The sequence below is a fragment of the Agelaius tricolor genome, unplaced genomic scaffold (genome assembly GCF_023055355.1).
Source record: "Agelaius tricolor isolate 1412-34295 unplaced genomic scaffold, bAgeTri1.0.p SCAF_22, whole genome shotgun sequence".
Lineage (NCBI taxonomy): Eukaryota > Metazoa > Chordata > Aves > Passeriformes > Icteridae > Agelaius > Agelaius tricolor.
The window spans coordinates 13,898,101-14,020,887 of record NW_027269282.1 but is presented as its reverse complement, the minus strand read 5'-3'; the positions used below and the strand labels follow the sequence as shown (position 1 = coordinate 14,020,887).

Here is a 122,787-nt window from a genome sequence, read left to right as displayed (position 1 = left end):
AGCAATGATTTATCTTGCTCATACACTTGCTGGTTGCAGCGCAGACACAGCTCTCAGAGATGCTGCTCACTTCAAAGGAGCGGTGCAGGCTGAGACAGTCCATGGCTGAGCCTGGACTCGTCCCTTCTGCACCCTCCTGGGTGTCCCCAGGGACCACGGGCAGCCGCTGAGCTGGGCTGTGCACTGCAGGGGGAAAGGTGAGGGTCACAGAGGGAGGGCAGTTTCCCACACACAGGGAAATCTGAAAAAAAAAACCCAAAAAACCCCTGAAATCCAGGGCAGGGGAAGCTGAGGGACTGAAACACCCACAGCAGCCAGGAGAGCCCAGTGTCTGCCAGCCCTGTGCCATCACCACTGCACCTAAACCCTAAACTATGGCCCCTGGAATTTGCCGGGGACCAACGACCCTCATCAACCAGCTTTGTCTTTCTTACCTGCTGCAATTGGTCCTGCTGCTGATCAAGGTGCTGGATGTGAGGGAAATCACAGAACCACAGAATCCCAGAGTGGTCTGCATGAGAAGGGACCTTAAAGCTTGTTCCACCCTGCCATGGGCAAGTGTCCAGCCTGGCCTTGGACACTGCCAGGGATCCAGGGGTGCCACAGCTGCTCTGGGCACCTGTGCCAGGGCCTGACTCTGCCCTGTGGCAGTGGGAAGCCATGCAAAATAAAAACAAACAAAAAAGACACAGTGAGCATGGAAAGCCAGGGATAAGCATGGGGATAGTTCAGTGCCTGCCTGCCAGCTCGTTTGTTCCCTGAGGAGCACTGCTGTCCTTCAGGGAATTGGGGTCTATCCCTGAGGAGCACTGCTGTCCTGAGGGAATTGGGGGTCTATTCCTGAGGAGCACTGCTGTCCTGAGGGAACTGGGGTCTATCCCTGAGGAGCACTGCTGTCCTGAGGGAATTGGGGGTCTATTCCTGAGGAGCACTGCTGTCCTGAGGGAGTTGGGGTCTATCCCTGAGGAGCACTGCTGTCCTGAAGAATTGAGGGGTCTATCCCTGAGGAGCACTGCTGTCCTTCAGGGAATTGGGGTCCATCCCTGAGGAGCACTGCTGTCCTGAGGGAACTGGGGTCTATCCCTAAGGAGCACTGCTGTCCTTCAGGGAATTGGGGTCCATCCCTGAGGAGCACTGCTGTCCTGAGGGAACTGGGGTCTATCCCTGAGGAGCACTGCTGTCCTGAGGGAATTGGGGCTCCATCCCTGAGGAGCACTGCTGTCCTGAGGGAACTGGGGTCTATCCCTGAGGAGCACTGCTGTCCTGAGGGAATTGGGGCTCCATCCCTGAGGAGCACTGCTGTCCTGAGGGAACTGGGGTCTATCCCTGAGGAGCACTGCTGTCCTGAGGAATTGGGGTCTATCCCTGAGGAGCACTGCTGTCCTGAGGGAATTGGGGCTCCATCCCTGAGGAGCACTGCTGTCCTGAGGAATTGAGGGGTCTATCCCTGAGGAGCACTGCTGTCCTGAGGGAATTGGGGGTCCATCCCTAAGGAGCACTGCTGTCCTCAGGGAACTGGGGCTCCCTCCCCACAGCAGGCACAAGCTGGGGACTCTGCAGAGCCAGGGCTGTGCTGCTGTCAAGGGCACGGCGCGTCTCCGCGGTGTCCCTGACCCAGAGCCTGCAGGAAAGCTGTCCAAAGGAATTAGGGCCAGACACGGTGTGGGTGCCACGGGGGGGTTCCTGCCGGCCCAGCCTCTCCTGGCACCGGAGAGCTGCAGAGATGCTGCTGGCTCTGCTCCTGCCCTGGGAGGAGCCTGGGGCAGCTGTGCTGGCTCTGACAGCTCCCTGACAGAGGGAATAAATGCAAACCCACCCTCCCTGAGGGAACGGCTGGCAGGGCCTGAGCCTTGGGCTGCCACAGAGGGTGGAGGGACCCAAACTGGGTGATGTGGGACAGGGAACGGTGACTCTGCTGGGTCCTCACTGGCACAAACCAGGCCAACTGTGGGAAAAGGGACATTTGCAGCACAGGGACCTCAGAACTTCCTTTGCCAAGTGTTCACAAGCTCGGGGTGCTGGGGTGTCCCTGTCAGCCTATGGATGTTGGGGTGGTGGGGAGGTCACTGCCATCAGACTGTGACTTCTATCTTTCCCATGCCTTATGGACTTCCCACTGCTGTAATTTAAGCTCTATTCAGGATGAAAAGAGATCATAGAATCATAGATAGTTTGGGCTGCAAGGGACCTTAAAGCTCATCTCATTCCACCCCCTGCCATGGCAGGAACACCTTCCACGAGATGTTAATTGCCTTGGTGCAATTTCAGCGAAAATAAGAAAATCAACAAATTAAATAAATTAAATTAAATTTAAAATTAAATATAAAACATCCAAACAAATACATTCCCATGTGCTTAACACAGAAATTACTGCAGCATTAAGCTGTGAAATGTACGTCATATCAGATAATCAAAAAACCCCCAGCAAAAAAATAAATCCCTCCCTGGTTTATATTTGTGGGTTCATTCCTAATTCATGGATTCATGTATCTGGAGCTGCTCTATGTGTGATTCCAGCCCCCACCCACAAATCAGATCCCTGCTTGTGCACCCTGCTCTGTTTCTCGTGCCTAGCTCAGACAGAGCAGGAGAGCCAAGCCTGGCAGTGCCAGGGAAATCAGTGTCTCATGGACAGGCCATGGCATCTCAGCAGCACCGGAACCGGCGTGGGCCGAGGGGAAGCCAGGCCCCTCTCCTGGAGCTGTGGGTTCATCTGCAAACCACGGGGCAGGAGGCAAACCAAGGGAGCACGGCTGAGGAGAAGGGAGGGACTCTGCCCAAACTACCACCACCAGCCTCTCCCCCTCCAAGGGAGCACAGTCACCTGCAAGTCATGATGGGATGGTCCCAGTCTCACCCAGAAAACTCAAAGGAAGAAAACAACAAAATGGACTCGGGTGGATCAACCACTTCCACCATTTCGTGGTTGCCAACCAAGTTTATTCCAAGCAAGGAGCAGACAGGAACGGAAAGCCACTCCTGGAGGTACATGCATGGCTCTGCAGCCAGAGGTTCACTCTGTGTACACACCTTTAAATATAATACCTGGGCTAGAATAATCTTTATAAAAAAGTGTGTTGCATGCACCTGGCCTCCAAATGAGCCCCAGTATTGCGTATTAGACTCACACTCAGTTCTTGAAAAACCGTAGAAATGATCTTTAAAAAACAAGGCTGACAGAAGGACATCAGCCCACGGCATGGCCAGGTCCTGGAGGGCCAGCACCACTCTGCCCCAGGGCACGGGGCTGCACTCACCCCTGAGCTGTGGCCACCGAGGGACACACGGGCTGGGGGTGGCTCTGGCTGGAAACCACGGCAGTGCCCGTCTGTTGTAAGTCCTTGGATGAGAGCGGGCAGCGGCTGCTGCTGGGAAGGAGCGTGATCCAGCCGGGATGTGCCTTCATGCCCACGCGGGCCCGCAGCCCTGGGGCCGGGCGGTGCCGCATGCACGGGGAGGGAAGGGCTTTCCTAGCAGCTAGCGAGGGAACACGCACGGAGGACCCAACGGGGAGCGCTACCTCGGGGATCACTCTATTTCTACCTACGAGGGAAGGGCTGGCGCAGCCGGCGAGCTCCGGAGCAGCCCCCGGGCCCCGTCCGGGCTGGAGCCGGCGGGACCCGCGCGGGGACGGCGTCAGGACAGAGAGGTGATGTTGGACCTGCCGCCCGGCGGGGCCATGATCTTCTGCGCCGTGCGCCGGGCAATGTGGTCATCGGCCTGGGACCCTGCGGAGAGCAGAGAGAGGGGCAGTCCCACTGCTGGAATGCCACAAGCACAAAACATTTCCTCAGGAAATACTAATACTTTCATTATATGCCATTGTGGACACTCTATGAGCATGGCACCGTTTGGAATGGCTGTATTTGCCTGAACTTAATTTTTCATTGTTTGTTTCTGGAAGATTTATAAGTGGCTTTCCTAGAAATAAATTCTGTATATAACAAAATGTGGGGACTGGTAACATTTATCAAACAATATGGGACCCATGTGATCCAACCAGCTAAAAACCATTATGGAAGTGGTTTTAGGGCAGAGCATTGGCTTTCCAAGTTCCCGACAGCTGCTTTCTGCAGCCCAAATGATGCTGAATCACTGCCTGCTCTGGCTCCTGGGAACAGAGCCCCCACCAGGCTTTGTGCATTGACATAAATACAGTGGAGCACTCCAGCGCTTTCTGTGCTGCACTCGGTGCCTTGGCTGCAGCCACAGTACACCGCTGAAGTTCCTGTGGCTGAGCCCAGCTGGCAGTGCCCCCGCCCAGGCCCTCCCCTGGCCCCACGTACCGGACAGGCTGAAGCCGGACTGGTGCAGGTTGCGCACGGGCGGCGCCGCGGCTTTGCCGGCGCAGGGTGCGACGCGCGGGGCCGCGGCCTTGACGCTGGCCGGCACCTCGTGCACCGGCCCGTCGTACATCCCCCGGGGCACGCCGTGCACCTCGGCCAGCTGCAGGGACAACAGGGTCAGCCACGGTCACCCTAGCTATCATCCCCCTCCCCGCTGTCCTCCTCAGCGGGAACTACACCCTCAGCACTCCCAATCACCCAAGAGCCTCTATACCTCATTTTCTCCTGCTGGCCCCTCGCTATAACATGATACATCTCTATGCTCGCTGAGACCAACCAGGCCCCTTTTGACCTAACAGAAGGAGAATCCAAACTAGTATGCAGATTCAATGTAGAGTATGCAGCAGGGCCTTTCACACTCTTCTTTTTAGCCGAATACGGCAACATCATACTCATGAATACGCTGACTACTATCCTGTTCTTCAACCCAAGCCTCTTCAACCCCCTCAAGAACTATTCCCTGTCGTACTAGCCACAAAAGTCCCGCTCTTATCAGCAGGATTCCTACAAATCCGCGCCTCTTACCCACGATTCCGGTATGACCAGTTGATACACCTACGATGAGAAACCTTCCTGCCGCTCACACTGGCCCTGTGCCTCTGACATAGCAGCACGCCAATCTGCTACACAGGCCTCCCTCCTCACCTGAGGCCCTACTGGAAATGTGCCTGAACACTAAGGGTCACTGTGGTAAAGTGAACATGGAGGTATAGCAGCCCTCTCATTTCCTAGCACTTAGAAAAGCAGGAATTGAACCTACACTAGAGGAATCAAAACCCTCCATACTTCCTTTATATTACTTTCTAGTAGGGTCAGCTAATTAAAGCACGTGAGTTGCATTTAGGGGATGCAGGGTAATGGCCTGCGGACTTTAGCAGAAATTAAGAGGGTTTAACTCTGAGGCAGCAGCCTCCAGCTGTGCCAGGGGAGACTCGGGCTGGGTACAGGAACATTCCTCCATGGAAAGGGCTGCCCAGCCCTGGCATAGCTGCCTGGCCCTGGCACAGGGGACCAGGGCTGCTCTGGAGTCCCCATCCCTGGAGGGATTTCAAAACCCGTGTGGATGTGGCACCTGGGGACATGGGGCAGTGGTGGCCGTGGCAGAGCTGGGAGAATGATGGTCTTCAAAGGACTTTCAACCTGGCCTTGGACGCCTCCAGGGATGGGGCATCTGCACCTTCTCTGGGTCCCATTCCCACAGTGCAGGGAGCTGGCACATCCCCATCCTGCCCTCCAGCACCCCAGACACCCTGAGGAGCACCAGAGCCAGGGCTCCTGCCTCTGCAGTTAATGTGGGTCACTGATTCCTGCTCTGCCTTTGTGTAGGATGCAGAATTACAGTGTCTGCAACAGCACACAGAAAAGGGAAGGAGGACAAAGCTCTTAAGAAGCCCTTTACATATTTGCATGTCTTTGTGTCTCTTTAAACAGCTGTGCCAGCACAGGGGAGGATTTATCTTACTATATTCCAGTACCTACGGGCCCTTACCCTACAAAGGCTGCAGAGCAGACACTGGGAATACAGCAACAGAAACTTCTCTAGCACAGGTAAGAGAGGAATTCCTGCCTCTACATCATTACAGAGAAGTCATATCTTCGCTTTGTAACATTGTGATAGGCTAATAAAACTGTCATTATTAGCTCTAAGACTAAGAATTCTTGACTGAGGAGCCAGGCAGTTACACGAAAACACACAGAAAGAAATAGCATTGATAATATTCCTGCTGCTGTTGCAGGTTTGCCAGCACAGCAGCTCCAATACACTACAGCTGAGAGATTGTGATCAAAACAAGGGATTATGGCAAATAAAACTCTCCTTACCCTGTTTCTTGCCTTTATCCTTTTATAAACGAAGTCAGGGAATGTCTTCCTAGGGATGAAGCGACCTGAGCCCTGGGTGACACACAGATTTCCATCTTCAAGGACAACTCTTCCCTGACTTATGACCAAGGTTGGGACCCCGTGGCACTCAGTGCCTTCAAATATGTTGTACTCCACATTCTGGAAAAAGCAAACCCTGATATTCAGTGCCTGCAGGATTTAAGAGGAGGCGAACAATGCCCCCCATTTTTGTGCACTGCTCCTCGTGCACCATCAGTCAGAACTAACCAACCCCCCGTATTTCAAATAACAAGATTCCAATGGGAAGCAAACTGGAAGGGAGAAAATAAACCTTAAAACCAATCATATTAAACTACAGCAATAGTTTAATACTTTTTAATAAAATATATTTATATTATTATATTCTTTATATATTATTTATGGAATATTTAAATTTTGTATTATATTAAGATTAATACCATTATATATTAAACTATAGCAATAGTTTAAAACGTATTAAACTGTAACTAATACACAATGCAGTTCAGCAATAGTTCAATACTTCAGTTCAGCACTGACATTTTTCTAGTCAACAGCAAATACACGGACTTTAAGATTTCCTTACCAGATGTCAGCTGTCTTGGAGTGCTCACTCAGTACAATCCCACCCTTTACAGCAATAAAAGGATATTTTCCTACTATTTTTAAAATCAAATGCTAGGTCCTTCATCAGTTTATCCACACAGACAACTCCTCCCGTGCTGAATAATCTGATCTAGCTAAAGCCATGCATTGCCTTCCAGATCTCTTCTGACTGTAAGACCAGCCCCAGAAAATGATTTAAAATGTATTTTACCGAGTGGTGGGTTTTTGCTGAGATGATTTTCGTAGCCTTGGGGTTCCAGAGCACCAGGTCTGCATCAGCACCCACAGCCACGCGCCCCTTCCTGGGGTAGCAGTTGAAGATCTTGGCAGCATTGGTGCTGGTCACTGCCACAAAATCATTCTCATCCATCTTCCCGGGGACCTGGGGAGCAGGAAACATTCCAGGTGGACAAGGGTTGTGGGCAGGTCCCTCCCCATGGCCGGGCATGGGCTGTCCCCTGGCAGGAGCCACTGTCCCCACCCCTGTGCCCATGTAGGTGAGGGTCTGCTCTGCCACAGGGCTGTGTTACAGGGGAGGGGGATGTGAGGATGAGCCTTGTCCCTGTGGCATAAAGGATATGAGAGACAGGTTTTATTTTCCTTGGACTCCAAAGGTTGAGGTCTCTGAAAAACAGAGATTGGTTGGCTCCAGCTCCTGCACGGGCATCTCAGGATCACTGAAGAGGGTTGAGGACAGCCCAGTGAAGAAAGACTGGAAGTGAACCCAACCAGTGCTGTTTCTTTACCATCTTCACTCATCATGTTAAGAAAAGTTCTATTTCTCTTTGAACAAAGCCCATCTAAGAGAGGTTTCAGGGTGGCTTGGCTCCCAAGCTCCTGCAGTCTGCACAGGGACATCCGCTCTGTGGGATGCAGGATCGAGCTCCCCAGGATGCTGCTGGCAGGCAGATGTGCACTGGGGTGCAGGGACACGGACTGATGCCAGCCTTGGATCACAGCCTTGCTGCCAGGCACACAGGGGTGACAGGAGCCTGCTGGGGTCACCTGGCAGCCTGAAGCATGGCCACAGTCACCTCCCACAGGAGAGGCATCCTCTCCCCATCTACCTGCCCAGCCCTCTGTGAGCACCAGGGGACAGGAGCACCCCATCACCCTCAGGAGAAAGTGCTGCAGAGATTCCCTGGTGACTGAGCAGAGCAGAGGGTGGTCCCTGCACTGCAGCCTTCAAAGACACCGTGCAGGCATTTGTGTGTGTCAGTCTGTCGTCAGCAGCTCTCTGAAGCTGCAGCAGTGTCTAGACAGTGTCACTGCTGTGCCTTGTCTGCATTAAGGAGACTGTGACAGCCGGGAGCCCAGGCTCAGCTCCCTGCAGCACCTACCACGCACTTCTCCCAGACGATGGCCATCCTCTCCTCGACGCCGTTGGTGCCCTCGGGGATCAGGGTGAAGTTGTCCTTGCCCACGGCCTTCTGCGCAGTGGTGAAGGCGCAGTGGGCACTGCCTGTGACCTGCAGGTCCCCGCTGGGGAGAGGACAGGGCAGGGCTCAGGGAGGGGGGCACTGATGGCCCCCCCAGGCTGGCAAAGCCCCCCTTGCTGGGCAGACCACGGGGCCCAGAGGCTCGTGGGCTCGGGCCCCACAGCGATGCCGGTGCTGTAAATGGCATCGGGTGGGCGCGGGCAGGATGCAGACAGGGCAGGGCAGCTGTGCCCAGGTGTGCCCAGGTGTGCCCAGGTGTGCCACAGGACCCACCTGGAGAGCAGAGTGCTGAGGTGATCGGGCGTGCTGGGGTCGGGGCTGACGGGCGGGGACGTGACCAAGGCGGCGGCTTTGGCCCAGTTTTTGCTCCAGTAGTGGGAGCCATCCGTGCCCAGGCCGGCCGTGATGGGCTCCCCGTACACCACGGCACCTGCAGAGCGAGGGGCTGTCAGGGCAGCAGGGCACACACGTGGCCCTGCCAGAACCACACACGGCAGCTCCACTCCTTCAGCACTGCCAGCACTTCAGGGCCTCGCTAACCCTTCACATTATCTCAGGTGACTGAGAGATGCTGTCTAAGCAAGTTCTGGATCTGTCTGTCCCCTCCTTACACCAGGCACACATTCCTACGAGCTGTCATGCCTTCTTTTAAACCAAACCTGTCTCTGTCTGGCAGCCACCGGGCCGGGGGAAGCGGTGACTGTGCTCCCCCTTCCACCCTGCTCCCCACGGGACTGATCCCAGCCCTTCCCACTCCACCCCCAGCCACAATTTGGAGCTTGCTCCACATCTGTTTTTCATTCAGTTCACACCAAACGATGACAAGTGGATTATTCCCTGTTTCTCAGCTGTGTCTGCCTAGATGGAAGTGTCACAGCTTCCAACACATCCAATCCTCCCAGCTCCAAGCAATTAGCTCTGGCACAGCCTGCCATGGAAACCAGCACGAGCCTCAGCGCCCTCAGTGTGGGGGAGCTCAGGAGATGAGGACTTCTCAGACCTCACAGTCAGAATGAGATTCCTGGCTGGATTCAGAGGTTCAGTGATTGCCTGTGCAGGCCAGTGTTACCTTTCCTCTTGGCCTGAGCCAGGACATCTGCAGCCCCCCTGCTCATGACCTTGGTGACATAGAGGGGGCAGTTGGCCTGCCTGGCAATGGTGATGGCACGGAACACAGCCTCTGCCTCCACCTGCGGGCACAAGAACACGACACAGGGGTCCCACGACACAGGGCTCCCATGACACAGGGGTCCCATGACACAGGGGTCCCACGACACAGGGGTCCCATGACACAGGGGTCCCATGACACAGGGGTCCCAGGACACAGGGGTCCAGGGATACAGGGCTCCCATGACACAGGGGTCCCATGACACAGGGGTCCCATGACACAGGGGTCCCAGCCCCTCTGCACGGTGGGGCTGGAGCTTGGAGTGAGGGCTGGGGCTGGAGCTTGGAGCCATGGCTGGTGGTGTTACCTCCTCAGGGCGGCTGAGGACGTGCCCCTCCGGGCCCGTAATCCCCAGCTCCAGCAGCCTCTTCTGCTCCTGGGGGAGAGGAGGAAGGAGAGAGCAGTCAGTGATGGGCACAGCCCCCTGGAGCACCATGGGACACAGCACACCCTGGCCTGAGCCACCTGAGGGCAGGTGGGACATGGGACACTCCCCGGGGACATCCCACTCCCCAGGGCCACCTCCCAGAGACCTGTCCTGAGCTGCAGAAATGCTCCTGCATGGGAGCTGCTGTGCCCCAGCAGCACCTCTGGACCCCCCCAACCCTCAGACCCACGGTTCTGGAGGAGGGGATTCACACCCAGGCTGCCCCAGTCACAGCAAAGGGAGAGGGATCCCAGCACCTGAGCCTGCTGGAGCTGCGCAGGAGCCCCTGCAGGAGGCAGGGATGGGCACAGGGATCTGTGAGGCTGTCATTGGGGTGCAGCAAGTGCCACCTCTCCCTTTGCACCTCACCAAGCAGCCCAGAGGAAAGGGAATCCGCAGTGACAGATGCTGAGATGAGCTCTGGGACGTCCCAGGTCACTCCTGTGGCATCTGAATGCAGATGTCCAGCACACAGCTCACCCTGTCCCTCTGCTGCTCTGTACCATGCAGCCTCCCAGGCAGCTGGCACTAAGGCAAGGATGTAATCCCACTCCATGGAGCATATCCCACAGCGTCCTTTAGAGGCCCCTGCTCTTAGAGCAAGCCTATTTGTCTGTATTCTTGTCACAGATCTCTTCCAAGTTTGTCCCCAGGGCTCAAGTGTCACCATGCTGGCAGCTGACAGAAACACTGCTGCAGCTATGAGCTGTCTGGCTCCAGAGCCAGCTGAGGAACAGGTCTCCAGATAAAATCCCAGGAGGTGGGAATTAGCCTTTATCCTGTTTGTTCAAATAAACCCATTTGAAGGATTGGATCTGGCTTTCAGTTCAGCCTTCCTCCCACACCAGACGGAATGCTGGCATGACCATGAGCCTAAGGAACTGCCAGTCTAACTCCACCTTGTGTATCTGACCCAAGCTGGAGCCAAAACTGGCTTTTCTAAGGTAAAAAGCAAAAATAAGGCCCATGAGCAGAGGCTGCAACACCAAGGAATTCCCAAGTGCTGATGGTGGACTTGAATACTGCCCATGTCACAGACACTACTGCAAAAGCCTCAAACCTCCTGATTTTTTCAAGTAATCCAAACTCCTAAGCACAACAGATAAGGGATAAAGCATCACTTAAGGCAGCCAGTCATCCTTTAGGAACCCCCAAAGTGCTTTTTGGGAACCCAAGCACCCACATGATCCATGAGGACACTGATGATTCCATGGAACACCCTGATGGTCCCGCACCTGCTGCTACAGAGGGTCCCGTTCCCTCCAAGGCTTTGGGGCTCCAGCTCCCAGGGCAGGGACAGGGACAGGGGCAGGGACAGGGACAGGGACAGGGACAGGGACAGGGACAGGGCAGGGGCAGGGCCAGGGAAAGAGGCAGGGACAGGGACAGGGGCAGGGCAGGGGCAGGGGCAGGGACAGGGCAGGGCAGGACAGGGGCAGGGCCAGGGCCAGGGGCAGGGACAGGACAGGACAGGGGCAGGGACAGGGACAGGGACAGGGGCAGGGACAGGGACAGGGGCAGGGACAGGGCAGGGACAGGGGCAGGGACAGGGAGAGGGACAGGCGCAGGGACAGGGGCAGGGACAGGGAGAGGGGCAGGGCAGGGACAGGAGCAGGGCAAGGACAGGGGCACAGCCACGGTACCTCCTCGATGATGTCTCCGTTCTCCGCGTGCACCTGGGCGATGGCCCCCAGGTCCCGGAGGGTGCAGAAGATCTCGTACATCTGCCGAGACACAGGGGTGCCCCCTCAGCCCTGCCCCCTCAGCCCTGCCAGCTCCCACCGGGCTCCGAGCGAGGCCCTGGCTTTCCCTGCATTCCCGTGTCCTACCTGGCCATCGGTGCACTGCAGCTTGTCCTTGTAAGCCATGAACACCAGGAAGGAGTTCACACCTGGAAAAAAGAAAATGACACGTGTGGCTTTGTCCCTTTGTCACTGCCCTGGTGTGGGCTGGGCAGGGGTGGTCGGACCAGGGGGTTGTTCTGGAGAGGGTTACACTGGAAGCAAAGCAAAGCCAAGGGCTGATGTGGGAAATGTCCCCACTGACCCCAAAGCTCAGGAGTTGTGAAAGACAATAAACCCCTACTTTATGGTGCACTTGAATCAAAAAAAAGAAACACCTTTTTGGAGTTAGGTACCCTCTGTGACTGCACACTCAGCTGCCTCACTCCCAGGCTGATTTCCCTCCAGTGGTGGCTTCAGTCTATGGCTTATTCTCAAATTTGGGACAAGGCATGGAGGGACAGGAGCCAGGGAATGGCTCCCACTGCCAGAGGGCAGGGCTGGATGGGATATTGGGAATCAGGAATTATTCCCTGGCAGGGTGGGCAGCCCTGGCACAGGTGCCCAGAGCAGCTGGGGCTGCTCCTGGATCCCTGGCAGTGCCCAAGGCCAGGCTGGACACTGGGGCTGGGAGCACCTGGGACAGTGGGAGGTGTCCCTGCCATGGCAGGGAATGGGATCAGGTCCTTTCCAATCCAAACCATTCCATGGTTCTATGAATTGCTGCTGTATTTTGTATGGATAGAGGCAATAAGCAATACCAAACCATGATCAAATTACAGCTGTATTTCATATGTGTTCCAAGGAACAGCTCCATTACCTCAGCCACTCTGCATTTTAATAGGAAATTCACCACGAATTTCTACGGTAATTGGCCAATTAAACCCTTGCTTGCAAGACTACAAATTACACTGAAGACATTTAGCTCTGCATTAGCATATCTGAAGGAAAGTGTAGTTCCAAACACGGCAATAGGTATTAATGAATGCATGAATCCCTGCTGCGTGGTCTACTTTCCTGCTTTCCAGCCAGCCATGTGCCAGGGACACCTCGGGATGCACAGGAGTTACAGGCACAACAGAACCACTATGGAATGCTTAAAGCTGAGTTTCCTTTTCTACGCCCTGTCCCAGAGGTTTATCTTTAAATGTTTTTTTTCTGTACACCTGACAGCCCACATCAGGGTGTCCAGCCCAACTCCTTCAGCTTCCAAAATCCCTTTCCATGACCGGGGTGAGGGCACAGACCCGGATGTTATGGCAGGAACTTGGTGCCCGTGTCCCTGTCCACAGCTCTCTCCTGGCTGGCCAAGGACAGGGAGGTGCCAGCTGCACGGGCAGGAGCGCGGCCGCCCGCGCGTGTCCCTGCAGTGCCGGGTGCCGGGGGACAGCAGGGCTGCCACGGCCGCCCCGGGACCCTGCAGCGACCTAACCCGAACCCCGACCCCGCAGGGTCCCCCTGCCCTTACCCTTGTCCTTGACCAGGGCCTCCAGCTCCTCCCTGAGGCTCTCGTGCCAGCGCGGGATGTCCATGCTCAGGCCATAGTCGCAGCAGGCCTGGCTGTCGGCCTGGTCGCGCCACTGCTCGTAGGCGGCCAGGAGGCTGCTCCCCGCGTCCGGGCACACGTGGTCAACTGTGGGGACACGGGGGTCAGGGACAGCGACAGGGATAGGGACAGGGTCAGGGACATGCTGGGCACTGTGCCCCGGCCACACGGCTGCTGCTGCTGCTGTGGGGACACGTGGGTCAGGGACAGGGACAGGGACAGGGACAGGGTCAGGGACACACCAGGCACCGCGCCCCGGCCACATGGCTGCTGCTGCTGATGTGGGGACACGTGGGTCAGGGACAGCGACAGGGACAGGGACAGGGTCAGGGACACACTGGGCACCGTGCCCCCGCCACAGCTGCTGCTGCTGCTGCAGGGACGGGCACGGCAGTGCCAGCTCACTCTCAGCGCTGCTGAGGGACAGGGGGACAGAGCTCCAGGGCTAAGTGATACACGTGCAACAGGCAAACCCCAGGGATGGCCTTGGCATGTTTCTCAGCCAGCACAGCACAGAGGATTCTGCCCTGGGGCAGTTGCCATGGGCAGCACCCGTTGCCCATCACTTCCCTCAGCTCTGCTTCTGCTGGAGAGCTGTGCCAGGACTGGTGAGACTGGTCCTGCAGTCACACACTGCAGTGGTTCTTGGGAATGGAACAGGAACAGAACAGAGAGCAAAATTACTTTACATTAAGACAGAAATGGAGCCTGTGCTTAAAGCTGGGAAACTCAAAAATGCCCCACACTTGCAGAGCTGTTAAAAACATATTAAAAGGTGTTTAAAGTGTTCTTCTGTCTTGCTCTCTAATGAGGTGAGTCAGGAGCAGACAGATATTTTTAATATCCACGTGCAGCAAGGGAAAGAGGTTCTGCACAGTACACAGCACCTTCAATTAGCTCTGTGGTGTTTGGATCTGTCCAGCAGCAACAGACATTTCTGTGCTATGAATGTAAACAAACATCCCCGCAGCAGCGACCCCAGGCCTGGTGTGTCTGCTGGAAAGCAGCAGCCCCTTACTGATCATGGTGGTGCCTCCTGCCAGCGCTGCCCTGGTGCCCTGCAAGAAGCCGTCGGCGGAGCTCATGCCCCTGGCGGGCGCCTGCAGCCGCGTGTGCACATCGATGCCGCCCGGAATCACCAGCTGCCCGTGGGCATCGATGGTCCTGGTGCCGCCGGGAACGATCAGGTGCTCCCCGATCTGCCTGCAAAGGAAATCAACATCTCCTCTTAGCTGGCAACAGCTTTGAAGTGAGGATGCCAAAACAGCCTCTGTTGCTCCTCCCCTGGCTGCCAGCGCTCTGCAAGTCTCCCCAGCTGCAGCTACACCAGTGTAGCTCTTTCCTGACACTACTCTAAAATGCTGCCTTTATTTTTCTAAAGAAAAAATTATGGGAAGGAACCTTGTTCAAATCCCAAGGCACTGTATCATTCTAAGAAATTACATTAGCAAATATAAATTTTTAACTTACTTTATTAAGCCATCCTCCACATAAATGTCTGCGTAAAATGACTGATCATCGTTGACAATTTTTCCTCCTTTGATTAGAATGTGGTCACCCTAATGGGAAAAAAATCCACAGTTTTTTAAAGTTTTTTTTGTTTGGATTCCACCTTACTCATTCCAAGCTTCAAGTAAATCTAGGTTTAGTATTTTCCCTGCAATCACTCCAGTTCAGTGACTATCTAGACTATTCTACAACCACATTTTCAAGGGGAACCATATGAAATTGTCATTTGGAGGAGCCCAGCTCTCTGAAGGGTGGCAGGAGCCAGGGGTGCATTGCTGAGCCCTGGGCACCCCCAGCTCCGAGGGCTGAGCCAGCCGTGTTCCTGCCTCAGCTCCGGCTACAGGCTTCCAGTGCATCTCATTAACCTGGTAATTTATTGCCATTCATCCGTTTTCACAGTCTCGGCTGAGGCAGATAAAGCCTCGAGGACTTGCCTCACTTCAAAGCCAGACACTGGCACAGTTTTCAGATTTGCAGAATCTTCACCCAGAATCTCTAAATAGAAAATTTAGGAAGCAGCAGCACTGATGTCTATGAGGAGCTGCAGCCTAATTTCAGAGGATTCCTTTCCTGCTGTCTGGTGTTGCTTGAAAAATTATTTCGAGTGCTGAAATGGGCAACACAAAGAGCACGGCCTGGGCACAGAACCAGCCGAGGGACGCCTGAGCACGTGGCAGCACAGCCTGGAGATGCTGCACCCCAAAGAGCCGGGTCCGGAGAAAAACTGCCTAGAAACATTTTGGGGCTTGTTTAAAGGAGCATCACTGGCATATAAAGTGAAAACTAAAGAACTGCATTTCTTTTCTTTTTAACAGTCAAGGATTTACTGTCTTTATTGTTTCCCCTTGTCCCATAACATCAATCAAAAGAAGCCTCAGTGTTGCTGCCCCATGGGAGAGCCTGACGGCCCCTCCCCTTGGGAGGCCCATCTTCACCCCATCCTTACCCCATGCCCATCCTTACCCCGTCCTCACCCTCATCCTGACCCCATCCCCATCCTCACTCTGTACTCACCCTCATCCTGACCCCATCCCCATCCTTACCCCTTCCTCACCCTCATCCTGACCCCATCCCCATCCTCACTCTGTACTCACTCTCATCCTGACCCCATGCCCATCCTCACTCTGTCCTCATCCTCATCCTGACCCCATGCCCACCCCGGTGGCAGCGCCCCACGCCCAGGATCCGCTCCCGCATCCCAGTAACGGGGCTGGTCCCTGGCTCCCGCACCCACCGGGCTCTTCCCAAGGGAGTTCTGCCACGAGCCAGCAAGAGGAGAAAAAGCAAAACACAAGGCATCGCAATCGAGGGATTTGTGCCGGCTGCTGCCGGGAAGCGCCGGGAGGAGGGAATCCCCTCCCACGCAGCGCGGCCGGCGCCGGGGGAGCCGCGGGGGGACCCCGGGCTGACGGGGGAGGCAGAGCTGGGGATGCTCTCACGCTGCCGAGCCCATCCCGCGATGAGAGCGTGCCCGGGGCACATCTCCGGCTCCGGCGGCGCAGGGGGCCGGGGCACGGCGGGGCAGCCCCGCTGCGGAGCCCGCCCGCCTTTGTCCCCCCGGGGCGGCCCCGGGACAAAGCGCCGGGACCGCCGGGCTCCGGCCGGGCCGCGCAACAAAGGAGCGGAGCGGAGCGGAGCGGGCGGGCTGCGAGGGGCGGACAGGGCAGGGGCTCGGCCCCGCGGCACCGGCCCCGCCGGCACCGGCCCCGCCGGCAACGGCCCCGCCGGCAACGGCCCCGCCGGGCGCTCACCCCGGGGCGGGCAGGCGCCCCCCGGCTGTGCGAGACCGCCCGCCCCGCTCCATCTCCGCCGGCCGGAGCGACCCCCGGCCCGGCCCGGCCCGGCTCGCAGCCCCGCGGCCCCGCAGCCCTCGCCCCGCGGGGACGGAGCCCTCACCGTGCCGCGGCTCCCGCTCCTCCTGCCCGGCTGCGACATCGCCGCCGCCTCCGCCGCGTGTGTGCGGGGCTGCCGCGCGTGCCCGCGCCCGCCGCCGCGCGCCCCCGCCTGCGTGCGCGCCCCCGCCCGCCCCGCCGCGCGCCCGGCCGCCGACAGAGCCGGTCCGGCGGGGCCGAGCGGGGCCGAGCGGGGCCGAGCGGGGCCGAGAGGGGCCGGCAGCGGCGGGGCGCTCACAGCCGTGCCCCCCGGGGAAAGGCGGCCGCTCGGCGCTCCCGCACCGCGCCCTGCTCAAACCCGCGCCGCGGGGACGGGCCCAGCGCCCGCTCCCGGAGGCAGCTCCGCGGCACCGGACGGGACGGGGCGGGACGGGACAGGACGGGGAGGAACGGGACAGCCGGACGGGTCCCCGCTCGCCCTCCCGCCGCGGTCTCGGCAAGGCCGGCTGGCCCAGGCACCCCGGCCCCTGTCCCGGCGCAGTCCCGTTACCTGCCCGCAGCCGTCGGGCAGCGCAGCCGGAGCTCTCGGGGGCAGCGCGGCCGCGGCGGGGCCGGGGTCGGGGCCGGGGCCGGGGCCGGGGTCGGGGCCGGGGCCAGGGTCGGGGCTCGGTCCCGCGTCGGGGCTCGGTCCCGGCTGGGTGTCGCGGCGGTGCCCCCCGACGGGTGTTGCTGTTCCGGAGGCAGCGAGCGAGGCGAAGTTCAGCGTCTTGTTGTCGAAGGCGTCCTCCACGCTGCAGAACATCCCGCCGCGCTTCTGCCGCGGCCGCGGGCTGCCCGCGCCCAGCCCCGCAAAGCAGGCGGGCAGAGCCTCCTCCTGCCGCCCCGCCATGGGCCCCGCACCGCCGCTCCCGCAGCCGCTCCCGCAGCCGCTCGCCCTGGCGAGGCGAGCCCCGCGCCGCGTTAAGAGCCGCCCAAGGACCCCCGCCCCTCCCGGTGCCCATCCAGCCGTGCCCGGCCCCGCGTGCGACCGCGAGGTGACATCTCCGGCGTCTGTGATGGCAGAGACAGCGCGGGGTTGGCTGCGCGGGGAGCGGGTGAACGCCCCCACCCCGAGCCCTCCCGGGCATCTCCCGGTCCCCAGCCGGGCCGGTGTCACAGCCCAGCTCCCCCATCCCCTCAAACCCAAACCAGTTCATCTAATTTGAAGGTTTAAAACAGATCTTTTTAATTAAAATTGACAATAATTTATGTATTTTACAAAGGAATAGAAAGTCTCTCGATATATATCATAGGAATCACAATACAAAAATATCTGTAAAATTCTCTAGTCGAACTCTCCAGCCCCCGTTTTCGGGCTGTCGGTTGCTGTCGCAGCACTGAACCCAGCGTTCTGTATTTTGGATATGATTCTGGAGTAGGATTAGAGGACACGGGTCACGGCACGCCAGCCAGTGCACCAAAAACCTCCATCTTCTCTGTGTTACGTTTTGCATAAGTTTACAACAGTCCCTTTTTATAAACTGTACAGCACATCATACAGGGTTTAATACACATATTCACACGGCGATTTCCTGAGTCGAAGCTAAATCTCTTCCTGTGCACGCTGCCGGCGAGGGGCACAGGGGTGCGAAGGAGCCGGCGTCGGTCCAGGAGCATTTTCTCCTCCTGGTCAGGAATTCTGTCCACAAGCCACGTAAGGCACTCAAGGAATCACTGAAGGCTACAGATATAGAGCAGAGTACTGGAAATTACAGCCACATCCTCCAGCAGCCGGAACGGGCAGTCCACACAGCCTGGCACACACACGGCAGCGGGGGCAGGTTGGGGCGGGGGGCGGCCCGCGGCACCCCCGGCCCGGCTGCTGCCCCCGCCCCGGGCACGGAGCGACCGCGGGAGCGCCCCGGGCCGGGACAGCCCCACCGCCAGCCCGGGGCTTGGAGACGGGGTTTGTGAGGGATGCACCGGGCCAGAGCGAGGAGCGAGCAGCCGAGACCCGACACGGCTCAGCCCGGCTCGGGGCTACCAAAAACTCCTGACACAGAGCCCAGCCCGGCTCCGGGCCACCAAAAAACTCCTGACACAGAGCCCAGCCCTGCTCCGGGCCACCAAAAAACTCCTGACATGGAGCCCAGCCCGGCTCCGGGCTACCAAAAAACTCCTCACACAGAGCCCAGCCCGGCTCCGGGCTACCAAAAAACTCCTCACACAGAGCCCAGCCCGGCTCCGGGCTACCAAAATACTCCTGACACAGAGCCCAGCCCTGCTCCGGGCCACCAAAAACTCCTCACACAGAGCCCAGCCCGGCTCGGGGCTACGAAAAAACTCCTGACATGGAGCCCAGCCCTGCCCCGGGATACCAAAAACTCCTGACACGGAGCCCAGCCCTGCCCCGGGATACCAAAAACTCCTGACAAAGAGCCCAGCCCTGCCCCGGGCTACCAAAAACTCCTGACACAGAGCCCAGCCCGGTCCCGGGCTACCAAAAATCTCCTGACACAGAGCCCAGCCCTGCTCCGGGCCACCAAAAACTCCTCACACAGAGCCCAGCCTGGCTCCGGGCTACCAAAAACTCCTGACATGGAGCCCAGCCCGGCTCGGGGCTACGAAAAAACTCCTGACACGGAGCCCAGCCCGGTCCCGGGATACCAAAAACTCCTGACACAGAGCTCAGCCCGGCCCCGGGCCATCACAAACTCCTCACACGGAGCCCAGCCCGGCCCCGGGCCATCACAAACTCCTGACAGAGCCGGCGGGCCGCGGGCAGCGAGCGGAAGCAGCGGGATCCCCTCCCGGAGAGTGAGGGAGCACACGGATGGCAATCTCCTGTCTGTGCATTTAAACGGAGGACACAGTTCTGAAAACATTCTTTGAGCCGTTTTCTCTTTCCTATGTACAAAACTTCATACATATTTATAGTGACATATAGATAAGCACGATTCCTTATTTACACACAGACCTGTCCTGTACAATTGGTTTTGTACTTAAACCCCCAGGATCAAGGAAGTTAACGGGAAAACAGAACCGGTATTTGAGACACACGGACACACCGGGCACAAGAGCACATCCCGAATGAAGAGCCATGAGATGGACTCAAACCACTTCCTAAGGTGCCCTTTGCCACCTCAACCACCACCTGCAGGGCTTCCTGCAGCGAATACAGTATTTTAAGACATGAAGTATTTCAGTAGAACTCAAAATGAACTCGTTTTAGGCGTGAAATGCAGAAGCAAAAATGCAGCTCATCCCAGAATGCCAGCACTGGTATTGGTATCTGGTAGATTTGGAGCTTGTTAAATCAATTCCATGATAGAATTGTATGCTGATAGCAAAATCCACAACCTTGGCCTTAAAACATTGCATCCCTCTGGTCCAAATAGCACACTTCTCTGACCAAATCCCTTTCTTCTGTTTCTGCAGCTGAGCTCCCAGTGCTGGGTTAAAACACGGCTGATGTACAAGTGCAGGAAGAGGTTGAAGAATTTCAGTATCCAGGGGTTTTCTCCATAGCTTTATAAACTCCAGCAGCGCAGGTACCTACAGAATAAAATAAATACAAGGTTTAACTACTGCTGTGGTCCTCTCCTCCACGTGGGATTTTTAATCCCAGAATCTACAACATTTCCATTCCATAGGTTGTGCTGGGTTGTGTTAAGCAGCTCTCAGTTAAGTCTAAGTTGGAGCAGACTTAGCCAGTTACTGTTCTTTTTCCCTGAAAAACAAGAGATAATTTATTAAATGCTAAATGCACTTTTCTCCAGGCTGTGCCACACATCAAATAATTCATTTTCCTCAAGCAATCCTCTCCTAACAGCTTTGGGTAACACTCAGAATATGGTGATGATCGTGATGAATGATGAATTTAAAATTTGCCTGATCTGACAAACTCTGAGAGGACGAGTTAATAACCACGGAGCCAAATTCCAGCTCCCCAGGGGAGGAGAGGCGGCACGAAGGAAGGAAGGACGGACGTGGTGCCCGTAGGTGGGAGGGGGCTGCTGCAGCTGCCCTGAGCCTCCTGTGCCCCCTCCTTGGCCCCGTGTCCCTGCTCCCATGTCCCACCCAGCCAGGAGAGCAGCACCAGCCGGGCGGGGAATGTCTGGGGAAGGAGCGCACGTGGGAAGAGAACAGCCCTGCCAGTGGCCAGAGAGGAGAGAATCCCCATTCCCTGTTCCTTCTCCACCCCCTGTTCCCTGTCTCTTCTCCATCCCTTGTTCCCTGACCCTTCTCCATCCCCTGTTCCACATCTCTTCTCCATCCCTTGTTCCCTGACCCTTCTCCATCCCTTGTTCCCTGACCCTTCTCCATCCCCTGTTCCACATCTCTTCTCCATCCCCTGTTCCCTGACCCTTCTCCATCCCCTGTTCCCTGACCCTTCTCCATCCCCTGTTCCCTGACCCTTCTCCATCCCCTGTTCCCTGTCTCTTCTCCATCCCCTGTTCCACATCTCTTCTCCATCCCCTGTTCCCTGTCCCTTCTCCATCCCCTGTTCCCTGACCCTTCTCCATCCCCTGTTCCCTGTCTCTTCTCCATCCCCTGTTCCACATCTCTTCTCCATCCCCTGTTCCCTGTCCCTTCTCCATCCCCTGTTCCCTGACCCTTCTCCATCCCCTGTTCCCTGTCTCTTCTCCCCGGGCCCCAGCAGCAGCTGAATCCCCTCCCTGGCGCAGGGAAGGGTTAACCCTTCCCAGCCCGCCTGGCCGCCAGGGCAGACAATCCCTGGGCTCGTTTGTTCCAGCCCGTGCCGTGGCAGGGACACCCTGCACCAGAGCAGGTCCTGCAGGCTCCTCTGTCCCCCCCGAGCCTTGGGGCAGGGGATGCTGCTCACAGCTGACAACAGCACCCCAAGGACTCCAGAAGCAATTCCTGAAAAGTAAACGACAGAAGAGGAAGCGAGGGCGGCTGAGGGGGTTTTCCAGACGCCCTTTGCTCTGCTCCCCGCCTGTCGGGGCCGTCACGGAGCCGGAGCGCTGGGCAGAGCGCGGGGCTGCCCCCGCCGGTCCCGGTCCCGGCCCCGCTGCCCCCGCCGGTGCCGGCCCCGCTGCCCCCGGGGCTCCTGCGGCTCCCGCGGGCCTCGCACACGGCACCGTCACCCGTCCCTCACCCCCCGCCTCCCGCCGAACACACGGAATGGTTCCAGAGCTGTAAAACTGGGCCAGCAGCATTTGAAAAATGGTAACGGGTGGAGCGTCGGTGTTTGTGCTTCTGAGCACTCGTGGCTTGTGGAAAACAGCAGCTTTGCCGAAGAGAACAATGCAGGGAGGCAGCTCCTCAAAGATCACGGATTAAATTTGATGTCACAAAACCCCAGAATGGTTTGGGTGGGAAGGGAGCATCTCCCCCCCATTCCCACCCCTGCCATGGCAGGGACACCTCCCACTGTCCCAGGGGCTCCCAGCCCCAGTGTCCAGCCTGGCCTTGGGCACTGCCAGGGATGCAGGGGCAGCCCCAGCTGCTCTAGGCACCCTGTGCCAGGGCCTGCCCATCTTCCACATATCTAAGCTAAATTTCCCCTGATTTAGTTTGACCCCATTACTCCTTGTCCTGTCACGACAGATCCTGAAGAAGAATGCTCACCTTCATCAGAACAGCCTCTTACCAAGGCTGCAGTGGAAGGAGATATATATTTACACATTCATCTTCATCTATGGATATATATTTACATGCTTATTTATATGTACATATGCTTATTTATATATATCACACAGGACCATATGGCTGAGGGAGGCACTGACAGCATCCTGGGCTGCTGGGAAAAGCTGGGACGTGTTTGGGGGTAAGGAAAAGGCACCAGAACCACAGGCAGCACTTGGACTGGCCTAGGCACTGCCTCACTGAGCCCCTAAGCAGAGTTACCAAGCAGGTGAAGTGATGCTGGAGGTGGCTCTAAGGCAGCTCACTCCTCTCTCCCAAAGGAGAGCCTGCCTGGATGAGCCTGAGGTTCTTCATCACTGCTAAAGCTGAATCCAGCCTGGGACACACCCTGGGACCCCACTGCTGCCTGCAAGGTGTCAGTGGGACAGCAAATCATGGATCCCTCTGGGAGCCATGCGATGGGAAGGAGGGGATCAGAGCCCCTGCACCAACCCCGTGGCCTTGGGGGCTGGACCCCATCCTCACCTGGGACCCCACAAACCCCCAGGAGCTGGGAATGCAGAATCTCTCATCTTCCCACTCAGGCCCCACGATGAGAACAAACAGGTGGAAATTCTTGTCCATGTAAAGAACAATGGGCTAGACTTGGCTTCCTTGCCTTTTGCCCTTCCTCTCCCACTGGACATTTATGGCACATTCAACCCCTCCTGTGCACATGAATACAAATGCAAATAACCCACGGGGATGTACTGCAGGGCAGAGAGGGGTTCCCAGAGAACAGGAACATGAGAAATCACGAGCAGAATAAAATACAGCGGGGAGTGATTTAACCATGTAAAAATGGTGGCCATTTAGTTCCAATAGGTTCCACAGAAAGGAGAACATTTGATGTCAGGGAGGAGGACGGGACAGGTCCCTGGGAGGAAGAGGAAGCTCTTTTTTCTTTTCTCCTTTTTCCTGGTGAGAGAGAGGAAACTGCTGGCTGCAGTGAAGCAGCCAAAGACCAGGGTAATAACAGCAAATGGATTACACAAATGGACTCACACAAATCTCAGCTGCACCCCAGCTTTGACAACGTGCACCTTCTTTTTCAAGATGCTATCACTTGCCTTTATGAGCAGGGTGACAGGGTAAACACACTTGGGCAATTCACTGGAGTGTCTGCAAAAATTCAGATTCTTGATTGCATTTCAGGCCACAGTCCCATGGTTTTTGTGGCTGGAGGATGGGCCTCTAGCCCTGAGAATCTCAGCTATCAGCAGCCCCTCACTGTCCACCTAATTTCTTACTTAATTCCTCATTTTCAGTTTAATAATTAAGAACACTCTTTCACAGGACATCCCAGTGAACATGCCCATGGTGTATTTTGCTCCTGTCTATCTATATTGACTTGGAAGATTCTGGGGTTTTCCAGTCCAATTTACCAAGGAAGGAGTGTTCCTGACCGTATCCATTTCTGCTGACAAATGCTGTGAGTCTACACTGAGCAGAGAACTACCCACGAGCATAAAAGCATTTCACCTCATCAATATTCACAGACTGGAATCTGAAACGCTCTTCCCGGGCCCCCTGAAGCTTTCCAGCAGCTCCAGGAGCCCGGGGGGAGGCTGCAGCTGGGCTGGGGATGCTGGGCATCACGGTGCCCATCAGTGCCAGCCCCGCTTGGCCAGGCTGGGGCTGCAGGAGCAGCCAGCACAGGTGATTCCAGCCATTCCTGTTCCCTTCCTGCAGCCCCTGCCATGAGCCACTCAAACCAGGACTGCAGGAGCAGCCAGCACAGGTGATTCCAGCCATTCCTGTTCCCTTCCTGCAGCCCCTGCCATGAGCCACTCAAACCAGGACTGCAGGAGCAGCCAGCACAGCTGATTCCAGCCATTCCTGTTCCCTTCCTGCACAGCCCATGCCATGAGCCACCCCAGACAGGACTGCAGGAGCAGCCAGCACAGGTGATTCCAGCCATTCCTGTTCCCTTCCTGCACAGCCCATGCCATGAGCCACTCAAACCAGGACTGCAGGAGCAGCCAGCACAGCTGATTTCAGCCATTCTGTTCCCTTCCTGCACAGCCCATGCCATGAGCCACTCAAACCAGGACTGCAGGAGCAGCCAGCACAGCTGATTTCAGCCATTCTGTTCCCTTCCTGCACAGCCCATGCCATGAGCCACCCCAGACAGGACTGCAGGGCTGAGCTCTGGCCCTGCCATCACCTCCTGTGCTGGAGGGGGAACCCAGCGGCTCTGGCCCCACAGTCAGGCTCTGCCCATCCTGCCCCCATGGACATGGGGGGATTCTGACACAGACACACTGCAAACTGCTTCTGCTAGAGCAGAAAACAGGGCTGCTCCCTCCAGGCATAATAGCAGGGGTTTAAAAAGCTGTTTCCTTCCATTACAAATTATTTACCTGCGATAAAATCTTGGTACTACTCATTTTACACACACACACATATATAGATATAAATATGTGCATAGAAACCCACAGCATTTTCTTTCTACATTGGATTTTCAGTTCAGTAGGGACAGCTCAGTGGGATCAGCTCAGGGACAGTTCAGGGACAGTTCAGCAGGGACAGCTCAGGGACAGTTCAGCAGGGACGGCTCAGGGACAGTTCAGGGACAGTTCAGGGACAACACAGGGAGAGTTCAGTGGGATCAGGTCAGGGACAGCTCAGTGGGATCAGCTCAGGTACAGCTCAGGTACAGCTTAGCAGGGACAGCTCAGGCACAGTTCAGGGACAGTTCAGTGGGATCAGCTCAGGGACAGCTCAGGGACAGTTCAGTGGGATCAATTCAGGGACAGCTCAGGGGCAGCTCAGGGACAGTTCAGCAGGTACAGTTCAGGGACAGCTCAGCAGGTACAGCTCAGGCACAGTTCAGCAGGTACAGCTCAGGCACAGCTGAGCAGCACGGTGCCCGGTCAGGCTGAGCAGGTGGAGCTGAGGCAGGAAATGCAGGCTGACACCTCAGCCTCCCCTGCAGCTGCTCGGGAAAGGCACCGGGGGACACTGGGGGACACTGTGGGGATGGCAGCCCCGATGGCAGCCGCAGGAACTCGGGGCTCTGTGTGACAGAGCCGCTCCCTGCTGCTGCACACCCTGCTCGTGCCTGACCTCCTCCCCACCTTGGGGAGCCCAGCTGCAGGGAGCCCTCAGCGCCCGGCTCCCCATCAATTCACAGCCCTCAGAGTCCTCCTGGTGTTGAACAAAGGGACAAATGTGGCTCTAAGTGACGATGTGAGCATTTCACAGTCCCTTCCAGGCGCTCTCAGCGCTGCCGGCCCCTCTGTGACAGCCGTGACAATCCCGACCCTGCACTCACCGATCTGCCGTGTCCCGGGGGCGTTTGCAGCATCCTTGTTTATAGCGAGGAGCAAAGTGCCCCCCGGGCAATTCTCCTCAGAAAAGCATCGACAGAGCAGCAGCTCCTGGCTGCCTCTGCCCATCTGCATGAGGCCAGTTCAGCCTCAGTGACTTGGACACGTCCTCCTCTCTGGGATTTCTGCTGCCCTGCAGGTGCAGACACATCCCTGGGCACCCAACCCCTCCACGGCAGGGCTATTTACACAAACACAATTTACAAACAGTACGCATTCTTTTAAGAAAGCTAACTTTATGATAGATTTTCCAGCTGAATAATTCTCCAGGCTAACGCTGAGTTTGGTAAACTACAAAAAGATTTGTCCTTGTTATTTGCAAGAGCTCAGCAAGACCCAAAGTAAGGGGGAGAACCCTTCAGCTGTGATGAGAAGTGAAGCTGCTCTGCCCAGGAGTGCTTTGGGGAGTGAAAGGTGAAATGAATGATTAGCTTTAAAACCAGCTTGGTGGAGCAGGCTTTTGCCCTGCCAGTCTGTACAGAGTCAGGCAGAGTTTTCATTCTGAGAGCAAGCTGAGGATGGAAGGTGCTGGGGTTTTGAGGGGGAAGCACACGGGACACCAAACTGCTGCTGCTGCACAAATTCACATTCCAAAAAAGCTCTTTACTTCCCACAGCAAGAGGAACACCCCCATAAATGACTCAAGGGAAGGCTCGATGGGGCTTGGAGCAGCCTGGGGTACTGGGAGGTTCCCAGCCTGCCCATGGCAGGGATGACCTTGCAAGTGCCCCCCAGCCCAACCCATTCTGGGACTCTGTGCTGGGTGTGATTCCCCTGCAGCAGCACAGGAGTGGGAGGTTTCGGTTGTAGAGAGGACAAATGAAAGGCTGGTCCCACATCCTGTCCCCGGAACGTGCCCAGGAAGCACAACCACAAGTTCCTGTGTAATAACGCAGGTGTTTTGCTCAGCAGGAGACTCCCAGCTGGCCTGTGGGGAGGTGTTTTCCCGAGGGGTTTGGCAGAGCCGTGGGGGAGCAGCCTGTGCCCAGCAGAGATGTCTGGGATGGGGCCGAGGAGCTCCCAGCCTCGGCCAGGCCTGGCTGGAGCCCCCCTCAGCCCCAGCTCCCGCCCCAGGGCCTCCATCCCCGCCTCAGCCACAAATGCAGGCTGACATTGTCACTTCTGTGCACTTCAGGCTGCCGCAGCCCGAGACGGCGGAGCAGAAACGCGCTGCGTGCTCTTACACAAACTGACAGCCATCAACCCACTGGAAATCTCCTCCTTGGCTGGGCCAATCCTGCTCTCCCAGAGAGACAGAAACCCCCAAGGTCTGCAGCAGAGCCAGCGGAATGAAAGCTTTTGAGTCAATGCCTTTGCTCAATGGGAGTCTCCTTGACGGCCTGAATTTCCCCACACTTCACTTCAAACGAGGATGTCTGGGCTCACCCTGCACGGCAGAGTGGCCAATTAGCATTCTGAGGCTGGAGCTCATTAGTGCCCCTGAGGGAAGCCATTGCAGAGGGCCTGGGCACTCACACAGCTCCAGCAGCTCCTCACTTCCCCCGGGGATCCCTTCTGAAAGGGAGGAAAAACCCCAAAACCCCACTGAGAGCGGGGTACACCAGGAACACAGAACGACTTGCTACTGTTCAACTGATCCGTGTGCAGAGTCATTTAAAGAAAAGGAATTATCCACAGGACTGAGAGGCTCACAGGCACAGATCCTGCTCTGGGGGTGAAGGAGGCTCCCCCTGGGGAAACCTCCCCATCCGTGGTTAAATAAAACCATCAAGCTCTGAACTCCTGCAACTGGTATTTCTAATTGCTGCCTCCAGTAGGAAATATGCTATGTATTCTTAATTAAAAATATTAAGGGCCATTTCTAAAGAGAATTTATATTGTTGTAAGAAAAAGAAGGGTTAGAGGAGGATCTGAAAATGGGTGGATCCACCATGAACCTAAAGCTGGCTTGCTGCTGGTGACCATGGCTGGCGTCTCCCCATGAGCCCTGGGCACGTTCAGCTCCACAGACCAGTTAAACACAGCAAGCTGCTCTTAGAAACAGGAAAACAGACTGGCTTGGGTAGGCAGGCACTGCAGAAACCATGTAGCTCCAGCCCTCTGCCGTGGGGCTTTCCCCATCCTTCTATCACTGGAAAACTGAAAACAATAATTTCATGTTATTTGTTCCAGCACATTCCACACGTTGCTTCCTTTGAATGCACAAATATCAAATGGAGCTATAATAAATGCTGGGGGTTTTAATTAAATTAAGATAATCAGGGCAAAAAATATGGGTGCTCAAGCCTCTTCTAAAAATGTAAGAGTAAATATCTAATAAAAATTTCTCTTAGGTAAGTGACAGCTTATTTATTTGGACACGGGCAAGTGCTACCCAGCCCTGTGAGCCCCCAGCCTCCAAAGTTCAAGAGACACTAAAAAATAACTGAAACACCATCCTAAACCAGCCTGGGACAGTCAAATGGCCTGTGAAGCAGCATCCTCTCCTCCAGGACACACAGCTCCCATTTTCCTGGCTGCAGCACCCTGCACTGGGTGCCCATGGATGGGGTCTCTGCTGAGGGGCACCCCTGGTGCCCACCACCCCTACCTGGGCACTGCCCTCTGACCCAGGAGAGCTTCACCTCGTAGTGGAGTTACAATTCAATGCCTTATTAGTACATTAATTTGGCACATAAATAACACTTCTATAAATCCTGTGCAACTGCAGCTTTCTCTGCTGCTCTCCCCATCATGTTTATCTGCCAAGTAACTCCTTATCAGCACAGATTTGGAAAAAAATGAGGGAAAGTGTGAATTAAAGTACTTTTCCAATTACTATTTGTCAAATATGCAAAATGAAAAGTATTTTCATTTCCTGCATTTAAAACATGCCTTTTTAAAAGCAGCATGACTGCTTGCTGTCCATACAAATCTGACAGTGCATTTAATTACCTTCCAATAATTTTGTGTTAGGAGTTACCACTGATGTAAAACATAAACCCAGAATTTGTTATTATATCACACTGAAATTTAACACCTAAATTATTAGCAGTAATTAAATAATGTTTACATAAAGACTCTGGTAATTTCAATATCAAATTCAGTATTTCCTCTGTTATCACCTTAAGAGAATAATAATAACAACAGATAAATAACATCTGTAATTATAAACCCAAGTGAGAGAGACCAGCAGGGGAGGGAGTTCCACAGAGCCCCAGGATGAAGGGGTTTCCGGCTGGTCAGCCCATCTTACCTGTCCAGAGCTCTGATCCCTTCCTGCCCGTGCTCCCAGGGAATGGGCACCGTGGGACCCTGGCTGCTGCAGCACCTCGCTCCTGCCCTTGGTCCTGGCTTTGACCTTGATCCCTCGCCTTGGTCCTGGCTTTGGTCCTCATCCCTGGCTTTGACCTTCATCCCTGCCCTTGGTCCTGGCTTTGACCTTCATCCCTGGCCTTGGTCCTGATCCCCGGCCTTGGTCCTGGCTTTGACCTTCATCCCTGGCTTTGTTCTTCATCCCTGGCCTTGGTCCTGGCTTTGTTCCTCATCCCTGGCCTTGACCTTCATCTCTGGCTTTGTTCTTCATCCCTGGCCTTGGTCCTGGCTTTGTTCCTCATCCCTGGCCTTGCCCCACAGCCCTGCATTTCTGTGCTTGGCTGTGGATCCAACATGGTCAATCACACTCTGGAATTTCTTCAGGGTTTTCCTCTCTTCTCCTGTTTTTCTAGAGGATTCTTTTTCCTTCCTGGTTCCTGTGCCAGCCCTCTGGGCTCGGGCTCTGTGGGACTTGTGCTCCCTTTCCCTGAGGTGAGGACACCTTCCAGGTGACAGCATCTTCCAGGTGAGGACATTTTCCAGTTGAGGACACCTTCCAGTTGAGGACACCTTCCAGGTGAGGACACCTTCTGTTTCCTCTCCCAGCCCAGTGCACATGGATCAGGGATAATCTGGTTATTTCACTCTTTTCCAGGCTGAACTTTTTGCTGGAACAGCATTAAGCCTTTTGTCACTGTTCAGGGACAGCCAATTATAAATTATTGCATACTTTTTCTCATCATGGTTTACTGACAACTCAAAAAAAAAAAAAAATTACAGCTTGTTTTCCTGCACGTAGCTTTATGTTTTTTCCTAAAACTGGGCTCATGGGATATCCAACAAAGCATGGGACGTACCCTGTGCAACGGAGAAATTCCTTGGAACAAACCACTTCATTTTCACTCACATCCATCTTTTCATGAGCTACTCCTCTGGAACGCTTCCTAAAGCCTCCTTCCAAGACAGATTTTTGAAGAACTGTGGAACAAACACGAGCGTGTGGCACACAGACAGGACAGGGGCACTTCTGCACAGAAGCAATTTGCCACCTGCTTAGCAGGGAACGGGGATAAATTCAGTGTATCTGAATCAGTGAAGGTGCTGCTGTCAGAGCCTGCCCAGCAGAGCAGCCTGGGCTGCAGGACAGGCAGCAGCAGAGTTCTTGGGGTTCCTGGCTTCCTTGGTGGGCTCAGCTCTGTCCTCTCCAAAGGCTCCTCGGGGGTTTTGGGGGTGCAGGGACTCCCCCACAGCCCAGCTCAGCCCCACTGCAAGTCCCACAGGCTGCAGCTGCCGTGGCCAGCAGCAAAGAACGAGACAGATGCGGGGCTGGAAGGGGCAAAGTCTCTGTGTGGGTCTCGGGAAGCAGGGCTGTCCCTCGGGCAGGAACAGCAGGAGCAGCTGCAGCGGCCTCAGGGGGCTGAAACGGGAGAGGAAAATAGCAATCAGAGGAAAGCCCACCTGGGCAAAAATAACATTCACAGAACTTCTGTGAGGTCCTGTCTACAATTATCTGCTGAACTGCAAAACTGATGAGAAAGGATTTGTGATCCATTCCATTTCTGTTGTTAGTGGGGAGTGTTTCCCTCCATGCCACCTGTGCTGTGGGCATTTCTGGCAGCACACAGAAATTGGGCAATTTATCCCCCATTTACATGGGAAAAAGGGGATTCAGGGGGTCCCTGGGGCCCTATGGCACAATGCCTGGAGGGACACACCCCAATAAATGCTATGTTGCTCCAAACCCACCTGGCTGCTCTCCTGGAGGCAGCACAGGAGAGGGGCCGAGGTTTCCATGGACCTCCAGCACAGATCAGCTGGAGCGGCCTCTGATGCACTCAGAGGAGTCACCCCAGACTGGGGGTTTGCCCTGGCTTGACAGAAGTTTCTTTGTTTTTAAACCTGCCTAATTTTTTCCTTTTCCTTCCCTTTAAAGAAGGAAATTCTGTTTGACAAGTTTTTGCCTGCTTGTCCAGGCTTCACGTTTTTTTAAAGGATTTGGAGATTTCCATTTTTGGGTTCTCTGGCATGCCCAAGAGACCCTGCAATCCTGCTGACACAGCAAAAGGAAGGCTCTTTTCTCTATGGGAAAATAGAGATGCTCTAGGAGGAGAAGAGGAGAGAGCAGAGCAGACCCGAGGGCTTACCTTGTGCATGTGGCCTGAAGGACTATGACCAAAGAATGAAAGCTAAAGAGAAAAATAAAAACAAAAATAAAAACTGAAAAGGGGAGAGAAGAGAGGAAAAAATGGAAGAGAAGAAAGAGATTAAGAGTTTACAGTGTGTTTAACTGAGGAATAAGCTGTGGTTACAGACAGAGCACAACACAACTCTCAGGTGAGAAGGAACATGGAGTGTGAAGTGAAGCCCGAGTGCTCGGGGCTCAGCTTGGCTCCCGAGAGCTCCCGTGTCCCCTGGGCTGGTGACAGTGACCCCCTGCCCCTGTGAGCCCAGCCAGCCCCAGCCCCAGGCTCGGGGAATGGGGAACAGCAGTTCTGACCCTGAAACACCCGAGCCCGGCCCTGCTGAGCTCTGGGCTCAGGGGCTGGCCCAGCTCAGCCCCTGCTGTACCTGAGCATGGCCCTTCCACAAGGCAGGGCTCAGCTGAGCCATTCTGGGTAAAACACACCAGTTTGGGCTGGCTGCAGAACGCTCCATGGCACAAACTGTGGCTGCAGCTAGGCAGGAGAGCAAAGCCCCCGCTCCTGCTGGGAAAGGCTGCTCCATGCACTGCCTTCCCAGGGGCTGGGGTGGATGGGAGGGAAGCAGGGAGCAACAGCCCCTTCCCCAGAGCTCTGCTGCTGAGCCCTCAGCTCTGACCTTCCCTGCCCGGGGCCAGGCTGCCCTGCAGGTTAGCAGGGAGGAAGGACTCAATGCAACCAGTTCACCTGCCCTCCTCGGAGGGGCTGGTACAAATGCAAGGTGTTTTCCTGCAGCTGTGCCCCTTTCTCACTGCACTACACACACGAGCTCTCTCTAGGGTGGTTTCCTTGGCCCAGGTGAAATGGAGAATGGTCATGTGCACACACAGCAGCTGTTCCGTCTGCATGACCTTACCTTTTCCTCTAACTCTTTTATTTGTCTTTTTTGGCCTTCAATTCTTTCTTCTAGCTCTTTAATTCTCTGTCAGATTTCAAATAAAAAGATATTTATTAACCAACCAAATACAGATGTACCCGGAAGATGCATTAGTTTGGGGGACATAAATTGTATGTGCTGTGCTTCTACCAAAGCCAAATTGGGTATTAGGCTGCAGGTGAGTGCTCTGTGATTGTCACCGTGTGTGACAAAGGCAGGGACTGCAGGTGAGTTCTCTGTGATTGTCACCGTGTGTGACAAAGGCAGGGACAGCACGCTGCCCTGTCTGCAGGGATCTCCAGGGCCAAGCAAAGCCTGTCCCAGGCCCGGCCAGCTCGGACAGCCCCAGGGGAGGCCAGGGCTGTCCCTCCCGAGTGCCCTGGCCCAGACCCACCTGCTGGGCGTGCTGGATGAGCTCCATCCTCTCCCGCAGGATCTGGGCGTCCCTCTCGCGGAGCTCGCTCATCACCTGCCGCTTCCACTGCTCCACGGCGCTCTTCAGCTTCTCCTTCTCCTCTTCTGAAAGAAGTTCGGAAATTTTGGCTCCAGCTTCTTGCTGCAGGGCATCATAGAGCATGGCTTCTAATTCCAGAATTTGCTAATCAAAAACAATATAAAGCTGTCAGCTCGACCTTGTCCCCGGCGGGGCGAGGAGGTTGCGAGGAGCGGAGCGTCCGACCCTGAAAGGCAACGGGAGCAGAGCGGGGGCTGCGTGCTGAGCCTCCACGGGGACAGCACAGAAAACTCCATCCAGAGGGAAAACACCCCGGGCTGCCTCCATCCTGAGGGGCTCCGAGCAGCCCTGGGGCTGGCACAGCCTCCCACCAACAGGGGGGAGCCAGCTGCTCCTTCCTGGGGACGGCACCGTGGGGAGAGGAGGAGAAGGAGAAAAGGTAAAGGAAGGGGCAAAGGGAGCAGGGAGAGGGAAAAGGGAGAAGGGGAAATGTAAATAGGAAAGAGGTTCATAAAAGACTCATCTTCTGAGTTACAGATATTTTTTACATGTATTTTTCAGTCCCTTGGTTGCCCTTTCCTGGTAGCTCTCCTGTGACCCAGCAGAGAACGTAACCTCGCCCCGGCAAAGTGCTGCTGTTTGATACCTGGATTTCTGCTGTGCCCCAGCCTCATGGACACAAGCCCAGCCCTGTCTGGAGATCTGGCCTGGGCAGGAGAGGGGCAGGGGACCCTCCTGGCCCTCTCAGCAGGGTCAGCCAAGTGCTGCCTGGAGCAGGACCCTGCAGCAGCCAGGCTCAGGGGTTTTGCCTGCTAGTCCTGTTGGCTCTGCTTCAGGGGCAGCACGATTAGCTGCTCCTCATCTCCAGGGCACAAAGGAAACATGGAAGTGAAGCGAATTTTACAAAGCAGAAGAGCTCTTTCCACTCAAATTCCAGGGCAGAACAAAGCTTCCTTTGCTGCTTTCAGGCTGCATTTGTGCCCTGGAACAAAGCAGTGCCTGGGACACGCGTGTGGTGCCTTCAGAAAACAGAGGAAAATGCAAATAACCCTCAGCCCCCTCTGCAGGGGCTGACACTCCTTGCACTCCCTGCTTCCCATCAGCAGAGTCAGCCCTCAGCTGCACAAACTGCTGCTCAGGACAGGAGGTGATGGAACCACAGAGTCCCAGACTTAAAGGCTACCTTGTTCCATCCCCTGCCATGGGCAGGGAAATTCCACTGCAAGGTGTTATAGGGCTGGGGCCACAGCCGAGGGGGCTTGTGTGCTTTCCAAGGTTTGCACTGTGCCAAGCTTGGCTCCAGATACAGCTCAGAATGTGTCAAAATCAGTCCTAAAAATCACCCACAGGACAGAAAATGTATGGAGCAAAAGCTCCCCCAAATGGTTCAAGACACAAGTAGACAACAGGAGGCAGAGGCATAAACACTCACTGCTCCTCAGAAAGCGTAACTGTGCTCTAGGTTTGTGTAGAACTGGGAAAATGAGATAAACTGAGAGGAAACTTTATGCCTTTTGTGGATATATATATAAAACCTTTCTCTCATTGATGGAAACAAGACAGCTGATGACTGAAAAGATGGGTGAAATGCTATGGATCAGCTAATGATGAACCTGACTTAAAAGCAGTTCCATTTCAAATTTACACATCCCAGAATACCTCCAGCTGCTCTGGTTACAGGGGTGTAATCCAAAATCCAAGGAAATGTGCAGGCTAAAATATATTTTTAAAAAATACAAGGCAAATTACTGCAAATCTAATTTTCTTATCAGTCTTTTACAGAAGCTTTGGCTGAATTAAAGCTGAGTAAGTGTTTGTTGAGTAAGTAAATGCTGAGGTGCTAACCCTGCAGGGGCCACTCAGACCCAGGAGTTCTGTTCACAAGGCAGTCCTGGTCAGCTCAGGGTGCAGAGGATTTGCTGGACCCTGACCCATGCAGCCCTTGGGGCACCCACAGCAGCGCTGCCCAGGGCAGAGCCCGTGGGCTGGCCCAGGTGTGCTCAGTCAGCCCCGTCTGACTGCCCTCACCTTGTGAGCCTGGTCCAGGGACTGTTTCCTGAAGTCCAGCTCATCGTCCAGGTATCCCTTCTGCTTGCTGAACAGCTCCTGGGGAGCGAGGAAGGGGCTGTCAGTGACCCCCAGGGCCCAGGCCCGTCCCCTGCCGCCCCCTCCCCGGTACCTTCTCGTTCTCCAGGTCCAGCATCTTCTGCTGCAGCGCAGACTCGGTCACCTCGATCTGCTGGAGCCACTGGGGGACAGACAGAGCCTGAGCAGGGCCCTGGGGCAGGGCATGTGCCAGCAGGCAGGCACCACTCCAACAGCAGAGTACAACTAACCCTGCTGGTCTCCTCTGAAAAGCCACATGGCAGAGCCTGGCCCTTCCCTCCTGCCTGGCTTTGCGAGTTCAGCCACGTTTCAGTGGGGTCTGCTGCCTTGCTGGCAGGACACCCTGCTGGGACAGAGCCCAGAGCAACTCCTCATGAAGCACCGTGACTATGGGGGGCTGTCAGCTCCCTCTGCAGGTCTGCTCAGAGGGGTGGGTGCTTCCAAACACAGAGACCAGGACAGGTGCCCTGGGCCTCAGCTTCTCACCCTGTGCTCCTCACCCTCCCCATCCTCTGCTCCTCACCTTCCCCATCCTGTGCCCCTCACCTTCCCCATCCTGTGCCCCTCACCTTCCCCCCTGTGCTCCTCACCTTCCCCATCCTGTGCTCCTCACCTTCCCCATCCTGTGCTCCTCACCTTCCCCCCTGTGCTCCTCACCTTCCCCATCCTCTGCTCCTCACCTTCCCCATCCTCTGCTCCTCACCTTCCCACCTGTGCCCCTCACCTTCTCAGCCAGTGTGAGGACAGTCCTGGCCTGGATGATGACCACCTGCTCCTCGTTGGTCAGATTCTGCACCAAAAGCAGAGCACAATTACAACAAATCCCAGTTCTTGTTACTAACCCACTACTTGGGCCACTGCTGTTTCAAACATTAAATATGTCTGAGGAACAATAAACTGAGGCAGAGGAAATTAATATTGTAATGCAAAATCATTGTAAAAGCCATTGTCACTATTCATTACCAACCCTTGTCATACATAATTCTTCAAAAATTCTCATATTTACCAACAACAGCAGGGACTGGATCTTTGTGTACCCAACAGGGAATAAACAGACATTTACACAGGACAAGATTGAGCTCAGCACAAAGAGCCATGGGGAAAAGAGATGCAGTGCTCATCCCATGCACCATCCTCACTTGTGCAGCCAGGTGATGATTTTGGGAAGCATTTATTAAGACGTTGGCCATTCCATCCACCTTCTGTTGCTTCCTCCAAAATACCAAAGTACTGGAACTGGGCTTTGCATTTCATTCCAGGCTTCAGTGTGACCACAGGCGCAGCTGAAGGGCTGGGCCTGGCTCGTGTGGGACCCTGAGCCAGAGCCAGGGCAGCTGCTGAGCAGGGGGACTGCAAAGAGCTTCAGCCTCAGGCACTGCTGGGCCATGGCAGTGCTGTCCTGCAGGGATTGAATCAGGGAATCCTGGAATGCCTTGGGTGGGAAGGGACCCCAAACCCCCCCAGTGCCACTCCTGCCATGGCAGGGACACCTCCCACTGTCCCAGGGGCTCCCAGCCCCAGTGTCCAGCCTGGCCTTGGGCACTGCCAGGGATGCAGGGGCAGCCCCAGCTGCTCTGGGCACCTGTGCCAGGGCTGCCCACCCCCAGGTATTTATAGTTCTGGTACTTCCAGGCTGTGCCATGGTCCTGGGGATGGTGTTTTGCTGCTATCCAGCCTGTCACAGGGAGAGCTGGGGCAGCCCTGGTGCCCAGCCTGTCACAGGGAGAGCTGGGGCAGCCCTGGTGCAGAGTGTGAGAACAGTGGGGACCCTCCTGCAGCTGGGGTGGGGGTCCCAGGAGGGCCCTGGAGGTGCTGAGGGCTCTGTGAGACCTTGAGGGGCTCAGCTGTACCTTGGCCCCTCCAGCCCTGGGGCTCTGCTGACAGAGGAGAGCACAGGAAAAGACCCACAGGACCTTGTGTGTGCCTTCCACGTGCATAACTGTGTGCAGCCATTCACTGCCACATGCTGAAGGAGAAGCACTTGCACGTTTCTTGTTATTTGCTTCTCCTTTTCATGCTGCTATTTTGGCTTTTTGTTTAATATCCTGGTTAGTATCAAGGGTTAATGGGTTATTAGGCAAACTCAAAGCACACAGCTGCTGAAATGCAAAAGCAAAGCAAATGGAGAGCAAGCAAATCAAGAAACTGTGTGTGGCCAGTGGCCAGAAAGCCCCAAACACCAACATCACTGAGTAACAGGGATCCAGGAGCAGTGTGGTGACACGAGCCCTGCACTTCACTCCTCAGTGGCAGCAAAACCTTGAAATGGCAGCAGATGCTGTGCTTGCAGCCCAAACCAGAGGCAGGACAGGCTGTGCAGCACCAAAGCAGGCAGCTCTGCTCACTGCACACCAGGACAGGTATTCCCCAAAGCATGCACAATTTATTAAAGGAACATACACTTACGGCGTTATCCCCTAAAATGTCCAACTTTTTCATCAGCTCTGCTACTACAATGTCCTGGCAAGAGAGAAATGGAGAGGTGGGAGTCAGCACGGGGCACCTGGCTCTGCCGGGGAGGGGATAGGAAAGGAGCATCCCTTACTGTTACACCTTCAGCCTCGCAGTACACCTGCAGAGGGCTCTTCCCCTCCGTGAAGGGGCCGTGGTGGAAGGTGATGGCCGGGGACCGTCTCTCCCTCTCCTGAAAGGACAAGGATCCTCGGTTACCCCTGGCTGTGCCACACCACAGCACCACGGACTGCTCTGGCTTGAAGGGCCCCTAAAGCCCATCCCACTGCCCCTCCTGCCACAACAACCTGCCAGCCACACCGCTGGTGTCTGTGGTTCTCCTCTTTGACCAGACCCTGCACAGAGTGCCCCTCTGCAGTGCCCCGCAGGGCTGGGGCTCACCTCCAGCTCCAGGATCCTGAACTCCAGCAGCTCGTTCTGGTCCTTGGCGTCCTGCACGTCGTGCTTGAGGCGTGCCTCCTCTGCCTCCATCTGCCTGATCTGCCAAAGCACAGGGCACCTGAGCCAGGGGGCAGGGCTGGGCCAGGGGGGCAGGACTGAACCAGGGGGGCAGGCACACCCAGCCAGGGCAGGGCTGAGCCAGGTACACCCAGCCAGGGGGGCAGGCAAACCCAGCCCAGGGCAGGGCTGAGCCACCCCGGGCCAGGGGGACACAGGGCTGGCCCCCAGGGCCACTGTCCTCATGCACAGGACACCCCCAGAGAATGCCAGAGCCCCACTTCTCCAGCAGGTTTATGAAGATCTCCTATTAAATTATTTCCAGCAGGACAGTGCCATGCAGATTGGAATATTGCCCCTTCTGCATCGCTCAGGACACAAATGCTATTTGAATAATGCAAATAGAAACATTAAATACCTTTTCTACCAGTTCCTGATTCCTTCTGTACAACGCCTGCTTCTCCTCAATCCACTTCATGTCCTTGGGGAGAAATGAACAATGCTGCAGGTGAGGCTGCAACATTTGCAACAGCACAGCTGCAAGTATCTCACTGAAGCTCATGTGCAGAGGGACAGAACAGTGAGGGCTGTGAAACTCTAAGTCCATTACTTCTTAAAATAACTCCCTAAGCTAAACTTGCCCATGCACTTTTAACAGCTCTGTAGTTCACAAATGGAATAAAAACATTCCAGTGATTAAAAAACTCTTTCAGGTAAAATCTGGTTTGCATTAAAAGGGACATTCCCAACTATGTGTTTACTATCAAATTTCTATTTTACTGAATACAAATCACATATTTCTGCAGCTCAGGCAAACTAAACTTTATTTGGAAGCTAAGCTCTTAGTCTGAGGAATATAAAACCCACAAACCCAGAACATCATTTATCAGCAAGAACAACAACAAGAGTTTAAGCTGGGAAGGCAATGATACAATTACTCAATTACTTAATATTTAATTGTTCTCAAAACCATTTTCTGTTTACTGCTGCTGTTGCTTTTGGGTTTTTTTTTTTTTGTTTGTTTGTTTTTTTTTTTTTTGTTTTTTTTGTTTTTTTTGTTTGGTTGTTGTTTTTTTGTCAGCAGAAGTGGTGCACAAACTGTAACCAGCCTGGGAACCTTTCTGGTCCCCCAGCAGAGAGGTGGGGAAGGGCTGGAGTCAGCATTACCTGTCCCTGCTCAGCCAGAGCCTTCTCCAGGTCTTCTATCTGAGCCTGGGACCGGTGTATTTCTGCTTGGAGCTGCTCACGTGTCTGTGGCATATGAGAGAGAAACAAAAAAACCAAAAATTGGTAAAGAATAATTTAAAAAGAAATTAAAAAAAAAATTCAAACTTTCTCCAAAAGACCAAACCTAATGCACTATTGAAAATACCAAATGCTTTTAACAAATTATTTTGAAAGTTCCCTGGCAGAAGAAATTTGCAGCTGAGCACAGAGTATCAAATAATCAAATGTAATCAAATCAAGTCTGGGAGATAGGATTACTGATTTTGAGATTGAACTCAAGATTAACAAAATGGCAAAGCAGAGCTGGCCCCTCACAGCTGCTCATGGCAGGCTGCAGCCAGAGCCTCCTCCCTTTCTCCAGGGAAACAAATGAGAATTACTGTGGCACAATTCTGGGCACTCCTGTTCCCTTAAATTTGGGGCACGTTAAACATTCAGAGCAGAGCCCACATTACAAACTGGCAGATTTCATTGACCTTTGTGCCTTTGGTGCCTTGTCTATAACTTAGAGCCTTTTCTATGATTTAGTGCTATATCTATTTCATACCCATCTCTCATTTTTTACTGTATTTGTACCTTCCTGCTTATTTAAGTAGACACCACATTCCTATACACCTTTTCTGAAAAACAAATGAAATTATTGCTAGTTGTTGCATTTGTTACATACTTTCATAGAACATTTATTTCCTTGAGCCATTTCTCTGCTATTTATCCCGTTATTTACACTGAAAGTGGCTTTGTTTGCACGACCTACACTGGTGCCTCCTTTGGCCCCCTGTGAAAAGACTAAAATCCAGTCACTCTCACAGCTGGGCATGCCTTGGCTCACTGGGATTTTCCTTCCAGGTGCAATTCCTGATGTTTCAGAGTAGATGTTCATTCTGGGAATGTCTCTTTTCATGCATTACACCTTGAGCCACTCCCAGTGTTCCTGGATAACACCTCCACAGAACAGGTGTAGGAACAAATCTGCAGGCACATTTCTCCTGTTAAACAGCAAATTTGTCCCTTTCCTGATGGCACCCACACCTTTCCAGAATGGGCCTGACCCATCCTGCCAGCCCTTCAGGGAGTCAGGGAATGCTCTGGGTGGGAAAGGAGCTCAAATCCCCCCCAGTGCCAGCCCTGCCATGGCAGGGCCACCTCCCACTGTCCCAGGGGCTCCCAGCCCCAGTGTCCAGCCTGGCCTTGGGCACTGCCAGGGATCCAGGGGCAGCCCCAGCTGCTCTGGGCACTGTCACACACATCTTTTATGGAAAATCCTTTCCTTGGGATTTTCCTCCTGAGAAGCTGAGAGGCCTCAGGAACACAATGTACCCAATGGTTATCTGCTGCTGTGGGATGCAACAGGTGCATCTGGGATTGGGCTCATGTGCTTGTTTCTAATTCATGGCCAATCACAGCCCAGCTGGCTCAGACTCTCTGTCCCAGACACAAACCTTTGTGATCATTCTTTCTTCTGCTATTCTTAGCCAGCCTTCTGATGAAATCCTATCTTCTATCCTTTTAGTATAGTTTTAATACATTATATAACATAAAATAATAAATCAGCCTTCTGAAACATGGAGTCAGATCCTGGTCTCTTCCCTCATCCTCAGACCCCTGTGAGCACCATCACAGAGCACCCTGTGCCAGGGCTGCCCACCCTGCCAGGGAACAATTCCTCTGTAACTGCTTGGCACACTCAACAAGCTCCCAACAAAAGCAGCACTTCAGGCCAGCTGTCCAGAGCCACAGGAACCCTGTGAGGCAGACAGGCAGAACGGCACGGGGCACTTTGCAATTTAATTAACAGAAAAATCTCAGCTATAAGCCTTCTAAACATTTTCTGAGGAATCATGTAATCTCTCAGAGCCCAGAAGGAATTAAAGACCACGCATTATAGATTTAAGGCTATCTGTCCTAGTTCTTTGTAGAAAAAGAGCTTACTTTCAAGGATTTCCCATAGAAACCTCTCCCTGGATTTCCCTTGAGCAGACCAGAGGTGAAAAGCCCGAGCTGCAGCAGTGGTGGACTCTCAGCAGCCCTGGCAGCGCTCAGAGTGCCCGGAGCCGCCTGGCTGAGCCCAGGTGAGCTGGAGAACAGCCTGAGCCCGGCCAGGGGAGTCCCCCACCCACCCTGCCAGCTGCAGGGCCCCATGTCCATGGCATGCACACCCTGCAGACCTTGACTTCGCGCTCTGCATCCAGGGTGCCCCCGACCTGCTCCTGCAGCAGGGCGTAGGCGCGCTGCAGCGCCTGGTACTCCATCGTCAGCTGCCGGAACCGCAGCTCCGTCTCCTCCTTGGCCATGCCCTGCCAGCACACAAAAGGAGAGGGTTAGGTCTGCTGTCTCTGAAAACTGCCAGAATTATCCCTTTTGAAACGCAATTTGGAACCATGGTACAAAATATCTTAGTTAAGCGCCCTCAAGCTGCTTCCCCTCCGTCCCCTGCACATCCCTTGCACGCTCTTACCTCCAGGAAGTGCAATACAGAAATAAAAAGATAATCCCTGCCTTGGAAAGATAAAAGCTTGCCTTCCATATAGCACACGAATGACTGCACCACCCTTTCTTACTGGAACAGGGAAAATCATCACATTAAAGGTGAAAATGCAGCTTTCTTTAACAACAAAAGGTTTCAATTTGGAAAGGAAACCAAGCCTGACAGCCTCACTCAATTATTAAAACATGAATCCAGAGTTAATAGTTGTAGAAGTGGTGACAGCCAACATGAAAGGGGCCCTTCATCTTTTTCACCCTGCTTACAATAACCAGTATGGAGTGCTTTCATGTCTGACCGGAATATTTCACTCAACATGAAATGGAATTACATTGCTGGGTGCATGCATCAACTTCACACTGGCTGAACGGGGGGAAGATATCAATACAGGAATGAAAAATAAACAGGCTCATGCATACACAAATACATCCAGATTTCCTGCAGTGCAGCCTGGTAACCATCAGGTATCTTTCATGATGGAGTGAGGAATTCTGCAGGCTCCCTTTCTGCAGATTGAATTACACACCTGCAGCCAGCACACCGTGAAAGGGCTGCACATCATCAGGGGCAATTCTTGTTTATTACAAGAGTCTTGTTAAGCCCAGAGCTGTGTAATGGACCAATGTTCTGACACACACTGGGGAGTGCATTTGTGGGGAAGCCCTGGCAAATCAAGGAATAATCCCTTTAATTTGTGTTACATTTGTGTGCTGTGAACACACAAATGTTCCTCTGGAACCCAGCCAGGAACCAGCCTTTCCCTGGAGCCCAGAGCTTCAGGGGAGCATTCATTCCCTCTCCCTCCACCAACACAACCTTACTGAGCTTGGCTGGCCCAAACTGCACCTGCCAAAATCTGCAGCCAGGCTCAGAGTGAACACACCTCCCATGGCCTGTCCAATTTCTCCATTTTTTAGACCTGCAAACCTGCCATAAATTCAATATTCTTAGGATATCAGATTTCCAGCTTGGAAGTTGTGAAGTTACTGAAGACCTGAGATGTAGAGATACTGACCACCATGCACAGCACCAAATTTAACAGAAGTGTTTCATTTTGAGGTCTGAGGGACAGAACGATAGAACAGACATGAGAGAGCAGCAGTGATAGATGGAAGTGATGGAACAGAGCAGGGATTTCATTAGACAGCAGCACCAGGGTCACGAGCAAAGCAAGAGGGGTTTTTGAGGAGTACCTCTTCCAGGTCGTCCTCGGGCGTGCACGGGGTCTGGTCAGTCCGGTCGGTTTGGTAGGAGATGGAGGAACCATCAGACTCCAGGGAAGCCTCCTCATCATAGCCATAGAACGTCTCCACCACCGGCTTCTGGCAGAGAGCAGGGTCAGGGAGTGCCCTGGCACCTGGACAGACTGCCCCTGCAGCTGGACAGACTGCCTCTGACACCCGGACAGACTGCCCTGACACCCGGACAGACTGCCCCTGACACCCAGACAGACTGCCCCTCACACCCGGACAGACTGCCCCTGCACCCGGACAGACTGCCCTGACACCCGGACAGACTGCCCCTGACACCCGGACAGACTGCCCCTGACACCCGGACAGACTGCCCTGACACCCGGACAGACTGCCCCTGACACCCGGACAGACTGCCCTGGCACCCGGACAGACTGCCCTGGCACCCGGACAGACTGCCCTGACACCCGGACAGACTGCCCTGGCCCTGACACCCGGACAGACTGCCCTGACACCCGGACAGACTGCCCTGACACCTGGACAGACTGCCCTGGCCCTGACACCTGGACAGACTGCCCTGACCCCTGGACAGGTGCCCTGGCAGGCCAAGAGCCGTGGGCTGAAAGTGCTGGGGGATGGAAACAGCCCCAAGCCACAGGGGGGCCCTGGGATCCCTTCCGTGGTTCTGGGACCCCAAACCCCCCCAGTGCCACCCCTGCCATGGCAGGGACACCTCCCACTGTCCCAGGGGCTCCCAGCCCCAGTGTCCAGCCTGGCCTTGGGCACTGCCAGGGATCCAGGGGCAGCCCCAGCTGCTCTGGGCACCTGTGCCAGGGCTGCCCACCCTGCCAGGGAACAATTCCCAATTCCCAATCTCCCATCCAGCCCTGCCCTCTGGCACTGGCAGCCATTCCCTGGCTCCTGTCCCTCCAGCCCCACCCAGCTTTCAGACAGAACGTGCCTCCCTGGAAGGCCTGGATGTGATGCTCAGGATGTCAGGAGTTATTTCCCATTGACCTCAATTAGTTATTCATAGGTTCATTAGCTCCAGCCTCACTCTAATTGTTCATCTGTGGATCACAGCACACTGGCAGCCCTGACATTAAACCTTCCTGTGACATTTTAGTGTTAATATTTACATTAACACCCTGCCAAGCCCTCATTAACCAACATCCCCTTTTCCCTGAGCTCTAACCACTGCTTCCCTAACCAGCAATTTTCACATGTTACTAAACTCCATCATGAATTATTTACTACATACACATGTTTTCAGCACCATCAGAAGATCATTTGGAGATGCGTTGATTCATAAAATTTGTCTGCTCTTAAGACAACCACATCCCACCAGAGTCCCACAGGGTGAATGCAGAGCATGGAAAGGCTCAGAATGCTCGATGCAAACAGGTACCCTGCCCCCTTGAACATCCCAGTGCAGTCTGTCAATGTCCTTCACCCAAACTGAAGTTCAGGACCCATTTGCAGACCCTTGAGGAGAACATTGCCTTGGCCCTGAGGAGCTCTGAGCACCCCAGCCCTGTCCATCAGCATGTCACCATGGAAGGGTTTGTTTTTTACCTTAGGAATTCTTGTCATTTTTTTCCTTTGCTTCCTGAACCTTAGCAGCTTATCACGTTCCTGCAAGAGTCAGAGACACTGTTAGCTGTTTGCAGAGAGCAATTACTGAAATCAACCCTGTCAGTACAAGGGGCCACTGGGGAAGCAAAAGACAGGAATGTCCCTGCTGGCCACTGTCCCATACTGTCTCCATGCCTGGGTTATTTACTCCAACGTCTCTCAGCTTTGCCACAGACAACTAGAAATTGCTCTTTATGTCCATGAAAATCAAGCTAAAATAAAGCTGGTGATAAGTTTTATGCTGAGAGTTTGGGTATGCCTGTGTAGCTGCTCCCTGGGTGACCATGGCCCTGCAGCCCTTGCCATGGCCCTGTCCCTGTCCCTGGTGGCTGTTGGTGGCTCTGGAAGGGGCACACACCCAACACACTGCACACACTGCAGGGCCTCTTGAACTCTGCACTTCCAGGCTCAGCTCCTTCCCTAAGGATCTGCAGGTTCCCTATGTGTCTGGAGTAAGGTTTGAGCCCTTACTGCTGCCAACAATTTTTCCAGTTGAAGGAAATAATAGAATAATCAAATTCCAGGTTGGAGGGACCTAAAATATCACCTCCTTTCACCCCTGCCATGGCAGGGACCCCTCCCACTGTCCCAGCTGCTCCCAGCCCCAGTGTCCAGCCTGGCCTTGGGCACTGCCAGGGATGCAGGGGCAGCCCCAGCTGCTCTGGGCACCTGTGCCAGGGCTGCCCACCCTGCCAGGGAACAATTTCCTCCTCTGTGGTATTAGGTTGGTTTTTTACAGTACTCAGCAAAAAGTCTCTGTTCTGGACTTGCAAAGGCCAGGAGTGCAGAGAGGGAAGCTCCACAGGGGAAACCCTCAGCTGCTCCATTTCCCCTGGGTACAAGGATGTGGTGACCTTGGGGACAGTGACATGGGCTGCTGCTCAGCCTGGTGGCCAATCCCAGGCCAGGGACAATTGAACACTCGTTGCCTGGAATGGGAACAGCACATCCCATCAATACCCATCAGTGGTGGAACCCCAAACATCTCTGTTTGGAACCCCAAACATCTCTGCTCACCACAGCACAGGGATGGGGCAAGGGCAGGGCTGAGCACACCCTGCTGTGGGTCACACAAAGCCAGGGGCAGCCAGAGTGAAAAAATGACATTCCAAGGGGCCAGAGCTGCCCTGGAGATGGGGACACTTGCCCTTGGCCATCAGGACAGGATTAAAGCTTTCCTCCCCACCATCACTGTGCTTTTCTCTGGTGAACAACTGCTGATAAAATATCTGCTCTGAGGAAACCCCCTGGGTCAGCTCACTGCTGAACACAGATGGAAGGGAGAATAAATATTATTGTACCCTGCCTGCTTTCCATGAACAGCAATTTAAAGCATATAGATGAGGAGGAAGCTAATGTCACTCTTACCATGACACTCTTCACATAGCCAGCAGTCTCAAGGGTCTAATGAAACAGAATGAAATAATGTCAGTAACTGGACAGGCTTAAAAAGAAAGGGAAGAAACAAAAGTTATTTTCTAGAAGAGTGTGGTGATTTTGGTGTTTTCTGTTTCCAAGGACAGAGAACATGTTAAGAAGGAAGCAAACCCCAAGCCCAGGGCTGCAGAACCCCTCCCTCCTCCTACACAGGAATCTTCAGCCCTGGTGTGTGTCCAGCTGAAGGAGCTCGGACAGTTTCCCTCCCAGATCTGGCCACCAGCACATGCAAGGATGTGGTTCTATCAGGCCAGGCCAATGCAGATTGAAAGGGTTTTCCCAGATACCACACCACAGATAATTTCTATTACTACTAAGCACAGAAACGCCTGCCAGGTTCCCCTGCTGCCCACTGTGCCCACCAGCTCCCAGAACCTCAGGCACCCCTTCCTTGGACTTCCTCTGCTCTGCCCTTGGGCACTCTCACGTGAGAACAGCGGCCTCCCATCTTACCTTGGAGAGCTCATCAATGATGTTCTGCTGCTCAATAACTTGTAGTCTCAGGAAATCCACTTCCCTTTCTTCCTGGCTGTGGTCAAGGTCATTTAGGGAGCTTGGTCTCCTTATTGCTCCACTTCTTTGCCTCTAGAATGCAAAAACCGCAGGGCAGAGGAGGAAATGATCAGGAGGCTTTGCCAGGGACTTGTCTGGCCCTTCCCTTTACAGCAAGTAGAAAACATCTCTCTAATGGTTGCCCTGGCAGCTCTCCTGCTCCCTTTCTGCTGAGCCTCACGTCCGGGCTCCAAATGTGCCAGAGGGTGCTGCTCCTCCAGCTGGAAGAGGGGCAGGGTCACAGGGGCAGATTCCCCAGGGACTGTGGGGTGATCCTGGCAGGAAAGTTGAAGGTGAGCCATAGAATGCCAGGTGAGTTTGGGTTGGAAGGGCCAGGATGGAAGTTTCCCATGGAACCTGCAAGGGCGGGCCAGTGCCTGACTCCCTCAGCCCCAACGTCCCCCGTTCTCCCAGGAGCACAGGCACTCACCATGGCAATGTTTTCCTGCGTCACAAATTTCAGTTTATTTTCCATTCGACGTAAGGCATGTGACAACTCCTCATTCTTCCTACTGAGGCGTTTGTTTTTGTCCAAAATGGGCTTATACTGACTTTCTGCTTCTCTGAGACGTTTCAACTAAAAGATAAAGAGAAAAATGACACTTCTGGAGATTTTTCATTAAACATATTAACTACTTTCTGTAACTATCACACTAGAAGTTTTTTCTCCTGATGCAAAGCAGAACTGATAAAAACTTGGGATTTTCCATTGGGAAGAGAGCATTCCCACATTAGAAGATATCGTTGTAGGGAGCCCCTGATGCGGGAATAATCTGCTTTGACTCCAATGACTCTAGAAGGCTGAACAAATGCTTTATTAAGCTATATTATATTATACTAATACTATATATTAAAACTATACTGAAAAGATACTAAAGAAAAACTCATGAGTGTCTCCAGACAGTCACAACACAGCTTTGACCTAACTGGCTAATTGATCTAAACAACCATCACCAGAGTGCAATTCACAAGTCACTTTTGGTAAACAATCTCCATAACACATTCCACATGTGTCAAATAACAGGAGCAGCAAGTAGAGATGAGAGTTATTTTCTCTGAGGTTTCTCACTGCCTTTCCTTTGGAGAAATCCTTGGGAAAGTTGTGCCTGCTGCTCTCTGTGAAGAGAGCTGTGGCTACAATGAGATATTCTGCCTGTGTAGCAAACGTTCAATGTGGGGAATGTACTTATTTTTAAAAAGAAATAAATATAATTCGAGCTAATGCCATGTTAAAAATCCATTGCTGCACAAGCCAAGAGGGGAGTGGCGTGGCCCAGCCCAAGCCGCGAGCTGAGCAGGAGGCAGGAGGAGGAGCCCCTCATTTCCAGGCAGCACAGGAGCAACCCCGGGTGTTCCTGGGGCCGGGCACACGTCCCCAGGCCTGGCCCTGCTGCACTCACCAGCTCGTTCCTCTCCTCCGACAGCAGCGCGTTCCTGTCCTCCAGCTTGCGGATGATCCCGCTCAGCTCCGCGATTTTCAGCTGGAAGCGCCGCGCGTCCTTTTCATCCAACTGCTGTTCCTAAAACAAAGATCAACTGCAAATAACTGTTCATAAGTGTGCACGCAAGAGCACATTGGCAAAGCTCAAACTTTTCCTTATCCCAAATGCAGACATTTTAAAATGTTATCGCGTAGAGTGTAACCCGTGGAACCCAAGTGACCATGGAAAGCTGCAGGGTGAGACCAACAGAAAGTCAGGAGTGGAAATGTAACAAAAAATGCAAATGCAGAGGTGTGTATATGCATATGTATGCGTATATGCATATGCAAATACAAGGTCACAAATGTGACAATACAAATGTGCAAACACAAAGTTTACAAATGGTAAACTTGGAAACAACAGAAAATATCAAAACTGAAGGCCGTGTTCCAATGATGCCACTGTTGAACTGAGAGCTTCAGACACATCGCCCACTCTGAGGACTTGATCATAAGAAACTGGTATTAAAATTACTGAATTACTGAATGGGGAAAATCCATGCAATTGTGCATTGAATAAGCTCTTCTTCCAGAAAGCTGTGGCCCTTATGGGGTCCTAAAGGGTCACTCGTAAGGCTACAGGGGTAGCACTTTGTCTGAGTGAAAATGCTTCAATCAAATTAGAAATGAATAGAGATATAGGTAGATGTGTTCTCGTTCAGAATCAGAGGAGTTACAGCTACTGACAAACGTGACAGACTTTCCCCCTTCTCTAAGACTTGTTCTGGTCTTTGGCAGAAGTTGAGTACAACTAGAGAGAGGCAAATTAGTGCCCACGAAAAAGTACTGGTAGCACTTTTGGGAGGTCTAGGGTTCCTCATTCAACAGGTGCAGGAGAGGCTTGGGCCAAAGAATAAAACAGATTGGTTTGCTCAGGTATAAGTTTTACACTTGTACTGAGACAATCGAGGCTGTCGCAAAAGAAATCTTGATGAGGATCAGCAATGAGGACGACCTGCACACGTCAGAGGCACGAGGGCAGTTACCCGAGGGCTCTTCTGGGCAAAGGGGGCCCCAGCAGGGAGGTGCCAGAGTTACACTGCAAAAGCCACTGCGGAGGGCTGATTCCAATCCAATGCTCTGGCTATTACAGAGGATAAACAGCAGAGGATAGGTCAGGAGGTGTTTGGTTCACTTTGTGTCCTGCTGGCAGTGACCAGCAGTGCAGGGCTGCCCTGGGGGTGCAGGGGTCCATGCTGCCCTGCACTGCCTCCATCCCTCTGGAACTGGCCTCGTACATCTGCTCCCCAAGCCCCAGCCCGCGCCTCCGAGAGCTCGCACACAAACAGCACTTGGTGAGGAATGCATTTGCATCGTTTGTTGGCAGAGTCGTGTCAAACTGTCAAACTAAGGCGGGTGGCTGAGCATGGCACAGTGAGGAAAAGGAGAGAAAGAACAGAGCAATTCCACCCTGCTGACAAAACCAAACCAAACCAAACCGACCGGGAAACAAAACAACAGAAAGCAAAAGCTCTCCCATGGCAAGGTTTGATTGGAAATCTCAAGGCTTTGGGCACACAAAAGCCAGAGCATGAGCAGGTGCCTCAGGAACCCTGCACAGCCATGGGACAGCTCTTGCTCCAGGGTGCACTCATCAAGATTCTGCCACTCATTTGGTCGCTCGTTTAGGTGAAACCACGTGGAAGTGCTTACGGGGCTTCCCGAATGATCTGAAGCGTCTCCTGCACCACTTGCATAAGGAAGTTCCCGCTTGGGGCTGCTCAGATGCCGGTCAGACTCTTTGAGCTGGGACAGTTGTTCATCTAAAGCCTCCTTTTGGAGCTGCAGTCTCTGAGCATGCCCGGCTCGCACCCCTAACTCTCTCTCCAGCACGAAGACTGCTCTGTCCTTAAACTTAATCTCCTCCATCTATAAGGAGAACAGAACACAGTCACACAGGGCTCGGCAGTCCCCGAGCACCCCAGGGTGGCACAGCACAGCTGCCCTGCCACCACAGTGACAGTGAGCACCCCAGGGTGGCATAGCATGGCTGCCCTGCCACCACAGTGACAGTGAGCACCCCAGGGTGGCATAGCATGGCTGCCCTGCCACCACAGTGACAGTGAGCACCCCAGGGTGGCACAGCACCACTGCCCTGCCACCACAGTGACAGTGAGCACCCCAGGGTGGCACAGCACGGCTGCCCTGCTACCCACAGTGACAGTGACAGTGAGCACCCCAGGGTGGCACAGCACGGCTGCCCTGCTACCCACAGTGACAGTGAGCACCCCAGGGTGGCACAGCACCACTGCCCTGCCACCACAGTGACAGTGAGCAGCGTGCACAGCGCTGCCCCTCTCCAGGGCCACCCAGCAGGAAACCCCTCCTTCAGCAGGCAGCTGGCAGTGAAATACTGGGAACAGCCTGAAATCCTGTCACCACTTCAGAATATCTTAAACAAAATTAAACATTCGCATCACACTTGGATTGCTTCATTCAAACACTTTAATGATTCTGCAGCATTTTGCTTAGATGCCACCTCTAGAAAATGTGGATTAATAATTTTTAAAGAAAAATTTTGAAACCTCAGTATCCTTTACATTTTCAAAATTCCTAGAAGAAATATGAATTTTTAATTTTTTTTCCCAAATATCTTCCTTGTGAGCTATTCCTTTTCCATCAGAGGTTTTACTTACACAGAATAAAGATTATGCAAAATAATGAAGTGCTTAAATGACAAACACCCAGTGACCTCTAATGCTCCCCTTCCCTGTTTGCCTGTGCCAAGGGGCTGCGCACATCCCATGGGATCAGCCAGGATCCGACTCCTGGGGTCCGCCAGGAGTTCACCAGGGTGGCTGGGTCCTGCCAGTGAAGGAATCCCTGATCCCAGCCCAGTGAGGGAATCCCTGATCCCAGCCCAGTGAAGGAATCCCTGATCCCAGCCCAGTGAGGGAATCCCTGATCCCAGCCCAGCTTGGCTGGGGTGCTGCCCACGCTGGAGCCCCCAGTCACAGCCCAAGGTTCCACAGAAATCACACCCATCCCTCAGGCTGCTTTCAGACTCCAGAAACGCAAGATTTTTGCCTTCAGTTTTTGAGATTTCAGACATTTAATTTCAATGGTCAGTTTTTAAACCTGGCCTGCTTCAAATAAGAACATTTTGCCTTCTAAGAGCTGTGATAATACTTTTATCTCTGCTTTGTCTGTAAACCTGGAAAGAAATGACACAGGCAACCAACAGGCACTCCAGGGACTTGGTTTGCAGTAATTGCAATGTAGCTCACCCAGGGCAGGTGCTGGCAGGTCACCCAGGCACCAGGAAAGCAAAATGGAGCAAATGAAAGGGATTTTGGGTGCCATTGACTAACCACCCTTTCAACAATGTCAGTGAAGGCAGCCTCTGCTGACTTAGAATGAAACAAAGACACAGGTACTTCCAGAGCACCTGAGGTCTTTCTGCTAAATGCCTAATGAGGAGAAATCGAAATGGATGCACAGGTGAAAAGATAACACATCATCAAATGATTATTTGTTTAAAATAAGCAGAATATTGGGTAGTTAATTCTTATTCATATGGAAACAAAGACATATTACAACAAAGGCAACACATGAAATTGGGAGGAACAAAGAGATGAGAAAACACGAAACATTTCACAGCATTCCACTAATGGCTTGTTTTCCAGAAAAAAAAAAAAACCCTAAACAAAACCTTCGTAGACCACAAGCAAACCTCAGCATTGACATCTTCCTCCACCTGAGTAAATTCCCATCCATGACACATGCCCAAGTTTGGTGGCTGCAGCCACTGACAGACAGAGACAGTGGAAAGAGCACAGCTGGGAGGGAAAGGTGTGCCTCAGCACAGGGGGAGAGGAAGGGAGGGCAGGGCAAGGGGTCCCCAGAACTCACTGGCACTGGTGCAGGTCCATGGGCACGCTGCCCTCGGGCAGGGCCAGCCTGGCCTCATGCTGGGCTCTGCTGGGCTGGACCAGCCTCTGGCTCCTGTCCCTGCTCCCACCCTGGCGCTCTGCAGCGGGGAAGGGGCGGCAGTGCCGGAGCACCCACCCACCACGCACCCACCCAGGCACCTGCAGGCGCCTGCTGCGCTCAGAGCTGCAGGAATACTGATGAATATGTATGTGTCTGCTCACTGGAGGCAGCCCCAGCACAGCTGGTGCCAATTACAGAGCAGCAGCTGTGCTCAGGGAGATGTGCTGCTCCTCGCTGCTCCTGCAGCTCCAGGCTTTGAGCCCTGGCTCTGTTATTAAAGTTACTATTGCCATCCTGTTCCAACCCAGGCTGAGGGTCCTGGCTGGGGCATCTGTCCCTGCAATCTTCCTGGGGCCCCTGCAAGCTGACAGATGCTGTCAAAAATGGCCTTTGAAGCACCTGGGATCAAAGGCATCCCCCCAGGCAGAGGGCACAGAGGAGGATCCCTGTGCATGGCAGGCACTGAGCTGGCATCAGGACGTGTCAGGAGAGCTGTCCCAGCCTCGATGGGGCTGCCAGGGTGCTGGGACCTGGCAGATGAGCTGCCCAGGCAGGAGGGGATGGGGTGGCCCTGGGTGAGCCAGCCCTGGGAGAAGGGCACAGGGCACACACACAGACCCTGCTCGTTCCCCTCCCTGTGCAGAGCCAGCCCCGCTGCCTGCCTGTCCTGGCACCCAGCAGCAGCACAGGGCCCCCGAAGGTTTGGGCTGGGAGGGAGCTGGAGCTCAGCCTGGTGCTGAGTGTAGCCATCAGTGCCATTGGGGAAGCCAGGAACGGAGCAGGGGCTGTGCAGAGCTCCTGCTGGAGGCACAAACCCCCCTAAAGCTCTCCCAGAGGCCCCCAGCCCAAGCCCTGTGTTGGGTGTGCTCTGGCAGCACAACAGTGTGGTTACAGCCCAGGAAATATTAACTTTAGGTCCAGAGAAAAATGTTGTTAAAAGCTGGCCTGAGAGAGGTGGAAGGAACCCCTCAGAATGAGGAGGTTTCCTGACCCTCCTCAGCGTAGGAGTAATGCTGTCTGGCTTTTACATACAACAAAATCCTTCAGCCCAGGTTTAGTTGGAAAAAAAAAAAGTGGTAAATGAGGGTCAAACCACAAATGATTAAAAATCCACAGGTGGAAGAAGGAGAAGGAACAATTCACCTTGAACATGTGTCTGCCTTTCAGGTGCTGCATCACCTTTATAACCCCAGGTATGGGGGATCTCAACACACCAGGGAATCAAACGCAGAGGGTAAAGGCTAAATCAATCACCAATAAAATCAATACTTAAAAATCAGCTTTCTACCCTTTACACCAGACATCTTCACTAATTCAGCAGAGCCTGACAGAGCCCAGGGTCTCTGAGAGCAGAGAGGCTCAGAATGGTGCTTGGAACCTTGATCCCCTCTTTGGCTTGGGGTGGCACTGCCATGAGGGAGGTGTGAAGCTCTCCATGTCCAGAGGTCTCACAGGGGGATTGGCACAGGGTATTAAAGCTTTTGCTACTCATAATCAACTAAAGTTTGTCTAGATTGAAATTAAGCACTCCCCAGGCTCCAGCAAATCCCATTTCCTCAGTTTTTCTGATTTCTCAGTCCCCTGATAAAGGAGATGGGACTGAGGAGGCTGCAGTGGCCATGGCTGTGTAGAACTTTTCCCTCCCGACCAACCCAGAGTTAATTAAAGTTTAAATGCTCTTTTCCACACTGAATTTTGGTGCCCACTTGGCAAGCACCAAGGCTTGGGGAACACTGCAGGCTGAAAGCTGCTGCCCTGGCTGTGCACACACTAAGCAGGAGTGCTCCTGCCCGTGCAAATGGCATTAAACACAGCCATGCAGTATTTTCAGGCAGTTTTGAATGCACAAATTGAAATTTAAGGACGGTTGGCTAAAATAAGACATTCTGTCCAAAGGAGGCTGTTGCCACACGTACTCATCACCATTGCAGGGGGATTTCATCTCCCTGAGGCTGAGAGCCAGGGCCAGCTGAACCAGCCTGTGCAGGCACAGACAGCAGCAGCCAGCACAGCACTGGGGCCAGAGCAGCCTGGGCACACCCAAACCCACCCAGCTGCCTTCCCTGTGCTGCCTGCAGTGCTGGGAGCTGCCAGCCCTGCTCCATGGGAACGGGCTGGAGCCTTTGGCATCCACCCTGGCCCTGGAATGACTGCAGTGAGGAGCTGGGGGTGAGAATACCCAGAGCCACAGACCCTGGGGTCCCAGCTGTGCCCATCCCCACGCTGTCCCCAGCTCTGAGTGCCACCCCCAGGTGCCACCCGCAGGGATGGGCACTGCAACCCTCCCTGGGCAGTTCCTGAGCCCCCTTTCCATGGGGAAATTCCTGCTGTGCCCACCCTGAGCTGCCCTGGCCCAGCCTGAGGCCGTTCCCTCTGCTCCTGTCACAGCCTGCAGTCACTGCAAGCACAGAAAATGCCCTGGAGCTGAGTCAGTGGGCCCCTGATTCTCTGCACAGGGCACTGCACACACAGCCCTGTACCCCAGACATCAGGGCTCTCCCCACAAGGGGCCAGGAGCCACCAGCTCCCACCCAAATAACTGAGGTAGAGCCCATGGAGCTGAGAGCACTTGGCTGCACCCAGGAGGCACTCGGGGCTTGGTGAAGTCATGGCATCAGGGTAAAATCATGGCATCAGGGTAAAATCACGGCATCAGGGTACAGTCATGGCATTGGGGTAAATCATGGCATCAGGGTAAAATCATGGCATCAGAGTAAAATCATGGCATCAGGGTAAATCATGGCATCAGGGTAAAATCATGGCATCAGGGTAAAATCATGGCATCAGGGTACAGTCATGGCACCAGGGTAAAATCATGGCACCAGGGTACAGTCATGGCATCAGGGTACAGTCATGGCATCAGGGCAAATCATGGCATCAGGGTAAAGTCATGGCATCAGGGCAAATCATGGCATCAGGGCAAATCATGGCATCAGGGCAAATCATGGCATCAGTGTGAAGTCATGGCATCAGTGTGAAGTCATGGCATCGGGGTACAGTCATGGCATCAGGGTACAGTCATGGCATCAGGGTAAATCATGGCATCGGGGTAAATCATGGCATCGGGGTACAGTCATGGCATCGGGGTAAATCATGGCATCAGGGTACAGTCATGGCATCGGGGTAAATCATGGCATCAGGGCAAATCATGGCAGCAGGGTGAAGTCATGGCATCAGGGTGAAGTCATGGCATCAGGTCATTTCATTGGTGCAGTGAGCCAATCTGATTCTTTCAATCATGAACTTTTAAAAGTTTGATTTTCACAGGCAGTTTAGATAACATCCCACTGAACCACTCTGTTCCCTGTAACTAAGACCATGTTTATTTAACAGGTTCTACATTAAAGGCCATTAGTGGGGACTTTCCACGTGATGCAGCAAGTTTATTTAGGATGTGCATTAGCCCCCCATTCACTGTGCTGTGTGAAATCAATGCACCAGTGATGCATGGTTAGAGGACAATGTACTTACACTGCAGGATATTTGAACAGCATCAATAGAGCAGTTCGTTGGAAATTATTTTCAATATCCTCTTCATAAAAATAAAATAATCTATGAAAATCCTTAAGAGCCTAAAGTCTGAGAGAAGAGAGGCTAAATAAAGGCAGGGGACACTGCAGTGCTGGCAGTCAGTCCCTGCCAGGCCCTTTGGGGGTCAGGGCTCAGGTGAGGCTGTACAGCATCCCCAGGGCAGGGGGTCCTGCGGGGGTCTCTGCAGCCTGGTCACACTGCCAGCCTTTCATCTGGGGCCAGGCTGGGCATTGTGAATTTATCTGGGGTTTGGGTAACAGCTAAGGGCTAATGACTTAGACGAGACCTGGATGGGTCTGTACCGGGACACTGAGGCTGTGAAGCAGCATGGCAGACACAGAACGATGGTGACACCACACAGATACTGAGACAAGACCCAAACACACACCCTGAGGGCATGGCTGTGTCCCCAGGCAAGGCAGCACCCTCAGGGGCTCGGGTGTGGGTCAAGGCAGGGGCTGGGACAGCACCAGTGAACCCCTGAGCCCCTCCAGGTGCTGCTGGCCTGCCAGGCTCTGCTGCAGAGCCTTCCCTGCCAGGGACCACCCTCCCTCCTTCCCACAGGGATTTCCCCCTTTCCCAAGCACCACCACCCCTCCAGCCTCCCCAGCCCGGTCCCACAGGCCAGTGGAAATCTCCAAAGCCACAGGGGTGAAGCTGCTGCCTTTGAGAGTGGAGCTGCTGCAGCTGAGGATCAGGTGCTGGGTTAGTGGGGGCAGGCTGAGCAGCCACACACAGAGGGCCCCTGAGGGCCAGGTGAGCAGGGCCAGGTGAGATCCCAGCCACCTGCTCAGGTGGGAGACACACAGGAGCAGAGCCAGCCCTGTCCTGGGGAAAACCACCACGGTGGGCATGGAGAGAACTCCCCCTGCCTGCCCTGCTGCGTGGGGAGCACCCAGGGGTGCAGAAAAGGAGCATTTGGGATTGTGTGAGCCTTGCTGTGGGATGGTGGGATGTTCATGGGAACCACCAGAGGCAGGGGAAAGGAGGGACCAAGGTGGATCAGGAGGGAAGGCTTGGTGAGGAAACAGAGGCATAACCCAAGACACATTAGTGTGGTAGCATTCCCCTCCCAGCCAGGAGCCTGAGGGCTCTTCCTGCTGCCTTTAACGTGAACGACGTCCACAGGCTCTGATACGGATGAAGAAGTTTCTCACAAAACATTCTGACACTTTTAAAACCACTTTGCCCTTTCTGCTAGTAAATGTAAGCAGAGCTGGGGCGAGCCCCAGAGTCCCCACACCCGCCCAGAGAGGCCAGCCCTGCCCATTTCCCCCAGGACACGGGTCAGAAGAGCAGAGAGGGACACGTACCAGCCTGCGGATCTCGCGCTCGCACTCCCTCTTGATGCGCGTGATCTCCTCCTGGTGCAGGTGGTACACGCTCCTGATCTCTGCTGCCTTCATTTTGTCAGCTTGGATCACCATCGTCAGGGCCTCCTCCACCTGCTTCTTGGCGCCCTTCAGCTCGGAGATCTCCTGCTGCATTTTGATTTTCTCCACCTCGAAGCCCTTCTTGGCCTCCTCCTTGGCCTCGCTCAGCAGCACCGTCTTCACCTTGTCGGGGGCCCCGTCCCGCACGGCGTTCAGCAGGGTCTGCAGCCTCTGGATCTCATTGTCCTTGATTTTGATCACTCTGAGCAGCTCGGCTTCGTGCTGCCTCAGAAGAGTTTCTCGGACAGCCTGGAGCTCTTTCATTTTGTCTTCATGGAGTTTGACTTTGAGCTCTGTGACCACCACTGTGCTTTTATGCTGTTCGTGCTCCTTGATCTGCTTCACTTCCTGATTTTTCTCCCTTTCCAACTTGCTGACCTATAGGGAAAATCAAAAAAGTATAGTATTTTCAATCAACCAATGAGTACTTATCATGATGTTATTTAAAAATGGTACAGATGACTTTACAGTATTACACCTCAGTGCTGGTATGTCTGTGCCTATAAACTGGTGGTAGCAAAGACCTTTCTTTCACTGCAGGCTCATGTTTAATACACATTCAGGAATCAGTCAGTACTTTCTGAGTCCTTACTTTATTCTGCAGAAGCTCTCACAGCACATTACCCCCAAAATAAGGGAAGAACCAGATGCCAAGGCCATCACTCTGGCCCACTCAGGCAGGCAGGCCAAACCTGCACGTGCACAGGCAGGGCACAAAAATCTCTGTGCAAGCTCCTGTGAAGCCCCAAACAGCTGCATTTTACCAGATGGTTTTTTAAAGTGATGAATTATTCAGCAGAAAAAACTGACTGTACCCGACCACACAAGGCTCAAGCGATGTTTCAATTTAAAACCATGCCATAAACTCTAGAGAAGCCACGGCCAGAAGTGGCTATGAAGGACAGGGACAAGGAAAACAAAGTCCTCAGCCTTAAAGCTGCAAATGCTGCTGCACAGCAAAAGGATCAACAGATGTTCTGTTTAATTATACCTGTGTGTCAGATTCATGGTCTAAAATGCCTAATGCAAATTCATGGGAAAATGCAAACTGTCATTTTGTCCCTGCATGGTAACATATTTCTATTCTGGAACTGAAAACCCCCAAAGTCTATCATTGGAAGCTGAGTTGGAGAAGTGGGGAAAAGCAAATGAACATTCCTGCTCTGGCTGAGAAATGATCTGAGGGCAGGAGCTGGAAGCTCTTAGAGCTGAGGCTCCAGCCCCATTGCTGTCCCTCTCCCAAAGGCTGAGGGAGAAGCTGCGCCTCCTTGGAATCCGGGAATCAGCACAGGGGGCACAGCTGAGGTTTAGCACTGGATATCTGGGTAAGCACTCGGTCTGGAGGAGCTTGAGTGCAAAACCCAAAAGAAATGAGCGTAAAAGGGCAAGAGAAGAAGCAGCCGGGAGGATTCTGGCACCGCTGAGCTCTCTGGACACACGGAATGGCGTGCACAGGGAGGGAAGCTGCCCACCTTGCTCTTCTCCTGCTGGAGCTCGATCTGGATGTCGGTGAGCTTGGCCCGCAGCTCCTCGTTGGCAGCCTGCAGGGCGGCCAGGGCGTCGGGCTTGTCCCCCCTGGCGCGGCTGCTGGAGCCCCTCTTGGCCATGCTGAGGGAGGCCCTCGCTGCTCACGCTGCTCACATCTTCTGGGGCCTGCAGGGAGGGACAGCTGTCACCTGCCAGGGACACAGCCACCAGCACGCCCCAGGAACAGCTGGGGGCTGCATCCCCGGGATGGGTGTGTAATCATGGGGTGGATGTGCAACCATGGGATGGGCGTGCAACCATGGGATGGGTGTGCAACCATGGGATGGGCGTGCAACCATGGGATGGGTGTGCAACCACAGGCTGAGAGTGTAATCATGGCTTTTCCTTGGTCTGAGTGTGCAATCACAAGCTGAGTGTGCAATCACAAGCTGAGTGTGCAATCATGGCTTTGCTCAGGTGGAAGGGTCAGCTGGAGGTGCTGCATTCCCTGGGCTGAGTGTGCAATCACAGCTTTGCTGTGGTGGAAAAGTCCTCTAAGACCATTCAGTCCAAGCCCCACATGCCCAGGTGCCACATCCACACAGCCTTCACATCCCTCCAGGGATCCCATCCCATCCTGTACCCAATATCCAAGCTGAACCTCCTCTGCCGCAGCCTCTTGGCCCATCCCCTGTTCCCTGGGAGCAGGGCCTGTCCCCCCACAGCTGCACCCTCCTGCCAGGCAGGGTCCTGCTCCTTCAGCTGGGCAGTGATTGTCCTGGAACCCACACAGGGCAGGAGGGAACACACACAGGGCAGGGGATGGGGAACCCACGCAGGGCAGGGGATGGGGAACCCACGCAGGGCAGGGGATGGGGAATTCAGACAGTGCAGAGGATGTGGAACCCACGCAGGGCAGGGGATGTGGAATTCAGACAGTGCAGAGGATGTGGAACCCACACAGGGCAGGGGATGTGGAACCCACACAGGGCAGGGGATGTGGAACCCACACAGGGCAGGGGATGTGGAACCCACACAGGGCAGGGGATGTGGAACCCACACAGGGCAGGGGATGTGGAATTCAGGAGGGACATCCACCCACCAGTCCCCGGCACTGCCACAGCTCAGAGGCAGCAACCACTGGGAAGATTTTACTTCTATTCTGTTTTCATAGAATCATGGAACCACAGGATGGCCATACAACAAAGCTCAGTTAAAACGTGCTCATATTTGGGAAAACCTTATTTCCAACCTTTTCAAAGCAATCCTGTTGACGTGGGTAGCAATGCTCCTGGCTGGGGACCCTCAGTGCCTCGGTCTGTCCCTCATGGCCCAGCCACCACAGAGGCACTGTCCCTGGCCCTGTCCAGGCTCAGCAGGGCAGGGCACCTGCAAGGAGAGAGCAACCATGAATTACAGCAGCAAAGCAGCAACAGAGCCAACCTCCACAACAACACTGTGATAGCAAAAAAAGCCTGGTTTGGATTCTAGGAGCAAAAGCCTGAATCTACCCGGGAGAAAAGAGCCAAGGGAGGCAGCGGCTCTGGGGGTACAAAAATGGGATACAAGGCTGGGAGAGGGCTGGAGTTTGGGAGGGCAGAGCTGCTGAGAGCCAGAGAAATCATGAAGGACATTGGGTCAGAGGGGAGGAGGGAGGCTGAGACCTAGAGAAACAAGCGGGAGAATAAAATAACACTCCTGATATTAATTGTCCAAACCAAGGTGGTACAAACAGTCTCAGTTCTGCTGTTTCTCAGGCTGGTGCCTGACTTTGTAGCCTGGAAATTTCTATAAAAAGAAACACGTTTGATTGGGCAAAGAAATAGAAATGAATTCAATTTTAAAGATATTGCCTGAGAAATCGGTAACATGAGTACGTGTTCTTTGCATTTAAGATTCTTGCTGCTTTGTGCAAGCAGACACAACACACCAATGGAGATTTTAAACCCCTTTCTTAACTGATAAAAAATGGGGCAGCCTGTAGCCACAGGCACAGAGCTGTACCTGCTGCAGCAAATGAGCCCTTTGTGCACATTACAATTATTTTCTTAGAGGATTCCCTCCAGAGGCAGAGTGAGCCAGGTTAGCAACCAACAAGCTTGAACTGCTTCCACATGAATGGCAGACAAATGATCATTTGAATGGTACAGGGATTTGAGAGAGTAATTGCTGACAGGATTCCTTTGACACATGAGGGCTGTGAGAATTTACATCTGTGTGCTCACAGAAAAGAAAACTCAGGAGCTGGTACTGGGGAGCAGAGTTTGCTGGGTGGGGATTCTGTCTGAGGTCAATTTGTAGAGCACAGATGCTGATACTTGGGGTGTTGCAGCTTTTTTATTTTCTTTCAAATGTTACGAAGGTTTAACGGTGTGAATTGACACACTTCATGCCAAGCAGCTCTTGGCTCATTGAACTCCAGCTGCTGGCCCTGCACAGGGCAGGCCAGGAGCGAGCACTGTGCCCACTAGACCATGTCACAAATGTCCAGCCCTGAGGAGGTGATGGTGGAGCCTCCCCTTGCACAGCAGTGGGGATGTGGTGAAGGATGGCAGAGCCCAGGTGTGATGCTGCAGCCAGGTGTGTATGTATATACACATATATATATTTATACATTTTATATATATGTGTATATGTGTGGTGCTGGGGCCAGCAGAGCTCAGCCTTGGCAGCTGCCCCAGCAGAGCTGGACTGGCTGGTTGCTGTTCCCAGGGTGAGAATGGAAGCAGGGCTGAGCAGGGCACGGCAGCTCCCAGTGACAGCCACGACCTTGTGTGAGTGTGCAGGGGCACAAGTGCCATTGTTGGAGCCACAACAGTGGGGGCTTGTGCTCCCACCAGCGTGGCCCTGCAGCAGGAGCAGCCCTGGCACGGGGGCCAGCTGGGACAGGGCAATGTTTATCCCAAATACTGGAGCAAAACACGGCACAGAAGGGTTCCCTGGGCAGAAGCAGGCAGGAGATGGCTCCTCCCGGGCCGAGGGGACACAGAGCTGCTGCTCCAGGCTCTGCTCTGACCCTGGGGAGGTCCCTGAGCACAGACCCTCGGCAGGGCCCATCCTGCAGGGCACAGAGCAGCTCCCCCTCCCCACGGTGCTGGGCATGGACACATTCCCTGGAAAACCAGACACCTGCCCCGGGACACTGCCTTGATTCTTCCCATGAGTTACATAGAAGGGGCAGCTATCAGACACACCACCTTAATAGAACAGAAAGGTCATGATATTTCTGATGCTGGGAGAATAGATTATGCATCTGATTCCTGGCATGTTTGATATTGAAAACAGCATCAATAATGCATCAGAGCTGCCTTGAGCAGGGCTCAGCGCTCCCTTTGCCTCCTGACTTGCAATTCAGACAGCAAGACTAATTGGGAAATGTGTTTTCTAGGTAGTAGTTGCAGAAATGAATGTTTCACCATGCTTAAAAATAAGTGAATTAATCCCTACCCAAAGTACCAATATTTGAAAGCAGAGCACTGTTCTTACAAATATGGAACATTTCCAATGCCTGCCTCAGCCCTGTGAGCACTGGTGTTCTCTGTTTTTGACAAATTGTTCTGACTTATTAGTTTAAACAAACCTTTTTGAGCCTCTGGTGCACCTCAAAATACTATGATAGAAAACGTAATGGTTGAGTTCCCACTTTTTCATATGAGTAATGTCCACATTGCATTTAGGATTGCACCAGCCTAGAGATCCAAATGCAAGAAAATGAGTTTTCCTCTGCAAAGGAATTTCATGCTAAGCCATGCAATCGTGTCCCATGCTGGAGCTGTGCTTTCGGCCTTTATCCATATAAACATTTGTCATGTATCCATATAAACATTTGTCATATATCCATATAACCCGTGCATCACTCACTCAGCTGCAAGGTGAGAAGGAAACCTGTTGGGAATTGCATGGGAAAGGGAGTGAGCAGGCCGAGACAGGAACTGTCCTGCACACAGGGCTCTGTTGTGCATTTCCTTCAGATCCATGCAGATCCCATGGATTCACAGGCAGAATCCAACCAAGGGATCCCTGGGGCTGGAAAAGCCCTCCCAGCCCAAGCTGTGCCCATCCCCACCCTGTCCCCAGCTCTGAGGGCCACCCCCAGGTGCCACCTGCAGGGATGGGCACTGCAACCCTCCCTGGGCACTTCCTGAGCCCCCTTTCCATGGGGAAATTCCTGCTGTGCCCACCCTGAGCTGCCCAGGCCCAGCCTGAGGCCGTTCCCTCTGCTCCTGTCCCTGTGCCCTGGAGCAGAGCCCGACCCCCCCGGCTGTGCCCTCCTGGCAGGAGCTGTGCAGAGCCACAAGGGCCCCTGAGCCTCCTTTGCTCCAGGCTCAGCCCCTGCCCGGCTCCTTCAGGGATTCTGCAGCCCCTGCCCGGCTCCCTCAGGGATTCTGCAGCCCCTGCCCAGCTCCCTCAGGGATTCTGCAGCCCCTGCCCAGCTCCCTCAGGGATTCTGCAGCCCCTGCCCGGCTCCCTCAGGGATTCTGCAGCCCCTGCCCGGCTCCCTCAGGGATTCTGCAGCCCCTGCCCGGCTCCCTCAGGGATTCTGCAGCCCCTGCCCGGCTCCCTCAGCCCCTCCTGGGGCTCCAACCCCTTCCCAGCACCATGCCCTTCCCTGGACATCCTATGAGGATTTTTTTCTCTGTGCTGTTTAGATTGAGACTAATTTGATAAAATTATTTTTTTTTAAATTATATTAAATTTAAAATAATTTTTAAAATTATTTTTCGTGACCCAAGCCAGACCTCCACAGAGGCCCATCTGACTGGTCCATGCTGTACTGAGGGAGTTGCAGGCTCCCCACACTGCAAAGGTAACACACCCTGATACCCACAGACTTGCTGTAGAGCAAGTCTCCATTTCCAGAAGGGAAATAAATAACCAACCAATGCTTCCCAGCGTGAAGGAAGCTCTGAAACTTATCTTTCACAAAATAATAACTGCTTTAAATTCAAAAAAATCCCACCCCTCACCCCCCAGGCCTGACATCCCTGCAGATAGAAGTCTAGCCAAAGTTTTGCTGAGGATTAGATCGATTCCAGCAGCAGCTGTAACAGACACATGTCAAATCCCCACTGACCTGGATTTTTCCTCAAAGATTAATCCTTCCACCGTTGTTGGCTTTAACTCCTTGGTGGGTGGATCACGTCCTTTGTGAGCTCTACACTTGCAGCCTCCCCTTGTGTGTGAAGTTTTCCCTGTTTGTGCCACACCCAGGGATGGGATCCCCACCCCCTGGTTCCTCAGCATAAGCCTCACACAGGTTTTTTGGGTTTTGGTTCAGGTGCAAACCATAGGTGGGTGCCAATTATGAAGCTAGTTATGGTTCATAGGGAACACCTGGCGCTGTGCTGGAGGGTTTGGGATGGATTTTGGGGCAAGGTTAATGCCCAGAGGCACTGGGATGAACCAGTGGCACTGCCCAGGGAATGGGCACAGCCCCGAGGCTGCCAGAGCTCCAGGAGCCTTTGGACAGCACTACCAGGGGTGCCCAGGTGGGGTTTTGGGGGGTCTGGGCAGGGCCAGGGCTGCACTGGGGGATCCTGTGGGTCCCTGCTCAGTCTCTGAGCACAGCACTGGCAGACACAATTGCTGTAAATCCCAGCAGGTGCATTTTACAGCAGGACACCTGCTTAATTGAACAGCTCTTAGGGCTAATTTGCAGAAAGAGCAATAATTAATTAAAACAGGTGACCAGGTAGGGAAGCAATTTCTCCTTTTTCTCAGATAACCCCCAATATTTAAGGTACAGAAATCCATTGGAGTTTCTGCAATAAACTCCAATAACACACCCATGCAAATCATCTGTTAAACTGCAGCAGTAATTTGGGGAGGGCTATTAGTGAAGAATATATTTCAGACCCAATTCCACGAGTTTAATAGCGTGTCACTGCCTCCTCTTGCTCACAAACAAGCTGTTAGAGCAATGCCATCCCCTCTCCCAAGGAATTCATGCCTGTGTAATTAACTAAATCAACTGTAACACAGATGGCATCGCACGATCCAAAAGCACTTGATGGAAACATTTTAAGCATGTTATTAACATCCCTAAATAACTATTTAATGCTACCTCTCCAACCCTCTTCGGCACCAACACACAACACAGCTGGATTTGAGGATAGAAAAGGCAGTATTTAATTGCTACACTCTTACAAAAGATTTTCAGTTCTTGGATTTATTCAATTTATAAATGAGCTTGAAAAATAACAGACTCAACAGTGGCAACAAAACCACTGTGCTTTGGGTTTCAGAATTAAGGTTAATTTCCAGACTGATTCATCATCATTAAATTCAGCTGTGAGGAACTGGGCAGCAGAACAAGTCACTGATGGGAGTAGGAACCTTTCTTTAGGCTGACCCAGACTATCCAAAAATTACATTTCTATTTGACAGTGTGTTTTCCTTCTCAGTAGGTGTGTGCCCAGCTCTAAATCAAGATAAAAACTGACATTTCCCAGCAACAGACAAGAATTTGAATGGAAAGCAGATTAATCTCCCAAACGCAAACAGCTGGGAGATGTCCATCAGGCTCTGGTGAAAAGCTGTTCCTGCAGCCTGGAAAACTGAGGATCAGATTATTTCAAACCTGATTTTTCATTACTAACTACCCTGGTTTAAATGACCTTTTTGTGAGACTTGCTGGGAGTCCCCTCCCTGATGCCAGCCCGCCTCTGCCCTGTTACTGACTCGGCTGAGAAACACCAGAGTAAACACAGAGCAACAACACCCTACACAAACACAGACAGTGCTATAGGAGGAGAGCAGGAGCACCCCAGCGTGGCTGGGGGAGCCATTCCCCTTCTCCAGTCCCTCCAGTTCCTGTCCAAAGTCCCTCTCCAGCTCTCCTGGAGCCCCTTTAGGCACTGGCTAAATAAACATTTCCAACTCTACAGAAAAGATCCTTTATAAAAAGGATTTTATAACAAAAGCAGCCCCTGGAAGATAAATAAAGATGAATAAAACCCTAGAAGCAAAATGTCCTCCCAGGTGATGAGCCAGAAACCCTGACCAAGCTGGCAGAACAAAGCTCCTGTTCCAGAGGAGGGACTGAGCAACAGGTGGGAAGGAAAAGGCTGCAGGCCCATGAAAAGAACTCAGAGCAGTGGGAAGCACTGGTGTGGCACGAGCCAAAGCCCGTGCCCATGGGGGTATGGAGGCACAGCCCCCAGGCCCCCAGGCATGGAGGTGACCCCGTGGAGGTGCCCTTGGCCAGGGCAGCGCTGCCAGGAGGGCTCTGCACACACCCCCTGCACAGGCTGAGGACTCTGCAGCTGTAATCTGATTGTTCAAAGCTGATTTGAGCTGAATTGCTGCACGGAGCTTTGGAGAGAGCTTGCCTGGTGTGCAGATAGCTGTGCCCTGCAGCTTCACTGAACGCATCAGTAGGAGGGAGTGAGGCCTCTTTGCACCCTGGCAGAGCCAGAGCCCGGGGCCAGAAAAGGCTGCTTCACCCTCACTTGAACAGTCCCAGTCCCAGCACCCAGGGCTGAACAAGCTGCCCAGAGCAGCTGGGGCTGCCCCTGGATCCCTGGCAGTGCCCAAGGCCAGGCTGGACACTGGGGCTGGGACCATCCTGGGACAGTGTGAGGTGTCCCTGCCATGGCTGGGGTGGCACTGGGGGGGATTTGGGGTCCCTTCCAACCCAAACCATTCTGGGATTCTCTGATGCATTTCTCTGGGAAAATCTTATTTTCAACACAAGAACTCTATAACCCTTCTTTTACCAAGACTAACAAAAAAATAAAAAAAAATTAAAAAGGGGGGGAAAGAGGAACTTCCACAGCTGCCTCTGCTTGCACTCTCCATTGGGTCACTAAAATGACTTCCTGGAGTTCACCTCTGAGGCCAAGAGACTCATTCCCAAGCGGCCTCTCCTGGCTGATGCCTCCTCTTGGGGAACCCTCCTCTGCAGGAATGTCCCCCTCAGATGTGCAGATGATCAGGAAAAGCAGCGGTGTGAAATGTGCTACATCATGGACTGGGGGAGCATTCACACCAACAGCTCCCGTTCAGGCTGGGGAAGCTGCAGAGCAGCCCTTTCCTGCACTGGGTCAGTGTGGCAGCTGGCTAATCTGGGATTTGGGTTCCGCAGTCTCTTAGCCTTCTGCATTTACTCCTTCAGGGAAAGTGATCCTCACCGAGGAAGGGCTGTGCCCATCTGGCTCCTGACCCTGCCGGGTCCTGATCACTGCTCCGGGAGCGCCACGCCGGGCCCTGCCCCGCCGGGATGCCCGAGGGGATGCTCTCTGTCCCCCCAGCCCTGAGGGGATGCCACAGGGGATGCTCTCTGTCCCCCTGCCCTGAGGGGATACCCGAGGGGATGCTCCCTGCTGGATGTGTCCCCCAGCCCCGAGGGGATGCTCCCTGTCCCCCCAGCCTGAGGGGATGCTCCCTGCTGGATGTGTCCCCCAGCCCTGAGGGGATGCTCCCTGTTCCCCCAGCCTGGGGGGATGCTCCCTCCTGGATGTGTTCCCCAGCCTGGGGGGGCACATCCAGCCTGGCTGTTCTCAGGGCACTGAGGCTCTGCAGAGCTCTGGGCACCCGGAGGGGCAGCATTAGGAGCAGCAGTGGCTGTGGCTGCTCTGCTCCGGGGGAGCCTGGGAGGTTTTTAATCAAAATGATGCACATTCCTACAGCTCATTACATCCAGGGGAGAAGTCCATGGCCAGCAAGTCCTGCCCAGGCTGCCAGCAGGCAGAGAGGCTGAGAAACGTGGGCTGTGCTGGGGCAGCAGAGTGACCTCAGGTGATGGGGAGGTGAGGGTGGAAATCTGGATCTCAGTTCCACAAGGAGACTCCAGGGTCAGACACTGCTGTGATTAACCACCCAAGAGCTGTGGAATCACGGAATATCCGAGCTGGATGTGGCCCACAGGGACCACTGAGCCCACCCCAATGCCCACCCTGGGCACCCTGAGAGCAGAGTGAGCAGTGGGATTGATGTGGGACAAAGTGCAGTCATGGTGGGGACCCAGACACAGGAGCTGCTGCTCCAGGGAGGAGATCCCAGTGTGAGCTCAGAGCAGGGGCTGGCACTGCTGGCTGTGCTGGTGACCTGGTAAAGGGCAGGCCATAAAAACCTGCTGATAACAGAGGATTATGTAGGTCAATCAGGAAAGAGGACAAGGCAGGCAAACGGAAAAAAAAAAATTAAAACAATAACCTCAAACTAGAAAAAATAGGTAACTTAGCAACACAAAATTCAATCTGTGAAAGTACAAGATAATCTACATTTAAAAATACAACAATTTGACATATCCTGCACACAGAGATTGAGGAGGAAAGATCAAGTCATCACTGAGGACATCTGCTGTGCACACAGCAATGTAAATAAGGTATTACAGAGGCAGGAGATGTGAAATCAGAGGAAAAGCATTTTGATGCTGCAGAAAGCTAAATGGTAGGCGCTCATTAATCCACTCAAACTCTCCTAAATGAAACATAATAGGTGTGGCCAGGTAATAGAAGAGTGAGGCTCTGTGATTTTTTGGAAGGACATTGAACAGGAAGTTGTTAAATGATTGATACTGTGTAGGTGGAAAGGATGTTGCAGTTAGTTTTCCGTACTAATGCAAGAACAAGAAACCACCCTGTGGGCACTGGCAGGCAATGAAATTATTTTTCCGGTGACAAGATGAATCTTTGACTTGGGATCACACACACCCTGGGAGCAGCTGTCCATGGTTCTGCTGCTCCTGGGGCCAAACCATCCCTGGGCAGGAAAAGCAGGAGCTGAGTCCCTGGGGCTGGGACCAGAGCAGCCCCCACAGGGCAGGGCAGGGGAGGGCAGGGCAGGGCAGGGCAGCTCAGCCCAGCCCAGCCCAGCCCAGTCCAGTCCAGTCCAGTCCAGTCCAGTCCAGTCCAGCCCAGCTCAGCCCAGCCCAACCCTTCCAGTCCAGCCCAGCCCAGCCCAGTCCAGCCCAGCCCAGCCCAGCCCAGCTCAGCCCAGCCCAGTCCAGCCCAGCCCAGCTCAACCCTTCCAGTCCAGCCCAGCCCAGCCCAGCCCAACCCTTCCAGTCCAGCCCAGCCTTTCCAGTCCAGTCCAGTCCAGCCCAGCCCAGCCCAGCCCAGCCTTTCCAGCCCAACGCTTCCAGCCCAGCCCAGCCCAGCCCAGCCCAGCCCAGCCCAGCCCAGCCCAGCCCAGCCCAACCCTTCCAGCCCAACCCTTCCAGTCCAGCCCAGCCTTTCCAGTCCAGTCCAGTCCAGTCCAGCCCAGTCCAGCCCAGCCCAGCCCAGCCCTTCCAGCCCAACCCTTCCAGTCCAGCCCAACCCTTCCAGTCCAGCCCAGCCCAGCCCAGCCCAGCCCAGCCCAGCCCAGCCCAGCCCTTCCAGCCCAGCCCAGCCCAGCCCTTCCAGTCCAGCCCAGCCCAGCCCAGCCCTTCCAGCCCAGCCCAGCCCAGCCCAGCCCAGCCCAGCCCAGCCCAGCCCAGCCCAGTCCAGCCCAGCCCAGCCCAGCCCAGCCCAGCCGTTCCAGCCCAGCCCAGCCCAGCTCAGCCCAGCCCAGCCCATCATCCCAACCTGCAGCAGGCAGGGCAGGCCAGGTCTGGCCCTCCCTGGTGCCTGCACTCTGCCTTTGGGGGAGAGCATTGTCCTCCTCATTTCATTGTTCCTGTGTTGAAATCCCAGCTCCTTCTTTGCTCCTGCCTGGTGCAAGGTGGAACAGGACAGATGTCCTGGGGAGAGCCCTGCTGGGCCAGGAGAAGAGGGAAGAGCCCAGAGGCTCAGGAGTGGGGCAAGGGGCTGGGGGGAGAGGCCCCAGCTGGATTCCTCAGGATGAGAGCAAGCAGCCTCAAGCTGCACCAGGGGAGGTTCAGGTTGGAGTTCAGGGAAAATTTGTACACAGAAAGGGTTGTCCAGTCCTGCCAAGGGCAGCGATGGAGTCACCATCCCTGGAAGTGTTCCAAAAATGCAGATATGGCACTTAGGGACAAGGTTTAGAGGTGAACATGGTGGTGGTGTGGGTCAATAGCTGGATTTGATGATCACCAAGGGTTTTTTCAACCTTATAAATTCTGTGACTCTATGATTCCGTGATTCTGCTCCATCCCTCAGGGATGTCAGCTCAGGCCACGGTGACCTGCAGTGCTCAGCAGCTGGAGATGGGCTGATCACCCACGGATTAGCAGCACCACAGCTCCTAAAGATGCTGAGCTTTTAAAAACTTCTAAAAGCTTATTAAAAAGTACAAGGAAAACATGTCTAACAACAATAACAACTTCAGATTTGCTTTAAAAACCAGATCTGCAATTGAAATGACCACAGATACACTGGAAATAGCAGCCTGAGAGCATTTTTCTGTCTAGATAATAATATCTTGGCAGCATTTCAACAGAACTAGAATTACTTTCAAGTGTCAGATGCCACATTTCACTGGTACTCAGGAAATGCTCCTGTGTCCCTGTCCCACCTGCAGGTCCTCTGTAAGGGAACCCTCCTGTCCTTCCTTCAGCCATCCCAGCTCGCTCCTCCCTGAATAAATTCCTCTGGATTTGACACCCAGAGGAATGTGTCAATCTGTCCTGTAGGCTCGAGGAGATAAAAAAGCTACAGGAAACAAACACCTGGGTGTTCTGCAGCCCCCGTACTGGGCATCAGCAGCCCCGGGACCGGGCATCTATAGCCCAGGACCGTGCATCTATAGCCCAGGACGGGGCATCTATAGCCCGGGACTGTGCATCTATAGCCCAGGACCGTGCATCTATAGCCCGGGACCGGGCATCTATAGCCCAGGACCGTGCATCTATAGCCCGGGACCAGGAATCTATAGACCAGGACCAGGCATCTATAGCCCAGGACCGTGCATCTATAGCCCGGGACCGGGCATCTATAGCCCAGGACTGTGCATCTATAGCCCAGGACTGTGCATCTATAGCCCGGGACCGTGCATCTATAGCCCAGGACCGTGCATCTATAGCCCAGGACCGGGCATCTATAGACCAGGACCAGGCATCTATAGCCCAGGACCGGGCATCTATAGCCCGGGACCGGGCATCTATAGCCCAGGACCGGGCATCTATAGCCCAGGACTGTGCATCTATAGCCCGGGACCGGGCATCTATAGCCCAGGACCGGGCATCTATAGCCCAGGACTGTGCATCTATAGCCTGGGACCGTGCATCTATAGCCCGGGACCGTGCATCTATAGCCCAGGACCGTGCATCTATAGCCCGGGACCGGGCATCTATAGCCCAGGACCAGGCATCTATAGCCCAGGACCGGGCATCTATAGCCCAGGACCGGGCATCTATAGCCCAGGACCAGGCATCTATAGCCCGGGACCGTGCATCTATAGCCCAGGACCAGGCATCTATAGCCCGGGACTGTTGTAGTGCGTTCTTATATTTTGTAATACCTTGAAGTAGTTGGTTTTGTATTCCCATGTTTTTCCCAAATGGTTTATCCCAGACTGCATCCCCCCCCTCCTTTTCCCTCTACTTGTGTTATCCCTTTCCTGGGATAAGACCTCCAAAACCCCCACCCTGGCTCTCTGTCAGTCACCTCGACATCCCAGCCCCCTACCTAGAAGTTTCGGTCCAAGTTGTCGAGTGATTAGCCAGGGGCCAAGGGTCAACCCCCCAAGTCCTGCCCCATACGCTGCTTTGTATGTCTGTCCCCCCAGCACCCATCCCCCAGAGATACCTATTGGTCAGTAGGATTTTATCTATGTTAGTTTCCTCCCCCCTTTAAATGTAAGCTCCGAACATCCCCCAGTGCTCTCGGCAGGAGGACCCCCTGAGGTATAGGAGCTCGCTCGGGACTCCTTAATAAAACCTTGGAATATCCCCTGCTGGGAGTCGGCCCCTTTCCTCTTCCACCGACGTCTCGGTCGTCTCTGCTGCAGCAAAGGCAACCAGCCTGAGTGCCCTCAGCACCCTCGGGGCACAGAGAGTGTCTCCCCGCAGTCGGCCGTGGTGGGGCTGCACCCCCCACTCTCTGCCGACCCGGGTAAGGCCCAGGGACAGTGAGAGGCTTGCAGAGAGACCGGGACACGGGACCGTGCATCTATAGCCCGGGACTGGGCATCTATAGCCCGGGACCGTGCATCTATAGCCCAGGACCGTGCATCTGTAGCCCAGGACCGGGCATCTATAGCCCAGGACCGGGCATCTATAGCCCAGGACCTGGCATCTATAGCCCAGGACCGGGCATCTATAGCCCAGGACCAGGCATCTATAGCCCAGGACCGGGCATCTATAGCCCAGGACCGTGCATCTATAGCCCGGGACTGTGCATCTATAGCCCGGGACTGTGCATCTATGGCCCAGGACCGGGCATCTATAGCCCAGGACCGGGCATCTATAGCCCGGGACCGTGCATCTATAGCCCAGGACCGGGCATCTATAGCCCGGGACTGTGCATCTGTAGCCCAGGACCGGGCATCTATAGCCCGGGACTGTGCATCTATAGCCCGGGACCGTGCATCTATAGCCCAGGACCGGGCATCTATAGCCCGGGACTGTGCATCTATAGCCCAGGACTGTGCATCTATAGCCCAGGACCGGGCATCTATAGCCCAGGACTGTGCATCTGTAGCCCAGGACCGTGCATCTATAGCCCAGGACCGTGCATCTATAGCCCGGGACTGTGCATCTATAGCCCAGGACTGTGCATCTATAGCCCAGGACCGGGCATCTATAGCCCGGGACCGGGCATCTATAGCCCAGGACCGTGCATCTATAGCCCAGGACCAGGCATCTATAGCCCAGGACCGTGCATCTATAGCCCAGGACCTGGCATCTATAGCCCGGGACCGTGCATCTATAGCCCGGGACCGTGCATCTATAGCCCAGGACCGGGCATCGGCAGCCCCGGGCCCGGACGGAGCTGTGAGCCTGCAGCACGCAGACCCCGGTGCCAGGCAGGGCTGGAGCAGCCCCGGGCCGTGGTTGCTCGGGGCTTTGTCCGGCGAGGACAGCCCGGAACGGGAGAGCGGCTCCGGCACAGCCTCGGCACCGGCGCTGCTGCGGGAGGAGCTCCGCCTGCCCCGGCACAGCACGGCACAGCACGGCAGAGCTGCCCGTGGCACCGGGCACGGCACGGCACGGCAGAGCTGCCCGTGGCACCGGGCACGGCTCTCCGGCCGCTCCGGAGCTGTCAGCCCGGGACAGGGCTCGGTCCTGCCCGGGACGCGCATCCCGAGCCGCTGGCAGCGCCCGCAGCCGCTCCGTGCCCCGGCCGGGCTGCCCGGGATGTGCCCGGGATGTGGCTGGGATGTGGCTGGGATGTGCCGGGGATGTGCCCGGGCTGTACCCGGGCTGTACCCGGGATGCGTTCGGGATGTCCCCGGGATGTGGCCAGGATGTGCCCGGGCTGTCCCCGGGCTGTCCCCGGAATGTGCCAGGATGTGCCTCGGCACAGCCGTGCCACCCCCACCCTGCGGGCCACCAGGGCCGCCGCACGTTCCCACGGACGCGTTCAACTTACGGAGCCCTTTAATGAGATTTAAAACATCATTTCAGGCCAGAAAAGCACCGGGCGGGATCCCGGAGCCCTCCGCTCACCTCAGCCCAACTCCAGCGGCGGCGGCTCCCGGCTTGTCACGGCTCCAGCTCCGAGGGGCTGTGACTCAGCAAAGGAGCAGCTTTTTATTTTTCAGATGGAACTTACCAAACCGTGCCAGTATTACGGGGAGGATCTGCTTCCTGGATCCACCGCTCTGCCAGCCTCTCCCGAGGTATTTCCACAGAACCCTCCCCATCTGGCCACGTTACGACAACAGGAAACGGTTTCTTGGGGGAAAAAAATCAAATGCAAAGCCTGCCTGGGAACCGGGGCCGAGCGAGCAGGGAGAGACTGCCAGGCTCCACCTGCGGCGGAGGGAAAAGCAAAGGTGGCGCCCGTGTCACTGCCAGCCGGGAGCGGGGCTGCTGCCAGCCGGACAGACAGACAGACAGACAGCCCGGAGCTGCGGGTGCCCGCGCCGGGCGGGAACGGGAACGGGCAAGGGGATCGGGATGGGGATGGGAACGGGAACGGGGATGGGAATGGGAATGGGGATGGGGACTGGAATGGGGATAGAAATGGGGATGGGAACGGGACTGGGGATGGGGATGGGAACAGGAATGGGGATCTCGATGGGAATGGGAATGGGAACTGGAATAGGAACGGGAATGGGAATGGGAACAGGAATGGGAACAGGGATGGGAACAGGGATGGGAACAGGAATGGGAACAGGGATGGGAACAGGAATGGGAACAGGAATGGGAACAGGGATGGGAACGGGAATGGGAACGGGAACAGGAACAGGAACAGGAATGGGAGCCCCTGCCCAGGGAGCCCTGCCCCAGGAGCCCTGGCAGGCTGGCAGGGATGCCAAGCGCCCCACAAGTGAGGCTGGCTCGGGAGGATCCCTCTGGCCCTTCCACAGGCTGCAGGATCCCCCTGGATGAGACCAGGCAGGGCAAGAGCTCCTCACCCCAAGCACAGCCCTGAGCCACGGGCCAGAGCCACCGCATCCCCGGGCTCTGCACTGCCCACAGCAGGGAGGGACAGCCCAGGGGGTCCCTGAGCGGGGTCCCAGGGGAGCTGGGAAGGGCTGGGATCCCCGTCTGCCCCAGGCTGAGCCTGGGCACAACCCCTCTGGGTGCCCCGTTTGTGCCTCTGGCCCAGCCCGAGCCCCAGCAGCCCAGCAGCAGCAGCTGGCCCAGCCCATGAACCCCCAGCCCCTGCCAGGGCAGCCCAGCTCTGGCCCCACCCCACACCTGGGCAGGTGTCTGCAGAAGGGCCACAGGAGGCCCAGCAGCCCGGGCCGGACACACGGACACTGTCCTGTCCCTGCTCAGCCCTGCCCTGCCCCTGGCATTTGTGCCCAGAGAAATGCTCAGCCTGCTCCTGTGGAGAGGGAGAGCTGCAAGCTGCTTCCAGAATGATCCAACTCCAACCAGAACTGCTCCAGAGTCCAGCCTGGGACAAATTAGCAAACACGCCCTTTAATTACAGAAAGCTTTTCCCTTCGATTTTTAATTAGAAGCAGGAATGCAGATGCCATTCACATAAAAGGACAGTCTTGTTTTCCTTCCTGTGCTGGCACCAAACCCCAAACACATCCTGCAAATTTCCATGGATTTAACAAAGTCCTTGAGGTTACAGAGCTTCTGACCACCAGGGTTTGAGATACAGGGTGCTCCAGCAGCAGCCAAGAGTTGGTGAAGAAGAGATACAGAAGACATACATATAGAAGAGATACACAGAGAATTCTGACATCTCTGCAGACATAAATCTGTTCAAACCACTAAAATATTAGTGACCATCAGGTACAGTTTTCAGGTGTGAACCAATGAACAGCATCTTCTTTCAAAAGAGAAATACAAGGTGCAGTTGAGAGTTTCAGAATGGATTCAATGAGTGAATGAGTAAGGAAGCAGAAGAATGAAATTTTCATGTCATGCAGGAGACATGAGGTGAACACTTCAATAAAAAAATAATAAAACCAGAAGAGAAAAAATCAATATTAGCCTGAAGCACAAGAGAATCCCAATTTAAAAGAGCCTGCAAAGCCCCAGGAGAGCAGGGCTGGCTGTGCTGCTCACAGCAGCTCTGTGCACTGGCCTGGCTTCAAAGGGAAGGGGGCACCAGCCCCCCAGGCCAGAACCAGCACACTGCCCCTAATTACACACCTGTAATTACTGCCCCAGACACAGCAGCCCCGGGGAGGGGAGACAGACCCCAGGAAAGGCTGCAGCCTCTCCATCCAAACTCAGCCATTTCTTGCAGCAGCCTGACCCTTGTGTTTGTTATATCCTTAAAATCCCAGGCTGGTTTGGGTTGAAAAGGAACTCAAAGCTCCTCTCACTCCACCCCACCATGGCAGGGACACCTTCCACCATCCCAGGCAGAATGTCCAACCTGCCTTTGGACACTTCCACCCCATGCCATGGGCTGGGAACGCTCCAGCAGAGCAGGAAACAAACTGGAGGGGATGGAAGTGAAATGCCCTGTTTGGAGGTGATCAGGGGCTTTCAGTGCCCTGTTTCCCTGCCCTGCTCCCTTTAGTGCAGGATTTAAACCAGAGGGGATGGAAGTGAAATGCCCTGTTTGGAGCTGAACAGAGGATTTCAGTGCCCAGAGTCTGCCCTGCTCCCTTTAGTGCAGGATTTAAACCAGAGGGGATGGAAGTGAAATGCCCAGTTTGGAGCTGAACAGAGGATTTCAGTGCCCTGTTTCCCTGCCCTGCTCCCCTTTAGTGCAGGATATAAACCAGAGGGGATGGAAGTGAAATGCCCTGTTTGGAGGTGATCAGGGGCTTTCAGTGCCCCATTTCCCTGCCCTGCTCCCCTTTAGTGCAGGATTTAAACCAGAGGGGATGGAAGTGAAATGCGCTGTTTGGAGGTGATCAGGGGCTTTCAGTGCCCCGTTTCCCTGCCCTGCTCCCCTTTAGTGCAGGATTTAAACCAGAGGGGATGGAAGTGAAATGCGCTGTTTGGAGGTGATCAGGGGCTTTCAGTGCCCCGTTTCCCTGCCCTGTGCAGGCAAGGCCTGTCCCCAGCAGCCCCAGTGGGATGCCAGGGCCCTGCTTGTCCCTGCACAGTGACACATCCCTCTCCTCACTGCATCACTGAAAACCCCACTTTCTTTGCTGTCAAACGGGCTGGTGCCAAGCAGATTTTGAAAACAGCCCATGCTCAGGAGCAGCTTCCCCAGGCATGGCTGGAGCCGCTGCTGTTGCCATGGAGGCCAAACCTGCTGCTCTTCTGTCTTTTCCCTTCCTGTGAAAAAAGGGCAAAAGCTGCTGCAGAGCAGTGACTGAGCTTTCCAGGGAGCCCCACAGGCTGCAGGCACAAGGCACTGTCTGACACACAGCATCACAGAATCCTTTAGCCTGGAAATGCCCTCCCAGCCCATGGAGGCCCAGCTGTGCCCACCTTGTCCCCATGCCAGAGCTCTGAGTGCCACCTCCAGGTGACACCTCCAGGGATGGGGACCCCACCACCCCACACAGCTGCTGGGGCGAACTTTGCTGCCTGGAGCATTTTTTGGTGATGGATTTATTTCTCAATCCTTTTAGTCAAAACATTAAGATGAGGAATTGAGATGCTGTCAAAAATGAAACTGAAATGCTTTAGAATGGCATTTGAATTTTTAGAAGCACTTATGTTTAATTAAAATCAAAAATTTTAAAGTCCTGGTTTGCAACTGGAGCCCCTCTGCAGCCAGGCTGGGACACCTGGGGGGAGGCTCACCTGGACAGGAGCAGCTCCAGGGAGAGCTCAGAGCCCCTGCAGGGCCTGAAGGGGCTCCAGGAGAGCTGCAGAGGGACTGGGGACAAGGATGGAGGGACAGGAGCCAGGGAATGGCTGCCAGTGCCAGAGGGCAGGGATGGATGGGAGATTGGGAATTGGGAATTGTTCCCTGGCAGGGTGGGCAGCCCTGGCACAGGTGCCCAGAGCAGCTGGGGCTGCCCCTGGATCCCTGGCAGTGCCCAAGGCCAGGCTGGACACTGGGGCTGGGAGCCCCTGGGACAGTGGGAGGTGTCCCTGCCATGGCTGGGGTGGCACTGGGGGGATTTGAGGTCAACTTTGAGGAAAGCTCCTTACTCAGCCAGCAAGGAGGATGGGGTTTTTCTGCTGTTGCCAAAGAGAAGGGAGCTATAAATGTTGTTCTTTCTCCTTTATCATCTCTGATGACTTAGCATCAAATGCTAAAAATAATTTTTATGCTTCATCTTCAAAGTCGATGTGTTGCAGTTTTTTTTTAAAAAAACCAAAACAAATCCTATATCCCAGCGAGAATATTACCAATATTTCAGGATCCAAATGAGACTTTCTGAAGACGTGCTGCAGGGCTGCCAAATGTGGCATTTCACACAGAGCTTCCCTCTCCGAGCGCCCTCCCAGCCCTCTGCTGACGAGGAGACAGAGCTGGGACAGTGACACGTTTGTGAGGGCAGGCTGGCTTCCAGAGCTCCCTGCTCTGAGGCAGGGCTGCGAGGCACGGGCCTGGGGGCTGCACAGCAAATCACACAGGCTCTGGTCCCCAGGGGGAAGCTTGGCCCAGCCAGCTCCCCACTCCACATTTCTGACGCTCAGTGCACTTTATTGTCAGCAGTGGGCAGGACACAAGGCACACCCAGCACGGGGCTTGAGCAGGGGAACACAACAGCAGAGAAATGACAACTGGTCTAACAAATGACTCCCACCAGGCTGCACGGCTGATGGCCTCGATTTAGATGTAACAAAGCTGATCTGGGTGATAAAGAACATGAAAAAACATCTCCGAAAATGTTACTCTACGTGAGCCAAGCCAGCTTGGAATTCAGGACTCCAGGGGAAGTGGAAGGCCCTGAGTTGGCACGCATGTTACTTTAAATAGATGAGTGTCATTAATATGAAATAAGCAGCCATGGAATGAAGTTCCTGAAGCCACAAGTACGGCACCCCTCAGGGAGAGCACCCTGGTCACAGCCAGGGCTCATCAGGGACTGAACCACGCAGAGCCTCTGAGTGCTGATGGACAGCAGCACCTCCAAACTCCATCCCAAAGCTGCAGCTGTGGTTTTAACAAGCCCTTGGGTCCCAGACTGGGGATGTGTCACTGTCATATTTTCTGAAAAATCCCTTTGCCAGGATTTCTTCTCCTGGGAAGCTTCAGCTTCTCCATGTTTTGCTCCTCTAGAATGTGATTGGCAGAATTGCTTATCCAGCATGTGAATTATTTTTAATTAATGACCAATCACAGCCAGCTGTGTTGGGTTTTCTGAGTCTGTCACGAGTTTTTATGATCATTCTTATTTAGCCTTCTGATGTCTCCTTTCTCTTCCTTTAGCATAGTTTTAGTATATAATTATAATATAATAATTAATATAATAATTAATATAATAATTAATATAATATAATATAATATAATATAATATAATATAATATCAACCTTCTGAGAACTTGGAGTCAATTCTCATCTCTCACCTTATCCTGGAGACGCTCACAACAGCACCACAAAAATTAATAACCACAGGGATGTGTGAGTACATCCCTGCCTGTGCAGACATCCCTGCCTGGAGCTACGTCTGCTCACTGCCACTCCCTGATACCCTGTGCAGACTGAGGGAAACACAAGCAGGAGAGGAAATATTCCTGCCTGGGTAATGCTCTTCAGTCTCAAGTCAGTTGTTGACTGGCTTATTTTTAAACAACAGCAACGATATTTTCAGCAGAGCATTTATTTCCCTTTGGTCTCCCAGGTTTATGCAGAACACCGAGTTAACCAACAGCTTGTTCCCCCCATGGAACTGTTACTGCTCCTACAGTAAACCACCCATCCCACCCTGCCCAACCTCCCAAAACACCAAAACAGCTTTGAGGGGAAAGACCATGTTTGTACTTGTCTGCTCCTGCTCTGGGTGCTAACTCTGACACCAGCCTTAGTGACTCTCCCCACCCCTGTGCCCCTGCTTTTCCTGCCTCAGCATCCATTCCCACCTCTTTTCCTGCAGCACAACTCTAGGAAGGCTTTAAGCATTCCTGGCTTTGCATTCCTCTTCATATCCATGATATATCCTATTTGCTGCATCCCTTGCTTCTCCACTATGTTTTGTTACTCGATTTGTGGCTGTAAAACCTTATCAGGCCAAAGCCATGTCAGTCCTAGGACACACACTGATATTTTAGTAAGAGGGGAATTAAAAAAAAAAAAAAATCCTGACCAAAGAAAGCAAAAACTGGCCTTTGTTGAGGAAGTGCTGCCTGGCAGAGCTCCCTCAGGCTGGAAGCAGGTCAGGCTGCTGGGCCTGCTGGGTGACTGACAGGTAACAAGGGGCACCCAGCAAGCAGCAGCTCCTTTAGCTCCTGCTACACCTGAGTGTGTCCTAGGGGAATAAAACCTGATGGGATTCCCTTCCACTGCCCAGGGAGGGGCTGCAGGCTGGGCCAGCTGAGCTGGAACCACCAACAGGGACAGCCCAGCCAGGAACATGAGCTGGGGGCATAGCAAAGCCACTTTCTGCAGCTTAAAGTGACCTTTTGAAGAGCCCCTGTGGGCACATGACCTTGTCAAGGTCAGTGGCCACAGCAGCAGTGCAATAGCTCCAGCCTCAGGAGCTCTGCTGGATTTGAGGACAGCCAGGGCTCCACACCCTGCTCTGGCTGCGTGTTTGAGGACACCCATTTATCCCCCAGACGTTCTCCCAAGCCCTTCCCAGCTGCCTGTCCTCAGGCAGTGCCTCTGCTCCACAGATGAAATCCATTGAACCCTCATCTGGATTCCACACCAGCAGTGAATAACAAATCCTGGTCACGTGTGCCTGGAAGGAGCTGCGGGTCTGCACAGCAGTGAGGGGACTCTCTAAAATCTGCCACCATGTCATTCCCCCTTAGAGCCACTTCTACAGAGTTCTGTTCAACTCTGAGACCTCTGGGGGCTTGTTTGGGCACGGCACGTTTGGCTGTGGTTGCAGAGGAAAATCAGGAAATTGCTTTCCAGGTGAAGTGAGTGCTAGAAATGGATTAGCATTTTGGCACTACAGCAGCCAGCACTCAGTGCTCTGGGAGAAGGAAGCTCTCTTCTCCTCTGCATGCAGGTACCTGCTCCTGGCCCACTGTGGGCAAATAAAGACAGCATCCCACGAGTGATTTCCTTTGGATTGCTGAAATTTTGGCTAGTATTTGTCTGCTTTTACCATAAAATATATTCATACAAGTGTTCTTATGTGTCTTAAAATTGTTCAGTGCTGTTAGAGTCTCGCTCCCAGACTGGTGGATGGGTTCAAATCCTACATCCCAGTCAACCAGGATGTGTAAAATTTTTAGGACTTGCTTTTGAAATTATTTTTCCATTTAAGCCAAGCCGCTGTTCCTGATCATACATGAAGAGCTGCAGCACAGAAGGCGACAAGCTGAGAACACATGTTTTAGGGGAAAATGTTAAAGGTCATTATTTAAAGGCCTTCACTTGTTAACATGCATTTGCTGATGCTACTTTGAATTCAAGCCATCTGCAATAAAAAGTAATATTTTAGAGATGCATTTTAAGGAAAAAAAGCAAAGTTTTACTCGTCATGTAAACTGACAGTGCATTGGGAAACTTGGTGAAACTTCACCACGTGGGAGGTGTTGACAACTGAGCATATACCAAGGGAGGGATTTACAGGCACACAGTTCCACAAATACACCCCAGACTGGTATTTGTCAAGACAACCCATGAGCCTTCAGCACATTCTTTAAAGCCTTACTCAAGTGGGGTGTTATTTTCTCCATCACGGCCCTGGTGACAAATGCGCTTTCCTGTGGCCTCGCACTGGTCCCACTGGCCTCTTAAGCACCACTGCAAACACCAAAATTCCTACCAGTCTGGCATTTGCAGGTGAAGAACAAGGGGTTATGGGTCAGGAAGCTGCCAAGGGCCAACATAAACCTGGCAGAAATTCCACTGCAAAGTAAAGCCCTGAGAAACTTTCAGTTTTGAGCATGTATTAAGTGCAGAGAGCCCTTACACAGAGAGAGGAGCCCAGGTGCAGAGGGGTGGCAGGTTAAGGATGCTGCATGTCCAGAGAGAGAGCCCAGGCTGGCAGCTGTGAGTCTTTCTTGCCAGGAAATTATTATTTTGTACTACACACATTTCTCTGGCTGTATCACAATGTGTGAAATTACAGGCAAAAGTCAACGGGACTCCAATGTGTTTTCTAATCTCTGTCTCCATTTATAGCAGTGTCAGTAGAGGCACCCCATGAAATGAAAGGAAAAGGAATCTGGATGAGATAAATCACATTTAAAATGACCGAGAGAGGAAGCAGCTGGGAAGAAAAATAAAACAGCTTTCTTTTTTTAGGTTAAATAGCACAGAATAGAATCAAAAGCCCAGACTGCTTTGGGTTGTGAGGGACCTTAAAGCACATCCCATTCCACCCCTACCATGGACAGGGACACCAATGTCACACTGTGTCAGGTGCCCCAGGGCCCATCCAGCCTGGCCTCGGGCACTGCCAGGGATGGGGAGCCTGCTCTGCTATGGACAGGAGTGCCATGGAAAGCAGGGATGGGGAGCCTGCTCTGCTATGGACAGGATTGCCATGGAAAGCAGGGATGGGGAGTCTGCTCTGCTATGGACAGGAGTGCCATGGAAGCAGGGATGGGGAGCCTGCTCTCCCATGGGAAGGATTGCCATGGGAAGCAGTTCAGGCACTGCCAGGGATGGAGAGCCTGCTCTCCTCTGAGCACAGGAGTGCCACAGAAGCAGGGATGGGGAGCCTGCTCTCCTATGGAAAGGATTGCCATGGGAAGGAGTTTGGGCACTGCCAGGGATGGGGAGCCTGCTCTCCTGTGGACAGGAGTGCCATGGAAGCAGGGATGGGGAGCCTGCTCTCCTGTGGACAGGAGTGCAATGGAAGCAGGGATGGGGAGCCTGCTCTCCTGTGGACAGGAGTGCCATGGAAGCAGGGATGGGGAGCCTGCTCTCCTGTGGACAGGAGTGCCATGGAAGCAGGGATGGGGAGCCTGCTCTCCTCTGAGCACAGGAGTGCCATGGAAGCAGTTCTGAAAGATGCCGTGCACAGAGTTCAGCTAACAGGAAATGCCCGAATCAGCTCCTGGGCGAGCACAGACTCAGATTATTTGTCACAGCGATTCACCAGGGCATGCATTACCCCAAGCACCAACACCTACAGCTGCAGAGGAGGCTCAGCAGCAATCTCTGAGCCTGGCATTTCAACTGCATCACACGGACAGAGACTCCATAAAATGCTGAGGAGCAGACGGAGCAGGAAGATGCAGCTGGGCCCCAGTGCCAGGCAGAGCCATCCCCTCCTGGCACCCGAGAGCACAGCTTTGCACATCAGAGCCATGGTTATCACAGTTTGCACATCAGAGCCATGGTTATCACAGTTTGCACATCAGAGCCACGTATCACCCCCCCGGAGGGAGAACAGGAAATAACCTCAGACACAATGCCCAACAGCACACCTGAAAATGGAGCCCGCAAAGCCTTCAGGCAGCAGATGGGTCATGTGCAGCACATCTATCTATTTATCTGTCTGTCTGTCTATCACACTTTATGTCCGTATTTATAGATACATTACACAGGTAAGCACTGATTAATAAGCACAGGCAGGCACTAATTAAGGAGCATAGCACTCATTAGCGAGCACAGGTAGATGCTAATTAAGGAGCACAGGTAGGCAGGAACCTCAGTCCCTCATGCTGCACACCGAGGGAGTCCCTGCCTGCAGTGCACTCCAGATAAAACCTGTAGGCTGCTCGAGCAGACATATTTAAAGAGATTTTTGCGATTCACACTGCAAAAGGCTAAAAAAAAAAAATCCATCCCTGCTGCAGGTGGTTCTATTTTCCCTCTCTGTCCTCTAAACAGTGGGATCAGATGAAGAGTGATGCATCGATTGGTCCAGAGATGCACCGAGAGGACAGAGAAGGAAAATAAACCAAAAAATGCTAAAAATCCCCCAAGCGTAGAGTAAAATGTGCTCACCAGGTACCCCGAGCGCGGACGCGAGCAGTCGGAGGAGCTAAGGACGGGTTTCCCCGGCAGGCTGCGGGATGCGCTCAGTGCCGGCAGGCTCAGCCATTGCGGAGTCACTGCAGCTCCGGCAGCACGTCAGCAGCGCTGCTGCTCCAGAGCCCTCCCATCCCTGCCTGCCGGGATCAGCTCCAGAGCCCTCCCATCCCGAGATCAGCTCCAGAGCCCTCCCATCCCTGCCTGCCGGGATCAGCTCCAGAGCCCTCCCATCCCGAGATCAGCTCCAGAGCCCTCCCATCCCTGCCTGTCGGGATCAGCTCCAGAGCCCTCCCATCCCGAGATCAGCTCCAGAGCCCTCCCATCCCTGCCTGCCGGGATCAGCTCCAGAGCCCTCCCATCCCTGCCTGCCGGGATCAGCTCCAGAGCCCTCCCATCCCGAGATCAGCTCCAGAGCCCTCCCATCCCTGCCTGTCGGGATCAGCTCCAGAGCCCTCCCATCCCGAGATCAGCTCCAGAGCCCTCCCATCCCGAGATCAGCTCCAGAGCCCTCCCATCCCTGCCTGCCGGGATCAGCTCCAGAGCCCTCCCATCCCTGCCTGCCGGGATCAGCTCCAGAGCCCTCCCATCCCGAGATCAGCTCCAGAGCCCTCCCATCCCGAGATCAGCACTGCTCCTGCTCCAGAGCCCTCCGTTCCCTCCGCTCTCCCCATTCCGTGGCTGTCCCTTCCCAGCCAGCCGAGGCTGCTGTCCCAAACGTGCTCGGGCCCCGCTCTCCGGCCAGGATCGGCATTCCCAGCTCCAGGAGGAAGCCAAAGCTCTGCATCCAGCACAGCTGGAGCCCTCACGGAGCTGCTCCTCCTGCCTTGCTGAAAAGGGCAGGGGGGGGTTGAAGGATATTTGGATTTAAAAACAGCTGCCAGGCTTTGCACTTGCTCCTAGCAATAGAGATGGGATCAAGCTGTAGGATCATGGAATTATGGGCTCTTCTGGGTTGGAAGGGACCCCAAATCCCCCCCAGTGCCACCCCTGCCATGGCAGGGACACCTCCCACTGTCCCAGGTGCTCCCAGCCCCAGTGTCCAGCCTGGCCTTGGGCACTGCCAGGGATGCAGGGGCAGCCCCAGCTGCTCTGGGCACCTGTGCCAGGGCTGCCCACCCTGCCAGGGAACAATTCCCAATTCCCAATCTCCCATCCAGCCCTGCCCTCTGGCACTGGCAGCCATTCCCTGGCTCCTGTCCCTCCATCCTTGTCCCCAGTCCCTCTGCAGCTCTCCTGGAGCCCCTTCAGGCCCTGCCAGGGACTCTGAGCTCTCCCTGGAGCTGCTCCTGTCCAGGTGAGCCCCTCAGGTGTCCCAGGCTGGCTGCAGAGAACTCTGGACTCACTCCCGGAGGTCCATTTTCCATGGAAGCCCACGCCCTGGGAGTGCAGGGCAGGCACTGGGTCTGTATCTCTTACAGGAGTGGCATTCCTGGGTGCCAGCGTGCTCTGCAGGGACCTGGCAGTGCTGGAGAGTGGAAAAGGCAGGTGTTGTTGTAAGGTTTGATTTGAGGACTAGAACACATGGATATAAAGCAGGTCTGGAACGCCCAGGGCACTGCATCCCAGTGCTCCTCACACCTGAGGAAATATCCATTGTCAATACTCACTCACTGAAAATCCCCCTTTCCATCAGAAACGGATCACTAGTATGCATAAAGGAAATGCATTTGGGTACAAGATACTTCTAACACCGCCAAGTTCTCTACAAGCAAATAGGATATAGGGCATATTTGTTTGAGTTTGTGTTTTCCTGACATGAGAAATAGTGAAGACTGGGAACTGTTCCCAGCGTATGTCCATGAACTGCTGACAGGAATGACAGAGTGATCTGAGTGCAGGGCTGGGAAGCAGAAACCTACCCTGGAACACAGTTTGAGTTTTAGAAAGAGGGCCTGGGGCTTTTTCCCCTTAAACAGCAGCTGTGTAGCTGGAACTTTGCATAGAAAATCTTCATTTTCCCTCCATTGAAAGCTCACAACCGCACAGGACAACAAACACATGACTGCTAACCAGATTCCTCAAGTGTGTTCCTATTTTTGCGGATCCCAAACACGCTGTGTTCCCCTGCCCGGTGGTTTCAATTATCCTTTGCCAAAGGGACATGTAGTGGCACTTGGAGACAACAGGACTGGCTGTGCCTCTGGGAGCTGTGACAACAACGGCTCCGGGACAAATGAAACTGGCTTCTATTTTTAGAGCTGAATTGCAACACTTTGTGGGAGTTTGTAAGCAAAACAAGTCACGTCGCAGGCAGTGTTGTAAGTGACCTACACAAGAGCCCAGCAGTGGTTTGCATCACTCAGAGAATGGGGGTTTGTTTTTCAGCTGGCAAGTGCTCAGGAGAAGCATTCCTCTGGCAGCTTCCATGGGCTGAGCTGCACACAAATGGGAATGGGCTTTAAAAACCTGCAGTTAGTAAGTAAAGAAGAGCTGAAGACATTTTCATGCTCTGCTTTTCTGATTCACACTAGAAGTGGTCAGAATTTCTTCCATTGTGAGACTGAAAAGCAAACCAGCAGCACTCTGGGTTTGGTTGGAGCCCTGGTTTGTGCCAGCATGGGGTCTGAGCTCCCTGTGACACCGAGCTCAGGGCAGGCAGGATCAATGCCCCTGTGCAGCCATGACAGAACAGCACAGAGAGTGTGGGGATTGCTGAGCAGTGTGACAGACATGGCCCAGGATGGCACAGAGCGCGTGGGGATTGCTGAGGAGTGTGACAATGGCCCAGGATGGCACAGAGCGTGTGGGGATTGCTGAGGAGTGTGACAATGGCCCAGGACACAGCACAGGGCGTGTGGGGATTGCTGAGGAGTGTGACAATGGCCCAGGATGGCACAGAGAGTGTGGGGATTGCTGAGGAGTGTGACAGACATGGCCCAGGATGGCACAGAGAGTGTGGGGATTGCTGAGGAGTGTGACAGACATGGCCCAGGACACAGCACAGAGCGTGTGGGGATTGCTGAGCAGTGTGACAATGGCCCAGGATGGCACAGAGCGTGTGGGGATTGCTGAGGAGTGTGACAATGGCCCAGGATGGCACAGAGCGTGTGGGGATTGCTGAGGAGTGTGACAGACATGGCCCAGGATGGCACAGAGCGCGTGGGGATTGCTGAGGAGTGTGACAATGGCCCAGGATGGCACAGAGAGTGTGGGGATTGCTGAGGAGTGTGACAGACATGGCCCAGGATGGCACAGAGCGCGTGGGGATTGCTGAGGAGTGTGACAATGGCCCAGGATGGCACAGAGCGTGTGGGGATTGCTGAGGAGTGTGACAGACATGGCCCAGGATGGCACAGAGCGCGTGGGGATTGCTGAGGAGTGTGACAATGGCCCAGGACACAGCACAGAGAGTGTGGGGATTGCTGAGGAGTGTGACAGACATGGCCCAGGATGGCACAGAGTGTGTGGGGATTGCTGAGGAGTGTGACAATGGCCCAGGACACAGCACAGAGAGTGTGGGGATTGCTGAGGAGTGTGACAATGGCCCAGGATGGCACAGAGCGTGTGGGGATTGCTGAGGAGTGTGACAATGGCCCAGGACACAGCACAGAGTGTGTGGGGATTGCTGAGGAGTGTGACAGACATGGCCCAGGATGGCACAGAGTGTGTGGGGATTGCTGAGGAGCGTGACAATGGCCCAGGACACAGCACAGAGTGTGTGGGGATTGCTGAGGAATGTGACAGACATGGCACAGGATGGCACAGAGCGTGTGGGGATTGCTGAGGAGCGTGACAGACATGGCCCAGGACATTACAGCCCTGCCATGGCAGCAGCCACACCACACAAAGGCTTTTATTAACTCTCCACATGGAATAAAATCAGAGAATCAGCAAATGTCACAAGGGTTTGGGCTGCAGGGGACCTCAAGGCTCATCGTGTTGCAGCCGTGGTGGGCAGGGACACCTTGCACTGTCCCCCATCAGCAGCCTGGGTGAGCAGCAGCAGTGCAGAGAGGACACAAGAGCAGCTGGGTGGTTAATGATGAACCTGGTTCCAAGAAATGCTCAGCATGAAACACACACACGGCTGGACTTCCAGAGGCAGCCAGGGAGGTTAATGACCAACCCTCGGTGGGATGCAGGCGGGGAGTGCTCAGATTTCAGTGGGGTTTGACTGAGCCTGTGTCTGCACAGGAGAGCAACAGTCACAGAATCACTGAATCATTTGGGCTGGAAAATCCCTCCCAGCCCAGGGAGTCCCAGCTGTGCCCATCCCCACCCTGTCCCCAGCCCTGAGTGCCACCCCCAGGTGCCACCTGCAGGGATGGGCACTGCAACCCTCCCTGGGCAGTTCCTGAGCCCCCTTTCCATGGGGAAATTCCTGCTGTGCCCACCCTGAGCTGCCCAGGCCCAGCCTGAGGCCGTTCCCTCTGCTCCTGTCCCTGTGCCCTGGAGCAGAGCCCGACCCTCCCGGCTGTGCCCTCCTGGCAGGGAGTTGTGAGCCCACTTTCCCAAATCAGTCCTGAAATTTCCACTGTCTCACATTGTACCGCTAGGGAGTGGGTGGATTACTTTGATTTCTATAGTAAGAAACCAAAGACAAGTCAGCAAACATTATCCATTTCTAAACCAATGCAAGTTTATCACGGGTTTGGGATTACAAACAACTGTGCAATGCAAAATACCTGTCCCTCACAGCTGGGCTGAGCCTCATGTCAGGCCCAAAACCAAACACAAAGTTGAAGCTGCCTGAGCAGCAAGTGTGACTCCGTATCCAAATCATTGCCTTTGTTATTCTGTGGAGGAGACAGTCACTGTTTCTGGCTTAAAGGGAATTAATCAATACATGATTGAGTCTGTGACATGCAAGTAAATAAGATTAGAGTGAGTCCCAGCTGTGCAGAGGATCGCAGTGCAACAAATCAATAACCTTTCAAAGACTTCATCCAGCAACAGGAAAATTCACAATTTTTCCTGATGACAGCACAGTGCGTCTCTGCCCAAAATTTTCTGTCATCAAATTATACATGAAAATAAAAGCATTCACCCAATGACCGATGGAAGAGTAGCTGTGGCTCCCCCTGGATCCCTAGCAGTGCCCAAAGCCAGGTTGGACATTGGGTCTTGGAGCACCCTGGGATGATGGAAGGTGTCCCTGCCATGGCAGGGGTGGCACTGGGTGGGAATTATGGTCTCTCCAACCCAAACCCTTCTGGGGTTCTGTGATTCCATGATCCCCACGTCCCTCCTGAGGCAGACAGCCCTTGCTGTGTGACTGCAGTGGGGAGCCCCTGTTCCTCACAGCCGAGGCAGGGCTGGCTGCAGGAGAGGGGCAGATCTGGAGGCAGAACCTGCTGTATCCCCTGTTCCTCACAGCCGAGGCAGGGCTGGCTGCAGGAGAGGGGCAGATCCCGGAGGCAGAACCTCCTCCCCGAGGAGCAGCTGCTGTACCGGGTGCCCCGTGCCCGGTGCCCGAGGCTGTCGGCAGCAGGGAGCAGCTGCCGTGCCCGCGCCCGGTGCCCCGTGCCCGGGGAGGGAGGGAGGCTGCCGTGCCCGGTGCCCCGTGCCCGGGGAGAGAGGGAGGCCGCCGTGCCCGGTGCCCGGTGCTGCCGGCAGCAGGGAGCAGCAGAGCTCTGCGGAGGAGCGGGAGCGGCAGCGAGCGCAGGCACCGGGAACCCGCCCCTCGTTCCCAGCTTAAAGCCGGCCTTTGCTCCTGCCACGGACGGCTCTTCCCTACTGGAACGGAACCGGCTCCATTGCCGCTCTTTATCCACCGGTTACACAGAGTGCCGTGCCCACACCGCAACACCCGGCCTCGTCCTTCTGGAAGGTTATAAAGCAATAACTCACAGACAATTACTGATGCATTTCACTTGGGCTTTGTGACTCGGCTGCAGAAAGGCACGGGTGAAAACAATTCCAGACAAGGCAAAAAAGCCTGCATGCTTTAATTAATACTTTGGCTAAATAAAATCAGGTTTTATGCGTCCGTCTTCACAAAGTCCCAGCAGTAAATCAGTATCTGCTTTCAAACAACAACACGAGTTAAGTAGTTCCCGCTGTCGAGAGCCCTGATGGCATCGTGTCAATTAAAGACCAAAACGAGATTTATTTACTATCTATTTATTTATTTATTTGCTATTATTTATTAATTTTCTTGGGGCTGTTTTGTGCAGGGCTAAGAGTCGGACTGGATGACGCTTGTGGGTCCCTTCCAACCATTCTGTGATTATTACCTATTTTAGGGCCATGTATCATTCGCTGTCGGCGCTGGCTTAGCGGCCGCAAGCTGTGACTTTGCAAGCGGACGTGTCTGCTTTGAAACCCCCTCCGTGTATCCCTTGAAACCCGCTCCGTGTACACTTTGAAATCCCCTCCGTGAATCCTTTGAAACGTCTCCGTGTATCTTTTGAAACCGCGCCCGTGTCCGCGTTCCCCGTGTGACTCTGAAGCGCCGTGCGGGAGGCCGGCGGGCCGTGCGGAGCGCTCAGCGGGCAGAGAGCGGGAGTCATGAGGGATGATGATGTTCTGAGGGATGATGATGTCCTGCGGGATGACGATGTCCCACGGGAACCGTCCCCGCTCTCCCGTTTCCCCGCCCGGCCCCGCTCCCTCCCCGCCATCATGGCGGCCCAGGGGGCGCTGAGGGAGCGCGCGCCCCCCCTGCCGCGCCCCGTCCCGCCCCGCCGCGCTGGCCAATGGGCGGGCGGCGCGGCGCTGACGTCAGCGGGGCGGTCGCCGTGCGCTGAGGCGGGCGGCGCGCGGTCAGTGCGTGCCCGGCCGCCCGCCAGCCATGTCGCGACAGAGCCCTCAGGAGGAGAACCTGCAGGGTAAGGCCGCGGGCAGCGGCGCGGAGGGCTGGCAGCGCACTGCCCGGGCGCGGAGGGCTGGCACCCACTGCCCGGGAGCGGAGGGCTGGCACCGCACTGCCCGGGCGCGGAGGGCTGGGGGCGGACCCGCGCGGGGCCCTTCTGTGTCGCGATATTGGGTGAATGCGCTGGCCGATGTGCGCGCCGCAGTGCGTGTCCATCGCCCCGCGTCCCGGGGAGGAGGCCCGGTGGGTGTGCCTGTGAGCAGGGCTGGGGTCAGTCGCGGGGATCGGGTGCTGGATAGCCCGGATAGCCCGGATTGGCCGGGGAAGGGAAAATCCCCCACACAGTGCGGCTGGCACGGGGGTTGTAGCGATTTAGGGGCCGTCCTCATCGCTCTGTGGAATTCTGCTTCTTAATTCCCAGCGTTGAAAGCTTTATCTTAAGAAAATTACGCTTCCCAGCGCTGATGCCGTGCTTTGCGGTGCTGGTCTGTGCTCGCACATGTGTCCTGGGCTGGGATATCGTGACAGACCCCTCTGTCCCGAGGCCATCCTCGGGACTCGTCTGGCCGGGCTGTTTCGCCTCTCCTGGGCTTCGGTCTGTTTGTGTTTCCAGCCTCATAAAAACACAGCTGCTTTTATCTTTAAATGGTGATATCCCAGCCTGTTCCGTGTGCTCCAGCACAGCCCTTCTCTGAGGAGTGTCCGAAAGGAGAAGGAAAGAAAGGGAAAATTGTTAACCACATCTTCTGTCCCCTTGCTGCTGCAATCCCCATCCTCTCCCTGCTTTATCCTGTATTCCAGTAAGAGTTCAGCAGATAAAGTCTTAATTTGATCTCTAGTGGTTGTGATCGTTCTTTGGTAACAGCTTGAGCTTCCCTAGATTTTGGGGGAAAGGGTAGGGAAGGGTTTGTCTGGCTCTGAACACGCTCCCTGCCACATGCCAGGCACTGTCACGTGGAGGGGAAAATTCCCAAACAAACCCAAACAACAACAAACCAGCTGTGAAGGAAAAGGGGTTTGGAAGAAAAGCATCTCTTCCAAACTCGGCGGCCGGGAATGTTTGTGTCCAGCAGGTTTTGTGGTACTTTGGCTGTCCAGATGGAGGTGTGTGTATTTGGGGTGGAGGTACTCGTGTTGTTGATGCACATGAGGCAGTTTGGCTTTGTGCTGTTCCGTTTGGCTTTGGAGCCCTCAGTCTCCTCCCAGCCAGGGTATCTGGGCTATCTTTGCTGGTCTGACATTCGTGCTTCACACTAAAGCCCTGCACTGGCTTCTCCCCACCTGGTTCCGGTGCTGCTGGATGGCTGGGAAGGGACCCTGCAGCTCCAGCTGCTCCTGCTGTGCCTTTGTTCCCTGAGCAGCCCGAGCACCACTGGCCCTGTCTCTCCTGTCCCTGCTGATTCCCTGGACATCCTTGCACAGAATCCAGGGAATTCCTGCTGCTCTCCTGCTCCTGTCTTCGCTGCTCTGCTCCCTGGGCACTGCTGGGGCTGGGCCACATCTGTTCCACAGTGGGGTTCCTCTGGCATTCGTGTAACTCGGGTGTTTTCTGTTCCCTGAGCTCATTCCTGGGGGGCTGGAGGGACAGGACACCCCAGTGCCAGAGGGCAGGGCTGGATGGGAGATTGGGCATTGGGAATTGTTCCCTGGCAGGGTGGGCAGCCCTGGCACAGGTGCCCAGAGCAGCTGGGGCTGCCCCTGCATCCCTGGCAGTGCCCAAGGCCAGGCTGGACCCTGGGGCTGGGAGCACCTGGGACAGTGGGAGGTGTCCCTGCCATGGCAGGGGTGGCACTGGGGGGGATTTGGGGTCCCTCCCAGCCAAGGCATTCCAGGATTCCATAGGGAGGGCAGAGCTCCGGGCCTGCAGTGAGCTGTCCCTGCCCAGGAGGGAGCTGTTATTCCCTCCCTTAGGAAAACAGAGCCCATGTGACCGTGTTAAATATACTGCTAGCAGCAAACCCATGACAGCCCTTGCCACACACCCGCAGTTGCTTAACAGCAGCACCTACAAATGGCACTGAAAAAAGGCTGCACTGAACAGTCCCTGGGCTCTGGAGCCCAAAGTCATTTCAACAAACCAACAACTGAACTTTGGCAGCAAAAGTCCTTGAGGTTATTTTGACTGCCACCTATGTTGAACAATACAAATTGAACGTAGCCTACAAGATCTGTATGTGCAGAGAGAAACACAATGTACTCCTGAGCAGCTGCTTCCAGGCCTGTGAGCCCTCCCAGCTCAGCTGCCTGCCCTTTGCATTCCGTGCTGTTTATGGGCCGGGAGGCAGGGCTGGCCTGTGTCCCTGCCGTGGCCCTGGCAGCCTCAGGCTGCGGGCTCAGCTCTGCTCTCTGCCGGCAGGGTCCTGGGTGGAGCTGCACTTCAGCAATGGCAGTGGCAGTGGCAGCTCAGCGTCCACGGGCAGCCAGGAGCAGGTGCCAGCCTCGCTGTCCATCCACAACGGGGACATGGAGAAGATCCTGCTGGACGCCCAGCACGAGTCGGGCAGGAGCAGCTCCAGGGAGAGCTCCCACTGCGACAGGTGAGCAGGGGCTCTGCCAAGGGCTCCCAGGGATGTCCCAGAGGCACAGACACAAATGCTGCATGGGTGTGTTAGCATGCATGTGCCTGTTTGTATGGACACACGTGTGCACAGGGGTGTGTGTTCGGTGCGTGCTCCCGCATGAACACGCGTGTGCATGTGTGCCTGGAAACCAGAGCAGGTGTCCAGGGCCTCACACAACAGCCCAGCCCCGGGCCAGGTGCTCAGGCAGTGCCATTAATGCATGTGCTGCATTTTGATGGGCTGTGAGCTCTCCAGCCCAGGTTGTGTTTGGAAATGCCCAAACTCCAGGACTCAACCTCCACAGCAGGGCCTGGCCTGGCTGGTGGGGATTCAAAGCAAACCCTGCTGCCACTCCTCGTGTGCTGCCTGTTGTTCTGTGCCAGTGCCAGGGCTCCCCAGCAGCGTGGGCAGAGGCAGGGGGGCAGAGCAGTGGCTGGGGTGGCTGGGCTGTGGCAGCACTGCCCCATGCAGCCCCTGGGGCATGGGGGGCACTCCTGGGCAGCGTGCCCAGCTCCCAGGTGTCACAGAACACTCACCTCCTCCTTTCCTGGTGCTCCTGTCCTGGTGCAGCCCCCCTCGCTCCCAGACCCCCCAGGACAGCCACAGAGCTCTGGAGATAGAGAGCCACAGCAGTGGGGAGAAGAACAGCTTCCAGGTAAGATCCTCACCGTGCTGGGGGACAGGGGAGCTCTGAGCTTTGGGCAGGAACAGCAGAAGCTGCTGAAGCAGAGCTTGCACAGCTCACAGCAGCCTTGGCAGATCCAGCCTGGCTGTGTTTGCTCCTGCACATGGGGATGTTTTGCTTGGGTCTTTCCAATCTGTGACTGAGGTTTTTCAGAAGGATTTGCCCTCTCCCTTTGGCTGCTGATGGGGTGCATTTCCTACGTCCCCACCAATGCTGAAATGCACCTCCACTAATTCAGTAGGAATTTTAAAAGATATTTTGACAACATCAAGAATTTCTAGAATCACTTAAATATGGCAGCCAGAAATACACAATTTCCAAGCCCTGCCATAGCTTTAATTCCAGGGATTTTAACAATTAATACCAAACCTGAATATCTGCTGCTTTGGTAAACTCCCTGTTCTTTTTGATTTCACTTTGTAGGTTTGTTTACCTTGCAAGGAAAATGAATAAACACATTTGCAACAAGAGTGGGGGAAATAATGTGCATTGACCATATTTAATCAATACAGGGCTTATTGCAGGATGACAGGCTGAAATCTGAAGTCTCCAGTGTAATAAATTAGCTTTTAATATTAAAAAAATGACTCACAAAGCATTTTGAGGAAGGAAGTATTTCAAGGAAGTGAATTTTTCTGCATCATTTCTACAACTCCTGCCAGACTCCAAGGACTCAGCTTTAGGTTAGCTAAATGTGGTACTGCAAGTTAATTATTACTGGAAATTATTATTTTATATTGTCAGAAACACCCTTCAGCTGTTTAAAGATCATTATTTAGACTTTGAGAACAAATAACCCCAAGTCAGAAAGCCATCAGAATTCCAGCTGCCTGGACAGTTTTATTTCCATGCTGTGTGTGTTTGCATCCAGAGCTGTTGGAATTCTGGGAGCAGGATCTATTTTTATCCCAAGGCCTGGGCTGTGTGGAATGGAGCCGAGCTGAGCCAGGAGCTCTGCCCTGACTCAGCATTTGTGCTGTAACTGCACCAGAGCTGGGGCTGGGGGGCTTGTTCTGGGAGCACACACCTGGCCAGGCTCACCTGCCTCCCAGGAGGGCCAGGGACTGTAACTGGTCCCTGCCAGGAGCTGGGCCAGGACTGCCAGGGACATCTGCCAGCTCTGAGCCTGGCCAGCAGTCCCTGTGCCAGTGTCCATCAGGGCTGGGAGCTGGGATAGGGCAGGGATCCCTGTGCCAGTGCCCATCAGGGCTGGGATCCCTGTGCCAGTGCCCATCAGGGCTGGGAGCTGGGGTAGGGATCCCTGTGCCAGTGCCCATCAGGGCTGGGATAGGGCAGGGATCCCTGTGCCAGTGCCCATCAGGGCTGGGATAGGGCAGGGATCCCTGTGCCAGTGCCCATCAGGGCTGGGAGCTGGGATAGGGCAGGGATCCCTGTGCCAGTGCCCATCAGGGCTGGGATAGGGCAGGGATCCCTGTGCCAGTGTCCATCAGGGCTGGGAGCTGGGATAGGGCAGGGATCCCTGTGCCAGTGCCCATCAGGGCTGGGAGCTGGGGATATTTTGGGACTGTGCATAAGGATGAAATGCTTGGTTCTGGGATTTCACTGCCAGGACAGTCTTGTCTTGGGCACATATGGGATATTGGATATGGGGTATGGTCTTTGGCATTCTCACCCCACTCTGAGTGAGGATGGCTCTCCCTGCTCCCGCTGTTGATCTGGGATGTGAACACTCCCTGGAAGGGGCTGGGAGGGCTGGTGCCAGGCCTGGCAGTGGTGCTGGCTGCAGGCAGGGCTCTGGCAGCCCCCAGCTGCCCTGCTCAGTGTCAGTGCTGGGCAGTGGTGCTGGCTGCAGGCAGGGCTCTGGCAGCCCCCAGCTGCCCTGCTCAGTGTCAGTGCTGGGCAGTGGTGCTGGCTGCAGGCAGGGCTCTGGCAGCCCCCAGCTGCCCTGCTCAGTGTCAGTGTCAGTGCTGGGCAGTGGTGCTGGCTGCAGGCAGGGCTCTGGCAGCCCCCAGCTGCCCTGCTCAGTGCCATGGGCTGGGCAGTGGTGCTGGCTGCAGGCAGGGCTCTGGCAGCCCCCAGCTGCCCTGCTTGGTGCCATGGGCTGGGCAGTGGTGCTGGCTGCAGGCAGGGCTCTGGCAGCCCCCAGGTGCCCTGCTCAGTGTCAGTGCTGGCCTGGCAGTGGTGCTGGCTGCAGGCAGGGCTCTGGCAGCCCCCAGCTGCCCTGCTCAGTGTCAGTGTCAGTGCTGGGCAGTGGTGCTGGCTGCAGGCAGGGCTCTGGCAGCTCCCAGCTGCCCTGCTTGGTGCCATGGGCTGGGCAGTGGTGCTGGCTGCAGGCAGGGCTCTGGCAGCCCCCAGGTGCCCTGCTCAGTGTCAGTGTCAGTGCTGGGCAGTGGTGCTGGCTGCAGGCAGGGCTCTGGCAGCCCCCAGCTGCCCTGCTCAGTGCTGGTGGCTCTCGGTTGCAGTCCGAGGAGGATTTCCTGGAGAGGAGGAGGGAGGTGGAGCGGCTGCTGAGGAAGAACGCGGATTGGATCTGGGACTGGTCCAGCCGGCCCGAGAACATCCCGCCCAAGTGAGTGCTGCCACAGCTGCTGGGAGAGCTCCTGCAGCTTCTCCTCCTCCTGCCTGAGCACACAGCTCACCTTCCTTCCCCAAATGCAGGGAATTCCTCTTCAAGCACCCCCGGCGCACGGCCACGCTCAGCATGAGGAACACCAGTGTCATGAAGAAAGGGGGGATATTCTCTGCAGAATTCCTGAAGGTTTTCCTCCCATCCCTGCTGCTCTCTCACCTGCTGGCCATTGGACTAGGGTAAGGTTCAATTGGAAAAAAAAAAAGATTTTTTTACCTGCTTTCTTTGAGGCCTGATTCTGATTCCCAATTCCCTCTTTGTCCAAGATGGTTACTCAGGAAGTGCTTCCTGCCCGTGGTATTGCTGGATGGTTGAAGTTTTCTGATTTTCTCTGTTTGGGAATTTCTCAGAACAATTAAGGGGCAGGGAAATGAGGAATTCTGTACACTGAAACTGTAGTCACACAACACTTGGCTCCACTGGAGATGAGACTCTTAATCTCACAACTAGGAGATCAGCAAAGCAAAAATCTAATACTGAATAGATTTTAAAGTTCCACTGACATAGATTTAAAAATATTTAATATTATTTTAAATTACTCAGTAGATTTTTAATGGGGGATGTTTGCTTTCCACATCAGCGTGGGGCAGGTGCTGGGCCCTGGAGCTGGGGAGGGGCACCAGACCAGGGGCAGTCACTGGGGCTGGGCTCCGGAGCAGTTCTGTTCCTGCTGCCTGGTTACAGCTGCCAGGGAGGGCATTCCCAGCACTGCACCACAGCCGGGCTGCCCGTGTGCTCTGACCCCGCTGCAGGATTTACATCGGGAGGCGCCTGACCACCACGGCTTCCAGCAGCACCTTTTAGAGGCACCGGGGGTGGAGCCGAGCAGCCGCAGCTGGAGCGCAGGAGGTGCAGAGGAGGGGAGCTGGTCGTGGCCGTCGTGTGTGTGTCCTGTCCGTGTCCTGTTTTAGTTTAGTCTAAAAATGGGAAGGGAGACGCTGGAGCTCCCGTGTCACATAGAGCCTTCTGGATCAATCCCCGCTGGATAACCCCTCGAGCACGTGCAGATGCTGTAATGTCCCTTAGTGCTTTGTAGTGAAGTACCTGAGCATTAGAGCAGCTCCGTGTTTAAATCAGTCCCAGCTTTCAGCAGCCCTCGTGCTGGGCCGTGTCCATCCCGCCCCTCCTGTGCCTGCGGTGGGAATGTTGTCCCTGCCCCTGCAGCCCGCACAGGCAGGGAGAGCCCAGACTGGAGTGGCCTTACAGACGATCCGGAATTCCCGGGGGCTCTCACTGCCCCGGGCAGCCTTTCCTCGGGTAGGTGTGGCTTAGTTCACTTGGGTGGGAGGTGTAAGGTGTTGAGACACAGTGGGAAGAGATGAGCACGTGGGTAAAATCCATCAGTTTGTCCATGTTCAGAGGTAGAATTTGGATTTAGTGCCTACTAAAAGCTGCTTTTGCCAGGACATTGATTTAACCCCAGCAGTTACTCCAGGCTCTCTGCTGTACTTACCGCAGGCTGTCGCTTACAGGCTTTTCCTGTCCCACGTCAGTGTGCACCTGACCCCAGCCCTGGGCACATGAACCACAGGGTGGCTTCTCCTTGGTTTTTACTGATGCAATGCCTTTCCCTTCCGTGATTTTACCTTATTTAATGAGAAAATGAATGTTTGCCAAAATACCATGTTTTATATATTTAAATAAAAAGGTTCCTGGTGAACTCAGTTTCCTCATTCCTTTTCCTGCAGGGGCTGATGAGGCTCTTGGCCTCTGCCTGCCCCTATCCCACTGGTCACTTGCTGAGATGGAATGCAGATGTTTCCATGGAAACAGCATCAAGCAAACCTCAGCAGGCCCTGGGTAACCTGCACTCACTGCACACACAGGGTGTGATGCTCCTGAGGAGCTGCAAACCATGGAATTGTTGAGGCTGGAAAAGCCCTGTGAGCCCATGGAGTCCCACCATTCCCAGCTCTGTCCATGTCCTCAGGTGCCACAGCCACAGGGCTGTGAGATCCCCCCAGGGATGGGCACTGCAGCCCTTCCCAGGAAGGAATTTTCCTACCCCAAGAGCAAAGGTGGGATCAGAACCCTTGAATGCTCCGGTGCCGTTTCCATTGCCGGTGTGACTGGGAGCAGCAGATCCCTGGGCTGGGCTCTGGCTGGAGAACGGAGGGGTTAAACCCCGGTGTCCCCTTTTCACTGCCATTGTCCCCCAGCTCCTTCCCCCCAGAGGTGACACCCTGGGCAGTGCTGGCTGCTCGGGCACAGGGAGGAACTGCAATGTTTGTGCTCACCCACTCCTCACTGCTGGGACTTCAATCCCCATTTCATGGCACGACATCACCAGGGCCTGAGCCCACGGCCTTGGCCTGCAGGGGCTGGGTGAAGCTCCCTCAGCTGCTTCCCCGTGGGCCTGCCCAAAGCCCTGGGGCAGGAGCAGTCCCAGAAGGGTTGGGGTTGGGAGGGAGCTGAAAGCCCATCCAGCTCTGCCCCATCCAGTCCCACCCCTTGCCATGGTGGTAAAACCTTGCACTAGACCGGGGTGCTCCACTAGGCAGCAGTTTTACCAAACTTGACACTAAAAGCTGGTTTTAGATAAAAGGATAAAAATTCCATGAGAATAGTCAGAAGCTAATTGTAAGTGGTACAAGCAAACAGGGCTGTAGAAAAGGAGATTCCACCACATCCTTTTTATGGAAATTCCACTTGTATTTGCTGAAAAAGCAGATCCACAACCAGCAGCCCTGGCCACTCCAACCAATCCCAACTGGAAACACCCCCCTGGGCTGGCCCATCCAGCCAATTCCCTCCCACACAGAAGGAAACGTTGCAAAACACAGGGAGCACGGCCAGGTAAACATTTAAAATTTATTAAACTTTTTGGTCAAAAGAACTGAACAATTATGTACAACCCCACGGATCGGCTCGAGCAGGCGTTGGGAACGCGGCTGGATCAACGCTTCAGCGACCCCCCAGTTCCACATCTCCAGAGTTCCAAAGTGTCACAACCAACTACAGGGCAGGACTGGCTGGACCGAGCCTTTCCCGGGAGAACCTCAGGCTTTGTCCTTCCCACCTTCCTGGGACCCAGCGGCTCGGGGGTGGTTCCGGGAGGGGCGGGACGGCCACGGTTTGCTCTTGGGACTGGAACAAGCCCTTGTTCCAGGGAAAACGGAGTGTAACCACACTTGGGGCTGGCTGGGGGAAAGCTTGGGGCTCTGGGAAGGAGTTCCCAGGCTGCAGGCACCTGGCAGAGCGCAGCCTCTGGCTGCTGGGGGCTGCTGGACACGGCCCCGGGCTCATCCGGGGGAAGGGGATGTCATTTAGGCCTCTTTGGAAGAAAAAAAGAACAAAGAAAGAAACAGTACCTAAGGCTTAAAACAAGTGAGCAAGAGAGCTCCAGCAGCTGCTGTCCCGCCAACCGGGGCTCACCCTGGGCAGCCCAGCCCGGCCCTGCTGCAGCACAGCCCGGAGTGGCTCTGGAACTGCAGTGGGAAATGCAAGATTCTACGCCAAATACTTAAAATAAACTGTTCCCTTTGTGACAAATACTAAAAAGGTTAAAAACCATTAACGCACGTCAGGTCTGTCTCTGGCTGAGGGTGAGATGCACCAGGAAGCTGCACGTTTATCCTCAGAGCAGAGAAGGTGTCGATGTTTTGGTTCCCTCCGTGCAAGGCCGACACTTGGTTAAGGCTGTGGATGTTTCTAGGACCCTTTCCATCTCCTACTTGGCACACACAGAGCCTCTGACAACAAATCCAGTGCAACTGCAACTCTATGACAATGCCATGGAAACTCTAAATTCAGAATCTGAAATACTACACAAAAAAGTTTGTATTAGTCTGCCAAAAACTCGGTGTTTTGGGGCAAACCCTGTCGGAGGTGCCACCAGAACTGTTCTGCACCAGCTCAGGACATGCAATACAAAAAGAAGACTGAATACATCCCTCCAGCTCTAAGAACATGTTTGATAGGCTGTTATTTATTAAGTGGTTTCCACCAGAAGGTGTGGTTATAGGTACAGTTGGTGAGTAAATAGCCATGGACACCTGCCTAGACCCCAGCTCAAGCCCTGCACTGTGCTCTGAGGTCAGGCCCTGGCCCGGGCCCGAGGAGGAATGGACAGGCATCAAGCACGAGAAATGTTCTGAAAGGCCCAAATATTACAGCAGAGAGCGAGAGAGAGAAATTACACTTTTATGACAACTTTTTCTTCTCAGGTGTTAAATTTTTTGGTCTATAAACTGGAAAGGAAGGCTCAGACATCAATAAATACATTTGTTTTGAGTGTTGGCCTCATTGAGCACTGTCCACCAATTCTGCCTCGGAGGGTCCTCCCCGAAAGGCGCGTGGATGCTCCCACCCCACCGAAGGCAGAACCACGCCAGGAACTCAAAGCCAGGCCAGATGCTCTCCGATAGCTCAAGGGAAGTAAGTGCATCAATGTTCCTCACTGATAGGACAACAAGGCCTTCTGTTACAGATAAACAACTGAGCTGAACTATGTGAGACGAGACTCTGTCCGCGGGCAGCCATCCTTAGTTAACCTTTTCCTGGAATAAATACAAGTTATTGGTGGCAGCTACAGCGATGATGTTCTCCGTGGGGTGCCATGCTGTGTGCAGAATCTTCTTGTTGAAGTCCAGACTGTCAACGGTAATTTCGTCCTTCTTCCTCTTGCCACTGGTGCACACTTTGCGTGGCTTTAGGATGGCCCGAGGCTTGCTGCTCTCCCGGGACGCCTCCAGCGTGGTGTCCCGGAGCGTGCTCCGCTCAAACGTCCGGAAGAAGTTGTTGTAAGATCCAGTCATGATTGTACTGGTTCAAGGAAAAGGAAGGCACATCTTGTAAGAAATAAAATCCACCCCCTCCTCTCAGTCCTACACGTGCCTGTCAGGCCATGCTCATCACCAGGCCATGGCATTCCATCGCTCTCCTCTCCACTGGACACCTGCTCCGTTCCGCTGGGGCTTGGGCACTGCTTCCAGTGCACCACTTCACTTTGAGCAGTGCTCCCTGCTGTCCCCTCCTGCCACTGGCACTCAGCTGCACTGACACTTTTTCAGCTGCACGTGAGCAAAGCAGGTTTTCCTGGTGCTCCTCTATCCCTTTGTCCCTTGTCAACAGAAGTCAGGTCTGGATTGGAAGGGACCCCAAATGCCACCCAGTGCCAGCCCTGCCACGGCAGGGACACCTCCCACTGTCCCAGGTGCTCCCAGCCCCAGTGTCCAACCTGCCAGGGATGCAGGGGCAGCCCCAGCTGCTCTGGGCACCTGTGCCAGGGCTGCCCACCCTGCCAGGGAACAATTCCCAATTCCCAATCTCCCATCCAGCCCTGCCCTCTAGCACTGGGAGCCATTCCCTGTGTCCCAGCACTCCAGGCCCCTGTAAATACTCTCCAGTTTCTTGGCTCCTTCAGGTACTGTGAGGCCACCCTGGAGCTTCTCCTCTCCAGTGAACAGCCTTTCAGGAAGAGCCTGAATAGCCTCTCCCAGCCCTTCCTGCCAGCAGAGCTGCTCCATCCTCTGATCATTTAGTGCCTCCTCTGGATTCTCTCCAGCAGCTGCAGGTCCCTCGTGTGCTGGTGCCTCTGCTGGGCTCAGCTGGGCACAGGGCAGAACAGCCCTGGCAATGCTGTTGGTGTGCCCTGCCCACTGCAGGGCTCTGTGCCCTCCCCTGGTGACCCGGAGCCGTTGGCAGCCCCGGCCCTGGCCCGGCTGAGCCCCTCACCTGTCGGAGCCGTTCCAGCAGCACTCGAACTTGTCGAAGATGCAGTCGTTCTCGTAGAGGGAGCACAGCTTGCTGCGCAGGTACTCGTGCACCTGGGGGAGGGACACGCGTTGGACACGGGCACGGGGACGGGGGGGACAGCTCGGCACGCGGGCTGCTCTACCTGGTAGGTCTCCACGGGCCTGTTCTCCATGTTGAGGTCCCACACCTTGACAGACAGGTAGTCTCTTGTCATCATGTATCGCCCGCTGTGGCTGAATTTCACATCAGATATCGAGGATATTATTTCTGAAAAAAATGATCTGCTGCTAGGATCTTCAGGTTCCTCAAAAACTGCAGAGAGAACACACAGTTCCACGTGAAACCAACGCCGGCTCTTACACGGCCTCCATGTTTTCAGTACTGGAGAATTTTAAATCAGTGACTACTTTCTTTATGAAGAAAGCTGCTGTTAGACACTTCTCAGAAATAATCTTTTTTAGCACTGTTGTGCTCTAGGTCACCAGAGTGCCAGATGTCCATCTCCAACATTCAAACAGAGCACAGCACCAGCAAACCACAACTCACAGGTCTTGGGGACCAACCAGAGCAGCAAACTGCAGTGGGTACTGTAACCAACCTGATCTACACATCAGCCACAACAGCAGCAGGTGGGAACAGCAGGGACCCCAACACCATGGTCCACTGGACCATGTACTTTTCCTTAGCTCTGAACCACAGCTGTACTAAACAAACCTTGAAATGTGAGCAGCTACATTTACAACACAGTTTGTGTGACTTTAGGGAGCAGATCAACACATGTGCTGTTTAAATCCACAAGTCAACCTCTGAAATCAGAGATTCCTGACCCAGGCTACCCAGATCTCACTCATTTTTGAAAGACCCCTTGTAGCAGGATGTGATTCAGTCACAAGCAGTAAAAAATGAAGTGCTTTTAAGTGATTTAATGCAACACTGAACCAGATCAGTGGGGTGGCCTTGCATTAGTCACTTCCCATTGCACAAGTATTTCCTTCTAGCCCCAGGAAAGCCTCTCTGCACTGCAGGAAGCTGGCCTGGAAGTGTCTGTGTGGCAGGCACCCCCAGGGCTGGGCAATGCTAGAGCTCAGCTCTGCCAGCAGGGAACAGGAACACGTGGCTGCTGATCCAGGCAGGCTCCCCATGGCTCCCACAGCAAAGCTTTCTTTCCTCCCCTGCTCGTGCTTTGGTGGCTCAGCAGCCAGGGGAGCAGCCACCCTGCATCCCTGGAAACTTCCAGGACATATTCCTAGGGATTCATCCTATCCTATCCTATCCTAGCAGCTGCACTGGTCACAGGGGACAGGGATTCTGGCAGCAGCAGCCCAGTTTGCAATGCACAGAGGTGCAAGAGCTGCCCTGAACTGGCATGGGGAGAGCAGATCCTTGAGGCAGCCAGCCTGAGTGTGGCCAGCAGACAGGCCTCACTGTGCCCAAAGCACTCGTCCCCATCAGTTTATGAGGCACAAACGGGCAAACAGCAGCCAGGTAGGTGGTGCCTCACGCTACACCTGTGCCCAGGGGTGGCTACAACAAGGCAACTGGGACTGCCCAGCACTGCCCAGCACTGCTGCCCTGGAGCTCCCCAGGGAGGTCGGGTACCCCGTGGCTGGAGGAAAGGAAGGTGGGAGGGAGGGAAGGAAGGGAGGGAAGGCGGGCGGGCAGGAAGGAAGGAAGGCGGGAAGGAAGGCAGGCAGGCAGGGAGGAAGGAAGGTGGGCAGGAAGGAAGGCAGGAAGGAAGGCAGGAAGGAAGGAAGGAAGGAGGGTGGACAGGCAGGAAGGAGGGCAGGCAGGAAGGAGGGCAGGCAGGAAGGGAGGAAGGAAGGCAGGTGGGCAGACAGAAAGGAAGGCGGGCAGGCAGGAGGGCAGGCAGGAAGAAGGAAGGAGGGTGGGAAGGCAGGCAGGAGGGCAGGCAGGAAGGAGGGCAGGCAGGAAGGGGGGCAGGCAGGAAGGGGGGCAGGCAGGCCGGAAGGAAGGAAGGAAGGAAGGAAGGAAGGAAGGAAGGAAGGAAGGAAGGAAGGAAGGCGGGCAGGCAGGAAGGAAGGCGGGCAGGCAGGAAGGAAGGAAGGCAGGCAGGAAGGAAGGAAGGCAGGCAGGAAGGAAGGCAGGCGGGCAGACAGAAAGGAAGGAAGGAAGCAGGGCAGGCAGGCAGGCAGGAAGGCAGGAAGGAAGGAAGGCAGGAAGGAGGGCGGGCAGGCAGGCAGGCAGGCAGGAAGGAAGGCAGGAAGGAAGGAAGGCAGGAAGGAGGGCGGGCAGGCAGGCAGGCAGGCAGGAAGGAAGGCAGGAAGGAAGGAAGGCGGGCAGGCAGGAAGGAAGGAAGGCAGGCAGGAAGGAAGGCAGGCAGGCAGGAAGGAAGGAAGGAAGCAGGGCAGGCAGGCAGGCAGGAAGGCAGGAAGGAAGGAAGGCAGGAAGGAGGGCGGGCAGGCAGGCAGGCAGGCAGGAAGGAAGGAAGGCAGGCAGGAAGGCGGGCAGGCAGGCAGGAAGGAAGGAAGGAAGGCAGGCAGGCAGGAAGGAAGGCAGGAAGGAAGGAAGGCGGGCAGGAAGGCAGGAAGGCAGGAGGGCGGGCACTCACACTTGGAGTGCTGGTCGCACAGCGCCGAGGAGCGCATGTCGCACAGGCGGATGGTGCCCTTGCTGCTGCTGTACACGAACACGTTGCAGTGGTGCGGGTGGAACTCGGCCGCCGTGATCACCTCTGTCAGCTCCTCCATGTTGGCTGGCTTGATGTCCACGATGTCTGCCACAGCCGGTCAAGGCCTGCAACGCTTCACACCGAGCCCCTCCCTCCCTCCGGCAGCTCATTGGTGACAGAGCTTAACAACCTTTCCACCCTGGGTAAGGTACAAGAGTGGGGGACAGCCTGCAGAACTCTGGATTTGACAGGTCACAGTCATCCCAGAATGGTCTGGGGAGGGAGGGACCAGCTGCTCCCAGCCCCAGTGTCCAGCCTGGCCTTGGGCACTGCCAGGGATGCAGGGGCAGCCCCAGCTGCTCTGGGCACCTGTGCCAGGGCTGCCCACCCTGCCAGGGAACAATTCCTGCCCAACATCCCATCCAGCCCTGCCTCTGGCTCTGGGAAGCCAATCCCCTTTGGTCTGTCATTACATGCTCTTTTAAAAAGTGCTTCTCCAGCTTTCTTATCTCAAATCCACAGATGCTGGGCAGTTTCAGACTCCTGGAATGAAAGAATATCTCACAAGAATCAAAGTCCAGCAAGCCTCCCTAAACCTCCTTCTTAATGCTTCCTATTGCACAGCAAATAAGCCTCATCTCTTTACCTAAAACATTGGAAAACCTGACCTAAAACTTTAGAAATTGACTGTACTCCTGCAACTTTTATTTTACTGCAGGTTTGTCAATGTAAAGCACTCTGTTAGTTTTAGTTGCATAGGTTTGCAGAAAGATCTGAAAATTACTTCTGCAGTTAACGGTATCATTTGACATGAAACAATATTGAGATTTGGTTTCAAGAGAAGTGTCACTTGGTTAAGAGACCACAAGCTTTGAAAGAAGTATCCACAGTAACAAAGGATCTTCTGTTCATATCCAACAACTCTTATTTAAGCTGACTGAACTCCACAAGTTAGGGATGCTCCCACAATTCCTGAATTTCTCCTTAGAAATCAAACCCTCTCTGATGTTTCTACTGACAGTTTTCCACTGGAGGCATGCTTGCCCTCAGCAAAGACTGAGCATCCCGAAGCCTGCTTTCACTGCATTACACCTCCAGACTTCAGAAATTCTCTTTTAAGCCCTGGCTTCAAACACCCACTCTAATTAGTCCCAGTGAAGTGATTCTCTTAAATACAGGCAGCTGAGCTGCACCTGCTGTGCAGAGGGCACCGAAGGATACTGAAGCTCCTGTTGGTGACCTCCAGGTGCCAGAGGTTGATGCGGAGGTCGTCGGCAGACAGGTACGTGGCGTAGTCGCTGTTGACAGAGATGGAGTTGATGTGGTAGGTGTGGGCGTTGGCGAAGGTCCTGCGTGGGCTGGCCTCCACCATCAGGTCCATGGGCTTCAGCGTTGGCACCTGAGCGGGCACAGAGCACAGGGGCTGGGCACAGAGTCACTGCTGACCCCCACAGAGTGACTGCTGACCCCCATACATCACCCAGCACAGAGTCACTGCTGACCCCCATACATCACCCAGCACAGGGTCACTGCTGACCCCCACCCATCACCCTGGCACAGAGTGACTGCTGACCCCCACAGAGTGACTGCTGACCCCCACACATCACCCAGCACAGGGTCACTCCTCTAGGAAAGACCCTTGGTTTGTGTCCATTCCCCCAGCACTGCTGAGGCCACCACCATCCCCTGTCCCCAAGTGCCACAGAGAGCTGTGAAACCTCTCCAGGTATGGGGACTCTACCCCTCTGGCCTGGCCCATGAATCCAGCCTGTCCAGTTTCCCCTGCAGAGCTTCCTGCCCTCCAGCAGATGCACATCCCACTCATCAATGTTCCATCCTCTTGTCAACTCAGCGGCCGCCCTCCATCTCCTCGGCCAGATCATCAATAAAGACCTTAAACAGAACTGGCGCCAACACTGAGCCCTGAACCCCACAGCTTGTTTGATGGCAATTCATTAATTGCACTGCACAGATTTCTGTATTGATTCGGTGACTAAACACTTCTGAAATCCACTGAGCACAAAAAATACAGAGAGAGCACATGGATGCTGACTTTGGACACTGCCAACAGGAAACCTCCCAGTCAAAGCCAGCACTTGGTGCCTCACCCAACACACATGGGCTGTGCTTGTAAACAAACCCTTAGAAATGTCCCCAGACCTTGCATGGGTGTCAGGAAACTGGCCAGAACAGTCTCCAAGAAAATTCCCAATTTGCTCATCGACAGTCAGCAGGAATTCAGGCACACCTGGATGCTCTGCTCCCACAGCCAGCTGAGCTCAGGGGTGCCTAAGGTAACCTGTCTTCCTGGAACAAGGACTGACCCAGCCCAGAGCTGCCTACCTGCCTTGCCTTCCTGGTTTGTATCTCCCAGCCTGTTTACACCACCTAACGACTACAATTAATCCATTACTTTTTATCAGGCCATTGTCCTATCTCAGCAGAGTGCTCTCACCCTGGCTGTGACAGCACAGGTGCACTAATAGGAAAGATCAGGAATAGGACTTGGGAATGCCATGGTCTCCATGTAAAGTGCTGCTTCTCCTCCATGGACACGTCCCCATGACCATGGGCACTGTGTTTCTGTAACAAACCTGCCAAGGGAGCCCCAGAGCTCCTGGTACACTCTGGCTCTCCAAACCCTGAGCATTTTAACACATGAAGGTACCCCCAGGTGAGGTTTTTCCTCCAGCCAGCTCTTGCTCAGATTTGGCTCACCCATCAGCCCTTCTCCCAGGCTGCAGTGCCTGCAAGGGCTGCAGCCCAGAGCAGCAGCAGGTGCAGGGACTGACAGGAGAGGTGCTGCTGCTGCTGCTCCCCCCATGCAGGACAGTGCCTTAAGGCCCCCAAAGGGCCCCTCCAGAGCCCCAGCTGGTGCCTGCTCCAGCAGGGCAAGGCTACACAACCCAAAACTCCACTAGGACCTCCTCCTACCACTGGATCCTAAGGGATGTAGCTGCTCTCATGGAACACTCAATCCAACCCTGGCTTGCACACACTGAGGCAGTGGAAATCTTTTCCCAACGCATTTTGTACACCCAAAGCTTCTGCTCAACATTCAGCTTTGGCAAAAGCAAGACAAACCCCAAGAAATGCCTCCAGCTGAAGTCTCTACCATGGAGGGGGCCTTTGAGAGCATGGAGAGCCTCAGTTCTGCTCCTGCTGATGGTGGAACAACATGAAACCCCAGGAAAAACCCCAACCCCACCTTTCATTTCTAGGGCTCCTGCTCCAAATGATCCCAAGTTTGGAGCACTAACCTTACCACTACAGCACGTCCAAGACTATTGCAGTGCACATTAGGTTACACAAATGCCTGGAACTTGCTCTAACAAACACAGGAACATTCATCCAGCCACAGAATATCAGAATATCCTATTCCAATTTTTGAGTCATCCTCTTAGAAATACAGTATAATAATGATGAAAGTTTTCCTCAAGTTTCCCAGAGGAACTTTTTTTAATAGTTTTTATATATAAGAATAATATGAAGTATCTCCATTTTTTTCTGAAGGTTTCAGTGAGCCTGACACAAACACCATTTTTGATTTGCACATTTCAGTTTGGTAGCACAGAGACAGAGAAGAGCATGCAGAGAGGTACACAAAGTCAAAGAGCAGACGTACCCGTAGTTCTGTGACTCGGCAAGGCTCCCTAAGTCTTCCATCTTCATCTTTTAAATTATAACCTTCAGCTCGTTTATCCCTTTCACTTATTTTCCATAGTTTAATAGTTTTATCTAAAACCAGAAAATTCACATGCTTGAGAAAGGATTGAATACAAAATGAAATCAGTAAATACGGACTCAGCAGAGTGGACATGAGTGACCTGTCTGCAGACCCTGACCGAGTTCTTTACCCACAAGGTCAGGTGCAGTTTGAGTAAGATCCCAATTTGTGTCTGAGCAGTAAGGCCCTGTGCCTCCCACTCACCCAAAGGCCACTGCCTGGGGAGAGTTTCACAAACCAATTACCCAAATTCTCCACTAGGCCTGGATGATTTGCTGAATTACATTAGGAGACCACTGCTAGGGACCAAACCCAACAAACACAGGAAGCCCTCATACTACCAGTCCTAAAGGAAACCAGGTTTGTCCCAGGCACCTGCTCAGAGCCAGCCAAAGGCAGAGATCAGGGTTTGCCCCAGTGTCTCCTAAGGAATGCACTTCCAGAAGTGCTCCAAGTGCAGGCAGTGAGTGCACTCTTGTCTCACCCAATGGTGAGAGCCTTGGCTAACTGGAGCCAAACCTCTCCTCCCCAAACCCCAAACTCCTGCAGAGCATTTCAGATGACATCGTTTAAAGAATGCTTTATTAACACTTCTATCAGAGGAAATTGTTTTAATTGCACAGACCAGCAGACAGAAGTCACTCCTGCTTTTAGAATTTCACCATGACCTCACAAAGTGATCTAAACTGTTAAAACAATGTATTCCTCTGATAATAAGAGCAAGGTTTTTCCACAGAATAGTTTAGGTTGGAAAATACCTTTAAGACATGAGTGTAACTGTTCCCACTAACCCATGTACTCAGTTCTACAATTTCATTTACAGATGCTCCATGATGCACCAAAATTAAACAGACCCAATATTCACATAGCCAACATTACAATCAAGACATATTTTGCATGTAATTAGAGAAGACATTAAAACAACCCCAAAATATGCCAGAAAAAACCCCCAAGTGTATGACAGGTGAGACAATATTCCAAAGACAAAGTTCTTTGTGCAAAATAAAGGGCCCTTACCATTTGTAGACAGCAGGAAGTGAGCAGCATTCTGTTGTGGTAACCACCTAATTTTATTAATTTTTTCCTCAATTTCTAGACTTTTCAAGTAGTCAAACTCAGGCTCATGACTCTGGAAGGTACTGTAAACATTGTATTCTCCCCGAGAGAGAGGACGGCTTTTAGTCTGCAAGAAAAAGAGCATTTCTTGAGGCTGGTGGCACTGGGTCCCTCAGAAATGGCCTGCACAAAACAACCACTAGAAACTGTCAATCAGAACGTCAGCTTTTACAACAGCTCTTGGATTCTGAATCTTCAGTCTGTGATATTGTACCCATTTTAGCATCAATACAATGCACACAGCCCTTCCTCTTTAGAAATGCAGGTTTATGTATAAACATCTGTGCACCCTTCAGGCTTTGCTATTCTCATGTGGTGGGTGTGGGAGCAAGGAACAGAGAGCAAGGTTCCCCAGATTTGCATTATCAGATTTGAGGCAACCTGTTATCAGGCTTTCTGAGTAAGTTGGTGTCAGTGGTTTGTGGTGCAGCACAGCCCCAGGGGTGCAGTTTGTCCTGCAGTGTCTCACAGCTGTGGAGTTTCCACACTCTCACTGAACTCTCAGACTTTACATGATTTTACTCCCTACACGTCATTGACTTGTAAGAATTGTGGGCAGGTTCCTCTCACCTGACCCCATGCAGAAGTTCCCTGCACTCAGGGTGAGCTGCCTTGGCACTGGTGCTTTCCCTCTCTACTCACACGTTTGGCTGGAGGAATTGCTGCTTGCAAGTGAAGTCAAGTCCTATGAGCCCAGGCCATGATGCAGAGCATTCCAGGGTGCCTTCCCAAATCCCAAGTGTCTGGGGAACTGTATAACCACCATAAACTGTCACTGACCTAGTGAACTCAATCTTAAATCCAAACTGGGTAAAAAATATGGCTATTATTTTAAGGTTCCAGCATTATACACTATTTTAGATTCTTTCCTGCAGTTTTGCACACGACAAAAGAAACGTGCCTCATTCCCAACTCTTGCCTCAGTCTCCATGTGTGTTTCCATGTGTTCCCAAGGAGACAGCTGAATACTCCTGTGTGAACAGTCTGACCTGGGGTTTGTCTTTCCCCTCTCTGAGGAAGTGCTGTGACAGGCAGGTTTTGCCTTACAGAACAACTGAGAGCCAACCCATAATAGTCCCCCTCCAGATCAGGCAAGTCCAAGATCCTGAGAAGTTCAGGATGTGCCTGAGGCACCTCTGACCTTATCTCTGGCCACCCCAGTAAATGATGGATGAGCCCGGAGCCGTGTGGGTGCAGGCAGGTAACACTGCAGCACTGCTGGCACCCCACTGCTCCAGAGCCTCCCAGAGCAGCCACACAGGCACCTGTGGGACAGGCTGGCACCACAGCACAGGGAGCACAAATGCAAAACACTGGCCAGGTGCTCATTAACAGAGCATCATCTCAGCCCCACAAGGAGAACAGAGGGGTTCTGCTGGACAAATCCCACAGCACCCAAAGATCTGTAATATTCATGTACAAACAAGCTGAACTAAAGTTCCATTATTAATTCTGGTATTTCTGACCCAGGAGAATGCTCAAACCCTCAAGTTCCCTCCAACTCCTCAAAGGACAGAATATGCAGACACTTAGGTGAGAACTGCCATGTGGAACACTGACTTTTTAAAGAACACAATCCCAGATTCCTCCCAGACATGACAATTACTTTTCAGCACTTGCTGGACATTCCCATCCCCACTGCTGCTCGGGATATCCCAGCTCAGGATGAACACACAAGGACATTACAGCACTGTCATACAGCTGAACTCATGAAGAGGAGCTGTGGAAGTGCAGGAGTGACAGTGCTCCCACTCTCTGATGGGAAATGCTCAAGTGTTTCTGGAGAAGTGGCTGTTTCCACTGGTTTTAAATCCTCAAACAATTTTTAACTACCTTATCCTGTAGTTCTTGCAGCTTATTTCCTGAACTTCTTTTACATTCTCTCCCAAAGCATTGTGATTTATCTCGGGTCAGCTTGACCCAGTGGAAAAATTCAGGAGAAAGTCCAAATTCTGCAAAGCAACACTGAGGACACCAGGTACAGATAAAGAGCTCACTTGGATTTTGGGGACTTTGTTTTTTGCAAGGAGGGAGGGGAACCCTCACGAAACCAACTTACCAAGTACAGTACAGGGCAGATACTTACAAATGTGTCTAACTTGGGGCTTTCTGAGAAAACTCTCCATTTAAATATCAGGGCATGAACAGATGAAGTGAGACTGTGCAACACAAGAACAGTGTAGTAACAACACTTTTGTTTTTTGAGTCACTGACCTCTTGTTCCCTTTGAAATATAACCACTCTGCCACCTTTGTCTCCTGTTGCAAGAAGATCACCAGTGTAATTAAATTCAACTGTTGAAATTATATCAGCTGTAAAGAGAACAGAAATAAACCAGCACTGTAATGTGGAAAGCAATCAAGGAGTTCCAAGACTTGAGCACAAAAAAAGCATTACAACTTGTATTAATGCAATGACAAAATTCTTCATTTACATCCCCAATGCAGCCATGTTTCAAAGCCTGACACACTTTTACTGACAAGCCAAAACACTTACTCATTCCTCAGTGCAGGCCTTTAGTCACCAGAAGTATGCTGGCTTAGGAACCCAAGGTGTATGTGCTGCCTGTGGGCAGTGTCCATGGGGATATCCCTGCCCTGAGCTTTATCCAGAGCTTTATCCATGGGGATATCCCTGCCTTGGGCTCCCCAAGGTGTGTGTGCTGCCCCTGAGCTTTATCCATGGGGATATCCCTGCCCTGAGCTTTATCCATGGGGATATCCCTGCCCTGGGCAGTGTCCATGGGGATATCCCTGCCCTGGGCTCCCCAAGGTGTGTGTGCTGCCCTTGGCAGTGTCCATGGGGATATCCCTGCCCTGAGCTTTATCCATGGGGATATCCCTGCCCTGGGCTCCCCAAGGTGTGTGTGCTGCCCTTGGCAGTGTCCATGGGGATATCCCTGCCCTGAGCTTTATCCATGGGGATACCCCTGCCCTGAGCTCCCCAAGGTGTGTGTGCTGCCTGTGGGCAGTGTCCATGGGGATATCCCTGAGCTTTATCCATGGGAATACCCCTGCCCTGAGCTTTATCCAGAGCTTTACCCATGGGGATATCCCTGCCCTGAGCTCCCCAAGGTCTGTGTGCTGCCCCTGAGCTTTATCCATGGGGATACCCCTGCCCTGAGCTTTATCCAGAGCTTTATCCATGGGGATATCCCTGCCCTGGGCAGTGTCCCTGGGGATATCCCTGCCCTGGGCAGTGTCCCTGGGGATACCCCTGCCCTGAGCTCCCCACCCCAGGGATCCCACCCCAGGGTGTGCCTCCTGCCAGGTGTGTACATCCTGCTCCCACCTGCAGCGTGCCCTGATCCAGGTGAGGCTGAGGCACTCCTGCCTTCCCAGCCAAGCACTCAGGGAGTTCATTCCTTTAAGAGCCTGGAACAGGCAGCTCTGCTCGGCCAAAGGTGCAAAATAGAAACAAAATTCTTCAGTTGAGCTTCCTGAACCAGCTCCCTGCAGAAGCATCAGCGAGGACACGTGGAAGCAGGGGAGCAAAGGAAAAGCCCTCAGGACCTGCAGTGCCCTGGGGCTGGAGAGAGGCCAGTGCTTACCCCCAGAGCAGCCCCAGCCCCTCTGGGAGGTGGCAATAAAGAAATGATTGCCACTGAACAACCCCAGCCAAGGGGAGAGGAGATAAGGAGCTGGAAATGTCTGTCCCGGGGCTGGGGCAGATGGTAACAAACCCGACAAAGCACTCAGCAAACACTGCTCCTGCTCACATCAAATATTGCATTTATGATGCAGATAGCAAAATTCTGAGGTTTGAAGTGTATCCTATCAATTAGTTCCAGAGTGTGCAATTGGAGACTCCCTAGAAACTCCTTTCCTGTATTGATCTTGATGTGCTATCTTTGAAATTCCTTTCAATAATGCCCCACTCTCATGAGGAAGGAGATTAGGAACACTAACCAGTTTTCTCAACATAAATTCATTTTTCATCTTTTATCAATGATGCCCTTAAATGTTTTTTCCTAGTATGGAGAGATAATGATTTACCTTCTGGATTAAAAATATTTAGAACAACTAAAATGAGTAAATATAATCTTTCCACACATTATATGCCAGATTTATGCCCAGCCTTCAATATCACATTACTAACCAGCTTTTGGACACATCCAGTTTTATAGTCACCTTTCTTTAAAGGGAATTACTAGTCAATTATCAGTTATTATTAATTATACACAGGGATTTTAGAAGACACCCTGGAGAAGCAGGAAACCAAGGAAAAAGAAACAAACTGAGGAGGTAAGCAATCAGTGAAGTGACTTCACTGAGAATTTTATGACATTTTCAGTACTCAGACAGGAAGAAGACCTTGAGTTATGGCAGTTTATTAGTAGCAAAACTACTATTCCACTACTACCCCCACCTGCAAGCCCTTCTAGCAAGGATCCCTTTTACCCTTGGAGACTCGGGAACAACAGCAGGAATAAATGCCTCCTTAGCACATATAATTCTTTCAAAGTCACAAAAGCTACTTTTCCATTTCATTTTAGAAAAAGAAGAAGTTATTATTAGCTTATCCCATTTTCTACTGGAGTATTCACACAATTATTTGCTCAAAATAATCTGTGTACCATTTTTGTTTCTCAAAAATGCCCAAGCCAGCTGCTGACACAGCCATTATGTCCCAGCAGTGCGACCCAGACAAGCAGAATCCTGGGTGGAAACGCACCAAAACACAGACACTACCCAAACTCCATGGCTTGAGACAAGAAATGCAGGGAGAGGAGGGGAAAGAAGATGCACTGAAATAGTCTGTCACCAACATGCTCTAGGGAACAGGGAACTGGGGGGCACAGCAGGACAAAAATAGAGACGCTTCCTTCAAATATTTTCTAAGTTACAAAATTTGGAATATGAGCAAATACCTGCTTTAATAGTCCTGTACTTGTTTTATCCATAAATGTATGAATTATAAAGTTTTCCCTACAGGCACGTTTAATTGAAGCAGATCAATCCCCCAAATCATTCCACCCACTATCCTCAGCACTCTTACCATCTCAAAGCAGGTGAAAGAAAAAAAAATATTCCAAGACTCCAAGTAAAGCACAGAATGAATTCCAAACCATTCCTGCTCTGCTCAACACTTCACCCACCTACATTTGCTCTTCACTTCCAAGTCACCTTAAAACTTTCAGGAAAGAACAAAGCAAACCTCTGCAGGCTCTTCATCACTGCACTAACTCTGGGATTTCTAGGATTTTTTATTAGAGGTCGTAACTGCTTCTCAGGTATCCAAGGCCCAGTCTTATCCCCCTGCCTTACTTTCAGCCTCTTCTCCATGCCAGTGGAGTAAGTCCCAATGGAATGTGGGAAGGGTGAGCAAAGCCAAACCAGTCTGATATTTGCTCCTGGATAGCACCCCAAGGCTCTTCTCAGGTACTGCTTTTTTAGAAACAGAGGTTTGTCCAGCTGTCCCTCCAGTTCTGTCCCTGTGGGGCTGGGACTTGCTCTGCACCCATGCAAATCCTCCTCCTGTAGCCAGGGAGGGCAGCAATCCCTGGGACTTCACAGTGACATACAAGGCTAGCAATATTTCTTTCCAGACAAGAAAAATTCATGTTTAGCCTCATTTCTGGAAATGAGTTCCAACTTGGTTACACTGCATCCAGAGGAGAAACTCTGAGCTGTTTTCACAGCTGGTGTGTTAAAAGGATTGCTGGCAACTACACTGTGATTCTGTACCCCCAAATTTAAGAGCACTGATCACTTCCATGGGTAGGAAACACCATCCCAACACATCAGAGGCCACAAATCAAGCACTGCAGTAAGGTGGTGGAGCCCAGTGCCTGCCTCAGGAGAGCCCTGTAAGCCCTGACAGATGTGCCAAAGCTCAGTTGGAGTGCTCTGAGCCATCTCTGCTGAGTGCAAAGCTCCCTACAAACAACTCCTGCCAGAATTCTGGAAGTTCACAGCCTCCAGAGCCTCCTGGGCAAGCTCTGCTGGGAGTGAAGGGACCCAGGGTGGCAGAGAGCAGCTTTTGCTAGGATCTGGAGATGACAGCAAGCTTATACCTGCAAACTAACTTAATCCCCCCAGGATTCACCCCGGGTATTTCTGACACCGGTATCAGCGCCCGGGCTCTCAGCTGAGGTAATGGAGAATGCAAAGAGATCCACAACATCTACAGCAGGTGCCTAAAATTAGCTCCTGTGAACTTTTCCTCTCTAAGCTGCCTGTGCACTGCTGCTCTGGTTAAAACCCAAACCTGAAAACATGGAATTATCTGATGGCTTGCTCAGGAGAGGAGGAATTTGCAGCTGCAGTTTGCATTCAGGACCAACACTAATGAGACATGGTCAGCACCAGTGTCTCTCATCCTCCTGAGCTGCTCAGAGCCTTTTGTCACAAACCCACTCCTCAGACACGAAGTGAAATGGAACCAAACACTCACAGCTCTCTAACAGCACCTAAAAAGGAGGCTGTTCCAGCTTCCAGGGCATTTTAACCTAGAATTTTCCAAATATGTAATGGACAATATACCACTTCAGCACAGAGCCTGAACAATGCCTGCCTGCAAACCTGGCTCCTGTCCTGCTCCCTGGAAAGGAGTCTGAATGCACAGCTCCATTTGCCATGGCCCATCCTGGGACCAAAGCAGGAACTTCTGTAAGGCCCAGGGAAACCTCTGCAGAGGCTCCTGCCTTGAGAGGAAATGGCTGCAGGCAGATGGTTGGCATGGACTGTCAGGGGACAGAGAGAACGTTTCTGTGGCTGTGATCAGGCTCAGAGGTGACACACCTTTCCCTCCAACACTGCTATCCTACAAAGCTGGAGTTCTCCTGTGGCTGGACAAAGCTGTGGAGGCACTGTGTGGTGTGCAGAAGGGATCAGCACAGGTGATGTGCTCCTACATCAACTCAGAGAGCAGGCACTGGGATCCCCCTGGAACGCTGTGCTGAACTGTGTGACACGACATCAGAGGGAACACAACTCTCTTTGCAGCAGACAGGGACAACAGACCATTCTGAGGGAGCACAGGTGACAAACACGGGCAGTGAGAGCAGCAAGGAGCCATCGCTTCAGAGCAACTCAGGAAAGACTCCTCAAATAAAAGATATAATAGGAGCAAATAAGATCAGTCAAAAGAAGAGAGCCCCTTTAGAGGGAAGAGATTATCAAAGAAAATGAAGCAATTTAGAGACCAGCACCTGCTAAAGAGCAAATCATAGAAAAAATGTTTAAAAACCAAAATCCTACTGGAGCTTAACGAGTCCCAGACACACAGGGCCTCAGAACTGCTTGTCAGTGATGTGCAGTACCTGCCCTTCCCAAACACTCCCGTGGCTATGCAGCTGCACGGAGGGCTCTGGGGCGAGCAGAGGGAAGCAGGCTGTGAAGTCAGACTGCTCTCCAGCTGGGATGGCTGCTGCAGCACCCTGCTCCACCCTCCTGGGGCTGGGCAGGCACTGCTGCCACTGCAGCCACCTCTGCCCCTCAGCCTGTCCCTCCTCCCTGCCCATGTCACTGACTCGATTCCAGGGGAAGGAGGGCTGTCCCCTGCAGCTGCCAGCACAGCCAGTGCAACAGAGGGGCCACCCTGCAGTGGGGAGGGACCCACTGCTCTGCTGTCAGTGCTCCTCAAGTGCTGTTTCCTAACAGCTGATAGAAATCACAACCCTACTGAAACATGAGCCAAGCTTTACAGCTGCCAATAACCACCTGACAATTTACATACACATCCAAGGTACTCAGATCACCTATTTTTCAGAATACGCCTCCTTACATACTCAATTTGTACATTTCCACTTGCAGGGTTTCTTTGAAGAGTTACCACAGGAGTGAGGTGTACCAGAAATCAGGAGAATAAGCCAAAGGGGTATAGTTTTGCTTAGACCAAAATTCCCTCAACTTACACCGCTAAACACTCTGCCAACCTGAAGAATTTGTAAGGACTAACTTTTTTTATGCCCTAATACTCGACTCACTTGTGAAATTGGCTTGAATTGCCTTTAGGCACCTGGCAGTGCTCAACTTAGTCCAAAATAACTCTGCTTTTGAGACTGATTGAAATCCTTGAACAGATTTAAGGTAAAGCAAGAGCAGAAGCTCTTTGAGGTCAGTGCTGCTGCTGACAGGCCATGGCAGACTCCAAACATCTTGTTTGGAGTGTGGGAAAGCCTGCCAGCTCCTGGGTGTCCTGGATGCCTGGAGCTGAGCCACCCGGCTCCTGGAGGGGCACGCAGGCTGCTCTGCCGGGAGCGCCGCACGGACAGACAGACGGACAGACAGACAGACAGACAGCAGCACCCTGCTCAGGGGCTGCCAGCACCCCCAGGGATGGCACAGCACCCCCAGGGATGGCACAGCGCCCCCAGGGATGGCACAGCGCCCCCAGGGATGGCACAGCACCCTGCTCAGGGGCTGCCAGCACCCCCAGGGATGGCACAGCGCCCCCAGGGATGGCACAGCGCCCCCAGGGATGGCACAGCGCCCCCAGGGATGGCACAGCACCCTGCTCAGGGGCTGCCAGCACCCCCAGGGATGGCACAGCGCCCCCAGGGATGGCACAGCGCCCCCAGGGATGGCACAGCGCCCCCAGGGATGGCACAGCACCCCCAGGGATGGCACAGCACCCCAGGGATGGCACAGCACCCTGCTCAGGGGCTGCCAGCACCCCCAGGGATGGCACAGCACCCCAGGGATGGCACAGCACCCCCAGGGATGGCACAGCACCCCCAGGGATGGCACAGCGCCCCCAGGGATGGCACAGCACCCCCAGGGATGGCACAGCACCCTGCTCAGGGGCTGCCAGCACCCCCAGGGATGGCACAGCACCCCAGGGATGGCACAGCACCCCAGGGATGGCACAGCACCCCCAGGGATGGCACAGCGCCCCCAGGGATGGCACAGCGCCCCCAGGGATGGCACAGCGCCCCAGAGCTCCGGCTCATGGCAGACCTGAGTGCCATCCCCTCCTGCAGCTCCGTCTGTGTTTCCATCAATGGAACCAGACCGTGACCTGACCCTGGCAGCCCAGTCTCTGAAAGCCACCCCCAAAAAGCTGCATTCTGAGTTTGGGGTGCACAGAGCTGGCTGTGCCAGTGCAGGGAGAGCCAGACCAGCATGGCACACAAGGAGCAGCAAAGCCAGAGCTCAGTTACACAGCTGTGCTCCTCTCCTGCCTGCAGAGCGTGCCCTGCCTTCCCTACAAGCCATGAGAAATTCTGGAGGCTGTTTCTCAGATTCGTGACATAATCCAGTACTCTTTGTGCAAATCTACTGCCTTGGTATTATTTTTTAACCTTTGGAAGACTAATTCCAGTAAGCCTTCTCCTACTAGAAGTGTATTTAATTAATTCATGCTATTGTTAGTTTTTTCTAAGTAGCTCATTGTGATGGTTTTGGGTGTACTTCTATCAGGAGTTCATAAAAGTCTTAACATGATAAGAAAATCACATTTTTCTTTCAGTTGAAGCTTTCATACCCTCCATCCTTTAAAAAAATAGTGGGTTTTGTCATTTTTCATTAGGCTTTTCCCTCTGCACACAGCCTGCCCATCTGCAGGGACCAATCCAGCAGCTCCCACTGCTCACACAGGAAGACTTGCACCAAGTCCTGTATTCCCACTACCCAAATTGCTTTGCTGTGCATTCCCACTTACAACTCTGCAACTGATATTCACTGCTTATTCCAACTCTTCACCATTCACTAGCTCTGTCTTACCAAAGCTTCCTATTTCATCAAAATATAATGATGGAATCCCAGCCTGGTTTGGGTTGGAAGGGACCCTAAAGCCCACCCAGTGCCACCCCTGCCATGGCAGGGGCACCTTCCCCTGTCCCAGGTGCTCCAACCTGGCCTTGGACACTTCCAGGGATCCAAGGGCAGCCACAGCTGCTCTGGGTAACCCTGAGGCTTCAGGGAGGGCAAAGAGGCACCTGAGGTCCTGCTCCTGCCTAAGCACTGCCTTTCAAGGAGAAACCCAGCCCAAAGCCAGCTTACAGCCCACCTTGTGCCCCTCTGCAGCACAAGTGTCACCTCCAGGCACGACCAGTGACTTGGGGTGACAGCAAACAGCACGTGGCTCTGTAGTCACTAGTCTTACACAAAAAAGACAATATTAAAGCTTGCAAGCAATTCTGCACCTCCCTTCATGCAACTGAACCAGACATCTCAGAGCTGCACCCCTACTGCAAGAGTTTTTTTTGAAGCACAAAACCATGCCTGAATTTCTTTTAAGAACAGGAGAAGAGCCAAAGTGAATTCCTGAACCACACATGAGAACGTTTTAAACCACTGATTTGTAACAGCAATTTCTAAAGAACATTTCTAAATCACTTGTAGCTGCACTCAGGATTACAGACTAATATACTTTTATCAGATGGTGGCTGTCTTTGCTCCTTGTGTTCTGCTTCCTGGTAAACTGCTGAGGTGTCTGACCCAGCCCCTAGCAGGCAGCAAAAGCAGAAGGAGAGTTGGCTGAAGTGATGGTAACAAGGGATGCCTCAGTTTGGCAGGACAGTCAATCAATACCAGTCACTATCTGGAGAATTTAAAAAAAGAAAAAAGAAATTTATTTCTTGGATCATTAACTGGAGATACAGCACTGCATCCACAAGTGGTCATGGGTTAGATGCAGAACATCTGGCACACAGGAATTTGGGCATATCTGTACATTATTTAATAAACGATGTACATTTTACTTGCCCCCCAAAAAAAGAACCTCCCAAAATGGACAATTTTGAACATACAAAACAAATTCAACACAAAAATCATGGAAGTGATAGAGTCTCTGGCAGCATTTGTACTCTCTATTTAGAAAGGTCTTTCTACAAAAAAAGCAGCCCAAGAATTACAAGTTCCATGGGCAAACAGTGCAAGTTCTGGAGTCACGTGGTTAACAAAATTACAGCAAAATTACAACACAATCTTTAACAGCCTTTGCTTTCAAATTGTGACTGTTGCCATCCCTAATATTAAATCTTTTACTCAATCTCTGTTTTATCCTCCAGTCCTCTTCCCTGAATCCAACTAAACTTTTCCGTTCTAGAAAAGTCACATCCAAGCCTTTACAAATCCATATTCAATAAGTGATGGATTACCCTGGTCTTTCAGAAACAGTCAGACTGAACAGTGCCCTTCTCTTTCCTGACACAGAGCCTGAACAGAGGTCAGGGATTAGTCACCGAGGAAGGCAAGGCACGGACAAGACAAAGAGGAGACAGTGATTTTCTGTATTAATGCCCCAGTTAGGAAAATCCAGCTGCCAGTCTGATACAGGCACTCTTCCCAGTGTTTGTGATGAAGCCAGACACCTGAGAAACAACTATGGAGTATAAAATAGATGTTAGAACTGCACAGTAAAAGAAAGTATGTTCTGGTACAGTTGCCTGGCTGAGCAGTTTCAGCTCCTGAATAAACCCCTAAGAAAATCCAGCACAACACTTTGCATGGAATAGGCTGGACAGCCACTCATGGTGTCCTCCTCCTCCTCCAGAGAGCTGATTTTTCACAAAATAGACCAAAAATTGACAGCACTAGCAGGTTTTCACCATCACAAAAATTTCTGTGCAATTTGAAGGCTCTGTCAAGGCAACAGCTGTCCATCAAGCAGGTTTAGATGTGCAGCTTGCTAAGAGAGGATTTAAAAGATGGTAATGAGTAAATATGTCCCTAGCTGAAGCCCAAAATCTAGCCATGTATTTGTACTCTTACTAGGAAATTAAATTTGGGCAGTTATTAGCAAATAAATAGTGTATTTTTTATATTTAATTGCAATTTCAAGGCAAAATGTAAGAGGAGGGGAAAGACCACGAATCAAAACAAAAAATCAAGAAGTCACAAAGCCTGTAAATAGTTCTAGTATTCCCACAGGAAAACAAAACTTTAGTGGTAGTTTTGCAAAACCAGGTGCTGAATGATTCCTGGAGCTTTCCTGCTTGTGCAAATCCAGGCTGCTCAGGAGTTACCTGGGAAGCCAGATGTGCCCAGGAATATATCCTTCACTCGTGGAGAACTGGCTGTTAGTCACACAGGTGACAGGTCCGAGAAAAAAGAAATATTTAAAAAACATACAAGCTACTTATACACATTTCTACAACATTTCTGGGAACTTCAGAGCAAGCTACAAACATACAGAGGGAAGAAAAAGGAAGAAAACAACTGAGTGAGCCCAGTTTCTTGAGCAGTTTCCAGTCTATCCCTCCAATGGCCATTATTTTAAATGGAATGCCAAACAAGTGGCGTGAAAATGAAAACACTGTCAGCACAATTTCCCCGTAGCAGGCAGCAAGGAAAAATATTTACTGCATCCAGTAACAAAAATAAAATCCCAAACCCAAGCTGAGCACACATGGCCCTGCAAGTTAATTCACACTTTAGAAAGGAGCACTGCCAGGCTGGGCAGTTAGAACACAGAAAATTTAGGGGCAAAAAAAGAACTTTCTCATCAGAGTCAAGCAAAACTCCACCCAGCTTCTGTACTCCACAGAAAACACTTTTCCCAGTTAAAACATTTCTTGTTTTCTACTCTGTCCAAAACATGAAGCGCCTGGAAAGTTTCAGAGAAATGTGAAGGTGTGCCCTTTTTCCCTGCTTAATATCCCTATTTATAGCTCCCAAACGTTAACAAGTGGGAATCAAATCTCTCCACAGCTGCAGGAACCCTTTAAACTGCACTTTTCAATGCAGCACAAATGACAGAGCTGCACTCTCTGTGCGTCAGAGCGAAACTTGACAAGCCTGACAGACTCCACTGGTGTTTCTTTTTTTCCTCTCCCTGTATCGTATCACTGTTGTTACCTTTTATCCTAAGCCTAGAACTGTAGACAGTTATCCTAAGCCCAGAACTGTGCCCAGTTCTGGGCTCCTCAGGACAGGAAAGCCAAGGAGCTCCTGGAGAGGGTCCAGCGGAGGCCACAGGGGTCATTTTGGGATGGAGCATCTCTGAGATGAGGAGAGACTGTGGGAGCTGGGCCTGGCCAGGCTGGAGAAGGGAAGGCTGAGAGGGGACCCCATCAACCCCTCCAAACCTGCCCGGGGCTGTCAGAGGCCGGTTCCAGGACAGGGAGCACTGGCAGGAGCTGAACCACGGCAAGTTCCACCCCAACATGGGGAAGAACTTCTTTCCCTGGAGGGGCAGAGCCCTGAAGCAGCTGCCCAGGGAGGGGCTGGGGTCTCCCTCTGCAGAGCCATTGCAAACCCTGCTGGCCGCGTTCCTGTGTCCCTGCTGCAGGTGGCCCTGCCTGGGCAGGGGTTGGGCTGGGTGATCTCCAGAGATCCCCTCCAACCCCAACTACCCAAGGATTCAGGGATTCACACTGAAGACCCGGAGGAAGGCGCCGTGACTGCTCCGAGATGCTCTACGGGTGGGAGCTCGCTTAGTCATGGCACACACCCCCCGGCACGGCCGGGGATGCTGCGGCGCTGCCCCGCGGCCGCCCGGGAGGGCTCAGCGCGCAGGGGCTCCCCTCACCTTCCGCCACGTCCTCGTCGATCGCCCCCTTCACCTGCAAGAAGCACCACTGCACCTCGTTGTTGCTGCTGCCGCCGCCGTCGCCTCCAGCTCTCGCCACTACTGCGGAGGGAGAAAGGGCGGTGAGAGAGGAGGGAAGAGAGGAGACCCGGCGCCGAGCCCGGCCCGGAGCCCTCGGGGCCGCCGCGCTCGCGCATCACCCGCCGCTGCCGCCCGGCGCGGCCCGGCCTGCGGCCGGCTCCCACGGCCACACGGAGCCGACCCGCGGCCCATCCCGGCGCGAACGCGGAGCCGAGCGCGGGGCGCGGACACAGACCTGCCATGGCGGGGGGAGCCGCGGGAGCGGGGCCGGGAGCGGGGCCGGGAGCGGGACGGAGCCGCCCGGAGCCGCGGGAGGGTTCGCGGTTTCAAAATGGCGCCCATTGCCGGGCGGCCCGGCCGTGACGTCACCGCCGGCTCCCCTCAGGGAGGGCGGGCCGGGCAGCGAGCGGGGCGGTGATCGCGGCACGGCCGCTGCCGGTACCGGTACCAGCCCTAACCCCACTACCGTTACCGGTACCGGCTGCGGCACCGGCCCGGCGGAGCGAGCTGGGCGGCGGAGCGGGAGGATGAGCAGCAGCAGGAGGAAGAAGAAGAAGTGGTCTTGGTGCTGTGGAGGCGCTCCCCAGGCGGCAGCGGGGGCTCCACGCGCGCTGCTCCAAACGCGGCTTTACGTGAAGGGACGGGGCGGGACCGCCACGGCGGGGAAATAACGCTGTGCCTCCCGATTTATTTCTGCTCGCTCCCTGAAGGGTTAATTGTGATGAGGGAAAAAAACACAACACAACAAAAGCAATAAAAAACCCCAAACGTGCCTCTGACTCGTTTCCGCCTTCAGCGAGCGCCAGAGCCGGCTGAGGGGAGGGAGGGTAGCAGGGGCTCAGGGGGTTTATCACAGATTTATCACAGAATCCCGGAGCCACTGAGGCTGCAAAAGCCCTCCAGGATCAGCTGGAGTCCCAGCTGTGCCCCATTGTCCCCAGCCCAGATCTCTGAGTGCCACCTCCAGGAATTCCCTGGACACCTCCAGGGATGGGCACTCCAAACCTCCCTGGGCAGCGCCTGCCAAGGCCTGAGCACCCTCTCAGTGACAGCATTTCCTAAACCCGGCTCAGCTCTGGTGTCTCAGTGACAGCATTCCCTAAGCCCGGCTCATCTCTGGTGTCTCTGACAACATTTCCTAAACCCAGCTCAGCTCTGGTGTCTCAGTGTCAGCATTTCCTAAGCCTGGCTCAGCTCTGGTGTCTCTGACAATATTTCCTAAGCCCAGCTCAGCTCTGGTGTCTCAGTGGCAGCATTTCCTAAGCCTGGCTCAGCTCTGGTGTCTCTGACCAGCATTTCCTAAGCCTTGCTCAGCTCTGGTGTCTCTGACATTTCCTAAGCCCGGCTCATTTCTGGTGTCTCAGTGGCAGCATTTCCTAAGCCTGGCTCAGCTCTGGTGTCTCTGACAATATTTCCTAAGCCTGGCTCAGCTCTGGTGTCTCTGGCAGCATTTCCT

General features: G+C 53.8%; 4 protein-coding genes across 6 annotated transcripts; 1 reads left to right on the top strand and 3 right to left on the bottom strand.

Annotated features, from left to right (window-relative positions):
• Positions 1 to 2,888: 2,888 nt before the first annotated feature.
• Positions 2,889 to 17,418, bottom strand: DPYSL4 (dihydropyrimidinase like 4). Of its 2 annotated transcripts, none has more exons than XM_071446229.1 (14): positions 17,065 to 17,418; positions 14,644 to 14,732; positions 14,192 to 14,376; positions 13,096 to 13,260; positions 11,676 to 11,737; positions 11,490 to 11,570; positions 9,727 to 9,795; positions 9,321 to 9,441; positions 8,525 to 8,681; positions 8,153 to 8,294; positions 7,024 to 7,194; positions 6,168 to 6,347; positions 4,287 to 4,446; positions 2,889 to 3,728 (listed from the first exon to the last, which is right to left on the bottom strand). In XM_071446229.1, exons 1-14 carry the CDS (start codon positions 17,401 to 17,403, stop codon positions 3,637 to 3,639), a joined length of 2,013 nt encoding a protein of 670 aa, XP_071302330.1. In that variant the 5' UTR covers positions 17,404 to 17,418; the 3' UTR covers positions 2,889 to 3,636. The 2 variants fall into 2 exon arrangements, with proteins under 2 accessions (XP_071302330.1, XP_071302331.1); XM_071446230.1 differs by lacking the exon at positions 17,065 to 17,418 and adding an exon at positions 16,579 to 16,679.
• A 296-nt stretch (positions 17,419 to 17,714) lies between these two features.
• On the bottom strand, positions 17,715 to 72,282 carry JAKMIP3 (Janus kinase and microtubule interacting protein 3). Its single transcript, XM_071446464.1, is given in 26 exon segments — positions 17,715 to 20,048; positions 28,674 to 30,059; positions 30,061 to 30,149; positions 30,877 to 30,918; positions 31,787 to 31,852; positions 32,202 to 32,405; positions 34,290 to 34,367; positions 34,441 to 34,509; positions 35,092 to 35,157; positions 36,768 to 36,827; positions 36,913 to 37,011; positions 37,221 to 37,319; positions 37,696 to 37,758; positions 38,445 to 38,528; positions 40,670 to 40,798; positions 42,180 to 42,308; positions 43,752 to 43,811; positions 45,180 to 45,215; positions 45,702 to 45,833; positions 46,231 to 46,377; positions 47,201 to 47,320; positions 48,934 to 49,149; positions 56,058 to 56,555; positions 57,650 to 57,830; positions 58,897 to 59,033; positions 72,139 to 72,282. Coding segments are annotated over 23 exon segments (2,841 nt in total). The 5' UTR covers positions 57,785 to 57,830; positions 58,897 to 59,033; positions 72,139 to 72,282; the 3' UTR covers positions 17,715 to 20,048; positions 28,674 to 29,839.
• Positions 72,283 to 88,695: 16,413 nt separating this feature from the next.
• On the top strand, positions 88,696 to 96,322 carry BNIP3 (BCL2 interacting protein 3). Its single transcript, XM_071446163.1, has 6 exons — positions 88,696 to 88,842; positions 91,183 to 91,363; positions 91,958 to 92,042; positions 94,496 to 94,602; positions 94,692 to 94,841; positions 95,415 to 96,322. The coding sequence occupies exons 1-6, from the start codon at positions 88,806 to 88,808 to the stop codon at positions 95,464 to 95,466; spliced, it is 612 nt and encodes a 203-aa protein (XP_071302264.1). The 5' UTR covers positions 88,696 to 88,805; the 3' UTR covers positions 95,467 to 96,322.
• Positions 96,323 to 97,459: 1,137 nt separating this feature from the next.
• On the bottom strand, positions 97,460 to 121,873 carry PPP2R2D (protein phosphatase 2 regulatory subunit Bdelta). 2 transcript variants are annotated; one of them, XM_071446141.1, is made up of 10 exons: positions 121,567 to 121,873; positions 121,251 to 121,349; positions 110,046 to 110,143; positions 107,733 to 107,898; positions 106,614 to 106,726; positions 104,210 to 104,387; positions 102,929 to 103,093; positions 100,502 to 100,671; positions 100,339 to 100,430; positions 97,460 to 99,426 (listed from the first exon to the last, which is right to left on the bottom strand). In XM_071446141.1, exons 1-10 carry the CDS (start codon positions 121,571 to 121,573, stop codon positions 99,147 to 99,149), a joined length of 1,368 nt encoding a protein of 455 aa, XP_071302242.1. In that variant the 5' UTR covers positions 121,574 to 121,873; the 3' UTR covers positions 97,460 to 99,146. The 2 variants fall into 2 exon arrangements, with proteins under 2 accessions (XP_071302242.1, XP_071302241.1); XM_071446140.1 differs by having other exon boundaries at positions 121,251 to 121,352; positions 121,567 to 121,872.
• Between the last annotated feature and the right edge of the window lie 914 nt (positions 121,874 to 122,787).

What these genes read in the sequence shown, in the direction of transcription:
- DPYSL4 (XM_071446229.1), bottom strand. Translation starts at nt 17,403, where the DNA reads ATGGCGGGGCGGCAGGAGGAGGCTCTGCCCGCCTGCTTTGCGGGGCTG. An exon ending in GGCCCTGGTCAAGGACAAGG is followed by an intron (nt 11,738 to 13,095) that starts GTAAGGGCAGGG and finishes TCTTTTTTCCAG; the next exon opens with GTGTGAACTCCTTCCTGGTG. An exon ending in TGCAGTGCACCGATGGCCAG is followed by an intron (nt 11,571 to 11,675) that starts GTAGGACACGGG and finishes GTGTCTCGGCAG; the next exon opens with ATGTACGAGATCTTCTGCAC.
- BNIP3 (XM_071446163.1), top strand. Translation starts at nt 88,806, where the DNA reads ATGTCGCGACAGAGCCCTCAGGAGGAGAACCTGCAGG. An exon ending in GAGAGCTCCCACTGCGACAG is followed by an intron (nt 91,364 to 91,957) that starts GTGAGCAGGGGC and finishes GTCCTGGTGCAG; the next exon opens with CCCCCCTCGCTCCCAGACCC. An exon ending in CCCGAGAACATCCCGCCCAA is followed by an intron (nt 94,603 to 94,691) that starts GTGAGTGCTGCC and finishes CCCCAAATGCAG; the next exon opens with GGAATTCCTCTTCAAGCACC.
- PPP2R2D (XM_071446140.1), bottom strand. An exon ending in CGACGAGGACGTGGCGGAAG is followed by an intron (nt 110,144 to 121,250) that starts GTGAGGGGAGCC and finishes TTCTCTTTACAG; the next exon opens with CTGATATAATTTCAACAGTT. An exon ending in GTGCGACCAGCACTCCAAGT is followed by an intron (nt 100,672 to 102,928) that starts GTGAGTGCCCGC and finishes TTCTCTCTGCAG; the next exon opens with TTTTTGAGGAACCTGAAGAT.